Raw genomic sequence first — 144,179 nt, 5'->3', positions numbered from 1 at the left:
TTGGATTTAGAGTTGCTGTTCTTGATTGATATTTGGCATTAAACCAAATAACTTCAAATATAAAAAAAATTTTAGAAATACACTTTAGAAAAGGTGTACCTTAATAATAATAAAAACTAGATGTAAAAGCATTGTCTAAACTCTTTAGGGTTTATTTCAAGACTCCTTATATCCTATCCTATGGTATTAACAGCTAGAATAGGTGGTGGAGAACCTGAACTTAGCAAACTAGAAAATTTTATGATGAGTTTTCTAGTTGAAAATGTGTTTTATAAATAACAGCTAGTATAGTGTCCATGCCATTTTCTCTTTTCTTTTTGTTGTTCACTAAATATGAAACACTTAGATAATGTGGATTTGCTTATCAAATTCTTAGGCTACAAAATAAGGGTAACACATAAATTCTCAAGAGATAGTTAAAACATTACTATTTTACACAGGAGTACATAAAAAGTACAGGAAGGCTGAAAATCTAAATTGATTCACAGACTTTTCTTTCAGCAAGCTTTATTAATCCATCATGGATCTACTCATGTTTGTATATGATTTCATACAGTGAAGGGTTAAAAAAATAAAGGTTCTCCCAGAAAACAACCTTTGGTGCCTATGTCACACGACTAGAGGACTGTGTAACCCAGCTTTCAAAAGTTGTTTTTCAACTACTAATTAGTAGCTTCATCAGAAGTGGAAGTACATACATTAAAACTCAAAGCCAAACACTGTTCTCCTAGTGCCTCAAGTAGTTTATTGGTACTTATTATCCACATTTCCATGAATATAAACATTCTAAATGACTGTCACTAGTGCAGGTACATTTAACATGTGAAGGCTCCACAGGGAGCTACTTCATTTTGTGTGAACATGAACCAAGTTTCCAAAAACTCCATTTAAAAAAACCAAAAAAACCCAAAACCAAACCCTGGTAGCAAAGTGCATTTTTTTTGGTTATCTTCAAAACAAACAGGTGTTGGCTTTAACACATAGAAATCATGTTGATTTGCTATATATGATCACAGGAAGCAAGTCTTTACCTGTAGATAAGAATTAGGTAAAGGTTTTTCCTCCTTTTAATTTAGAGGGTTTTTTTGGATTCCAAAGTAAACAGTACCAGTGAATTTTCACAAAACATAGCTTTGCTACTTTCCCCTTCATTTTCTATAATCGTAATTCTTATCTGTAGTACTGTATCATTTCTTCCTACCTTATAATCAGGACTAGACTGCCTGCATAACACTGTTCAGTTTGTAAACAAAAAATTAAAGCTCAGAGCACATAAGGACCTCTCTTACATTTTCACTGCACAGTGCATTAGGTGTTGGTTATAAAGCTTCTGCTTCTCTCAAAACACTACAAAAATATATGAAAAACCACATCTGTGTTCAGCCAGCAAATATAATAAAACAAATATTTTACAACTGGAATACTTTAGAGACCATGTATTGTAGTTACACCCTCTTGACTGAATTCATCAATTGCTTTCTTCATAAATCCATACATTTGTCAAAGCATATGCATTTACGATTAGTCTACATGCCCAAATTTACTATGTAAAAGAGTTAAGTAAATTATTTTAGGTTCTTTAACTGAAAGTGACTCTGACAACAAACTATTTCTAAAACAGCCCTAAATCCCCAAAAAGGTGTTTTAAACCTGACCGTGTAAAAAGATGCATAGCTATTTCTAGAAAGTAAAAGACTATACACCAAAACATGCTTTGTCAGAAAAACTAATCCATGCACTTGAATATGCCCCAAATACCTCTTTTTAAATTTTAAGTTAGACCAACTTAAACATCGTCTAGAATTAAGATACAGCATTACAGTATTTGATTCCAGAAAATGTCAAAATTCATTCAGCCAAACTTAAAAAGCCAAGCACTGCCTCCTTGTCCCTTACTGGTTGGACCAACGTGACCAGTATGACTGTATATATTAATCTACCTTAACGTTTCCATTCATTAGCATAACATACAAACCCTTGCATGCAATTTCTTTGCAAAGGCTTCCCCCCAAAAGATGTAAGCACAAAACACTAGGCAGACACTCTTCAAAGTTTTATTTCACTAACTTCAGGTCAAATTTCCACAGCTGTTTTCTGGTCAATTTTCTATCTTTGCTTGGCTTCCCAAAATGGTAGTACCAAAAGATTTGTGGGGTAGGCAGAAGAGGCCATTTTAAGAAGCACTGCATTTACTCATCTTCCACAAGGCAACAGAGTTGGATATCTGATTGTTCAACAAAACAAAGCTTTAACAGCATCCAGGAGGGCAGGCAGGCAAACCAGGATGTAGACACTCTTCCATTTGTCAAAATCAGACCACAGAAAACCTACTCCACACAGATCTAAAAGGTTATCACCATTCATCTTTTCTTTTTCTGCTGCCTCAACATTTTTCTTCTTTTAATTATCATATCATGTAGTTTCTCAAGTCCTTCCTTCAGTCCATCGCCTATGATTGCACAGGTGGGCTGCAAATGCCAGGGAGTTGATGAGCTCAGTTCACCCATTGCTAACAATTTCTCAATTTCTGAGAGAGACAATGAGTTCCTCAGGTCTTGTTTGTTAGCAACTATTAGCACAGGGACTCCTTGATTTTCCGATATCCTAGTTATTTTATGAAGTTCAGTTTTGGCTTCTTCCATCCTTTCAACATCAACAGAGTCCACGACAAACACAATGCCATCTGTGCATCTGGTATATGACTTCCACAGTGGCCTTAATTTCTCCTGACCACCTACATCCCAGAAGTGAAAAGTGACTGTTTTAGAATTTCCCAAGGTTACCTTAATTTTTTCCGTGTTAAATCCTTTGGTAGGTACGGTATTTACAAATTCATTGAACTGCAGCCTGTATAACACAGTTGTCTTTCCAGCAGAGTCCAAACCCAGAATGACAATGTGGAAGGACTGAAATGAAGGCAGGCTGGACAGGATAGAAGTCTGGTCTGACAGTCCATTCCCCATTTCCAGCTGCAAGGAAGTGTTCCAAATTGAAAGGCTTTCTTCTTACTGCGTGAGAACTTCTCTTCCTAGGGGATCCAGCTACCAGACTGAAGGGGAAAATGAGTAAGTTATTCTTGTGAAATAATGTGCTACAACTGCTTTTCTCTCTTCCTGCTAAACTAAGCAACACGAGGAACTTGATAAATAAAACTTGCTTCAGTAAACAAACCAAGTGAGATAAGAAACATACGCGATCCAAGGTAAACGACAGAATAATCATTGCCGTTGAAATTCTTTAACATTCACTGAAATTGTAGTAATATGTATTTTTCTCTACCCCCCTGGGTCCCCAGACCTTTAAGACCTCATACCGGAGACAACCTAGTCACCAGCAACTCGTCCAAGTCGCAGTAACCACAGAAGTGCCTTTTTTGGCAGAAAATTTGTAACACATAATCTGATCTTCAGGATCTAATTGTACACGCTTAACAGCATACGCAAGGTCACTATTAGCCTCCGCGCGCCAACCGCCCCACCCCAAAATACAATGCTCTCACCTCCCGAATTGGAGCCTGGATCCAAATGAGAAAGCATTGGCAGGCTTTTCTACGCGGGGGCAGAGAAGCACCCCACCGCCGCTCAGCTTAGCTCTCCACGCAGCTCCGGCGGTTGCCTCACTAGAAACTGTGGGTCCAGACTACGACCACGCCCACTCCACACGGCCCACCCCTGAGCCCAAATCCCATTGGTCACCTGCGTCAGCGCGTCCATGCCACACGCACCCCCGCGCCCTAATTGGTGAGTGTAACTGCCGCTCCCAGCACGGCGGAGCCGGGCTCTCCCTCGGTCCACAGGCACCACCTGTTGCCCTCAAGTTAGAAAAGAGGGCGCCTGCGGAGGGAGCCGAGCGACCCCTGCAGGGGAAGGGGAGCCTCGGCCGGTCGGTCTGGTCCCGCCAGCCGGCTCGCTCCTCCCGCCCGGGCGCACCTGCAGCGCGGCCCACGGATGCCATGCAGAGGTTCTCACATCCGGGGCCCGCGGTCACCGCCGGCGCCTTAACCCTTTGTCCGCTGGCCGGAGGGTGCTCCCTGCGGCTGCGCCGGCCCACAGGCGTGAATGATCCGACCTGCGGCAGCCGCCGGGGCAGGCCCGCTGTCCTCGCAGCACGATCCCCTCACCTCGCCGCTCCGCACCCGGCCGGCTCGTCTCCCCGGGCAGGGCGTGGCCACACCAGCTGCCCGCCCCGCTGCGGCTCACCTGACTAATGTCCTTCCCTGGTCCGGACCCAAACGTGGCTCACTGCCGCTCGGGAGCGCGTTGATACCAGCGCGAGGGCGCCAGCGAGGCCTGGGCGGTGGCAGGGGACGAGACACCTCTTCCAAGGGTCTGGCCGGGCGCCGGGCTCGGGGCTGCCCTAACGGTGCTCGGCCGACCGCTACCGGCGCCTGCCACGGCCCCGCCCCCTTCTGCGCTAGCGGGCCAGTCGGGGGCGTGCAGGAGCCGGGTCTCCTAGCAACGCCAAAACAAGGTCGCGTTCGAACAGGCCTAGCGCTGACTGGCTGCGGGCCAGTCGGGAGGGGCTTCCGGTCTCATCCCCGAGAGCCGCTGCTGTCTCAGACGCTTTCTGCAGCCGGCCGCGAGCTTCGGGCGGACGACACCCGGGTCCCACCCTGCACCGCCTATCCTCAGGGCACTGTATGGCGTCCTCAGGGCGGTGGCCGATGACGTCGGGTCAGGGATTTCAGAGGACGCCAGACAGGCGGGCCCCTTATATAACGGGGTGACTTGGACGTGCCTCAGTAGCTGCCCAGACAGTCCTGGGCCAGCTTGGTGTCTGTAACACACACTCCTTTTGCCGAGCAAATAAATGCTCTCTGCCACGTGATGCTACCAACATCTCCGTGAGGTGGCGACAGGTAGAAATATGCCGGGTTTTACAGATGAGGAAATCCACTGGCTGTTTCTAATAATCCAAGGAAAATTAGTGGTGGTCCTGGAACTTAAATCTGCTAGTTACTAAATGCATAATGCTTTCCATTGGATAATTCTGACTCTTATTGCAGCTGTGTGCTTGACCCATAGATGTGCAAATATTTACTGAACACTTAATAGGAGTAGGCACAATTCTATGTGCCGGGGATAGACTGGCGCTCGTGGAATATTGGAGTCTCATGAGAGAAAATGGAAGTAACCAAATTCCCACAAGAATAAATGTAATTACAAAATAGGATCATTGATAATTTAAGAGTACTTATGACAACAAATAAGGAGGAGTACTGACTTAAAGTTCTGGGAAATAGTTAATGAACAAACATCTTTTGGGTGGAGACTGAAAGATATTGGAAGAATTTTTATGGTGCACTTTTTCACTTTTTAGATATGGACTGAAATTTCCTCAAGAAATTTCCTGATTTTTCTCAAGACCATTATTGCTATATTTATCTCCATTAAGACTAGCATAGGAACAGTACTTGTCACACTAGACTTTAAAAAATAACTGACGTAAAACCTAAAGACTTTAATAAGCACATGCATGTTTTCAAAATAGCAACACTAATTTTGGAAATAAAGCTAGAATTCTCAAACAGCATATTCTATCAAGTTATTTATCTAGTATAAGCCAAGGCTTGCCTTATTAGTTATAATTGTGGAATCTCGTTAGCCATTTACAATAATTAGCAAGCGAGTGATAAAGGGCTAGTCTCCTTGGAAATTTAAAGATATTCTTTATTAAGCTGGAGAAAAACTTGCGAATTCTCATTAAAAAAAGAAATAAGAGCAAGATTCAATGACAGCTTTCTTTTTATAGTAGCTTTGAAATCAAGCAGGCCATATTAGTTGCATATTCCCATATTAGTTGCAGGGATGCATTACTGCACACACTTCCCTGAACAAAAAAGGATGAGATAGGAAAATATTGAGAGCTTACAGCCTTGCAGAATCACCTATACCAAATTGTACTTTAATGTTTTATACTAGGCTTATAACTAGAACCTGCTTGGTTAACTACAGCCTGTGGGTCAAATTCAAGAGATAAGAATGGTTTTTACATGTTTAAAGGGCTGCAACAGAAAAGACAAGATAAGACTGCAATAGAGACCATCTGGGGCCTTGAAAAACCTAAAATATTTGCTCTCAGGCTCTTTATGGGAGAATGATACTTGCTTTATGAGCAGTAACAACCATATGAAAAGGCAGCAAATGATAGAAAAAGTGATGAAATTCATGGAATACATTGTCTACTTTGTCTCACAGTCTTTCTATAGAAGGCCCATTCAAATATTTTATTTAGATGCTATGCCAGGAAAATGCTCCCTTTAGGCTATAGCTCATAAACTGTGTACTGAGGTGCTCTGGGGTACCTCAGGGAAATCATAGGGCATGGGATATTTTAACTTTTTGAGGGGAACACAGTGCCATCTGTTGGACTCTGTTAACAACTACAACTATTAAGTTGTCTGGATCTATCTACTGAATAAACAGAACTTTGGGGTATTTCTTTTGGCTTGAGGCACCATGAAAAAATTATGGAGACACTAGGAGCTCTGCCTTTAGTTATGGTTTTCCAAACTTGGCTAAAAATGAGAATCACCTCATAGTGCTTGTAAAATACAAATTCCTGGTCCCTATTACAGACCTGCCAAATCAGAATCATCAGGAGAAGGGCTAGTGAGTGATCTGCATTTTCAACAAGTATCCTGGTTAATTAATGATTAGACATTTTGAAGAAATATTAATCTTAAAGAAATTTTATTATTAGAAAGGAAAAGTAAGCTTTCTCCTTTCAAATAACAAAACTGAGTAATTTACCTTGTTTCTCCTTTATGAATACCAGGACCCAGATCAAATCTGATGCCTGAGGCATTCTTTTTCTCCTCCATAATCTGATTTTCTACCATATACTTAAACTAAGCAACCACATACTGCAACTAATGTCCTTCCTGACCTTTGCCACTCCTTATTTTTATATATTGCTGCTTCTTCTAGAATTTCTTACTTTACTTGTTTCAGTACATATTTATTAGAGTTTCCCAAATTTGAAAGTCTAGGTAAACAGAAGGCATGCTTTCTGGCGGAAGGAATTAGTTCAGTGGAGGTGCTAGACACACAAGCACATAATTGCTATGATATCCAGCAGGACTTATGAGTAGTAAAATAGAAGTTATTATCAAGTCCTATGCTTGCACAAACTTTATCTGACAGAATAGCTTAACAGAAAAATCATAATTTTAAACTGAATATTCAAAGAACTCAATATTAGACAAGGGGTAGGGGAACAGAATCGCAGGTAGAAGTAACACTACGCAGAGCATGGAGACATTAAGTTTATGATATGTTCAAACCCATCCAAAAAGAGGAGATGATAATTTCTCATGGGAAAAAAATAATGTGCTAGGGGTACTTTAATGGATAGGTCTTCCAGACAGAAAATCAATGAGGAAACAGCATTTAAACAACACTATAGACCCGATGACTCTAACAGACATATATACAACACATTTCAACAGCAGCAGAATACACATTCTTCTCAGACCCACATGGAACATTACCCAGGGTAGATCATATGCTAAGCCACGAAACAAGTCTCGACAAAGTCAACAAGATTGAATTCGTATCAAGTATCTTTTCTGACCACAATGGTAAGAAACTAGAAAGCAGTAACAGAAGAAAAATTGGAAAATTCACAAATACGTGGAAATTAAACAACACAGTCCTGAACAACCAATGGATCGAAGAAGAAATCAACAGGGAAATCAGAAAAAATCTTGAAACAAATGAAAATGGAAACACAACAAAACAAAACTTATGAGATGCAGCAAAAGCAGTTCTAAGAGGTCATTTGTAGCTATAAATGCCTACATTAAGAAAAAAGATTACATTACATTTCAAAGAACTGGAAAAAGAAGGATAAACCAAGCCCAAAGTTATCAGACAAAGGAAATGATAAAGATTAGAGCTGAAGTAAGTGAAATAGAGAATAGAAAATTAATAGAAAGATCAACAAAACTTAGGGTTGGTGTTTTTAAAAAGATAAATTGGCAAAACTTTAGCTAGACTAACCAAGAAAAAAGAGGATTCAAATAAATAAAATTATAAGTGAAAGAAGGGACCCTGCAATGTATACCACAGAAATACAAAGGATCGCAAGAAAATACTATGAATAATTATACGCCAACAAACTGTACAACCTAAAAGAAATGGATAGATTCCTAGAAATATACGACCTACCAAGACTGAACCATGAAGAAACAGAAAATCAGGATAGACCAATAATGTGTAAGAAGACTGAATCGAAGAACTCCCAACAAAGAAAAGCCCAGGACCAGATGGTTTCACTGGTGAATTCTACCAAACATTTAAAGAAGAATTAACACCAATCCTTCCCAAACTCTTCCAAAAATTGAAGAGGGAAGGCATACTCCCAAACTCATTTCATGAGGCCATCATTACCCTGATACCAAAGCCACAAAAGGACACTACAAGAAAAGAAAACTACAGGCCAATATCCCTCATGAATACAGATGCAAAGATTCTCAATAAAATACTAGGAAACCAAATTCAACAGCATATTTTAAAAATCATATAACATGATCAAATGGGAGTTATTCCTGGGATGCAAGAATGGTTCAACATAAGCAAATCAATAAATGTGATATACCATATTAATACAATGAAGAATTATACATACACACACAGACACACACACAATGGAATATTATTCAACCTTAAAAAATAAGGAAATTCTGCCATTTGCAACAGCATGGATAAACCAGGAGGTCATTATGCTAAGTGAAATAAGTTAGAGAAAGAAAATACTGTATGGTATCAATTATATGTAAATCTTAGAAAGTTGAATTCACAGAAACAGAGTAGAATGGCCGTTGCCAAGTGCTGGGGGGCAGGGAGGTGAAATGGGGAGCTGTTAGTCAAAGGATACAAATTCCAATTTTAAGACAAGTTCTGAGGATCTCATGTACAGCATGGTGACTATAGTTAACAATACTGCATTGAAAGCTGCTAAGAGACTAGATCTTGATTATTCTCAACACACACACAAATGGTAACTGAATGATGGATGTTTTAACTAATCTTAGTGTAGTAATCATTTCACAATATAAACATATATCAAATCATCATGTTGTACACCTTAAACTTACACAATATCATATGTCAATTATAACCCAATAAAGCTGGAAATAAAAAGATATGCCTAGGAAAAAAGACATTTTCCTGTGCCCCAAATAATAGCAGAAAAACAGATGCATTTTATGTTTCTGAAGTGTATCAGTACCATTCATACTCATGGTAATTTATTCATGCTTCATAATCGTATAGTCAGAAAGTTTTTTTGAGCTAGACTCAATTTTCAATTGCCTCTTGAACTCTGCCAAATACCCAGCATGTTCAAAACTTAATTAACACTTCATTATCATTCCTATTGAAACATGGCCCACCTCTTTCAGTCCTTTATTTTTGGTTTATGGTAATTTATTTAATAACCCCAAGTAGTGAATTGGGAGATTGGGATTGACATATATACACTAATATGTATAAAATATATAACTAATAAGAACCTGCTGTATAAAAAATAAATTTAAATAAGTAAATAAATAAATAAAAGCTTTATCTCCTCCAGAAGAAAAAAAAGAACCCCAAGTAAAAATCTCAGACCTGTTGTAAAACTTCTCCTATGCCTCACTTATGATTAGCCACCAATGTCTCTTTAATCCATTTCTTTCTTTACATTCCCACTTCCACTGCTTACATCTGGTTCTCATGATGTGTCTCCTAAACGGGTTAATTCACCTCCTAACTGATTTTTCAGTTAATAGGCAGAGGCACTGGGATTTGTTTCCTATGTCTGGCACCAGAGTCTGTTCTCCTTTCAATTACATTCAAGGGAGTCCACATTAAGGTTAATTCACTTTGATCCACTGTAGCATAAACCCAGGGTGTAATTTTGGTAAGCCTTTTTAAAAAAAAAAGATGTCAGAAGGGAAGTACAACCCAAAATTCACTTGGAATGAATGCCTAGATAAGAATTCACCTGGCCACAGGTCCAAAACCCTCCTCATTAACATTTTATGGTCAGCTTCAAGGTCTAACTCCACCAGGACAGACTGCCCCTTCCTCCAAGAGGACCTCCATGGGCCTCTGGACACCTATTTCAGGCCCAACTGCAAAGAGGCTCAGAGGTAGAAAGATGTCATGCCATGCCACATACAAGGCCTACTTTCTATGGCTCTACTTCCTGACCTTGAACCTGCCTCTTCTGGGATGAATGACAGTAAGAATGTCCAGTCCAACAAGACCCCAATAAGGCCATCACATGAGAATATATGAGTCCCGATTCTTCTCAGTTTTAAGTAACACTCTGTGTTATATTTGATTTCAACAGTCTAATTCTGTTCAGTCCTTTTTAGATTTCTGCCATGTGTCCTGAACATCTTAAACCTCTCTGTCACAGGTTTCATGCCCTCTCATTGGAGTGCTCCAAGGCTCAGTCCTTCAGTCTTTCTTCTTAGGTAATTTGATCCAGTACCAAGGTTTTAAACAGCCTCTATGCTCTCAAATTTGTCTCCGACCTGGACCTCTTCCCTGAACTCCACAACTGAGATGAATATAAGCACCTCAAACAACCTCTAAACCTGCTCCACAGACTCAACATTTCTCATCGTACCCAGTGGAAACCCAGTTTACCTACTTGATGAGAGCAAGAACCCAGGAGTCATCCTCATTACATCTAATCCACCAGCAAGCCCAGACACGTATATCCACCACGCTTCTCATCACCCCACTGCTGTCCCTCTATTTCATGTCTATTGTTTCCCTGGTCTTCTCATATAGTTTCTCTACTTCTGGGAGAAAGCTTTCCCCCCAGGCTCAAATATCATCTCCCAAGAAAGGTCTCCCCTAAATACTTTATCTGAAGTATCTACCCTGCCCACCCTTCTCCACCATCACTCTCTTTTCCTTATTCTGCTTTATGTCTTCTGCCTAGCACTTGTCTCTATGTGGCAAAATTTGTATTTGTTTACTGTGTGCCCTCATTAACTGTCCTTCTTCTTTTCCACTGTAAGTTCTAGGAGGCAAGGATAATGTCAGTCTTACATACCACTGTATCCTCAGTGTCTACTGCAGTGTCTGGCACATAGTAGGAACTCAGTGAATTTATCAAATGAATATCTAATATCCTAAGAACTGCCCAAACAGAAACCCACAGATCTCCACAAAAACAAATAATAATTTCAAGGCACAATTCCATACAGAGAAAAACAGAACAAATGACTTGTACCTATTTATTCTTAAATAGCCAACAGATCCTAGATAAACAACTTTGAATGTACCATTGTTAATAAAATAGAATGCTTAGCTTCTCAGTATAAAATATCTGCATTAACAGTCATCTCAGTATTTTTAAGACTAATCATCAGGTACTTGCTGTGTTTTTATAACTAATGAACCTATTCAGGCGGTTTTCTCATTCTCAAGAGCAGAAGGACCCCAAGGAGTGTTCAGATCTTTACACCTTTTGAGGCAGAAACTAATTATAATTTGAGAGTAAGTATTTTCCTCTACCTTCAAATCATTCATGTTTTGAATATTTTAGTTCAAGTTTCAGCCAGGTTTTTCTTTTTTAAGCATTTCCATATTTTTTGTTTGTTTTCACCCAATACTTGCTTCTTTGTTTTTTTTTTTTTTTTTTTTTTTTGTGGTACACGGGCCTCTCACTGTTGTGGCCTCTCCCGTTGCGGAGCACAGGCTCCGGACGTGCAGGCTCAGCGGCCATGGCTCACGGGCCCAGCCTCTCCGCGGCATGTGGGATCCTCCCGGACTGGGGCACGAACCCGTGTCCCCTGCATCAGCAGGCGGACTCTCAACCACTGCGCCACCACGGAAGCCCCATGCTTCTTTGTTTTATTAGTGGTGGTCATCCTGTTGTGGGTGCAGGGTAGGGGGACAGTTATCAGAGTGTACATGGTTAACATGACCACACTGTTCCCTTTGGATAAGAAATGAAAACCATTATCTTCATGAGTCAGGGAGAAGCAGAAATTCCCCCTTTTCAATTAAATATATCCTGGTACTTTTAACATCAAGGGTTCGTATGAGCCTGGTATAAAATATGTAACAATCACTCTTGAAATGACTGGTTAGAACTATCATATATAATTGCAAATGCTCCCTCTTTTTGTCGAACACAGAATGAAGGGATTGGATAACTAATTTCAAATTCTCTACTCTAAAATGAACATCTGTAAACTTAGTGTGAAAAATTTCGTTTTTACTCAAAATAGAATTGATATCATAACATTTTGAGATGTTTTAATTAAGGTAAAACATTTTAATATCTAATGAGATGGTACATGGTAAAATATTGCCTCAAATACTCCCACATTATTAAAGAATTTCTAACAATTTAAAGTATCTTTAAATGAGCTTTATGGATAAATATAAAACAAACAATAGACTAGTTCTCATTACAAAAAGTTACCTACTAAATAATTATATTAGGACAATTTAGAAAGACTATAGTCTATAAACTAGTGAAAATAATGGGAAGAAAAAGTTTTGTCACATTTCTCTTAAACCTATTTTATTTGTTTGTTTATGCACGTACTTAAAAACATATTCCACAAACGTTTGATAGAGCAGCAAGCTAGTACTGGAATAGATACTTAGAAAACTACAGCTTACTTTTTGCCCTAATGAGTGTGTGCGTGTGTGAGTGTGTGTGTGTGTGTGTGTGTAATGGTGTTGTAGGAGTTGACCAGGTGTGGCAGGTGATGATCTGGAAGAAAGACAAAGGATAAATAATTCAGTTTACTAATCCTGAAGAAGGAGTAACTAATTTATGATGGTAAACAATATAATAAACCACCTTTACATTTAACATTTAAGAGCAGCTTGGACTCTGGTTTATTTTAAAATGAGAAGTCAGGTAGAATCTTTGCTTCCATTCAATGAGTTCTCATGTACTGATTAAAAAAAAAGCATGCTTTACTGGAAACTTTGTTCTTGATGAATGATAAGAAAAGATTATTTAAGAGAAAGATGACAAAGTATGCCACGTGTTTGAATATCAACATATTGCTCACTCTATCGCTATAAATAATATATTTTGGTTGCCTATGGAGAACACTACAGAACTTAAATGAGCTTTCTATTTTGATGCAGAAGTCCTAATTAAAGTCTAACAAGTAAACCATTAATACAAAGAGTCCTATACACCTTATTTGATTTTAAATTTCTAATCCTTATTTTATTTTATGTTTTAGTTCACATTAAGGAAATCTTTGATCACATCTGAGATGATTATTGAATACTTCAATGCTATCACATGTATGACATCAGTTTTTTTACTTTAAGTAAAACAATGTTCAAGTTTCTGGGCATAGAAAGTGATCCTTTAAAAATATAAGTGATGGTTGATTAAATGATGTGTACAAAATACCATGGTTATTTTTTTTTATAAATTTATTTATTCATTTATTTATTTATTTTTGGCGAGTTGGGTCTTTGTTGCTGCGCGAGGGCTTTCTCTAGTTGCGGCGAGCGGGCGCTACTCTTTGTTGCAGTGTGCAGGCTTCTCATTGCAGTGGCTTCTCTTGATGCGGAGCACAGGCTCTAGGCTCACAGGCTTCAGTAGTTGTGACTCGCGGACTCTAGAGTGCAGGCTCAGTAGTTGTGGCGCTCGGACTTAGTTGCTCCACGGCATGTGAGATCTTCCCGGACCAGGGCTCCAACCCGTGTCCCCCGAATTGACAGGCGGATTCTTAACCACTGCGCCACCAGGGAAGCCCACCATGGTTATTTTTTAAGAGGGTATTTTAATAGTAAGTGAATATAAAATGACTCCTAAATCAACCTGTCTTCAACAAACTTAGCCTAGTAAAGTTAAGATAACAATACTCCAGCATAGGAAGATATAAGGGCAGGGGTACATGTAATGCTGTGGAAATGTCTGATCACATGGGTTTATTTTCAATCAGGAAGAGCAGGCACACATCATGGAAAAGGTGATGTTGAAGCTGGACACAGAAAGAAAGCTTTGAGTGTGCTGGCGGAAGGCAGGCGAACAGGAGCCCAGAGAAGGAGCTTGTTCCAGGAAGAAAAAGGAAACAGCATAAGCAAAGGCACAGAAGGAGAGAATCGGGATGTGTTCCAAGGAAACAGCAAGTAATTTATGAACTAGTAAAAACATAGGGTTGTGTGACATGAGGCAAATTCAGAAAGAAAATCGACCCTTATATTGGAGTGTCTTGTATATCTTAGTAAGGAACTTGGACTTCAGCCATTGATGAGTCCTGAATGTTACCTCCCATCCCAGTTAACTCCAAAATCTACGTTCTGTACTTAGTAGAGTGTCTGGCCCAGAGCAAAGACTCCTTAAAAGTAGGTGACAGTATTCTATTTCTTGACCAGAGTATTGGTTACATAGATATGTTTAATCTCTTATAGGTTATTAAGCTGCACACTTATGATTTTGTGTACTTTTATGCTTTTTTAATGTATGCATTTAACGCTTTTTAAAAAAAAAGAGTTTAAAAAAGTTTAAGATGCTGCAAAAGAATAATAGTGGATTGGGGCTGAACTAACTTTTGGAAGCAGTGGTTACTAGCCAAAACTTCCTTACCATGTAAGAAGTCACTGCTGACCTCCCAGAGAGTAGCTTCAGTAGAGGCAGAAAGAAAATTATTCAATTAAGTGTTAATAAAACAAGTCTAGTTATTATTAAAGGAATAAACAGATTAAATTTTGGTGTAAAGAAAAAAGAATCCCTATAAATCCCCCTCCTCTCATGAGAAAGTGAAATTAATACTTCAGCAAAACGCACCACGTTTGCACTATAGATTTGCATGCCCCTAAAACACTCCCATGTATCCCTGAAGTCAGAATACTCCAATTTGTAGACCTTTGATTAGTGTTTTTGGCTTGCTTTCTAACCTCACCTGCCACACTTCTCTCATTGCCACTCCCCCACCCTTGTTCCTGTGCTCCATCTACATGGCACTACTTCTCCAAGTATTCTGTAGCATATTGTCGATGAAAAAATTAATTAGTTGACCTAAGAAAGAAATGGAAAATTTTATTTGAGCCAAAGTAAGGGCTATAACCCAGGAACAGCCTCTCAGAAAGCTTTGAGAACTGTTCCACCTGTTTGAGGTCAAAGCACAAAGTTTTTGAGACAGACGGCTGGCTGTACATTGAATGACATATTATTGACAGTTTATACAATCTAGCAAGTAGTGGGTCATGGGTCATCATGGCCCCTTGTAAGATTAAAAAGGAATGTTATCTTTTAAGGAGTTGTCTGGTTGGCGCCAGGAGAATGTTGCTCTTTATGGTTGAGCAGGTATTTCTGCCGACGGGGAGGTTGGGTTGATGCATAATGCAGATACACAAGGCACAGCAGAGGGAAGAGAGGGGGCCACAGGGCAGAGAGTTTTTATGTTTAAATTTTTCTTGTCTTGCCATAAAATATGAATTTTATTTCACAGTGTCATGCTATTTCATGACTCTGCACTTTTTATATGATGCCCGTATGTCCCATATCCACCCCTGCACCGACTCTTGTCCCCTTGGAGATCTGTTTATTGCTCAGTATAAAGTTCCAAAACCTGGACCTTGGTGAGGCTTCTCTAACTTTCCCAAATAGAATAAGTCACTCTTTTCCCTTGTGCCATTTCTAGTTCATGTACCTACCACTACTTAAGTACTGATCACTTTGAAATTCTTTGTTTTCACGTGTTATTCTCCTGCTAGACTCTGTGACCCCAATATCTAGCACATTGCTGGTACAGAATTTACCATAGCAAGCTACCTTATTAGGTTGATTATTATTTTAATCCAGACACAGCTGCCATTTAAAACTTGCAGGATGCCTTTCTGACTGGGGGTGAGTGTATATCTCCTTGAGGTACATCTTTGGTTGGAAAGAAGCACTTTAAATGCCCCTTTTCATTAAATAAATGTAAGGCAATTAGGTAAAGACTGACTGGGGAACAAGACAGAATAGGACCCTTTTTTATACATAGTAAATAGTACTGCCACTCCAGATGGAACTGTCATTCGGGGAAAGACAAAACTTTGTCTAGAGCCAAGGAACATCCTGGATGGAAAAGAAATAAAGTACATGTAACTTATTGCATCTTTCCATTTAGATTGAGATGGGCTCAACCAAGGTCTAGGGCAGGAATGGGCCAGAAGTGGGAACTTCTGTAAGAAAAGTGGGGGGATGGGTCTGCACTGTGACCCAGATTCAATACTAAGATGTAGATAGAAGGAAAGCCTTGTTCTGGTGCACACTGTAGGTGAATCCAAAAGCACCCCACATCCTTTCTTTGTAACATGCTGGACTTACTCCAGATACAGGTGCATTCTTTCATGTCGTAACTATTGCAACCTCTGTGGCGATCTTGGTCGATAATCACATTAGCATAGTAGGTCCTGTTTGGAACAGCAAGCCTGAAGACCAAAATGGCAGTGACTGAAAATCAGAGGCACTAGAAGATTGGCCATATTATCCTGGACTCTATCATTACAAAGTATTTAGAGGTAGGATTGGCTCTTTAAGTTCCCATGGTTATGGGATCATTCAGGGAAAGAGGACAGGACCCAAGGGAAAGGTGTGGGTATTCCTGCTAACCTAATATTTGATCCTGAGGTGGCTGTATTTTGAAAAATAAGATTTGTGACTTTACTTGTTCCCCAAGCAGGTCATATCAGTCACAGAATAAATAGTCATCAAAGATGTTTTTCATTTAAAGACTGCCAAGCTCAGATCTGTGCTTTAGGAAGATTACTCTGGTCAAAAAATGGGTAAGAATACAGAGAGGAACACTAGTTGGGAGCCTTGGTAAGACTCCTGATTAGAGCTTAATGACAGAAAAAATGGATTGAGGGGGAAACAGGAGCTAAGTAATCTGGAGAGAAAATTGACAGGTCCTAGAAATTGATTAGATAAATGAGATAAAGTAGGTGTCATATGGCTCTTATGTATTTAGCTAGGATAACTAGAAAAATGTTGGAACAGTTAACAGAAAGTAGAAAGCACACACAAAAAAATTAGGGGGCACAAAAAAATTAGGAAGCACAAAAGGTGAAACTGGTGTGGTAGAGAAGAAAATGAGCCTGAAATAAGTACGCAGGTTTGAAGAGGTGGTGACATAGGTGTACATATATAGAGCAGTCCAGCCCAGTGGTTTTCAAAAGTTATCAAAATCACCTGGTGAGGTATGTCTGTCTGTTTATTGCAGAGATTTCTGTTAGTTGGAATTTTTAGATTACAGTTAGATATATCATGATTGTTTAAGCAGGCTACACGTTTTGATTTACTCACAAAGCTGCAAGCTACTGTTGATTATAACGCTATCATGAAGCAGAAAGTAGCAGGAAAATAATGATTGCAAACCAGCAGCAGGCATTAAAATAAAGCCTGTTTTCTTGGGCAACAACTGCTCTGTGTAGCTTTGTGTTTCCTATGTCAACAATTTTTTTAAGTGCTTAGTTGTATATAAGAATGCCAGGGCTAAAAGGAGTTCTGGCAGGGTGGGTGGGTGCAATACCAAGCAAGTCTACATGCAGTCAAATCTGGATTTGCTTGATTTTGTATCTATTTTACAGCCATACTCTTATTGTCATTAAAAAAAGGTGCAGGACAACGTACTTTTCTATATGACTAAAACTTTTTAGCTTCCAACTTCCTTATTTTTCATTGAAGTATTTCTTTTATTAGCACACTTCATGATAATGCATGGCCTCTTAGAAATACAACTTTAATTACAGTCAAAAGATTTTATAGTTTTCCCACCCAGACCTACTGAATCAGATTACCTAGGGGGTAAGGTCTTTAAAAACTTCTGGAATGAGAAATAGCTGGAAATCATCTAAGTTAAGGACAGAAGTCAGTGCAGGATAAATTCCCACCGTTTCTGGCACACATGCAGGGTAGGTGTGATTATTAGACAACAGGGGAGGACGGAAGATTGGAGGCAAGCCTGTGTTTTTACATGCATAGCAAGTTAAAAAATTTTATTACTTTATATAATTCTTCAGTTGTCAGGAAAGTATGTTACCAAAAGAGATGGGGGTCAGAAGAAAAGGTGTGTTTGCTTTGGCAGGGGAGACTGAGTCTCTGTTATACAATCCAGGTCAGTATGTATGAATATTGTGATCTCTGTGTACAGAACCAAAAGAGGGCTTGGAAGAAGGCTGAGGGGGAATTTGGTACTATCCAGCTACATTTAATCAGTACTGTTAAGTACTGATATGAGTGAGGGTCTTCCTTTCACTAGAAGGGAATCTAGGTCACTCCAGGCCCCGAAGGCTGTGCTATGAAAGTACACCAAGCTTACAGGGAAGATCTGAGATAGAAGTGGGAAGGGCACCCTCTGTAGACGGAACAGGATCAAAGGAAGACTCAAATGCAACCTTAGTTCTCATAAATTCTACAACTAGTCCCATACCTGGCAACTGACAGGCATTTAGAAAATATTTGTAGAATGAAAAAAATGAGCAAATTAAGTGTGCCTTAGAGTCTTTGTACCGCATTTCCTCCTTGGGGTGTTTTTTGGGCACTTCATTCAGTGAAATACCTTGGGATGACTATAGATATGTGTGTGTGTTTGTGTGTGTGTGTGTGTTAAAATCTGACCTTAACAACTGATGCTAAACTATCAGTATCAAGAGACCAATTTATCTGAGAGTAAAACTAAAATTATTTCTTAGTGTTGTTTATCCATATATATGTAAATGGTAAACATATCTAGAAAATATTAAGAATTGTGTATATTCTATTCAAAAAAGGAAATTATCAATAATGGACATGGTTAATATTTTCTACTTGAACTTTCCATTTATTTAGTTGGAGGTTAGAGGTGGGCATTGGATTAGCTTGTAAAGCAGGAATGAAAGGTAGACTGTAATTGGATCTTGTGAAGTTCATACACATCTTGTAAACTTACAAAATATAATTATATGTAATAAAGCAAAAAATATATTTTCTGTTCTTTGAAGGAATGGATATTAAAATCTGGCTTCTAAAACTCAATTTCCTGGGTTTCCCTGGTGGTGCAGTGGTTGAGAGTCCCCCTGCCAATGTAGGGGACACGGGTTCGTGACCCGGTCCGGGAGGATCCCACATGCCACGGAGCGGCTGGGCCCGTGAGCCATTGGCCACTGAGCCTGCGCGTCCGGAGCCTGTGCTCCGCAACGGGAGAGGCCACAGCAGCGAGAGGCCCGCGTACCGCAAAAATAAATAAATTAAATAAATAAATAAATAAAAATCAATTTCCTTTTAATATTTTGAATCTGAAATAATTTCTGAACAATTTAAAAATTCCATTTGTTTAAAATTTACTCAAATATTAAGGAGTATTATATTATTGAATATAAAAGTTAAAACTTTTAATAAATTCCCAGAATATAAACGTATTTTGATATTAAAAAATGATATACAAGTGCTGATGGGAATACAAAATGGTGCAGCTGCTTTTGGCAAACTGTCTGGCAGTTCCTCAGAAGGTTAAACACAGAATTATTATGTAAGCCGGCAATTCTATTCCTAGGTATCAACCCAAGAGAAATGGAAACATATGTTCACACAAAAGCTCGTATATTAATGTTCACAGCAGCATTACCCATGATAGTTAAAAAGCGGAAACAAGCCAAATGTCCATCAACTGATGAATGGATAAACAAAATGTGGTGTATCCATACAAAGGAATATTATTAGGCAGCAAGAATAAATGAATACTGATGTATGCTATTGATGTAACATGGATGAACCTTGAAAACATGATGCCAAGTGAAAGAAGTGAGTCACAAAGGACCAAATGATGTATGATTCCGTATATATGAAATGTCCAGTGTAGGCAAACCTATAGGAACATGAAGTGTATTGGTGGCTGCCTAGAGCTAGGAAGGGGGAATTTTGGGGGAAAATGGTAACTGACTACTAATGGGCATAGAATTTCTTTTTAGGGTGATGAAAGTGTCCTAAAATTGATTTTGATGACGGTTGTACAACTGTGGAAAAAAAGGGGAGACAACAGCAATCTCTTAAAAACTAATCAGTGCAAATAAATCATGTTTCTTCAGAAAAGACTTGTACACTTGCCCATATACAAGGGTATTTAAATCTACCACATTTATAAGAGTAAAAAAACCAATTATTTACAATATTCCAGTTCTTCAGGATATGCGTGTAGGCTATTATTCATGTTCAGAAGACCTAACATTTTGACTGAATTCATTATAGTTGTTTTACTAAAAAGGGAAAATACCATCAGGCTTTAATAGATCTCCTTGAGTTTTATATCAAAATATCTGGTCATCTGAAGAGTAATTGGCTGACAAGCAAATAATTAGCGTGTACTAGCTATCTCCAGTTACATATGTCAGAATTCACAAAACAACAGAACGCCTTTGAGGGGTTCAGTTCAGGATTGTGTCCACTATGTGTTTTCATCTCACAGATAATCCATTCCACATAAAGTATAAAAATAGCCCTGCTACAACTTCAAAGAAGAGGACAAAACAAAGATTTAGCAAAGGTATTTGGCAATCCATCGTGCCAGTGGATGGAGACACAAATCGCATTTTTTGGGCAGCTCTGTTTGTATACATTCTAATCCAGGCTGAACATGTGGACTCCTTACCAAGCCGAACACTCATGTGACGGGGAAAACTTTGGCATAAACATAAACAATGTTACGTATATGGATTCCTTTTGCAGACTGATATTGATGTCTTGGAAATTAAACATGAATTTATGCAAAGACAGAGAATATCGGTACATATGTACAATATTTAAAGACTGCCTTCTTGCCAGCACTGTACTAGGCCCTAGGGAATTAAAGATGCGTGATGATACGTATTTATAAAAAAAACTGCAAAAGAGATACAATATGCTCTTTAACCATTCTTATATCTCCCCACATATTACTTCATGATTTTAGTCCTAAACACACTATAAAATATTTAATCAAATACATACGACACTGAAATTTAAGTTTGCTTTGTTTTCCCCTCTGCATCTTCTTTGCCTATAACTTAAAGTGACTTAAAAAAGATCAGGAAGCCAGACTTCTCTTTTTCCATCCTGAGGAGCTCTGACGACAAATCACTTCACACATGGAAACCACAAACTGTTGGCTCTTTCTTAGATTTTTGAGATATCCAAAATTATCCACTAAAGCAACTTTGGGGACTCTTCTGAGATCATGGAACTTTCTGCATCACCCACTAATCTTCTGGAATTTCAGCCTTCACTGAGGCCGGAATTAGAGGTGACAACATGGGAAGATCATTTTTTGTTTTTCAAGAAACCCTGAACTCCAACACCTTAGTCTGGGTACAGCAGTCAGCGTTCTTAGCTACTAACAAATGAAATCATTTTTAATTGGTTAAGCAGAAAGGCAATGTATAAAGATGTTAGGTAGCTCTCTGAATCTGCAGGAGGGCCTGAGAGCCTGGCTTAGAGGCTGCACAGCCAAGAACCATACTTGCCTCCCACCATTTGCTAACAGCACCAGCAAAGATACCACTGCAGCAGTTGCCGGGTGAGGCTACCGCAGACCACGCTGCCCACACTGCCCACACTGCTGAGGGCGAGCCCTGGACAACACTGCTAGAACCTTGGCCACAGGCACCTCTGTAATGATCTCACAGGCACCCACCAATGCTCTCACTCAAGTGGATACCACAGCACTGATGCCACCAGCTCCCACTTCAAGTCTGAAATGGTTGTTTAGGTCCTGTGCCGGCCCCCAGCTAACTGCAACGAACGATGGGAGTACCGGCCTCCAGTTTCTTTGTAGGAGATGGGCTCTCAAAAGGTGGGAGGGGAACATCAGCTAAAAGCGCCGAATGCCCTAAACAGCCTAAAATATTCAACGGGATATGAAAAAAACATTGCTTTTCAGATTACTTAGCTGATTTGTGGACCATGCCTTCCTCTGCACTGAAAACGTAATTTCTACGATAGGTGGAGAGGATGGAAAAAATGGATTCTAATTAGTTATTCCTTCCCAACTGTGCTTTCCCCTAATGCAGAATTCTTTTGTATACATGTTTACTTATGTATTATTTTCAGCATCGTAAAATTTCAATGCCAGTACATGAAATTTTATAAAAACATTTTTTTGGTATGTAATTATAAAAATAGAGAAATAAGGGAAGCTGAAAATATGGCAAAAGAGTCAATATGACTCTGCCTTCCTCATATGCCTGGCATGCTTCTGGGAATATGTAATTACTCAATCCATAAAATGTAACACTTTCACAAATTTCATGGTTATAAAACAAATGGGCTTTCAACATCACTCCCCTCCTGTTTAAGTGTTTCTTTTCTCAAAACACCCCTCTCTCTACGGTGGTTATTTTAAACTTTATCTATTTGCCTTGAATGTCCATCTCATCCTGCCCAGGGCAGATCACTGTACCTCATACTCTGGCCACCATTCTCTTTTTCTCTAGTGTTGGAACTGGAGACCCTCCTACCCAAGGCTAACCTTGCCTGTGCTCTGGATTCCATCTTCTCCTGCTTATTTCACTGTCTCATGTGTTCACAAACTCTATACTGGCTATTCCCCCTCAGCACGTAAACATGCTCAAGGCTCTCACATCCTCAAAAACATCTTTCTTCAACCAGAAGTCTGTCTTCCCGTTGGTACCAAGCTTTTTTTTGCCCTTACAGCCAAACTTCTTTCAGAAGTTTCCTGGACTAGCTCTATTATCTCACCTTGCAGTCCCTCTTCAGCTCCCGAGACCCCTCTGTACTGCTCCCAGAAGTAAGCAAAGACTGTTAGAGCTGAATTTAACAATTAGTTCTTGGGTTTTATCTTCCTTGATCACTCAGCAGCTTTGAGACTGTTGACACCACTTTTCCCTCAATTTCTCTGAAACCAGAGTCTCTCCTTCCTCCCCTCCTTCTTTGGTCTCTTCTGCTCAGGCTCCTTGGAAAGCTTTATTTTCCCTACCACTTACCTCTCAAATGTCATTATTCCCCAGCCTCTGTCCTTGACACACCTCCATGGGCTTCTGCATTTCCTCTTACGATTCCAAATAACATCTAAATGACAACGACTCTGAAATCTGCATCTTCTCCGTGGAGAGATACACTCAGTTCCAGACCTGTGTTTCTGACATCTTAACTCTCAGAACCTCCTGGAAATCCCACAGGCATCACAAAGTCAGAATGCTCAAAATCGAGCTGCTGATTCCTCCCTCAAAGCCCACCTGTTCCCATGTCCATCTCTCTTCCTCACGGAATGACACACCGTCCTGCCAGCTGACTGAGGCACAAAACTGACATCACCTTTCACTCATCGAGTTTCTTTTTTTTTTTTTTTTCATCGAGTTTCTTTATACCCAGCCATTCGTGAAGCTCTTCCTACCGCTTTACCACTTCGGTATCTCTCAGAACTGTTCACTTCTCTCCATCCCTGAAGCGGTTACTCCAGTTTATGCCGTGACTGTCTCACATCTGGATGGCTGCCCGGTTTCAGCGCTTTCCCTGCCTCCTTTCCTGCCCCCTCCTGTACACTCTCTACACTGCTGCCAACGGGCCTTTCTGTTATGCAAATTTAGCTGCTGGCTTCCTTATCTAACATCTTTTACTGCTACCCCACAGGCTCCAAGGATAAAGTCTAAACTCTAACATGTTTTAAGGTCTTTTGTTGACCGTGTTCCTACTTGCTTTGTCAGCCTTGAGTCACTCGCCATGCACCAGCCACTGTAGCACTGTTTCTGTTAGCGATTACATCCAGCCACATGTAAACAGTGACCTGAATAACTGAATTGGGGAGGGGGGTGACATTATAATTATTATTTACCGTATCAGGAAATCCAGGAGTAGACGGTTCAGGGCTAGAACTGTAGCTCCATGATATCATCAACCTCCCAGGCTCCTTATTATACCCTTCTATGCCACCACCCACAGCTCCTGGCTTCCCTCCTCATGGGTACCTCACGGTAACAGGATGGCTGCTTCACCTCCAGCAGTACATCCCCATTCCAAATAGGAGATGAGGGATGAAGCAACAAGGATGAAGAGATAGCACCTACATCATGAAAGCAAAACCTACTCATAAATCACCTCAACATCTACTTATGTATTGACCAGAACTTTGTCAAATCGAATAGCCCTTAACCCTAAGTTAAACAAAAAAAAAATGTAGTTTTCTGTTTCTTTTTTTTTTTTACATCTTTATTGGAGTATAATTGCTTTAAAATGGTGTGTTAGTTTCTGCTCTATAACAAAGTGAATCAGCTATACATATACATATATCCCCATATCTCCTCCCTCTTGTGTCTCCCTCCCTCCCACTCTCCCTATCCCACCTCTCTAGGTGGTCACAAAGCACCGAGCTGATCTCCCTGTGCTATGTGGCTGCTTCCCACTAGCTATCTATTTTACGTTTGGTAGCGTATATGTTTTTTTTTTAATATTTCTTTTAACCTGGGTGTTTTGCTCTTTTGAACAAAATCAGAGTTCTGTTAAGAAGAAAAAAGTAAATAAAAATGACATACTGACTAAATAACAGTACTTACCACAGGAATTTTTATGAATTCCTGAAATATTACAGCATTCTCTATCAGGCCCTTTTGTCATTGTCCCTACTGCTCTTTTCATCTGGAACAATTTTTCATATCTCCTATTTGCCTGGCTAACTTCTACTTCTACTTCAGATCTAGCCTAAATGTCACTTCTTTTAGAATGCCTGCTTTGAGCCACTCCTATCCCACCTTCCCTCAAATTCCAAACCTACCTTCCTATATACTCTCAGCATGAATGACTTTTTAAAATGTGATATAATTTCCTCTTTAAACCTCAGACTTTCCCACTAGACTGTGCCTATTTTGCTCACCACTGCATGTTCGTAGTACATAGTATATACACTCAGTATAACTTGTTGAATATGAAATAAACATGAATATGTTAGTGATTGAAAGGATATTGCATATATTAACATATATATCTATTCAACACAGTATGCAGAGATCCAAGAAATTAGTACATACCTGAAGAGAAATATGGGGTGAACCATGTGGGGTGGATGAATTTTACTTGAAATTAATAATGTGTGCCCCCTGCCCCCTGCCATCACCACCACCGTGTTACTGGCATTATTCTTCTCTGGACCACTTGCTTATTTTTCTCAGATGTATCATTCTTAAGATGTTAGTATATATAAAACAGATCAATGAGATTTAAAAGTGCTAACTATTTTGAAGAAATGAATGACTAGCATCAGGATTAAAGAATATATCAGGTAATCAATCAAAGGAGAGATTTTAATATTTCTCTCTCTCACCTTGACAATGGAAGCTCTCTAGTTGGAACATAATAGTTTTATTACCACTTTATGAAGTCTTACACATGTTTTAAACTATCAACATCAACTCTCAAATGTTATTACACATCCTCTCCCAATTTCCAGTGTCTTAGCACTTAGCAGATAGTAAGTAAATATTTGTTGGATAAAATATGTGCCAGGAAAGTGGCTGAATATGTCATTATTCCGCAAATTAGGGGAAAAACGGTGGAGACTGGTAAAACGTAGCTTTGAAATTCTTGTCTAGGAATTCCCATATTGTATTTTTCAGAAGACTAAGACTCCATGCAGGTTTCCCAGGTCTAATTTTTCATGGTGCAAAATTCTGTAGTTCTTTGCTAATCATTCTCTTATGACATGTACTGATAAGTTAACACAAAAATCCTCACTCTCAGATAAACAGGGGCTCAAAATCTAGATTAATTTAAGAATTAATGCTTTCTGAAAATTAAAGAAAATTTGAAATATAACCTAAAAATTAAGATTCAGGAAGAGTTAATGTTTGCAAACCTCATTCCAAGTGGGACAGCCATCAGAGAATATGCTTTGGGAAAACAAGCCATATCTCCGAATGAAATATACAATTTCACGTCCAAGTTTCACTAATATGAATAATGTAAAACACTAAGTGATGACATCATCTGTGGTGAATCACTTATATTTTCAGTGAACTAGCATAAGATGAAAACATTTAAATAAAGAGTAACTTCAAGGTATAAGTGAAGTTAAAAGTCTACTTGTAAATAAACCATTACTTAAGCATTCTCTATATCTTCATCCAAATTCATCACCTGCTGTGATAGAAGGGAGGTCTCTATTGGCCAAATGTTTGCTCCTAAACCTAGAACCAATATTTTTTTTTCTCCCTCTTATTTTATTTTTTCCCCAGATTTACTGGGAGATAATTGACATATAACATCGTGTAAGTTTAAAGTGTGCAGCATGTTGATTTGATATATTCAAATGTGGCAAAATGATAGCACTATAGCCCTAGCTAACACTCCCACCCCATCACATTATTACCATTTCTTTTTTGTAGTGAGAACATTTAAGATCTACCCTGTCCACAACTCTCAAGTGTATAATGCAGTATTATTATTATAATCACCATGCTCTATGTCAGACCCCCAGGACTTGATACTCTTATGACTGGAAGTTTGTATCCTTTGTATCTCCCCATTTCCCCCACCCAGACCCTGGTAACCATCACTCTACTCTGTTTCTACTCCTTTTTTTTTTTTTTTTTAGCTTCTACATATAAGAGCAATCAAACGGTATTTGCCCTTCTTTATCTGATTTATTTCGCTTAACATAATGCTCTCAAGATAGAACCAATATTTCTTAAGAAATCATTTTGTGCGTTCTCTAGGGAATAACCTTCATTTCATAACTTCAGTGGATTTCCCCAAAGAATGATGAGGAAAGCAGCTCTTCTGATTCACACAAGGCCAATACATTCTGTTTAATATCTCTATTTGCTCTATTTGATTTATCAGAAATTGTTTGGATGAGTGTCCAAAAAAGTTGGGGGAAAGTAAATTCCTACATAATAGATAGTTGCCAAGAGAAGTTTACATGATTAAAAAAAAAAGAAGGAAAGAGGGAAGGAAGGAAGGAAAGAAGGGAGGGAGGAAGGGAGAAAGAGGGGGAGGGCAGAGGGAGAGAATGAGAGAAAGGGGAAGGAAGGGAGAAAGGGAGGGAGGGAGGGAGGGAGGGAGGAGGGAGGGGAAGGGAGGGGGGAGGGAGCGAGGAAGTTGCTGCCCAACTGTGACCAGTTTTCCATCAGGGGATGAAGAGCTTTAGTGTTTGTTTCCCCATCATCACACCATCATACTGCTTCTACAAAAGGGAGCAGAGGGAAGCAGGACCTTGCTCCACATATGTTAACAGGAGACTGAGCTACTGGTAAAGGCTCACATTTTTCCTCTCACTATCCAAAATGCTTTACTTCTTCCAGTCCAAACACATTACTCTTCTTGTAAACGATTCTCCCTCAAAATAATGTGCTCACTGATAACACACACGAGCCTCCATTCTTCACCGTAAACGTTCTTGCATCACATCACCCAGGTAGAGCAAAGTGTAACTGCCCCTCCATCCAGGCTGACTCCTGGTTAACCACACCCTTGGCCTCCCAGAAGCACCAAGCCATACATTCAGGGAGACAAGACCACCAAAGCTCTGAGGGATGCTGAGCCGTTTTCATGCCTCACCCTGTCCATAGTCTCCTTTCTTAGAAGGTTTCAAGGACATTTCTTCATGTTGAACTGTCACAAGGTCACAATCTTCCTAACTCCCGAGAGATCAACACATAAATGCTGCATTGCTCATGTGCTCAAGATTTCTGAAGGTGCCCAAGCAATTCCCCTCCTCTCCTGACAAAGACAGGGAAGCGGGGCCCTACCATCTTAGTTCTGGCAGATTGAAACTGTCTTGATACAGGAAGACCCTTCCAGTTTTCAACCCCCGCTCTGAACCATATTCTGTATTTCAACTATGGAAAAGCTGTTCTAAGTTGTAGCGCAGGTCTGGGTAGCAGGGGTTTTCTTTACCAAGGGGAGGCATTTATACACTCAGGAGCATTGGCTCCTGAGTGTATAAATGGGGCACAGAGGTTAGCCTTATAGGCTGTGGAGCCAAGCTACCTACGTCCACATCACAGCTCAGCTAATTTTACCAGCTTGCACTCTTGACTATATCAGAGAACTTAACAAGGGAAGATATATATATATATATATATATATATATATATATATATATATCCATTTAGACTTTAACTCTGTGCATAATTTACAAAGAAATGTGAGTTGTAGTGTGAATTTATACCTGGGAATGTGAACTTATTTAGCAAAAGGATGTTTGCAGATGTAATTAAGGACCTTGAGATCAGATCATCCCGGATTAACTGAGTGGACCCTAAATCCAATGACAAGTCTCCTTACAAGGAGACCCAGTGAAAGAAGCCCTGTGAAAGAAGGAGGCAGAGATTGGAGTTATGCTGCCAAAAGCCAAGGAATGCCTGGAGCCACCAGAATCTGACAGAGGCAGGGAGAGGCTCCCTAGGGCCTTCCTAGTGAGTACCGACCTGAGAACACCTTGATTTTGAACTTCTGATCTCCAGAGCTGCAAGAGAATAAATTTCTGTTGCTTTAAGCCACCAAGTTCGTGGTAATTTATTACAGCAACATAACATCTGCCACTCTTCCACCCCTTCTTCCCTTCTAGGGAAGAAAGCACCTTTGGTCAGCTCAGCCAGCTACCCTTTGTTTATTTTGGGGCTTGATCATGTTGAGAGAGGCAGAAAGGAGAGTAACACGAAGAGCAGGAAGCTGAGGACAGTGAGTGTGGGAAGAGAATGAGAAAAAGTAGGAAAAATGAGCAGCTTCTGTGAAGAGTAGAAGACTCCGGTTAAGGCTTGCTCTGTGTTCTAAAATATTAATCCTCCCTTTGTTGCCTTCTCAAGAGAACCTCATCAACACTGGAACGACCTCAGAGGCTCTCTGCAGCTGGTGCTTGTTTTTTTAGGCTGTATTATCACGCTGGAATCAGAGGGCTGCTAAATTTAAATTAAGTGGCATTTTTATAATCAGAAAATAAAGGTAATTTCTCTGACAAAACAGGATGTTTGCGTATAAACACCAGGCTACTCTTGATATCTCGTATTCAGGGAGGGTTACAGATGTTCAGGAAAAGAAAAGATTTCTTCTGCCCTGACCAGGGGCACCCCGAATCCATCCAGACTTACACCATCAGGGCTTTTGATTCCGGTTGGACTCTACCACTGTAGTCTTCAGAATTTCTATCCTTGCACAATTTGCCTAGGACACTGAGCCCCGAAGCATTACTTTCTCATCCGGAAATGAAAGTTGCTTGTCAAATCTGCCTTCTGGGCTGTGTAGCACTAATCCAGTTATAATCCACCGCAGCATGGAGCAACCGCAGGTAAGCCTGGAACGCTTGCTTCTGTTGCCCCATAGCCTGCATATGTTAGCACAAATGTGTCATATGTTTTGGGTATCACCCAAAACAACGATAGAAGCAGCAGCAACAGCAACAGCAATATTGTGAAACCTTCTGGAACCTCAGCAGCCAGTTTACCAGTGAGTAGCAGATGCGGCCCAAACAGGACAACGCCTGCGCTCTGAAAACTCTGCTTTTGTTGAGTCCCATGTGATACTGAATGAGTCAGCATCCTCACCATGATCGTGAGCATCAACTAGGCACAAGCAGCAGTCTATATGAAAATTCCAAGGCTGCTGGTGGCATGCTCTGTGTAAACTGGGGACTACATATTTTCCTTGGAACAGCCTATGGCCAAGATTTGCCACTGTACCATTTCAGCCAGTTGCTGTGGCTCTAGCAACATATTAAATCTGGCTTAGAATAGGGACAGTGATTTGTAATACGTTTACTTGTGATATCTGTCTCCAGGTTAACTAGTAGTGTAATGCCTTATTTAATCCATTTTCTTCCCTTGGATGACCACGGAGACACTTTTTCTCGATTTTATCTCCTTCTTAATGCATGGTGGTGTTATGTATCCACACCAAAATGGCACACAATCTCTAGCACACCTCTGGTCTTATCTCCACTCCAGACATCACCAGTTCAGGGAATCTCCTGACTCTGTGGACAGGTTCAGCTCCCCGACTTATGGCTTCTAATTTTTAAAGGTGGTGTTAAAATACAGCCAAGTCTGTATTTACCTTTCCATTATGCTTACTGTCCATAGAGAAGTGGATTAATCCATAGACAAAGTGGTGATCAAACCTGCACTCAAAAAGCATACGCAGTGTTGTCATTGCCTATGTTCACACAACTGAATTAAAAAATACAACAGCTCCACCCAGAACACCTCAGAGAAAGAGATCATACAAGGGAGTCTCAGCATCATCATCTTTTTTCTTTTTTTTTTTTTTTGATGTGGACCATTTTTAAAGTCTTTATTGAATTTGTTACAACATTGCTTCTGTTTTTTTATGTTTTGGATTTTTGGCCGTGAGGAATGTGCCATCTTAGCTCCCCAACCAGGGATCGAACCCGCACCCCCTGCATTGGAAGGCGAAGTCTCAAACACTGGACCACCAGGAAAGTCCCCTCAGCATCACCTTTTATCACAATCACTCTTTCCAATCCCGTGGCTCCTCTGAAATGATGGAGACAATCAATCTTACTTCAGCTGCCTCCCTTCCTTGTTTTATCTTACCCTCTAAACTCTACCCACCATGAGCTCCATTATGCCTAACAAAAACCTAAAATGTGCAGCAAGACTTTCTAAAAGGTACTGTGTTACTGAGGACTCCATAATCAGCTGCTATTTCCAGTTCACTGGAAAGGGAATATTGTCAGGAGAAATTTTTACCTCCATAGCACCTTTGGTGGGTCAATGCTCCAGTAAAAACTGGTCCACTTTCATCTCTTCCTCTGACCTTTCTAAGGAGTTAAGGCCATTCCCTGTCGTTCTTACTCCATTCCAGCCAGGGCTCATCAGTCCCATGGAGAAAAAAAGAGCTGACAAAATATATTCCAGCTATAGATCTAGCACAAGCTAATGCCAATACCAGATAATTAGAAAAACCGAAATTAGTTCATTCTTGTTTACTTGTTTACCGAGGAGTTGGCATTAGCAAGAATGACTGGGATAACATCAACATTAATCTTAACTCATGAATTATTAAAACCTTAGACTGAGTCACAGTAAATTTTCAGGAATAATAATTTAATTTGGTACTGTTTGCAGTCAGTGCAGAAAAGATAGAAAAGCATTTCACGATCAAGCATTGGTAATAAAGGTGTCATTTTTATTATAATAACATTAAAAATACTCCCTCTAAATAAGATGAACTTTGTCATATTAACTAAATTAAAAAGCCCGTTTTTCACAGGCAACAGAAAACATTATGGCTACTGAATTCTTATTCTTGCACTAGGAGAAAAATATATTAGAAATCATCATTCTGAATAGCTGGAGACCTGATGAAATACACACAAGTATCACAGCCAATTATATAGTGAAAATGACATCTTAAGAGGAGACTTATGTTGTCGAAGAAGAGTCAGCTGCTTTTCACATCAGTATGAAAGAGAGAAACACAACGACGGACACCGGGGACAATAATAACACCTCTGATCTGTCTTCTACTGATTGCAGTATACAAGAAAATTGCCGATCAGTATCTTCATTTCTTTGCCAATGCAAAAGAGAAATTTATCACTTAAAAATGCAATTACATCCTTTGTGCACTTTTGTATGCATTTCTGTTGGGTATATTCCATGGAGTGGGATTTCTGGGTCATTGCATATGTGTATGTTCATTTTAATAGACAGTGAAAGTTTTTCAAAACCCATACATCAATTCATACTTTCTCCAGCCTTGGATGAGAGTTCCAGTTATACCACATCCTCACCAGTATTTCTACTTGGTATTTCTATGTGACATGTTTGATTTTAGCCATTCCCTAATCAGTACTTGGTTTGAATCACTCTTCACAGGTCTAACGGCTTTTTTATATCATTCTTTATGAAGTGCATTTATAAGCCTGGGGTTGTTTGTCTTACCCAGCGGCAACAGCAAACTGGAATGAATGGTCATTCTACATATTTTTGACATAGGCAGTCTTTAAAATTCAAACCCAGTTCAAATGCATAATAAGTACTTACCATTTTTTTTTTAATTCTCAAAAATAAGCCTCAACTTATTTTTTTAGTAGAAAGGTTGGTTTCTTTAGACAACGATGTATGTTTACAGTGTGTAGCTTTGGAAAATGACTGATATGAAAACTGCTGTATGACTGAGTGATAAGGCCAGGGGACAGATGCTTAATGTGTAAAGCTACAGTGGGCTCCTAACCATTACTAGAGTCCAAGCACTACTACAGATACAATGTGGAGGCAATTCTCTTTACCAGGACTGTTAGAAACAGGCAGTGTGAAAATTTATCTGATACGCTACTTGAGATGGGAGGTGAGATACCAAGAATTACGCTTGTATAAATATTGATGATCACAATAAATGACTCTCTAAGGTCAAGGGTAACTGCGCACTTCTGATTGATGGAGTAGAGTATGTACTTTTGGGATCAGAGCAGAAAAAAATGGGAGTGATCTCTGCTAACAGTAGATCTGGATGCCTGTTGGATCCAGGAAAAGGATGTTCCCTTCCTTGCCTCTGATTATATATTAGATTAATATGCCAAAATATCAATTTGAAGGAGCGTCAACCTATTAGCTTACTCGAGAACACACACATCTCTCTCTCTTCCACAGGCACCCAGTCAAATGTCTTCGATCGTAGATTAGTGCATATAGTTAATAAATATAAAATGTTTCAGGTGTATTTTTTCTTACAAAAATACTACTGCACATCAGATCAAAAGTTTTGAGCAATTTGCATAGTCATTAACAGTGTATTTATGAACCTGTGCCCCTATACTCTGATGACCACTAATATTTGGATGTTTTAACATTTGCCAGTTCGGTAGATAGACAAAAATATGTTTCCTCTGTTTTATTTTGAATTTCTTCAATTAGAAGTGTCATAGAACATCTTTTCCATATTTACTGGTCATTTTCATTCTTTTCTGTGAACTGTCTCTTCATGTCTTTTGACCATTTCTCTACTGGGCTGTTGACTATTGATTTGTAAGGGTTCTTTTTCAATGAAATTAGTATTTGTGTAGCGATAATGTTAGCTATATGTATTATACATTATTTTCTAAGTTTTCCAGTTTTGGGTACTATTATGGCATATTTTCATCGAGTAAATTGTACCATATTTTTCTTTTATGCCTTCTGATTGCATATGTTTTTGCTGTGATGCATTCAGAAATTGTATAGCTGTTTTCTTCTCTCTCCCTCTTTTGGGCAGGTTAAAACTCTCTGTGACAGGACTGAATAATCATTTTAGGCTCTCAAAACAGTGTACTTTATCATCTCGCCATGTATCCCATTTTTGAGATTGCCATTCAATGAATATTAGCTGAGACCCAACTATTTGCCTAGACCTATGCTGAAATTGGGAATGAGAAAAGCCACTAGCTAAACTACAGAAACGTGGTCAAATACAAATGACATTGAACCAGTAACCTTGCTCTTTACTAATTTCATGAAAAAGTCCTCTTTAGACATTTCCTTCTCACTAGCCTTAAACAAGTATAGAATTAAGCTTGCCTCATATGATACTTATAAATATATATTTTGATTACGTTGCACTCCACTATTATTCCTAGCAATAAATGCCTTCCTGTATCAATCTTGTTGAATGCAGGGGAAATGCTATCTTTATTAGTGTACATGGTAAGCTTCTGTAGCAAGATTACTTTTCAGGCAAATATCTTATTGGGTAAATGTCAGCACTGAGTCACATGGCCGCAGTCAGCTCCAAGCGAGGCTGAGAAATTTCATTCTACTTAGACAGCTATATATTTGCTAAAATTTTGGTGGGTTCTATGATTAGAAGGAATTAAGAGATACTGGATACTAGGAGACACTTCGCAGCTTTTACCATAACCCATTTGTATGGTAACTCAACTATCTCGTTTCTTTCACCCTACATGAAGGACGCACCTCTTTTCCAAAGGTGAACAGTATAGAGTCCAACCCAGTTTAGCTCAAAATCTAGAATCTCTATGTGATGCCAAGTTCTTTCCATGAGTCCTGAGGAGGCTTCATCTGGTTCTGTGACTGACAAACTGGCAGATAATTTCCCTGCCACTACCCCCAGCTCCCACGTCCCCACACACAAACACCCAAATACACTGATATACAGTAGTGGAATAGAACCAGAATAACCACAGTAAAAATTCCCACTTGGAGGAGAAGAATGGAAATTACACAGAGATGCTTGTCTCTGGCAAGGCTGAAATCTTGCTGGGCAGAAATCAATAAGACTCCCCTCACTAGCACTGGAGTAAGTTCCTTGATGAAATCCTGGCTCTGCCCTCTGGGAAACTCCCTTGTCCATTGTCCTTTTGGTCTCCTGGCTTTGTCCTTTGGGAAATTCTTCTCTGTCCATCATCCCCTGGGACACATCTATGGCACACATTGGAAAGCATACTCTCTTGTCACTTTAGATGTGATGATGGACAAGAAGTTCTAGGGTTTAAACTGAATGCAGCACGAGTTTCTCAACTCTCTGCAGATGCAGGGTTAGAATCTCAGAAGGTGCCTTATCGTGAAACAATCCCAAACTTTTGTAGTCTAGACTTGCAAGTTCTTTGGCAATATTATTTGCTCAATAACAGTTGATTCCTTGTCTATTTGGTTCCAGGTAGCTGTTTGTTTGTGAAAGAAATTATGGCCAAGGGCTTTATCTGGATAAAACCCTGACGATTCTATCATCTCTCTCTCCCTTGAATTAACAGCAGTTACACTGAGTATGAAAACAACACCCTTAATCTGATTTCGGATTGGCTCACATTCTGGGTTGAGAACCCTTAAGGGAAGGCTCTTGAGCAAGGTCCTGGGTGACAACTTTATCTACTGTTATTTTGTTTACAGAAGCAGTTGCCTTTTCCAAGTTACTAATCCATCAGCCAATTTAGATTAAAGGCCACCTGCTGAGAACAGAGCAGAGTTATACTCCCCTTTCAGCTCTGCTTTACACTGATTAATTCCTGCCTGAATCATCGCTCTCTTTTAGTGCATTTCTAAAAGCTGCAAGGAACAGCCAACGCACATTAATATTCTGAAATTTCCTGACCCCTTTTCCAGGAGATACAGGCTTGGTAGGCACATGATCTGCCTTCTTAGTTACCATGGGTAACAGTTTTATTTAATGTTTACCATAAAAAGGATTCCCGGCTTCCCAGCCTGCAATATCTATTTACTCACACTCAGCAAGTCTATCATTAAGGCAGGGCCACATATGTTAGAACAGTTTTACAGTGTAAAACTCCACTTCTCATACAAATGTTTGTATTAATTAGGGTAGAGGCTGAACTGCTCTAAAAAGAGATTCCAATGGCTCTAAAGCCATTGGAAGAAAATTCTTTCTTTTTATCTATTCATCTTAAACAAGCAGATCCAGTCATAATAGGCAAGCTCTGCCAGCTGCTACATGTGGCTTCCATCTCTGAGCCCAAGGTGGCTATTCAAGCTCTTGCTGTTTCGCAGCCAGTGGAAAAGGGAATAGAAATGTGGAGGACAAAGAGCTTCCTTTTCAAGGAAGTGACTAGACACCTGCCTTTATAATTCAAAGAACTTCTGCTCACGTCATTGGCCTGAATTTAGTCAGATGGCCTTGCTGCTGGGGACACAAAGAATGTGACCTGCAAGTCATGCAGGTGGGTTTCTGTTATTAATACTAACAGGAAAAAGGGAAGAATGGATAATACAGAACATCAGCAGATACAGATAACACATGAACATATTTTGCTATTCCCTTGCTTGTTTTTTGGTTTTTTTTTAGGAGTGTCCTTAACAGCTTTATTTGTAACAGACAACGCAAATTGGGAAACAATCATATGTCATCAACATGTAAATGGATAAACAAATTACGATATATCCATGCAGTGAAATACCACTCAGCAGAATTGGGATTAGAACGAAGCAAGTGAGGTGCCTAGGGTGCAAAGTACAGGGAGGTGCCCACTCCCAGGGTCATGGAAGTCCCAGTGATGCCTTTGCAGGATCCTGAGGGTGAGCACCTGCTTGCACTTTGCACCCCAGGCACCTCCCTTGCCTCACCCTAGTCCCATCTCTGCTACTTAGTAATAAAAAGGAACGCTCTATTGATACATGCTATAACACCGATAAATTTCAAAATAATTGTGCCGAGGGAAAGAAGAGTACGAACCAGGCAAAAAGAGTATATACCGTACGCTTCCATTTATATTGTATACTATACAATTCTAGAAAATGAAAACAAGTCAATCTATGGTGACAGAACCTTGCTCGTTTTTTTGACATCACTTTGGGGAAATAGCATCATATTTAGAAACACTATTTTTAGTTCTGAAGTTACATATAAAATTACATATTTTCAATCTAGATTTCATGTCTTTTGAATTCAGGCTGTTTATCAACACCAAGTCACTAATCAATAAAAATATTTTTTAGCTGTGATACTTTCTGCTTTTTTATTGTTCTTTGTCCTTTAAGTTACACTCAGGTTTTTTCAAAGCTCTCTAAACTTCTACCCTCTACTTTCTGAAATGTTCGATAAAATCAAAACTTCTTACTGATGTGTTTGATGGTATGAGACTACATATGCTAAATGCAAAAGGTGAGTGAATATATAAAAGAGTTGATGATATTCTTACAAGAAGTGGGGTTTTTCCTTCCAAAAAAAATTCCTTCCAAATTCAAAAAAAAGAGGAATTCTCTCTACTTTTTGCATAGGTATTACTCATCTTATTTTTTACTTCTCGCCTCTGCATATATAACCCATCTCATTGAGCACAAAGTACTGCAAATTAGTAATAGTCTCTGGCATTCAGTTTTGTTCCCCATCACCCCACCCTCACCACCATTATTGTTTTATTCACTCTACTCAATCCTTGAGCTTTTCCCAATATCCCTTCCTTTCCCACCAAGGTTTCCATAAGTAGTTGGACAATTAGGTTTATAATTCCCTTCCTCAGCATAGCCACTTTCTGACATATCTGCTAATTTTGGTTGTGTTCAGATAGTCTTTCTTCACAATATTCTGCATGTCCTGAGACTGTGCCATGCTCTCCTCCCTCCTCCTTCTCTTCTCATTTGGCTCAACCTGGGGTAGCAGCTAAATGACCTTCCCCGACTTCCGGCAGCTATGCTGGTTTTTTTCCCCAGCACCCACGCTAACCACTGAAGACCTCTAATATGTGGAATGTTAGGAGAGTAGGCAGGCAGAGGCATGCTTAACCTTTAGAGAAACTGAGGTTAAAAAACAATTAAGTGATTTGCCTAATGTACTTGGCTCAACTAGTAATGGTGGAGCCAGGATTCTTCCCAAGAATCCTGACATCCTTTTAATTAGAGGATTAATTAAAAGACCTAACAGGACACCACACAGTGTTCTTTAGCATAGCACTGTTAATGTAACCAACCACACTGCTTTCAGACAAAGCAAAGGAAGTCCAACAGCACCAGTTGGACTGTCAGTTACATTTAGCTATTAGGTGTCATCCTGGGGATCTGGTTCTGTCAAGGCTGAATAGTTTACTTTCTGGGAGAAAAACCATGTGCAGAAAATTGAATGAAACTATACCCTTTTCTTTTTGGTCTCACTTAATAATTACCTTAAAAGCCAACAAGTACAAAATACATTTTAAAAACCTATAAAGCTGCATATTTTAGGATCATAGAATATTTTAACAAACTACAGGGTACCTGTAATCCTTATTGGGAAATAGAACATAATTTCCATACTTTTCATTAATTATTTTTTATTAAAAATTGGGGAATCATTATCCTGTGGCTATTTTTCCCTACAAGTTCTTCTGAGTTTGTGTTAGTTTTGGTGCTGGAATATGGAATGATTTGCTCCAATGTATCATTTATGAAGTTCCGTAAGAATATATTGTGTTTGGCAGTGACCTCTTAAGGACTATCATCATGGGAACGTAAAGAAGGGGGTTATGTGGATACTACAGCAAAAATAGGCATTATATAGATTTCCTGCTTTGAATAACTGATGGATGACCTCTTGGGGCCTGACACATTACAGAAGGAGAGAATAAAATGTAGACTCAAATGAGCAGCTGATTCAACTACTGTTTAAAAAAATAAAAAAGAAAGATGTTGTCTCCGGTGTCCTCAATAAAAGTGCATGTAAAATAATACTTGACCTTGCAAAAATATGACCTTTTTTGAAACACTGTTATATTCAGAAGTTATAATCTCAAATAAAGATTCTTCTCATTCACACCTGGGTTGAATATTATGCACCATTAGAATGCTGTTGGCTAACCTCATTGATGACCCGTTGAGAATACTGTCATTCTAGCAACATTCTTCCTGGCTCTTCAAATACATAAAATTCACAGATATCCCATGACTAAGCATAGAAAAACACTACTCTCAAACACCAAAGCTCAGGGATTGGTTCAAGATGGCAGAGTAGGACGTGTGCTCACTCCCTCTTGGAAGAGCACCAGAATCACAACTGAACAATCATCAACAGGAAGACGCTGGAACTCACCAAAAAGGATACCCCACATCCAAAGACAAAGGAGAAACTGCAATGAGACAGTAGGAGGGGTGCAATCTCAATAAAATGAAATCCCATAACCGTTGGGTGGGTGACTCACAAACTGGAGAACAATTATACCACAGAAGTCCAGCCACTGGAGTGAAGGTTCTGAGGCCCATGTCAGGCTTCCCAACCTGGGGATCTGGGAACAGAAGGAGGAATTCCCAGAGAATCAGACTTTGAAGGATAGAGGGATTTGATTGCAGGACTTTGACAGGTATGGGGGAAACAGAGATTCCCACTCTGGGGAAAGGAGCAGTGACCCCATAGGAGACTGAACCAGACCTACCTGCAGGTGTTGGAGGGTCTCCTGTAGAGGTGAGGGGCAGCTGTGGCTCACTGGAGGGATAAGGACACTGAGAGCAGAAGTTCTGGGAAGTACTCCTTGGTGTGAGCCCTCCTGGAGTCCACCATTAGCCCCACCAAAGGGCCTGTAAGCTCCAGTGCTGGGTAGCCTCAGGACAAACAAACAACAGGGAGGGAACTCAGCCCCACCCATCAGCAGACAAGTGGATTAAACTTTTACTGAGCTCTGGCTTTAGCAGAGCAACGCCCAGCTCTACCCACCACTAGTCCCTCCCATCAGGAAACTTGCACAAGCCTTTTAGATACCCAAATCCACCAGAGGGCAGACAGCAGAAGCAAGAAGAACTACAATCCTGCAGCCTGTGGAACAAAAACCACATTCACAGAAAGACAGACAAAATGAAAAGGCAGAGGACTATGCACCAGATGAAGGAACAAGATAAACCCCAGAAAAACAACTAAATGAAGTGGAGATAGGCAACCTTCCAGAAAAAGCATTCAGAATAATGATAGTGAAGATGATCCAGGACCTCAGAAAAAGAATGGAGGCAAAGATCGAGAAGATGCAAGAAATGTTTAACAAGGACCTAGAAGAGTTAAAGAACAAACACCTACAAGAATTAAAGAATAAACAAACAGAGATGAAAAATACAATAACTGAAGTGACAAATACACTAGAAGGAATCAATAGCAGAATAACTGAGGCAGAAGAATGGATAAGTGACCTGGAAGACAGAATGGCGAAATTTACTGTCACAGAACAGAATAAATAAAAAAGAATGAAAAGAAATGAAGACAGCATAAGAGACCTCTGGGACAACATTAAATGAAACAACATTCAAATTATAGGGGTCCCAGAAGGAGAAGAGAGAGAGAAAGGACCCGAAAAAAGATCTGAAGAGATTATAGTCAAAAACTTCCCTAACATGGGAAAGGAAATAGCCACCCAAGTCCAGGAAGTGCAAAGAGTCCTAGGCAGGATAAACACAAGGAGAAACATGCCAAGACACATAGTAATCAAATTGACAAAACTGAAAGACAAAGCAAAATTTTTAAAAGCAACAAGGGAGAGAGCTTCAAGATGGTGTAAGAGTAAGATGCAGAGATCACCTTCCTCCCCACAGATACATCAGAAATACATCTACAGGTGGAACTGCTCCTACAGAACACCTACTGAACGCTGGCAGAAGACCTCAGACCTCACAAAATTCAAGAAACTCCCCACGTACCTGGTAGGGCAAAAGAAAAAAGAAGAAACAGAGACAAGAGAATAGGGATGAGACCTGCACCAGTGGGAGGGAGCTGTGAAGAAGGAAAGGTTTCTACACACTAGAAGCCCCTTCGTGGGCAGAGACTGCGGGTGGCGGAGCGGGGAGTTTCGGAGCCACGGAGGAGAGCGCAGCAACAGGGGTGCAGAGGGCAATGTGGAGAGATTCCCGCACAGAGGATCGGTGCCGACCAGCACTCACCAGCCCGAGAGGCTTGTCTGCTCACCCACCGGGGCAGGCGGGGGCTGGGAGCTGAGGCTCAGGCTTCAGAGGTTGGATCCCAGGGAGAGGACTGGGGTTGGCTGTGTGAACACAGCCTGAAGGGGGCTAGTGCGCCACAGGTAGCCGGGAGGGAGGCCAGGAAAAAGGTGTGGAACTGCAGAAGAGGAAAGAGACTTTTTCTTGCCTCTTTGTTTTGCAGTGTGCGGGGAGACGGGATTAAGAGCGCTGCTTAAAGGAGCTCCAGAGACTGGTGCAAGCCGCGGCTAACAGCGCGGACCCCAGAGACGGGCATGAGACGCTAAGGCTGCTGCTGTCGCCACACCTCCCCTCCCGGGAGCCTGTGCAGCCCGCCACTGCCAGGGTCCCTGGCCCCCCAGCGTAAGTGAGCCAGAGCCACCAAATCAGCTGCTCCTTTAACCCCGTCCTGTCTGAGCAAAGAAGAGACTCCCTCAGGCGACAACACGCACTGGCAGGGCCAAATCCAAAGCTGAACCCCAGGAGCTGTGCGAACAAAGAAGAGAAAGGGAACTCTCTCCCAGCAACCTCAGGAGCAGCGGATTAAATCTCCACAGTCAGTTTGATGTACCCTGCATCTGTGGAATACCTGAACAGGCAACGAATCATTCTAAATTGAGGAGGTGGACTTTGGGAGCAAAGATATATTATTTTTTCCCCTTTTTCTCTTTTTGTGAGTGTGTATGTGTGTGCTTCTGTGTGTGATTTTGTCTGTATAGCTTTGCTTTCACCATTTGTCCCAGGGGTCTGTCAGTCTGTTTTTTTGTTTCTTTTTTACTTAAAAAATTTTTTTTTCTTAATAATTATTTTTTGTTTTTATTTTAATAAATTTATTTTATTTTACTCTACTTTTTCTTTTATCTTCTTTCTTCCTTCCTTTCTTTCTTTCTTCCTTTCTTCCTCCCTTCCTTCCTTTCTTTCTTTCTTATTTTTTCTCCCTTTTATTCTGAGCCATGTGGATGTAAGCCCCTTGGTGCTCCAGCCAGGCATCAGTGCTGTGCCTCTGAGGTGGGAGAGCCAACTTCAGGACACTGGCCCACAAGAGACCTCCCAGCTACACGTAATATCAAAAGGTGAAAATCTCCCAGAGACCTCCATCTCAATGCCAAAACCCAGCTTCACTCAATGACCAGCAAGCTACAGTGCTGGACACCCTATGCCAAACAATTAGCAAGACAGGAACATAGCCCCATCCATTAGCACAGAGGTTGCCTAAAAACATAAGTCCACAGACACCCCAAAACACACCACCAGGCATGGACCTGCCCACCAGAAAGAAAAGATCCAGCCTCACACACCAGAACACAGGCACTAGTCCCCTCCACCAGGAAGCCTACACAACCCACTGAACCAACCTTAGCCACTGGGGACAGACACCAAAAACAATGCGAACTACGAACCTGCAGCCTGCGAAAAGCAGACCCCAAACACAGTAAGTTAAGCAAAATGAGAAGACAGGGAAACACACAGCAGATGAAGCAGCAAGGCAAAAACCCACCAGACCTAACAAATGAAGAGGAAATAGGCAGTTTACCTGAAAAAGAATTCAGAATAATGATAGTAAAGATGATCCCAAATCTTGCAAATAGAAGAGAGAAAATAAAAGAAACGTTTAACAAGGACCTAGAAGAACTAAAGAGCAAATAAACAATGATGAACAACACAATAAATGAAATTAAAAATTCTCTAGGAGGGATCAACAGCAAAATAACTGAGGCAGAAGAACAGATAAGTGACCAGGAAGATAAAATAGTGGAAATAACTACTGCAGAGCAAAATAAAGAAAAAAGAATGAAAAGAACTGAGGAAAGCCTCAGAGACCTCTGGGACAAAATTAAATGCACCAACATTCGAATGATAGGGGTTCCAGAAGAAGGAGAGAAAAAGGAAGGGACTGAGAAAATATTTGAAGAGATTATAGTTGAAAACTTCCCTAATATGAGAAAGGAAATAGTTAACCAAGTCCAGGAATCACAAGAGTCCCATATAGAATAAATCCAAGGAGAAACAAACCATGACACATATTAATCAAAGTATCAAAAATTAAATACAAAGAAAAACTATTAAAAGCAGCAAGGGAAAAACAACAAGTAACACACAAGCGAAAACCCATAAGGTTAACCCCTGATCTTTCAGCAGAAACTCTGCAAGCCAGAAGGGAGTGGCAGGACATATTTAAAGTGATGAGGGAGAAAAACCTACAACCAAGATTACTCTAACCAGCATTCAGATTTGAGGGAGAAATTAAAACCTTTATAGACAAGCAAAAGCTGAGAGAGTTCAGCACCATTAAACCAGCTTTACAACAAATGCTAAAGGAACTTCTCAAGGTAAGAAACAAAAAAGAAGGGAAAGACCTACAATAACAAACCCTAAACAATTAAGAAAATGGGAATAGGAACATACATACAGATAATTACCTTAAATGTAAATGGATTAAATGCTCCAACCAAAACACACAGATTGGCTGAATGGATACAAAAACAAGACCCATATATATGCTGTCTACAAAAGACCCACTTCAGACCTAGGGACACATACAGACTGAAAGTGAGGGGATGGAAAATGATATTCCATGCAAATGGAAACCAAAAGAAAGCTGGAGTAGCAATTCTCATATAAGACAAAATAGACTTTAAAATAAAGACTATTACAAGAGACAAAGAAGGACACTACATAATGATCAAGGGATCGAACCAAGAAGAAGATCTAACAATTGTAAATATTTAGGCACCCAACAGAGGAACACCTCAATACATAAGGCAAATACTAACAGTCATAAGAGGGGAAATCAGCAGTAACACAATCATAGTAGGGGATGTGAATATCCCACTTTCACCAATGGACAGATCATCCAAAATGAAAATAAATAAGGAAACACAAGCTTTAAATGATACATTAAACAAGATGGACTTAATTGATACTTATAGGATATTCCGTCCAAAAACAACAGAATACACATTCTTCTCAAGTGCTCATGGAAAATCCTCTAGAACAGATCATATCTTCGGTCACAATTCAAGCCTTGGTAAATTTCAGAAACTTGAAATCATATCAAGTATCTTTTCCAACCACAACGCTATGAGACTAGATATCAATAACAGGAAAAGATCTATAAAAAATATAAACACATGGAGGCTAAACAATACACTACTTAATAACCAAGTGATCACTGAAGAAATCGAAAAGGATTTCAAAAAATACCTAGAAACAAACGACAATGGACACACGACGACCCAAAACCTATGGGATGCAGCAAAAGCAGTTCTAAGTGGGAAGTTTATAGCAATACAATCCTACCTGAAGAAACAGGAAACATCTCAAATAAACAACCTAAACTTGCACCTAAAGCAATTAGAGAAAGAAGAACAAAAAACTCCCAAAGTTAGCAGAAGGAAAGAAATCATAAAGATCAGATCAGAAATAAATGAAAAAGAAAAGAAGGAAACGATAGCAAAGATCAATAAAACTAAAAGCTGGTTCTTTGAGAAGATAAACAAAATTGACAAACTATGAGCCAGACTCATCAAGTAAAAAAGGAAGAAGACTCAAATCAATAGAAGTAGAAATGAAAAAGGAGAAGTAACAACTGACACTGTAGAAATACAAAGGATCATGAGAGATTACTACAAGCAACTCTATGCCAATAAAATGGACAACCTGGAAGAAATGGACAAATTATTAGAAATGTGAAACCTGCCAAGACTGAACCAGGAAGAAACAGAAAATATGAACTGACCAATCACAAGCACTGAAATTGAAACTGTGATTAAAAGTCTTCCAATAAACAAAAGCCCAGGACCAGATGGCTTCACAGGCGAATTCTATCAAACATTTAGAGAAGAACTAACACCTATCCTTCTCAAACTCTTCCAAAATAAAGCAGAGAGAGAAACACTCCCAAACTCATTCTATGAGGCCACCATCAGTCCGATACCAAAACCAGACAAAGATGTCATAAAGAAAGAAAACTACAGGCCAATATCACTGATGAACATAGATGCAAAAATCCTCAACAAAATACTAGCAAACAGAATCCAACAGCACATTAAAAGGATCATACACCATGATCAAGTGGGGTTTATTCCAGGAATGCAAGGATTTTTCAATATACGCAAACCAATCAATGTGATACACCATATTAACAAGTTGAAGGAGAAAAACCATATGATCATCTCAATTGATGCAGAGAAAGCTTTCGACAAAATTCAACACCGATTTATGACAAACACCCTGCTGAAAGTAGGCATAGAGGGAACTTTCCGCAGCATAATAAAGCCATATATGACAAACCCACAACCAACATCGTCCTCAATGGTGAAAAACTGAAACCATTTCAACTAAGATCAGTAACAAGAGAAGGTTGCCCACTCTCACCACTATTATTCAACATTGTTTTGGAAAATTTAGCCACAGCAATCAGAGAAGAAAAAGAAATAAAAGGAATCCAAATCGGAAAAGAAGAAGTAAAGCTGTCACTATTTGCAGATGACACGATACTATACATAGAGAATCCTAAAGATGCTACCAGAAAACTACTAGAGCTAATCAATGAATTTGGTAAAGTAGCAGCATACAAAATTAATGCATAGAAATCTCTGGCATTCCTATACACTAATGATGAAAAATCTGAAAGTGAAATTAAGAAAACACTCCCATTTACCACTGCAACAAAAAGGATAAAATATCTAGGAATAAACCTACCTAAGGAGACAAAACACCTGCATGCAGAAAATTATAAGACATTGATGAAAGAAATTAAAGATGATACAAATAGATGGAGAGATATACCATGTTCTTGGATTGGAAGTATCAACATTGTGAAAATGACTCTACTACCCAAAGCAATCTACAGATTCAATGCAATCCCTATCAAACCACCACTGGCATTTTTTACAGAACTAGAACGAAAAATTTCACAATTTTTATGGAAACACAAAAGACCCCAAATAGCCAAAGCAATCTTGAGAACGAAAAATGGAACTGGAGAAATCTGGCTCCCTGACTTCAGACTATACTATAAAGCTACAGTTATCAAGACAGTATGGAACTGGCACAAAAACAGGAATATAGATCAATGGAACAGGATAGAAAGCCCAGAGATAAACCCATGCACATATGGTCACCTTATCTTTGATAAAGGAGGCAAGAATATACAGTGGAGAAAAGACAGCCTCTTCAATAAGTGGTGCTGGGAAAACTGGACAGCTACATGTAAAAGTATGAAATTAGAACACTCTCTAACACCAAACACAAAATAAACTCAAAATGGATTAAACACCTAAATGTAAGGCCAGACACTATGAAACTCTTAGAGGAAAATTTAGGCAGAACACTGTATAACATAAATCACAGCAAGATCCTTTTTGACCCACCTCCTAGAGAAATGGAAATAAAAACAAAAATAAAAAATGGGACCTAATGAAACTTAAAACCTTTTGCAAAGCAAAGGAAACCATAAACAAAATGAAAAGACAACCCTCAGAATGGGAGAAAATATTTGCAAATGAAGCAACTGACAAAGGATTAATCTCCAAAATTTACAAGTAGCTCATGCAGCTCAATATCAAAAAAACAAAAAACCCAATCCAAAAATGGGCAGAAGACCTAAACAGACATTTCTCCAAAGAAGATATACAGATTGCCAACAGACACATGAAAGAATGCTCAACATCATTAATCATTAGAGAAATGCAAATCAAAACTACAATGAGATATAATCTCACACTGGTCAGAATGGCCATCATCAAAAAATCTACAAACAATAAATGCTGGAGGGGGTGTGGAGAAAAGGGAACCCTCATACACTGTTGGTAGGAATGTAAATTGATGCAGCCACTATGGAGAGCAGTATGCAGGGTCCTTAAAAAACTAAAAATAGAACTACCATACGACCCAGCAGTTCCACTACTGGGCATATACCCTGAAAAAACCATAACTCAAAAAGATTCATGTACCACAATATTCATTGCAGCATGATTTACAATAGCCATGTCGTGGAAGCAACCTAAATGTCCATCAACGGAGGAATGGATAAAGATGTGGTACATATATACAATCGAATATTACTCAGCCATAAAAAGGAACGAAACTGGGTCATTTGTAGAGATGTGGACGGACTGAGAGACTGTCATACAGAGTGAAGTAAGTCAGAAAGAGAAAAAAATATATCATATATTAACACATATATATGGAATCTAGAAAAATGGTACAGATGAACCAGTTTGCAAGGCAGAAACAGAGACACAGATGTAGAGAACAAACTTATGGACACCAAGGGGGGAAAGTGGTGGTGGTGGTGGTGGTGGGATGAATTGGGAGATTGGGATTGACATGTATACACTAATATGTATAAAATGGATAACTAATAAGAACCTGCTGTATAAAAAAATAAAATAAAATAAAATTCAACCATTACCAAAAAAATAAAAAACAAAAGCTCAAAAATTATCTTAGTAAGTTAGATGTTTAATTGTTCAAACTCTTTTGTTTTTGTTTAAATGCAAATGAAATATCATACCCATTGTCTTGTCTCCAAAGTGTCTCACAAAAGGATATGTAGTAGTGTTACTGTAATTGTGAAAACAGCAAATGCCTTATGTGAACATAGTATGGGAAATTTCTCTCTGCCTCTGTTTATAAGATGGTCAGGTTGGAACTAGAACAGCCCCTTGCAAGGAATAGGAAAGAGATGAAATGCTGACTAGATTTTCCCCCAGCTACAATTATGTTTATTTTCTATTTTAGAAATTGGAGTCTAAGCTGAAGGTGGAGTGGGTAGAAGAGAGTGGGAAAATCTACTGGCTTCCCAGGTTATCAGCTTTTATCCACTATGCCAACCGACTACAATACTGGTTTCATTGTATACCTTTCTACCCAGTGTGGTAGGTGAAATAACAACCCCCCGAAGACGACCACATCCGGCCCTGAACCTGTGAATGTATCACCTTACAAGGCAAAGGGACTTTACAAATGTGATTAAATGAAGGATCTTGAGAAGGGGAGGTTATCCAGGAGTATTCAGGCAAGTCCAAGATAATTACAAGCGTCCTTATAAGGGAAGGAGGGAGGCAAGAAAGTCAGAGCTGCAGAAGGAGATGTGACTGATGGTCACATAGCAGAGGTCATATAGGGAAAGAGAGAGAGATCTTTGAAGATGCTACACTGCTAGTTTTAAAGACGGAAGAAGTAGCCACAAGCCAAGGAATGCAGGAGGGAGGCCACTAGAACCTGAGCTCCAGAACCAGAAGACAACATATTTGTGCTATTTTACACCAATAAATTTGGGATAATTTGTTACAGCAGCAATAGGAAATAAATATACTATGATTCAACAATACCAATTTTAAATATAGAGTATCAAAATTGTAGTGTTTTAAAAAAATTTTTAGTATCAACTTATACCTATATCCATATACTTTATTTTATTCTGTTTTGTTTTGTTTATTTATTTATTGCCTGCGCCGGCGTGGCTTGTGGGATCTTAGTTCCCTAACCGGGGATCGAACCCTGGCCCTCGGCAGTAAAAGCACAGAGTCCTAACCATTGGAACGCCGGGGAATTCCCTATCCATATATTTTATATTTTTTAAATAACTAGGTCTTAGGTATATGGTCTGTATGTCATGACGACAAGAATATAGCAAGTTTAGTTAATTAATTAAGAGCTCTTATTTGGTCCTTCATGTGAAACATCATGTAAAAAAAGGAAGCAGCTGTCCTACTGTATGGTGTTATCTCATTTTAGCTTGTTTCCTTAAAACTTCTCTGAAGAAACAATAGATTTCCATTTTGAAATGTAATGATTCTAGGTTAGGGATTCTCAGCCTTGGCACTATTGACATTTTGGACTAGATAGGCTTTTGTTGTGAGGGGCCCTCCTGTGCACTGTACCATCTTCAGCAGCATCCCTGGCTTCTACCCACTAGATGCCAGTAGCACTAGATGTCCCCGAGTTTTGACAACCATAAATGTCATCAGACATTGCCAAATATCCCCAGGGGTGCAAAATCGACCCTGGTTGAAAAATCACCACTTTAAGAGTGAAGTAAGGGCTTTCCTGGTGGCGCAATGGTTAAGAATACGCCTGCCAATGCAAGGGACACAGGTTCGAGCCCTGGTCTGGGAAGATCCCACATGCCTCAGAGCAACTAAGCACATATGCCACAACTACTGAGCCTGCGAGCCACAACTACTGAGCCTGTGCTCTGGAGCCCACGAGCCACAACTACTGAGCCCCTGCACCACAACTACTGAGGCCCATGTGCCTAGAGGCTGTGCTCCGCAACGAGAGGCCACTGCAATGAGAAGCCCATGCTCTGCAACAAAGAGTGGCCCCCACTCGCCACAACTGGAGAAGGACCACGCACAGCAACAAAGACCCAACGCAGCCAAAAATAAATACAAATTTAAAAATAAATATATATTAAAGGGCTTCCCTGGTGACGCAGTGGTTGAGAGTCCACCTGCTGATGCAGGGGACACGGGTTCGTGCCCCAGTCCAGGAAGATCCTACATGCTGCAGAGCGGCTAGGCCCGTGAGCCATGGCCACTGAGCCTGCGCGTCCGGAGCCTGTGCTCCGCAATGGGAGAGGCCGCAACAGTGAGAGGCCTGCATACCGCAAAAAAAAAAAAAAAAAAAAAAAAAAATATATATATATATATATTTAAAAGAAGAGTGAAGTAAGTCAGAAAGAGAAAAATAAATATTGTATATTAACACATATATGTGGAATCTAGAAAAATGATACAGATGAACCGCTTTGCAAGGCAGAAATGGAGACACAGATGTATATATAGAACAAATGTACACCAAGGGGTAAAGGGGGAGGGTGGGATGAATTGGGAGATTGGGATTGACATATATACACTAATATGTCTAAAACAGATAACTAATGAGAATCTGCTGTATAGCACAGGGAACTCCACTTTGCTGTACAGTAGAAACTAACATAACATTGTAAAACAACTATACCCCAATTTAAAAAAAAAAGAAAAGAAAAATCATTGCTTTAGTTCATGCAAAATCTGGGGAGAAATACCCCATAAGCATCCACTAGAATATTCACAAGAATATTTGGTTATATTATTAGGAAATCATCAGAAAGAACAGGTTGTTGTTTCCTTAAAATACCTTTAGTTTGTAACTAACACCTTCAAGAAAGCATTCTCTCATGGACTCCCTTCATTTCCTTCTTGCCTCACTGGGATCTTCTCATCCTCTTTGCTGGCTCTCCCTCACCTCCCACACTTCTACATGGTGGAACATCCCAGAACTCATTTATCCTCTTAGACGTCTTCTTTATCGACACTCACACTCTAGGTCATCACATCTACTCTTAAGTCTTTAAATGTATCTATACACTGACTCATAGCAAATATATGTCCCTGGCCATGAATTCTCTATTGAACTAGAATAGCTACTCAACAACTTCGATTAACTGTCCAATAGGATAAGCATCTCAAAAATGAACATGTTCAACTCCTATTTCCCCACTCAAACCTTCTCCATCAACACTTTCCCAGCTCAGTAAATCGCAACTCCTCTGATACTTGATTTCTCTCATTTTCTCACACCCTCTATCCAATCAACTATCCTCCCATTGGCTCCATATTTAGAACATTTTGGAATCCAATCCCTCTTTGCCACCAACACCATCAGCTCTGTCCTGGATTAGAATCATCGCCTCCTGACTGGCCTCTCTTTTCAGGCTTGTCATCCTGAAGTCTGTTCTCAACTCAGCAGCCAGAGTGATCCTTTCAAAATGTCAGACAAATCATGTCATTCCAGTAAATCCCATCCAGAGGGAAAATGAAAATGTCACAAGTTCTGTATGATCTATGCTTCTACTACCTTTGTGATCTCATCTCCCACACTTCTCCATCTCTCTCCATCACTACAACCACACTGGCTTCCTCACATTTCCTTGAGCAAACCAAGCAGCTTCTTATGCCTCTACACAGAAAGGCTCTGCTGGTCTCCACCCAGAGATGTGCCCAAGGCTCTGTGTTAGTCACTAGTCACGCTTCTCCATAGAACAAAACCAAAGGGATAGCTAGATAGACAGACAGACATATAGATCTTGGTATCTATCTACACAAAATAAGATTTATTATAAGAAGTTGACTCACGTGATTATGAAGGCTGAGAAGTCCCACAATATGCCATCTGCAAGCTGGAGACCCAGGAAAGCCAGTGGTATAAATTCCAGTCTGAGTCCAAAAGCCTGAGAACAGGAGACCTAATGGTGTAAGTCAGCCCAAGGGCAGGAGAAGACTGATATCTCAGCTCAAGCAGTCAGGCAGAGAGAGCCAATTCAACCTTCCCCCATCTTTTTGTTCCACTCAGGCCTGTAGCAGATTGAATGATGCCCACCCATACTGGGGAGGGCCATCTGCTTTACCCAGTCTACCAATTCAAATACTAATCTCTCCAGGAAACACCTTCACAGACACATCCAGAAGTAATATTTAACCAGATATCTGGGCATCCGTTGGTCCAGTCAAGGTGACACATACCATTAACCATCACAGACTCATTCCCTCACTTCCTTCAGGTCTCTGTCCAAATACCACCTCAGAAAGGCCTTCCCTGTTCACTCTATCTAAAATAGAATCCCTCATCTCACAACCCCTGGCCTTATTTTTCTCTTCCTGTCCTATTTTCCTTCATAACACTTATTGCTATATGGCAATATGTATTTTAGTGTTTGCATCTTCTCTTCTCCACCCACTAGGCTGTAGCTCCACTGAGGGAGGGCATCCTTAACTATCTGCTTTCTGTTGTATCGCCAGCACTAGGCTATATACCAGGATATATAGAAGAAGACAGATGGATACATATAGGTATGTATCTATCTTAGAAAGATATATACTGCATATATACATATCAGGATATACATGACAGGATAGCCTAGCAGGTAGCAAATATATTATAAAAGCAATATATGATGGCACTCTACTGAACCCCCAAATTGGAAGAGTATAAAATACTTCCACAGCCACATTTGACCTGCCTAGCACTATTCATGTCCAATCGAAAATAAAAGTAAATATGACTGTATTTTTCAGTGTCTTCAGCACCCTGTTTATTAACATGGGCAAGGAGTGCCCTCTACTGTGCTGTTTGGATGTATACATCTCTGAAGGTACATATATTTTTTAATTTCTTAATTTTTGCTTTAATCAGGCAGAACACTGTTTTAATGTACTTGAAGAGGTTTACACGTAGATCATTTTCACCCTTAATGCTACTCCTATTTTTAGAGTAAACAGAAAGTAAATCTTATGCTGCTGGGGTTTAGATTTTTCTTTAAAAGAGTATTCACTACCTCAAATTTGATTTGAGGCAAGAGTAGAACATGAACAGCGTTTTTAAGTCAAAGGGATGTTTTGCTGGTTATCAAATACTGTGAAGGATAAATAGTTACAGTTTTGGCTGTTCCTATAACTGAAAACAATCGAAGAAGTCTCCCTGAATAGTGAGGCCAGGCCTAGAGTCAGAGCGAGCTGTATTTGATTTGCAGAAGACTCTAGTAGGTATTTATCCTGGCTGCATATTATATTCACCTGGGAGCAGTTAAAGATTATTAACACCCAGGTGACTTTCACCAAGAGTACTCACATCTCCCTTTCCAATCTATGAACCTTTTAGTTCTTTCTCTTGCCTCATTGAAGTGGTTCTCCGTTGGGAGTAATTTTGCTTCCCTCTCCCCCCAAGGACATTTGTAATGTCTGGAGACAGTTTTGATTGGTACACTGGAAGTAGGGGTGGGAGAGATGGGGGTTACGGTTTTCTGTTAAGCAGAGGCCAGAGATGATCCTAGTCATCCTCTAATGCCCGGACAGCTCAAAGAGCAAAGAATTATCAAAATATCAGTAGTATCAAGACTGAGAAACCTTGCCTTCTGTGCCTGGCTAGGACCTCCAGTAAAACACAAAAGAGATGAAAACAAACTTCTGTATCATGTTCCAGATCTTAGTGGGAAAAATTTGGTCTTCTGCTCTTAAATATGTCAGCTGTACACTTTTTCATATATACCCGTTTTAAGATTGAGGAACTTCCATTTTATACCTCATCTGCTGAGAGTTTTCATTATCAGTGGTTGCTGAATTTTATCAAATGCTTTTCTGTACCTATTCAGACGTTCATATGTGTTTTCCCTTTTAGTCTATTAATATGGAGAATTCTTAATTTTTAAATGTTAAAATGGATTCCTGGAATAAAACCCATTGAATTTGGATTCAATTTGATAAACTTTAAAGTTTTACCTCTATGTATTGAGGAATACTGGCATAGAGTATTCCTTTCTTATAATCACTTTGTTTAGTTCGGATATCAGGGTAATACTGGCCTCATCTTCTATTATTGGGAACAGTTTGTATAGAATTGGTTGAATTGCTTTTTCAAATGTTGACAGAAGTCACCAGTGAAGCCTAATTAGGCCTAGGCTTTTCTCTGCCAGAGGGGTTTACCTATGAATTCAATTTGTTTAATGTGTGGGTATGTGTTGCTACTTAAGTTCTGTTTCTTCCTGAGTTAACTTTAGTAGTTTGTGTCTCCCAAAGAATTTGCCCATTTCATCAATGTCAGATTTATAAGCATACAATTATGTTTCTTATTTTCTCTTCAGTGTCCATAGGTTCTGTGGTGATACCCCTCTTTTATTCCTGATTTTAGTAATTTATATTTTCCCCCATTTTCTGTATTAGTCATTTTCTTCTCTTTGCTTTCTTTAGGTTTAATTTACTCTTCTTTTAGTTTCTTAAGGTGGAAGCTTACAACATTGATTTGAGGCCTTTCTATTCATCTAATGTTAGCATTTAATGCTATAAAATTTCTTTTAAGCCCTGAGTTAGCTGTATCCCACACATTTTAATAGGCTGTATTTCAATTTCACTGAAATAAAAATATTTTCTTATTTCCCTTGTGATTTTTCCACTTATCCAAATATGTACAAATTAGCAAGATATCTGCCTGTTATGAATTTCTACTTTAATTCCATTGTAGTTAGAGAACATAGTTTGTATGATTTCAATACTTCACGTTTGTTGAAATTTGTTTTATGGCCCAGAATATTTTCTCTCTTGGCAAATAATTTAAGTGCCCTTAAAAAACCACTATGCTAAAAAAAAACAACAAACAAACAGCTATGCTGCCATTATTGGTGGAGTGTTCAGTACACATCGATTGGGTTAAACTGGCTGAGAATGCTGTTCGAGACCTCTGGGTCCTTACTGATTTTCTTCTTCTGTCAGTTCTTGAGAGATGATTTCCCCACTACAGTGGAATTCCATGTTTTCATCTATTATTTTCACATTCAAATTTTTGAACCACATGGAATTTATCCAGGCATATACAATAAAATGTAGATCCAATCTTTAAAATATTTCATCATTAATATTTTAGGTAGCACAATAAGGATGGTTTTAAGAGACAGAACTATTTTAGAGAATATATAAAATACGTAACATACTTTTAAAATACCTAACATAGCTCTTTAAAACTAAAAGGGGAGAAATCATAATGGAGAAAAACATCTGAAGGTACAGCAAGAAAAAACGTTTTGAAAATACATTTTTTTGAACAACAACATACCCATCCTGTATATATAATGAATACTAATATTCTTTTATTTTGACTAAAATTTAATCTCTGTGAGAAATCTGTCCAATATAAGTTATTTTGAAGTCAATTCTCCGATGGTCTCGCAAAACAAACAAACAATGCTAAGACGACAAAACAATAGTTCACTTTACCCAGGTTCCTTGTTTCCTGTTCTTTTGCTCAAAGTTAATGCCATAATCTAACCTTATTTGAAATTCCTGAAATATGCTACTTCTGACTAGAATACTGATTTCTGATTAGCACTTGGTCTTCCTAGATTCACTAATTTTTTTTCCTGTCACAAATTTCACAGAAAAACCAGTGTGCTATATTATTTGAAGCAAAGAAAGGTCTGTAAAGCACTAGTAGCTGAGGGCTAAATTTGTTATGGTTTTTCATCCCAAAAATCTTTCAGGAAAATCAGAAGCAAGAAAGCTATCTAATGTTTCATGTTAAAAATTAGCAAGCAATAGTTCTATTCAAGAAAAATAGAAAATAAATTATGAAACTTTTATACTTATTGATTAGGCTATATAAAATTGCTTTTCAAATCCAAGAGACTGACTTCTATGTGGGTTTACATATAACTGGAGGTTTTCTTTGGTTTGTTTTTTTGTTTTTTAACATCTTTATTGGAGTATAATCGCTTTACAATCGTGTGTTAGTTTCTGCTTTATAACAAAGTGAATCAGCTATACATATACATATACCCCCATATCCCTTCCCTCTTGTGTCTCCCTCCCACCCTCTCTATCACACCCCTCTAGGTGGTCTCCCTGTGCTATGCAGCTGCTTCCCACTAGCTATCTATTTTACATTTGGTAGTAAATATATGTCAATGCCACTCTCTCACTTTGTCCCAGCTTACCCTTCCCCATCCCTGTGTCCTCAAGTCCATTCTCTGCATCTGTGTCTTTATTCCTCTCCTGCCCCTAGGTTCATCAGAACCATTTTTTTTTTTTTTAGATTCCATATGTATGTGTTAGCATATGGTATTTGTTTACCTCTTTCTGACTTACTTCACTCTGTATGACAGACTCTAGTTCCATCCACCTCACTACAAATAACTCAATTTCATTTCTTTTTATGGCTGAGTAATACTCCATTGTATATATGTGCCACATCTTCTTTATCCACTCATCTGTCAATGGACACGTAGGCAGCTTCCATATCCTAGCTATTGTAAATAGAGCTGCAATGAACATTGTGGTACATGACTCTTTTTGAATTATGGTTTTCTCAGGGTATATGCCCTGCAGTGGGATTGCTGGGTCATATGGCAGTTCTATTTTTATAACTGGAGTTTTAAGACTACATAATACCATAGAACAACGGCCCTTCTATAATCCACCAAATTTGCCCTTTTAGAAGAGATTGGTTCCCCTCCCCGAGACTGACTTCACACGTATTGTGTTTGTGTTTTTTCCAGCCACATCAGTTTTAGGTGTGAAATGAAAACAGCAACTCCCTAGCTCACCCTTTCCAGCTAATTTTTACAAATGCTCTTCATCCCCTCTCTTCACCAGCAGCCCTTCAGTTCACTAACACAGGACTCATGAGCCTCCCTGATACAGCAGCTGTTGTTGCTGGTAATTTCTGTGAACACCCCCCATGGCTACATTCTCCCCACACTGCTTGTGCTGATGCCGCGCCTGTCTCGTTGGGCATCACCATCCCTGCCTCTGAGTACTTGGGTTTCGGATTTGAGAAAGCAACCTTTTCACAACTCAGGCTTAAACAGCAGGTGTGCTGAAGATGAATGTTTTGTAGCCCAGGGGTGACAGGAGAGGACCCCAAGGAATCTCCCTGCTTCTTGAGACTTCAGCCCCATTATATGGGGCTTGCTTCCACCTCCAGGCCTTAGTACTTGGCATTCCTTCTGCTCAGGTGTGATCACAAGGTTTGCTCCTGCCTAAGCACCCTATGAAATCTGTACCCCACCTCACTCTTATCCAAGTATTTCCTATCCTCCTTCTTTATCTTTTTCCCTCCACAGGACTTATCTTCTAATATATTTTTATAATATATCACTTACTGATTTTGTTTTTATTAGCCTCTTCCCTGGAATATAAACTCCATGACCTTTGGGATTTTGTCAGTTTCATTCACGTTGGCCCCTAGAGCGCCTGACACCAAGCAGATGCCTAATAAATATTTATTAAATGAATGAACAGTCCCTGGAAGTACAGCTTCTCACTGCTTCCCTACCACCCACCTAAGCCCCAGGTCCCCACAAGACCATCCACCTTCAGGCCGTAATGGACGCGGGTCCACGTTCTCATGCCAGGACCCAGGCCAGGACCAAATCGGAAACACACAGCCCTTCATTTCCCCAGCGAGAGGGTCAGAATTCCTCAGATCCCATCTCTGTTTGATTCCCCTTCCCATTGAAGTATGGCTTCCCCTCCTCATCCTGCCACCCCGTAGCTTACCACCAATGCCGTTTTCTGCTTTCCTGAGCACCGTCTTCGGCCCCAAAGCCTGTTTTCTGTTTAGTTAAGCGAGGAGGCATTAGACTGAGGCGGCTCCAGTGCCGTGGCAGCCGACGTAAGCAAACCAAAACACAAGCCTGTAAATGCGTCACGGTTATGAAATCCAACCAATCAGAGTCAACTAGGCTTCAAGCTGTAGCCAATCAGTAGTAATTTTCTTGCTTTGTTTCCACCTTTTCTCCATTATAGTCCCCTTGGAGTGCTCGCTTTGACACTGCCCAATCCAAATCGATTTTTGCTCACAAAAACTCTTAAAACTGTTAATATGCTTCTGTGTATTTTTTAACAGGACGCTGCTTTCATTTGCACTATGGTATTTAAAGTTGAAAATTATATAACCATGGAAAAGTTTAATTTTGACTATGTAATGAGAATGAATTTTTAAAAATTAAATTCATATTTATTTATGCATAAAAGTATTTGTAACCTTAAGGTTAACTGTGTAATTAACTGATACATCACACTTGAATAAAATGTCACAACAACCTTTTTAAAAAGATGTATTTTAATGAGGAAAGACAGGATTAGTGAAACCTTTTTGTACATACCTTTTGAGCTATTAAACATTACTGTCAAATATATAGATATATATAAAAGTGGATACGAATACAAATTATTTTGTCATGAAAGAGCTGTGCTTTCAAAGGCTTTTTTTTTTTTTTTTTTGGTACGCGGGCCTCTCACTTTTGCGGCCTCTCCTGTTGCGGAGCACAGGATCCAGACGCGCAGGCTCAGTGGCTATGGCTCACGGGCCCTGCCGCTCCACGGCATGTGGGATCTTCCCGGACCGGGGCACGAACCCGTGTCCCCTGCATCGGCAGGTGGACTCTCAACCACTGCGCCACCAGGGAAGCCCCTCAAAGGCTTTTTAAAAGGCCAAAAAGGTAAAGTTTCTTCTAGAAAATTACACTTGGGACTTCCCTGGCGGTCCAGTGGTTAAGACTCTGCCTTCCAATGCAGGAGGCGTGGGTTCAATCCCTGGTTGGGGAACTAAGATCCTACATGCCGTGGGGGTGTGGCCAAAAACTTTTTAAAAAAAAAGAAAATGACACTTAAGAGTTAATGGTATCAAAGTCACATTGGCTAAAGAAGGAAAACAGCAAACTTTTAAACCTATTTTAATGGAAACCTTACTGCAAGCATGTGATTCTTTTGAACATAACACACAGAAAGGAGAATAACCACAAAGGCATTTATAACTTTCTTCTCTGATATATTAAAGTACAAGTTTGGCTAATCACTCCTGAATTGTAAAATTTCCTGACAAACTCCCCTAGACTGAGCATAGCTTTTCTCCTTTAAAAGGTCATATAAAAGATATAAGCCAGGATCCAGCAGAGCTAATACTGGTCCATAACAAAAGTTTACTTTAAGTTATTTAAAAATACTAACATAAGAAAATTCCAGTTTAAAAGAAATTTCAAACCAGTACTAAGAATTAAAAAACAGCCACATGGCTGAGATTAATTTTCTAAAGTCAAACAAACAAACAAGCTCCCCCTTTCTCCCCACCAAACAGCAATGGGACAGTTGCCCCATAATGTTTGTTTGTTTGCTTTTTCCTACAAAACTCAGTTTACCACCTGCTGGAATCCCAGCCCAGGAACCAGCCTGTGAATGTAGATGGCTCATGGCCCTGTTTTATGATGACAATTGGCGTCCCCTTGTCTCTTCCAGAAGGGTCTGTCTCAAGGTATATTTTGGCTAAAAAGAGTTTAAAAGACAAATAAAGTGAGTTAGTTTCAATTAAAGTAAAATAACTATAGAATGAAAAGCTTGCCAATAAAAGTAATAAATCAAATTTTCATTGCCCTAAAGTAGCCAATGCTACTCCATATGAACAATTCCTTGTCTTCTCTCATCTGCCGTGGAATGTGCATGAGAGTCTCATTATTGCCTGAAAAAATTCCAAATTTTATGGAATTATTCTTACAGTATAATTATTCTTTACTTTGCAATAATACAAAAACAAACAAACAAAAAACTGTGCCAGAAAGAACAGCATTCCTCAAAAGGAATTTATAAAAATCTAAGTTGTCAGAGCTTCAAGATGGTGGAAGAGTAAGATGCGGAGATCAACTTCCTCTCCACAAATACATCAGAAATACATCTACGTGTGGAACAACTCCTACAGAACACCTGCTGAACGCTGGCAGAAGACCTCAGACCTCCCAAAAGGCAAGAAACCCCCCACGTACCTGGGTAGGGCAAAAGAAAAGAGAAAAAACAGAGACAGAAGAATAGGGACGGGACCCGCACCAGTGGGAGGGAGCTATGAAAGAGGAAAAGTCTCCACTCACTAGGAAGCCCCTTCGCGGGCGGAGACTGCGGGTGGCGGAGGGGAAAAGCTTCGGAGCCGCGGAGGAGAGCACAGCAACAGGGGCGCGGAGGGCAAAACGGAGAGATTCCCGCACAGAGGATCGGTGCCGACCGGCACTCACCAGCCCGAGAGGCTTGTCTGCTCACCCGCCGGGGTGGGCGGGGCTGGGAGCTGAGGCTCGGGCTTCGGAGGTCGGACCCCAGGGAGAGGACTGGGGCTGTCTGTGTGAACACAGCCTGAAGGGGGCTAGTGAGCCACAGCTAGACGGGAAGGAGTCCGGGAAAAGGTCTGGAGCTGCCGAAGAGGCAAGAGACTTTTTCTTGCCTCTGCTTCCTGGTGCGCGAGGAAAGGGGATTAAGAGCGCTGCTTAAAGGAGCTCCAGAGACGGGCGCGAGCCGCGGCTATCAGCGCGGACCACAGAGACGGGCATGAGACACTAAGGCTGCTGCTGCCGCCACCAAGAAGCCTGTGTGCGAGCACAGGTCACTCTCCACACCTCCCCTCCCGGGAGCCTGTGCAGCCCGCCACACCAGGGTCCCGTGATCCGGGGACAACTTCCCCGGGAGAACACACGGTGCACCTCTGGCTGGTGCAACGTCATGTTGGCCTCTGCCGCCGCAGGCTTGCCCCACATTCTGTACCCCTACCGGCCCCCCCCTCCCCGCCCCAAGTGAGCAGAGCCCACGAAGCAGCTGCTCCTTTAACCCCGTCCTGTCTGAGCGAAGAACAGACACACTCAGGCGACCTACACGCAGAGGCGGGTCCAAATCCAAAGCTGAACCCCGGGAGCTGTGTGAACAAAGAAGAGAAAGGGAAATCTCCCCCAGCAGCCTGAGGAGGAGCTGATTAAATCTCCACAATCAACTTGATGGACCTGCATCTATGGAATACCTGAGTAGGCAACGAGTCATCTCAAATTGAGGAGGTAGACTTTGGGAGCAAAGTTATACATATATATTTTTTCCCCTTTTTCTCCTTTTGTGAGTGTGTATGTGTGTGCTTCTGTGTGTGATTTTGTCTGTATAGCTTTGCTTTTACCATTTGTCCTATGGTTCTGTACGTCCGTTTTTTAAATTTTTTTTTAACTTTTTAAAATTTTTTCTTAGTAATTATATTTTATTTTAATACCTATTTTATTTTATTTTATCTTCCTTCTTTCTTTCTTTCTTCCTTTCTTCCTTTCTTCCTTCCTTTCTTTCTTTCTATCCATTTTTTCTCCCTTTTATTCTGAGCCGTGTGGATGAAAGGCTCTTGGTGCTCCAGCCAGGCATCAGGGCTGTGCCTCTGAGGTGGGAGAACCAAGTGCAGGACACTGCTCCACAAGAGACCTTCCAGCTACACGTAATATCAAATTGCAAAAATCTCCCAGAGATCTCCATCTCAACGCCAAGACCCAGCTTCACTCAACAACCAGCAAGCTACACTGCTGGACACCCTATGCTAAACAATTAGCAAGACAGGAACACAGCCCCATCCATTAGCAGAGAGGCTGCCTAAAATCATAATAAGGCAACAAACACCCCAAAACACACCACCAGGCGTGGACCTGCCCACCAGAAAGACAAGATCCAGCCTCACACACCAGAACACAGGCACTAGTCCCCTCCACCAGGAAGCCTACACAACCCACTGAACCAACCTTAGCCACTGGGGACAGACACCAAAAACAACGCGAACTACGAACCTGCAGCCTGCGAAAAGCAGACCCCAAACACAGTAAGTTAAGCAAAATGAGAAGACAGGGAAACACACAGCAGATGAAGGAGCAAGGCAAAAACCCATCACCTAACAAATGAAGAGGAAATAGGCAGTCTACCTGAAAAAGAATTCAGAATAATGATAGTAAAGATGATCCAAAATCTTGCAAATAGAAGAGAGAAAATAAAAGAAACGTTTAACAAGGACCTAGAAGAACTAAAGAGCAAACAAACAATGATGAACAACACAATAAATGAAATTAAAAATGCTCTAGAAGGGATCAATAGCAGAATAACAGAGCCAGAAGAACGGATAAGTGACCTGGAAGATAAAATAGTGGAAATAACTACTGCAGAACAGAAAAAAGACAAAAGAATGAAAAGAACTGAGGAAAGCCTCAGAGACCTCTGGGACAAAATTAAATGCACCAATATTCGAATGATAGGGGTCTCAGAAGAAGAAGAGAAAAAGGAAGGGACTGAGAAAATATTTGAAGAGATTATAGTTGAAAACTTACCTAATATGGGAAAGGAAACAGTTAATCAAGTCCAGGAAGCACAGAGAGTCCCATACAGGATAAATCCAAGGAGAAACACGCCAAGACACATATTAATCAAAGTATCAAAAATAAAATACAAAGAAAACATATTAAAAGCAGCAAGGGAAAAACAACAAACAACACACAAGGGAATCCCCATAAGGTTAACAGCTGATCTTTCAGCAGAAACTCTGCAAGCCAGAAGGGAGTGGCAGGACATATTTAAAGTGATGAAGGAAAAATACCTACAACCAAGATTACCCAGCAAGGATCTCATTCAGATTTGATGGAGAAATTAAAACCTTTACAAACAAGCAAAAGCTAAGAGAATTCAGCACCACCAAACCAGCTTTAAAACAAATGCTAAAGGAACTTCTCTAGGCAGGAAACACAAGAGAAGAAAAAGACCTACAATAACAAACCCTAAACAATTAAGAAAATGGTAATAGGAACATACATATCAATAATTACCTTAAATGTAAATGGATTAAATGCTCCAACCAAAAGACATAGACTGGCTGAATGGAAACAAAAACAAGACCCGTATATACGCTGTCTACAAGAGACCCACTTCAGACCTAGGGACACATACAGTGAGGGGATGGAAAAAGATATTCTATGCAAATGGAAATCAAAAGAAAGCTGGAGGGGCTTCCCTGGTGGCGCAGTGGCTGAGGGTCCGCCTGCCGATGCAGCGGACGCGGGTTCGTGCCCCGGTCCGGGAGGATCCCACGTGCCGCGGAGCGGCTGGGCCCGTGAGCCATGGCCGCTGGGCCTGTGCGTCCGGAGCCTGTGCTCCGCAACGGGAGAGGCCACAACAGTGAGAGGCCCGTGTACCGCAAAAAATGAATAAAAAAAAAAAAAAAAAAAAAAAAAAGAAAGCTGGAGTAGCAATCCTCATGTAAGACAAAATAGACTTTAAAATAAAGACTATTACAAGAGACAAAGAAGGACACTACATAATAATCAAGGGATTGATCCAAGAAGAATATATAACAATTGTACATATTTATGCACCCAACATAGGAGCACCTCAACACATAAGGCAAATACTAACAGCCAGGGCTTCCCTGGTGGCGCAGTGGTTGAGAGTCTGCCTGCTCGTGCAGGGGACACGGGTTCATGCCCCGGTCCGGGAAGATCCCACATGCCGTGGAGTGGCTGGGCCCGTGAGCCATGGCTGGTGAGCCTGCACATCTGGAGCCTGTGCTCTGCAATGGGAGAGGCCACAACGGTGAGAGGCCTGCGTACCGCAAAAAGAAAGGAAAAAATACTAACAGCCATTATAGAGGAAATTGACAGTAACACAATCATAGCAGGGGACTTTAACACCCCACTTTCACCAATGGACAGATCATCCAAAATGAAAATAAATAAGGAAACACAAGCTTTAAATGATACATTCAACAAGATGGACTTAATTGATATTTATAGGACATTCCATCGAAAAACAACAGAATACACACTCTTCTCAAGTGCTCATGGAACATTCTTCAGGATTGATCATATCCTGGGTCACAAATCAAGCCTTGGTAAATTTAAGAAAATTGAAATTGTATCAAGTATCTTTTCCGACCACAACGCTGTAAGACTAGATATGAATTACAGGAAACAATCTGTAAAAAATACAAACACATGGAGGCTAAACAATACACTACTTAATAACCAAGAGATCACTGAAGATATCAAAGAGGGAATCAAAAAATACCTAGAAACAAAAGACACTGAAAACACGTTGACCCAAAACCTATGGGATGCAGCAAAAGCAGTTCTAAGAGGGAAGTTTATAGCAATACAATCCTACCTTAAGAAACATCTCAAATAATCAACCTAACCTTACACCTAAAGCAATTAGAGAAAGAAGAACAAAATAACCCCAAAGTTAGCAGAAGGAAAGAAATCATAAAGATCAGATCAGAAATAAATCAAAAAGAAATGAAGGAAATGATAACTAACTTAATTGTGATTAAAAAGATCAATAAAACTAAAAGCTGGTTCTTTGAGAAGATAAACAAAATTGATAAACCATTAGCCAGACTCATCAAAAAAAAGGGAGAAGACTTAAGTCAATAGAATTAGAAATGAAAAAGGAGAAGTAACAACTGACACTGCAGAAATACAAAGGATCATGAGAGATTACTACAAGCAACTCTATGCCAATAAAATGGACCACCTGGAAGAGATGGACAAATTCTTAGACATGCACAACATTCTAAGACTGAATCAGGAAGAAATAGAAAATATGAACTGACCAATCACAAGCACTGAATTTGAAACTGTGATTAAAAATCTTCCAACAAACAAAAGCCCAGGACCAGATGGCTTCACAGGCGAATTCTATCAAACATTTAGAGAAGAGCTAACACCCATCTTTCTCAAACTCTTCCAAAATATAGCAGAGGGAGGAACACTCCCAAACTCATTCTACGAGGCCACCATCACACTGATAACAAAACCAGACAAAGATGTCACAAAGAAAGAAAACTACAGGCCAATATCACTGATGAACATAGAAGCAAAAATCCTCAACAAAATACTAGCAAACAGAATCCAACAGCACATTAAAAGGATCATACACCATGATCAAGTGGGGTTTATCCCAGGAATGCAAGGATTCTTCAATATACCCAAATCAATCAATGTGATACACCATATTAACTAGTTGAAGGAGAAAAACCATATGATCATCTCAATAGATGCAGAGAAAGCTTTTGACAAAATTCAACACCCATCTATGATAAAAACCCTGCAAAAGTAGGCATAGAGGGAACTTTCCTCAGCATAATAAAGCCAAATATGACAAACCCACACCCAACATTGTCCTCAATGGTGAAAAACTGAAAGCATTTCCACTAAGATCAGGAACAAGACAAGGTTGCCCACTCTCACCACTATTATTCAACATAGTTTTGGAAGTTTTAGCCACAGCAATCAGAGAAAAATAGAAATAAAAGGAATCCAAATCAGACAAGAAGAAAAAAAGCTGTCACTGTTTGCAGATGACATGATACTATACATAGAGAATCCTAAAGATGCTACCAGAAAACTACTAGAGCTAATCAATGAATTTGGTAAAGTAGCAGGATACAAAATTAATGCACAGAAATCTCTTGCATTCCTATACACTAATGATGAAAAATCTGAAAGTGAAATTAAGAAAACACTCCCATTTACCACTGCAACAAAAAGAATAAAATATCTAGGAATAAACCTACCTAAGGAGACAAAAGACCTGTATGCAGAAAATTATAAGACACTGATGAAAGAAATTAAAGATGATAGAAATAGATGGTGAGATATACCATGTTCTTGGATTGGAAGAATCAACATTGTGAAAATGACTCTACTACCCAAAGCAATCTACAGATTCAATGCAATCCCTATCAAACTACCACTGGCATTTTTCACAGAACTAGAACAAAAAGTTTCACAATTTGTATGGAAACACAAAAGACCCCGAATAGCCACAGCAATCTTGAGAAAGAAAAACGGAGCTGGAGGAATCAGGCTCCCTGACTTCAGACTATACTACAAAGCTACTGTAATCAAGACAGTATGGTCCTGGCACAAAAACAGAAATATAGATCAATGGAACAGGATAGAAAGCCCAGAGATAAACCCATGCACATATGGTCACCTTATCTTTGATAAAGAAGGCAAGAATATACAGTGGAGAAAAGACAGCCTCTTCAATAAGTGGTGCTGGGAAAACTGGACAGGTGCATGTAAAAGAATGAAATTAGGACACTCTCTAACATCATACACAAAAATAAACTCACAATGGATTAAAGACCTAAATGTAAGGCCAGAAACTATAAAACTCTTAGAGAAAAACATAGGCAGAACACTCTTTGACATAAATCACAGCAAATTCCTTTTTGACCCACCTCCTAGAGAAATGGCCATAAAAACGAAAATAAACAAGTGGGACCTAATGAAACTTAAAAGCTTTTGCAAAGCAAAGGAAACCATAAACAAAATGAAAAGACAGACTTCAGAATGGGAGAAAATATTTGCAAATGAAGCAACTGACAAAGGATTAATCTCCAAAATTTACAAGCAGCTCATGCAGCTCAATATCAAAAAAACAACCCAATCCAAAAATGGGCCGAAGAACTAAATAGACATTTCTCCAAAGAAGATATACAGATTGCGAACAAACACATGAAAGAATGCTCAACATCATTAACCTTTAGAGAAATGTAAATCAAAACTACAATGCAATATCATCTCACACTGGTCAGAATGGCCATCATTAAAAAATCTACAAACAATAAATGCTGGAGAGGGTGTGGAGAAAAGGGAACCCTCTTGCACTGTTGGTGGGAATGTAAATTGATACAGACACTATGGAGAACAGTATGGAGGTTCCTTAAAAAACTAAAAATAGAACTACCATATGACCCAGCAATCCCACTACTGGGCATATACCCTGAGAAAACCATAATTCAAAAAGAGTCATGTACCAAAATGTTCATTGCAGCTCTAGTTACAATAGCCAGGACATGGAAGCAACCTAAGTATCCATCAACAGATGAATGGATAAAGAAGATGTGGCACATATATACAATGGAATATTAGACAGCCATAAAAAGAAATGAAATTGAGTTATTTGTAGTGAGGTGGATGGACCTAGAGTCTGTCATACAGAGTGAAATAAGTCAGAAAGAGAAAAACAAATACCGTTTGCTAACATATATATATATAGAATCTAAGAAAGAAAAAGGTCATGAAGAACCTAGGGGCAAGACGGGAATAAAGACACAGACCTACTACAGAATAGACTTGAGGATATGGGGAGGGGGAATGGTAAGCTGTGACAAAGTGAGAGAGTGGCATGGACATATATACACTACCAAATGTAAAATAGATAGCTAGTAGGAAGCAGCCGCATAGCACAGGGTGATCAGCTCAGTGCTTTGTGACCACCTACAGGGGTGGGATAGGGATGGTGGGAGGGAGGGAGACACAAGAGGAAAGAGATATGGTAACATATGTATATGTATAACTGATTCACTTTGTCATAAAGCAGAAACTAACACACCATTGTAAAGCAATTATATTCCAATAATGATGTTAAAAAAAAATCTAAGTTATCACAGTTATGGAGGTTTTACTATTTCCATAATAAAAAAGTGTTTAAGTGAATTAGAAATTTTCAGAATAAATTGATATAATTACATCCTAAATTAGATAACAAAATATGTTTTTCTTGTTCCTTTTCTGAAATTCTTCATTTAAAAAAAAATTCCATTACTCTTTAGTTCTGAAGATGAAAGCTAAGATTCTTCTTGGTTTTGATATGTGGTTTTGGAGGATGTAGTGAAAAGAGAAGTCAGGAACTTGGTAACACCTGTTCAGAATTACTGTCATAATTCCCCACGGGATCTAGCTTACCCGACTTCAGAGATTCTAATTTCTCAACTTCATTGGCATCTTTTCCAATCCAAATAAAAATCTGAAAAATGAAGCAATAATAATACACATTGTTTTGGGAGTGTAGATGTGGTGCAAGCCTTATGCAAAGTGCTTCTCATACAATCCCACTTAATCTTCACAGCAACCCCAAAGTCAGGGGTGTGGAGATGGAGGTGCAGAGAGGTTCAATCACTTTCCTAATGTATACACTTACTAAGAGACCCTAAATTTATATCCAGCCAGTTTGACTCCAGATTTCACATTGTGGTATTTTAAGTTTATATAATGTTTTCTAGTTATTAAGTGAGCTTTCCTTAAAACCACACATTGGCTGGTTTTTTGCACCCAACCCTGGGGTGTGTAAGGCAGTCAGTATCCCCATACTATTATCCTGGGGGAACCATATGTAGCTTGTTTGTGGGCACCCCAGACTCCCTTTAGGATCCCCTAACTTAGTCCTAGGGTTCTTGTCCTATGGTATTGTATCCTGTCACACTTTGGTAAAAGTGCTATAATGTTTAATATTTAAATACTGATTCTTAAAAACAGATACATGTTCTGTATGTATCCTTCTTGTCAAATGTGTAGGTTTTCTGCTTCAATGATGAAAAATTCTCCTGAATTCCCTTATATTTAAATCACTTTAAAATCACTTGTTGGCAGAGAAATTTTGGTCAAATTAGTTTTGATTACATTCTAATGCATACTGAAAGTGCTAGAATATTTGCTTGCAGGCACAGAACAAACCATGACAGCATGGCCGTGTAAATGAAAAGTATGATTGAAAAACAAATGAAATGTAGTACAGGAAATATTCTGAAGTATCCATGATTATGGAAGCAACAGAGCTCACTACAAATGGAAAAGATTAAATTCTTCTGAATAAGGAAACATTCTTATAATTCTTAAATACACAAAGGTGTTTTATTGACATAAGGTTTTAAATTTCATATCTAGAAATAAGTGATCCATTCACTTAGGGAGAATCTGTGACTAGACCCCAAACTCAAATATGGTAATTCTAGACCAAGAAGCTAAGTTGTAATATAACTGAATGACTTAGCAAGTAAGAACAAACCTAAAAGTAACAAGTCTCTGTGGTTGACTCTAAGACTAGGCCTAATTCAGATAAGTGTTTTATAATTGTTCTATATGATTTAGCTCCTAATATATTTATTTTTCCCTTTCACAGGAGAAAACAACTAACAGATGTGACATATAAAATCGACATTAATTTTCTATCAAATAAAGATATATACATAACAGTAATATATTTTACTGTGTAGATTCAAAACTATTCTGTGTCTATTCCTTCCCCAGGGAAGGGGTCTCCTAGGACTTTTTGTCAAATTTCAAGAGAAATTCTGAATACTTTGGTCTTCCTGAGGCATCGTACCCCCCATGCACTGCAACCAACTAATGCATTTATTACTTAAATGAGTGGATGAATGAATGTATGAATAAATTAGGAACGAGTGAACTTTACAAATAAATGAAAAGTAGGGTTTTTTTTGGCCAAAACTATAGAGCCAAAGATGGTAGCTGTGGAATTATTTCCATATTCAGAAACCAACTTGCCACACTGGTTTTATTTTTTGCCAAACTGTGGAGAGTTTCTTTTAAATACAGCCTAAATCCATGGGTCCGTTTATTATTAGACTTGCTATTTCTCAAAGCAGGTTGTGTCAGGTCCCAACTATAAGTACACTCTCTTCCTGTTCCACTCTCTTACCTGTTCCCAAGCATCTAGTAACATGACATCATCTTCTGCTAAATCATCCTGGGTGAACTCTCCTGGAACCTCTTCAACCTGAAATGTATAAAAAAGCTTTATGACCAAGCAGTTAAGCAGTGATTTTTCTAATATACGGGATATAAACCCCTTGCATTATTTGGAGCACAGCAAAAAAAAGTTTGGTAGCCATTTTTTTCTTCCTTTTGGGCAGTTAAAGATTTAAATAATTGTTTATCTGTTTAATCAGGTATCACAAACTCAGGATGTCTTATTTGGGGAGGACAGTGCTTAACATAAACATTGCATATGGCCTTAGAGAGACCATGTACAGTCAATCTGGCCACAGTTGTCTCTAATTCCACTTCCTTATGACAAGTTGCTTCACAGATTTCTGTTGCCTTCCTAGTTCCTAAAGATATTTAAGTTTATGATCTGGGTATTAAATCATCTTTCATTTTGTAGGTCAAGATTATTTTAATAAAATCAGTAAGTCTGGTCATTTTTATGAATCAATCATTTTCCATAAGATGATATTATAACAATATTCCATATGCAAAGCTTCATTATTTTTATTTTAAATGGGTTAAATTGTGTTCTCCGTAGTTAACATTAAAGGGTAATGGGGAGGGTTAGTTTAATGCACCCATTACCAGCAGGCATGCATTAATCTAAAGTTCAAATTTTTAAAAGAATTCTGGATGAAACCCCCCCTGATCATTAGGAAGGTATGGTAGATTGGATTATGGTTTGCTCCTTCCCTCTACTGTGTGACTCTGCAGGTGAAGTTGACTGTGGCCTTGCCCTTGTCATACTAGCAAATGCGACTCAGGGCCCCTCTTGTGCTCCTGGGCTCTGTCCTGGGAAGAAGAGGCATGACCCCAACCTGAAGCCCCCTGAGCATGACAATACCTGTTTGTTGTAATCTGATTACATTTTGAGATTGTTACACAAAAAACAAACAAACACTAACCATTTACAGAGGGCAAATTTGTTTATATTTTCTTTTTACAGAATAATTACCAATTACATAATGCTTAAAAAAAGCGAAAACCTTAAATATCACTTACTCCATGCCTGGCACTGTTGTATATATGCAACAACTAATTTAATATTCACAACAACCCTATGAAGTAGGTACTAGGATTATCCCCATTTTTCAGATGAGAAAATTATAGCACAGAGAGGGTAAGTAACCAGCCTAGGGTCACACAGCCAGTAAATAATATCGCCAAGTAAGTGATATCAAATAGGCAGAATGGTTCTAAAAGCTGTGCTTTTAACCAATAGACTCTGTCTTGTATGAATCTACATGTCTAAAGCCTGCTTTCTGATGATGAGATCAAACACTTGTTAGTAACACTCCTTTTCCTTAAGATGTGAAGGGATTAGCGTTCCAAATATCAAACAAGAAAATGAGTAGGTGTAAAGGAAAAGTATATTTCTCTTAAATATGTGAATGACAAAACCCAAAAACTAATAGATTTTTGTAACCTAAGAACAAAGCCTAGGTGTTATTTTTTTAACATATAGCTCCATTGGAAACAAACATGTTATTTACAGCATTATTAGTAGATAATACTAATAAGAAATTATAGGAGCATATGCTGAAAAAGCCATTGTTTGGATGCAATATAAAATCAGCAGTCAAAAGAGTAAAACAGGGCTTCCCTGGTGGCGCAGTGGTTGAGAGTCCGCCTGCCTTTGCAGGGGACACGGGTTCGTGCCCTGGTCCGGGAAGATCCCACATGCCGTGGAGCGGCTGGGCCCATGAGCCATGGCCGCTGAAACTGCGCCTCCGGAGCCTGTGCTCCACAATGGGAGAGACCACAGCAGTGAGAGGCCCGCGTACCGCAAAAAAAAAAAAAAAAAAAGAGTAAAACAACAGATTTTTCTGACAGCAAGTTTATAAAATATATGGATTTCCAAAGTGGGTGAACAACTGTGGTGCCCAACCACCTAATATTTATCACAATCCACCATTTAAATCTTTAATTTTTAGGTCAAATCACAGGTAAGCTTCAAGTGTGGTTCACACATGAGCAGTTTCTTCTTCAAAGCATTTTATCTCAAGCATGCAATGTACCTGGGAAAATACTTACTAAATTGTCATGTGTGCATTGAAAAGTAAAGCTTGTATTTACTAAGACTTGGTGACCAAATCTTTAGTTCAGATTTTATAGGCAAGGAATTTGTTCTTTAAATGAAAGATTTACACAAAAACTTAGTATGTCAAACAGAGAAAGCAGAATTTTTGATTAAACTGAGATGAGGGGCCACAGCCCAGGATATTTTAGAGACCCACAGATAATCACTCTTGTACACAAATACTTTGAATTGCCTAGAATTCAAAGCTTGTGAATGGGACTATGACATAAAATATTCCTGCTGATTTCAGTTAATTTGCAGGTGTGTATATAGCTTTCTGTGATTCTTGCCCAAGGATCATATTTCCATAATATTTTTTATTCCGTCAACATGGTGAAACTTTTTATTCCCGTGGGAAACTGCAGTGTAAAATTTACATAGTTTGATCAGAGAAACCACTATTGTTGCGTACAGAAAGCATCAAACCATTAAATAAGCAAATCCAACCACACGCATATTCGTACCGAAATGACCACATGCTGACACTGGTGCAAAGTAGCTGATATATTTAAGAGCAGCTTGATCAATACAGTACATTACAGTATTCCGATGCTTTCACGTCCAGTACGTCACTGGCTCTTAAACCAACCCTGCGTGGAGCAAAGATTGTCACCTGTGGTTTGCAGGTAAACTAAAACTGAGAATCAGGGCAGGAACGCGTTAGAGCAACACAAGAATGCTTCTCTCTCCCACTGCTGCTGATTCTACCCCAGGGTTTCACGGGACACTTACAATGAATCTTCCAGTTTTGTTGGAGCAGGCGTAAAGCCGAGGTGGATGGTCTTCAGCCTGGGTTTCTAGCAGGGGAGAGGTCTGGTAGTCTTTTTTCCCTCCAAGGGAATTCCAAAACTCCTCTGTGGAAAACACAAGTTAGCCAGTGCATTTTCAGAAGCATATGGTCGGTACTGCTTTACCTTAACAAATAATCGTATCTCACCTCAACTTCACTGTTAAGAAGTTACTGAAATAGAGCAGGAGAAGTTACTTAAATATAGTTGGCACCATCACTCACTTTTGCAACTAGTGAATGGGTTCTTAATGCCCTACAACCATTACAAAGTTCCTATTTATGACAAAAATAAATAAATTACATGATTAGCAAGTATGCCAAATATAAGTTCTGGCTAGTGTCCTTGGCCTCACCTATACACACCTGGTTCCTCGCCTTCCTGAATCCTCGTGGTTTTACATTTGAGGACACTTGCCACATACGCTGCTCCCTTCTCCTCCTCCTGGCTGGCCCCTTTTCCTCTCCAGATGTAGCCATTATTTTGTCGTAGTTTCAGGACAAAAACATCATTGGAATTCAATGACTTTGCATCAACATCTACCTAGAGTATGAAGAAAAAGAACACAATGATGTAAATTCATTGCTGCTCCCTCAATAAACATGTCCAAGAAGCTGCGACAGTGCCAAACCACCTACAGACTTCTGTCCTGACCCAGGATGTTAATTCAGGGGGCACCAGGACACGCCTAGGGGGTTAGAAACATTAGGAGCACATTGCGCTGCGTCACTTTAACGCTCACCCGCCCGAAGACAGTAGCACAAGGCTCTGAGAATAAAATAAGGCAAACTTAAGTGATACATAACAAGGATAATATTCAAAGAGACCGCAAGAAGGAGGATGGGCTATAATTGATGTTTGGAAAGAGGTTGAAAAGAAATATACGTTTATATTCACAAATGGTAAACGTAAAGCACAGTGTTCAGTTTTTCTCTCCCTCCACTAAAGAGGTTTGTCAAATAATCCAAGGGACACAGAAAAATCATAAAACAGGGGCCGGGATCTAATACAGATAAAGAGATAATAACATAGATTCACTGAAAGGTTCTCCAGGCTCAGATAAATTATAGCTCAAATTATAAGAGACTGATTATAGGGGGTTAAAAATACAGCACTGACATACCCTCTTCCTTTCAACTGAGAAGCTGTGGACACCGTCTGGGATGAGCCAGATGAGCACAGCTCCAGTCAGTGTGGCTGCAGAGTGAGTGAGAGGCGCCTGGCTGAGACCAGACTCCAGCCTGAGGGTGAGGCTGACAGTGGAGCATTGGGGCAGAGACAAGGCATGTGCGGAGCCTCAGGCTTGGGAGTGAGTCTGAGCTCCTACGATGGGCTTGTGCCTTTGACTGCGTCTATGACCTTGTCATTTTGTGTCTCTGCACTGGCCTCTTTGAGACCCTCTGTCTGACTATAGGATTGTATGATTGTGACAGTATGCATATGACTTTCTGTGGGACTCCATGTGAGGTGTGCTAACAGGGAGATGAAGAAGAACCAGGAAACAAGACTGTGATAGAGCAGCCATGAGAGAGGAAGAAATCAAGAGTGTGGTGTCCTGAGGGCAAGTGAAGAGAGTGCCTCAAGAAGGAGCTGGCGATCGGCTGTCCAAATGATGCCGTTTGACCAACTGTGGCGAGCTGCCAGAGGAAGGCATCAACCATGAGGAGAGTTGGGTTTCACCAGGTTCGTCAGGACCCTGTCCCCAGAGAAAGCACTAGAGGAGCAACGAACAGCTGCTGGAAATTTTAAAGATGTGTCCCAGGTGTTGGGAACACTCAGAGAAGTGCTTATCATCCTCTTTCAGTAGGAAGGAGGCTCCATGGACCAAGCTCAAAGGAATCTATCAGATGTGATGATGGAGATTTACAGGAACTATGACTTCCAATTTCTAATCCAAATGGCTCCTTACTGGTTCAGAGGAAAGAGCTTGGACGATGGAGAGACAGGTGACAAGAGGTCCATGCCCAGACTGGTGTGGGATCCTGGCGGTAGTTCCAAAATAGAACATAAGAAAGCTTTAGCCTCCCAGGAGATGAAAACAGAAAGCCTTATAAACAATGTTTCGACTAGCGCATTTCAGAGAGGCTAGGAATGCAAAGGCTGGTTTGGGAGGCTGCAAGAAAATAAAGAATCTGCATTGCAAGCAGCTCACGATGCCCCCTGAAGAAGTACCCACTGGGAAGAGACCAGGACCATAACGATTCTCCTTGACTCTTGCATCTGAAATCAACTGAGAGGGCCTGTAGATGAAGGCTTCACCGTCCATTTGACAGATTAAAAAAAGTAGTCATAATTGAACACATGAGAATCCATGCACAGAATGTTCTGGAGGAGATCAATACCTAATGGCGTTTAAATTATATGACTGAATGAGATCACTCTGAAGAGGGCCAGGACTGAGCCTCGGAGGGTTCAAGAGCTTAGAGGACGAGCAGAGGAGGAGAATGCAGCAAAGCTGGTTGGGAGTGCGAATACTCTTCAGAAGAGTGGCCCTCAAGTGTGGAAGAAATCCTGCTAAGTGAGGGGTTCCAGAAGCCTCGTAAAAAGATAGCGTTCTGAGAAGACAGAAAAGGGTGGCTCTAGCAAATGCTAGCAGGAGGCTGAGAAAAGCGGGGTCAGACATGAGGCTTTTGACGGCGAAAGGCAGGGCTTTGGCAAACTAGATAAAGCCCATCCGGCTGGAGGGGCAGGAGGGGACGACGGAGTGGAGTCCAGTACAGGACCACAAGTGTGAGATGAAGTGGAGTCAAGACACAACTGTTTGATGAGAGGAGTCAAAGTGATGGAGACGGTGAGACAACGACTGAAGCCACCAAACAATAAGAGGGGAAGGACTGGACCGGGAGCTCAGCAGAGGACAGCACAGGGGGATGGGGGAAGGAGACGGATAAGAAGAAGTCAAAACGGCAAGGGTGGAGCAAGGAGGGGACCCCACCACCGGTCCTTGGTCAGCGGGCACTGGGGGAAAATACAACTTCCACTTGAGAAGGCTGTATGGGAATCTGCGTCCTCAGAACACAGCCACGGAGCAAGAAGGCGGGGTGGCTTAGAGAACAGGTTGAGGGGGGAGGGATGCTGTGACCCACCTGGTTTTAAGGGCTCAGCTGAACAACTTGGCAAATGGTCCAGGTTTGGGGACATACAGAGAGTGCAGGGCAGTTAGGGGTGACTTGGGAGACTTGGGTTTCAATGGTGAGTAAGGTGACCGGGTTATGAAGTGTGATGAATCCTCCCTGAAGTCAAAGCACTCAGCCATTTAAAAACTTGGGCCCGCTGGCCTTGCCCATACCTGGTGGTCTTGTGGTCTGACACTGTGATCTGGGGTTTGACTTCTTTCACAGCTGCTGTCAGAGACAGCTTGTGTGGCCGTAACAGCTGAGTTATGGTTCCGGCCCAGTGTGGCGAAGCTTGCTTTCCATGGTCCTCACACTTGTATAAATGAGGGCCCTCCCTCTTGAATTTTCCTAGTGTGGTCACCTGACCATCACCCTCAATCCATCTTCCCCCAGGCCTTTCAAGACAGAGCTTAAGCTGCCTCACGCCTTTGACCGCTTGATTTGTTACATTATTCTTAAAATTCATTTGTTTTGTTATAAGCTGGTTGAAAAATATGAGAGGCCTGGTATCTGAAGTTAACTTTTTACTTGATTCTCCTGCTTTTAATATTTTTTATGGTGAACGCTGGATTAATTATAGAAATGAAGGGGGTTTACTTGCCAATTTTTTTAAAGACTAGTATTTGTTGATGGCTCAGGTCCACTGGGAAGCCCATGACCAGGGCAGGTTTTACTGAATGCATGATGTTACCTCCACAATTCTGGTGATCGATGCTAGGTTTCTTCGGACTTGAAAGAGGCGTGTAGGGGGGGCCGGCACCTGACCTCCTTTCTTTGATGTTCCGTTCTTGTAAATAATGAGCGGTTTGTCTTTGAACAAACTCAGCAGGTGAGCAGGTTCTTTGCCTTGGGAGACTCGGATCTGGGGGCGGCGGGGATAAAAGAAATTAATAAAGAGTGCAGTGAAAGAAGGCCGTATTTCCAAAGCCGTCCTTATTTTTCTCTTTGAAAACAAAATTAAAAATATATAAAAAGTCGAAAAAATATATATAAAAAGTCAAGAGCAGGAGGAACGATGAATCAACAGAAAATATAGGTTAATGATAATCAAACAGAGCTTCCTCACTGACTTAGGAACCATTCGTTACTCCAGACACAGCACCTTCTCGGGGGACACAGCACCACACTGCACCACTTTCTGCTTCCAGAAAGCACAAAGTTTCAAGTCTGTTCATCTACATCTCCAAAAGGGGGAAAACAACGAAGTGCTGATGTATGCCATCTTTTATGAAAATTACTCTTTTTTTACAAGGGCACCAAGCTTTCCAGATGTTTAGGGGTATACCTGTCTCTCACGTGTTTTGGATCTCGTTCCGTAGGTTAGGAGATGTGCATTATTCAAATTCTTCCAGAAATAAGACAACACGAAAGTATACTCATTCTTTTTACATCCCTACCACTGTAGGATGAAAAAAAATCATTGTAATCTGGGGATGAATAAAGATTTCAATCCAAACATAAAAAACTGACAAAAATAAACAGAATAGACTTTATACTTTTTAGCTTACCTACGGAAATGGTACTAGTAGATTTGCTTAATATAAGCTGTTTTTAAAATACAATATCAGGACTTTTCAGGATAAGGAAATGGAAGAAAATAAATGGCGAGTTATTTAATTTCACCTATTAGTTTAACAACAGATACTGGATCAGATCCGAATTTCCTATCCCTTGCATAATCTATTGATGCATGTATTTACATAAAGAGTTCAAATTTTGTGTCACTCTCCTGTTTTTTAAAATTATTTGCCCTATGCTAAAGTTGAACTATCTCTCCTACCCTGGTCTGTCTTTTTCTAGAAGCCAAGTGAATGGGAATGCTGATGCACATACCATCACAGGGAAGCCTAGGGAGCACTGAAAGTAACTAACTCCACAAATATCTTTCAACTAGTAGACATTCAAATAAGCCAGTAACAAGTTAAAACGTCTTTTGAGTCACACCCCAAAGCATGGGGTGAGGTTACCTAACAGCTCCTAAAAGTGCCGTTGGCTTAGCATTTCCCATAACATTGAGAAAACATCAAGCGCCAACATGAAAGAAAGAGGGCTACTGATTAAGGCCCATTCTCCACTGCGAAATGAAAATAAGAGATAGAAAGGTAAACTGAAAATTTTTCAGTACTGTTAATACAGTCTACGAAGGAATGTTTAAAACAGCAATTGAGGACTTTATTTATGCATTGTTGTAAACCGCCGCCATCTTGTGGTGAAACTAAGCATTACCATTTCATTGCCATTTTAGGATTCAATTGGCTGACACTGGAAATTCATTCATTGGGTATATCAAATATTTAACTGTGAAATATAGAATTTATAAGGCACAGGGCCTTATCCTCAAAGGTTTTGCATGATTTGGTAATCACTACTTGAAAGATCAACTAAATGACATAGATGATGTCAGTTCTTAGAAATATTTCATTCAAGAAATGAATATAAACTCTATGCCAATAAAATGGACAACCTGGAAGAAATGGACAAATTCTTAGAAAGGTATAACCCTCCAAGACTGAACCAGGAAGAAACAGAAAATATGAACGGACCAATCACAAGTAATGAAATTGAAACTGCGATCAAAAATCTTCCAACAAACAAAAGTCCAGGACCAGATGGCTTCACAGGTGAATTCTATCAAACATTTAGAGAAGTGCTAACACCTAACTTTCTCAAACTCTTCCAAACTACAGCAGAGGGAGGAACACTCCCAAACTCATTCTACGAGGCTGCCATCACCCTGATACCAAAATCAGACAAAGATGTCACAAAGAAAGAAAACTACAGGCCAGTATCACTGATGAACATAGCTGCAAAAATCCTCAACAAAATACTAGCAAACAGAATCTAACAACACATTAAAAGGATCATACACCATGATCAAGTGGGATTTATCCCAGGAATGCAAGGATTCTTCAATACATGCAAATCAATGTGAAACACCACATTAACAAATTGAAGAATAAAAACCATATGATCATCTCAATAGATGCAGAAAAAGCTTTTGACAAAAATGAACACCATTTATGATAAAAACTCTCCAGAAAGTAGGCATAGAGGGAACTTACCTCAACATAATAAAGGCCATATATGACAAACCCACAGCAAACATCATTCTCAATGGTGAAAAACTGAAAGCATTTCCTCTAAGATCAGGAACAAGACAAGGATGTCCACTCTCACCACTATTATTCAACATAGTTTTGGAAGTCCTAGCCACGGCAATCAGAGAAGAAAAAGAAATAAAAGGAATACAAATTAGAAAAGAAAAAGTAAAACTGTCACTGTTTGCAGATGACATGATACTATACATAGAGAATCCTAAAGATGCCACCAGAAAACTACTAGAGCTAATCAATGAATTTGGTAAAGTAGCAGGATACAAAATTAATGCACAGAAATCTCTTCTATTCCTATACACTAATGATGAAAAATCTGAAGAGAAATTAAGGAAACACTCCCATTTACCAGTGCAACAAAAAGAATAAAATACCTAGGAATAAACCTACCAAGGGAGACAAAAGACCTGTATGCAGAAAACTATAAGACACTGATGAAAGAAATTAAAGATGATACAAATAGATGGAGAGATATACCATGTTCTTGGATTGGCAGAATCAATATTGTGAAAATGACTATACTACTCAAAGCAATCTACAGATTCAATGCAATCCCTACAAATTACCAATGGCATTTTCTACAGAACTAGAACAAAATATTCTTAAAATTTGTATGGAGACACAAAAGGCCCCGAATAGCAATCTTGAGGGAAAAAAGCAATCTTGAGGGAAAAAAACGGAGCTGGAGGAATCAGACTCCCTGACTTCAGACAATCAAGACAATATGCTTCTGACACAAATACAGAAATATGGATCAACGGAACAGGATAGAAAGCCCAAAGATAAACCCAAGCACCTACAGTCAACTAATCTATGACAAAGGAGGCAAGGATATACAATGGAGAAAAGACAGTCTCTTCAATAAGTGGTGCTGGGAAAATTGGACAGCTACATGTTAAAGAATGTAATTAGAACACTCCCTAACATCATACACAAAAATAAACTCAAAATGGATTAAAGACCTAAATGTCAGACCGGACACTATAAAACTCTTAGAGGAAAATATAGGCAGAACACCCTTTGACATAAATCACAGCAAGATCTTTTTTGACCCACCTCCTATAGTAATGGAAATCAAAACAAAAATAAACAAATGGGACCTAATGAAACTTAAAAGCTTTTGCACAGCAAAGGAAACTATAAACAAGACAAAAAGACAACCCTCAGAATGGGACAAAATATTTGCAAATGAATCAATGGACAAAGGATTAATCTCTAAAATATATAAACAGCGCATGCAATTCAATATTAAAAAAAAACAACACAATCAAAAAATGGGCAGAAGACCTAAATAGACATTTCTCGAAAGAAGACATACAGATGGCCAAGAGGCACATGAAAAGCTGCTCAACATCACTAATCATTAGAGAAATGCAAATCAAAACTACAATGAGGTATCACCTCACACTGGTTAGAATGGCCATCATCAGAAAATCTACAAACAACAAATGCTGGAGCGGGTATGGAGAAAAGGGAACCCTCTTGCACTGTTGGTGGGAATGTAAATTGATACAGCCTCTATGGAGAATAGTATGGAGGTTCCTTAAAAAACTAAAAATAGAATTACCATATGACCCAGCAATCCCACTACTGGGCATATACCCAGAGAAAACCATAATTCAGAAAGACACATGTACCCCACTGTTCACTGCAGCACTATTTACAATAGCCAGGTCATGGAAGCAACCTAAATGCCCATTAAGAGACGAATGGATAAAGAAGATGTGGTACATATATACAATGGAACATTACTCAGCCATAAAAAGGAATGAAATTGGGTCATTTGTAGAGACATGGATGGACCTAGAGACTATCATACAGAGTGAAATAAGTCAGAAAGAGATAAAAAAATATCATATATTAACACATGTATGTGGAATCTAGAAAAATGGTGCAGACAAACTGGTTTGCAGGGCAGAAATAGAGACACAGATGTAGTGAACAAATGGACACCAAGGGGTGAAAGCAGGGGTGGTGGTGGTGGTGGGATGAATTGGGAGATTGGGATTGACATGTATACACTAATATATATAAAATAGATAAGTAATAAGAACATGCTGTATAAAAAATAAATAAAATAAAATTCAAAAAAAAGAAATGAATGTAATAGTTCATGGGGAACTTCATGGGGAGCTAGTGCATTTACAGAATTCAATCATGTTGTTAATTTGTTAATTAACAATTTAAAAAGTTAGGTTTTTTTTTTTTTTGTCGGTCCGCGGGCCTCTCACTGTTGTGGCCTCTCCCATTGCGGAGCACAGGCTCCAGACGCGCAGGCTCAGCAGCCGTGGCTCACGGGCCTAGCTGCTCTGCGGCATGTGGGATCTTCCCAGACCGGGGTACGAACCCGTGTCCCCTGCATTGGCAGGCGGACTCTCAACCACTGCGCCACCAGGGAAGCCCAGTTAGTTTGTTTCTTAAAAGTTAATATGCACCTTTAAATTTAGGTCTAACTTGCTTTATTTAGGAACTAAAATCCAAGATGGAAAGAAAAACAGCTGGAAGACCAAATTCACTCTCCACATCTCAGTTTTTATGCACTAAAGTATTGGACTTACCTTTCTAATTACTTTCTACCTTTGAAGAAGCCATTACACATTTATAAAGATTTGAAAACTTGAAAGTGATCACCTGGGAGTGATAACTCAGGTAGAACAGTTTTAATAGCAACTGGCTATCATTGATCTGATATGATTCTAAAGGAATGATTCTTTGGGGCTCTTAAATCTGTTAATAGTTTATTTTTGTTTCTGTTTTTTAAATTTTGTTTGCTCCCTCTTTTCCAGAATCTGAGAGAACGAGTATGGCATGAGAATAGGAATATTTAAATTCTAAAATGAAAAAAATATAATATTTAGAAAGGGTCAAATTCCCATCCCAACTTGGGAAAAGGGTTTTAACTAGACACTGGGCTAAGAAAACTTTAAGTTGTATAAGTTTTGGGGTAAAAATATCCCAACCTGCACAGCCTGTCCTCCAAGGGATCTATCCAACTGAACGGTCAGGAATGCAGAAGTCGTCAGCTCATCCCTCGTGGCATTTGCTCCTTGCCTGGTGGAACCAAAGTAAAATAAATTAGTTTGTATTTAAGTTTTAAGATCTTCTAATGTAGGCATTTCAAGCAGAAACTTAAGTTATTATGAAAGGTCAAGAAGAAACCGGCTGTTTTGACATGATAAAGCCATAGAAGTTATTGTTTTTTTAAAGTACTTAACTAACATTGAGCCATGAACTATCCCATGTATTGTTTAGAACTACATATGATAAGTATTTTTAATCTCCATTTCATAGGTCCATTTTTAGTTCCATAATTACTCCGCTAAGTAGTCAATTCTGTCTGATTTCAAGTTGGAGGTGCCTATTTTGGGAAACCATCTTCACAGTGAAAATAATCCATTTGAGTAGAATACGAGCCAAATCTATTAGGCTGGATATTAATAGTACTTTATCTTTCCATGAATATTTGGTGATCATAGTAACAAATGTGTGGACCCAGAAAAATCAAGAAAATAATCATCAGAAGTAGGCAATGGTGAAGCCCCATTTTGTCATTCTAGCAATTCTTTAAAGGAATTTTTAATAAAACCGTAAAAGAAGCTAAACTACCAGTGACCCAGATAAGGATCAATGAATCGGGTCTTCTCTGGTGGTCCAGTGGTAAAGAATCCGCTTTCCAGTGCAGGGGACACAGGTGCAATCCCTGGTCGGGGAAGTGGGATCCCACATGCCACAGGGCAACTAAGCCCGTGCGCTACAACTACTGAGCTCATGCCTCAACGAGGGAGCCCGCATGCCACAATCTACAGAGCTCATGCGCCCTGGAGCTGGTGCGCCACAACTAGAGAGAGAAATCCTGCACACCGCAACTAGAGAGAAGCCCACGTGCTGCAACGAAGACCCAACACAGCCAAAACAAAAAAAAGAGTCAATGAATCAATTCATCCAGTTCATTTGCAACTTCTCTTTCTAGGGTAGCTTGTGGCTATAACTCCAATCACTGGTTTAACTTATATAGCAACCTCTGGGAGATCTGCTTGTTTGATGACTTTGTGGGAGGGAAAAGCCAGTGAAAGCACTGAGCATTGATTGGAGCCACTCCTCCTATCTTTGTGTGACTAGAAGAACACTAATCCTGGAACTGGATTTTGAAAATTAATTATATCCTTTCTTCTGAAGGTTTGAGAGTGAGCTACCTGTTCCATACCCAGAACAGGTTAACGATAGCCTCCCAACCTGGGCAACACACACAGACACACCCCCCAAAACACAGAATTCAGGAAGTATGTCTCATTTATCTCAGAATATTTCATTGAACCAACAGAGTCAAGTGATTGATAGAAAAATGTTCTACAGTGGGGTGCAAAAAAACGGAAAGATATGCTCATGTCAGGCATACGTTTAAAAAAATAAAAAATGCTTTTCATAACAAAGGCACCCATAAAGATACAGTCTTTTAAGACTAATAACCTAAATTTTCCATGATCTTATCATGCTAGCAAACACTTCTGGGAGCCACTGGGAGCACCGACTGGGGTGTAACACACAGCTGAGGAAACACCAGGGTCTGTTATCGCCTGTCCTTCCTTCCTCACATCTGCAACTTCTTGGATGTTTCTTCATTTCCTTTTTTTTCTGCAGGAAAAAAATTCAACTAACTAATAGACTACATCACCAAACTTTTGTCACCATTTTACTATTTTTTTTCCTGGAGTATTTCAACCAGCAAACCTGAAAACCCTCACCAAACTTTTGCCATCTGACACTCTTAATAAATATTTCACTGTTCATCTCGAGCCCTTCTTCCTCTTCATGCCAAAGTGACTCATGCTTCCATCCACACAGATTCAAACCAATTTGCTTTATTGATCTATGACCCAGGAGGTCAAGGACTCCTCTAATTTTGAAATCCTGTGCCTAAGGGGAAAAAAAGCAATCTACTTTGATATGATTTCTTCTTTATACATCTGCGGTGCTTGTTACTCATTAAAAATAAATGCTGCATGAAAATGCAATTTACTGCTTCAAGTGACTCATCATTGCCATTGTTCTAAGTTTGTTCACTTTCAACTACTTGACATTTCAGAGAAAGATCACTGCTGAAATTATTTTTCTCCTATCATTTTAGAATATAAGTGGTTTCAGAAATAAAGAGACAAAGTGATTTAATTCTAGTTTGTCACCTTCAACTCTGCTTCTTGGATTTAAACTATTTACGTCCCTGCACTGAAATTATCACATAAACTGGAAAGCTGTTTAATTTGAAAGCTAGTCTTCAAGAGGCATTTTCTAAATGCCTCTTTGCTACCTTTTCGGAAGTTTTCTAAGTTCTGCAAACCATACAATATTAACAAACTGACATATTTAACATCCATGATATTAAATGACAAAAACTCACAAGAGGACTCAAGCATCTAACTTATATTCTTGATATCTCAAAAAGTCATACATTCTCATCACAGAAATCTTGAACACATCAAACTGAAAGAAGAAAACTAAATGACCCCCTCCCCCAGCCCCAGTCCTAGCCCAAAGGTCATGACTATTAAAAATGTGACATATTTTCATCTTGTTTTTCTCTTTGATTTCTTTACAGTGAGGACCAAACTTGTCCTCCTCCTAAGTTCCTTATCTCAGCGAATAAAACACTACCCGCCTGTGCACATACCAGAAATCTGGGGCCACCCTTGACTCAGTCATCTTCTCCGTTCTCTGTAACCAGTCATTCAGATGTCAACTCGTTAATACTTTGCACACTTGCTCATCCTTTCCCTCCCTTACACTGAACTCTGGCCATATCATCATTCAGTTGGATCATTGCAACAAATTCCAAATGGCCTCTCTGCCATCAATCTCCCACCAGTCCATTCTTCAGATGTTAACCAGAATAATTTCTCTAAGATGGAAACCAATCATGTCACTCCCCTGTGCGAACTCTTTGACTGGCTCCCAATGCCCTGAAGATAAAGTTCATCTGCCCCAGGATAGTCACAAGGCCATTCACTATTTAGCTCCTTCTAATTTCTCTGGTTTTATCTTTGCTCCTTAACTTTGCTCTAGCCATATATCATTACTAACCGAGTAGAGCACGATTTTCCCTGCATTGCTAGGAAAAACTTCCCTATTTGCTTGCTTCCATCGCTCCCATTTTTGCTCCCACTTAGATGTCGCTTCTAAGAGCCCTTCACCAATAGCCTAGGAGTTAGCTTGAGTGTCTGTCCCTAATTCCCCAAAGATCACTCAGCTTGGTTTTATCTTAAACCCTTCATATTTCATTGAAATGCCTGATAACCATCTTTCTCTCTTTAAAGTATAAATTCTTGGGCAACGTTTTGGCTTTTTTTTTTCACCACTGTATCTTTAGTATCTAGCTCAGTGCTTGGCACATAGAAAGCGGTCTATGAATACTTTCGTACGATTGAAGGAATAGCTACTGCGTTTAAAATTTACGACCTGATTTAATCTGTTTTAGTTATATCCACATAGTTACTGATATGGATTACAAATCGCTAATTCCTCAAAACATTCTCTTGAATTACTTATTTAGTCTTTCTTCTTTGATCTGAGTGCTACAATTAATTATATTTTTTACATACCAAAAAGAATTAAGAGGAAGAACAAGAAACAGAATGTAAAAGAAAAGCTGACTCGGAACAATAAATTTATCCCTACAAATGCCATGCTTTGCACACACTTCTCTGAATTAAAATTTTAGAAAAGGAAATTGCAAAATAAGGACACAGCTTCTACCAAGGTATAGCTGCACACAGGCCTTAAAGAGAGCTGCAGATCAAGGTGTGAAATGTTGCTTCACCAGTTACAAGAGTTGTGACCTTGGGTTAAATTACTTAATCTGCCTAAGTCCTCCTTCCGTTTTTTTTTTTTTTTTTTTTTTTGTGGTACGCGGGCCTCTCACTGTTGTGGCCTCTCCCGTTGCGGAGCACAGGCTCCGGACGCGCAGGCTCAGCGGCCATGGCTCACGGGCCCAGCCACTCCGCGGCATGTGGGGTCTTCCCGGACCGGGGCATGAACCCATGTCCCCTGCATTGGCAGGCGGACTCTCAATCACTGTGCCACCAGGGAAGCCCAGCCTCCTCCCTTTTTTACCTTACCTTTCACTTGAAAATAATCTGGTTGTGAGGAAGAAAGATAATATATGGAAACACCTAGCACTTTGCTGGCACAAACATGCTGCTCAAATAAATGGTTACTATGAAGATGGCATCTTAAACATAGAGCTAAATAGCTAAATACATTCATCTGTGACAGGATATGATGTGACTGTGGAGTCAGAAATGTCCCTGGACACAGTGGTTCTCATTAATGCCACAGTGTACATTAGAATCTCAGGAGTCCTACCACCACCTTTATTTGGTATAAAGTGGGGGCCAGGTGTTTGGATTTGTGAAAAACTGTCCAGGTTAGTATGTGCAGCTAGTGTTGGGAACCACTGCCTAAGGCAGTGCCTGTCAATCATTAAAGTGCATATGAATCATCCTGAGATCTTGTTCAAATGCAGGTTCTGCTTTAGTGGGTCAAAGAGAGGGCCTGACATTTTTCTAACCAGTTCCCTAGTGATGCCCATGCTTTTGGTTCACAGACCACCCTTTGGGTACCAAGAACTATGGGATAGGGAAAATCATCTCATCTCCTTTACTTGGTTAAGCTCAAGGCACTGGCCAGTATAAGTGTTAAGTGGTCACACTGTGTGGACAGATGTCTCTGTCATCTGGTGGGACGCTCACCAGAGAGAAATGTCACGATATCAGCAGACACCTAAGTCTGCATACGTTCAATATGTTCCCTGAAGATTGCCATCACCATGTAGGCAAAGGCAGGATCCTGCTTCACCCTTGCACCTTTGGCCTACAGCCCTCAGCTTTAAGATCTTTTTTGAAAATTCTTTTATTTTTCTCAGTCTTCTCAGAAATATTCTACTTTTCCTGATTTCACTTAAAAAAAACTTTGAGAATCCCACATTGCATGATTTGTTGCAGAATCCCTGTCCCTTTGGAAGAGTCCAGCATGCTATGTGTACTTCACTTACTTGGTTGGACACTCCGCACTGGCAATGACTCTCTCTAAGTGAACTTAACCTTCAATTAACTCAAGTCATTATGCAAAAACCATATGAGATATGGATGCAATGGCATTTTTCTTCATTACTGCTATGAATTTCATGAGGACAAAGAATAAGGATGCATCAATTTGAGGTCTCTGGAGTATGAAATAGAATCATAAATTATATACATGCCTTAGAGGATTTGCATCATTGAAATGTTGCAGCTCCAATCAAGATGGGCTCTGTGAATTTTAACAAGAAGACATGGCACCTGATGCCAGTTGGAGTGTTAGCTTGCATAGGAGATGAGTTATTCAACTGTATATCCACTAAAGGAACACTACCCTTGGGCTATCAAAACCTTTCTCCTAGGTTAGAAAGGATGACACTTATCTAATCCCTCCTGCTTGTGGACAGCAGCTACAGAATACAGTCAAAATCATATCGAAAGAATACTACTTGCATGTTATACAAACCTCACTGGCGTATTTATAAGATAATTCTACCCCCTATTGCATGGAATTTAATGAAATTTAACTTTGGAGCAAAATGTGACCTCTACGGAACTTGAGATCTTATGAAAGAGGGAGACTTACCAGGTGTAGATAATCTGTCCTCTGGGATAAGTGTAGAGTATGATGTAGCAGTCACCACCATAGAATTCACCATACGAGTTTCGGTCAATTTCGATCCTACCATGGTTTTCTACACGCCAAATCTAAAAGTAATGAAATATGTGTACCCAAATCAAAGTTTTCTTGATCTAATGATACTTCTCAGAGGTTTAAAAAACATTTTGGTTTAGATCTGTCATTAAGCAACTTTTAAATTACTTTTCTAACTAGTTTACAAATTAAGCAACAGGAAGAAATTTTTATCCATTTGGCAATTTGGTTATTGACTTTTTAAGCCCTTCTAGTTCTTTTGTACCCTTCACAGTACTTAGCTCAGTTCTGAGCCTGTTGATCGATAAATACATATTGTTTGATCGATTAGTGAAAATAACATGACACTCTAGTGGAATAACAAACTGAAATATTCCGCTCAGAAATACATCTCTTAACGTACATAAAATTTGTCATCAGTTTGGAAGTAATTTTTTAAAATTTCTTTTTCCCTGTGTTTTAAGCCATGAGACTATTGTTTTCCCAGGTAAGAGTGGCAGATTGTGACCAAATAATAAAAATACCAATTGCATGATTTCTATTTTCAAAAGCCACCATCTAGGCATGAGACTGATTAAGATAAAAGCAGGCAGAACTAGTTATTTTCTATTTCCTTATCCTCGTCACAGATTAAAGACACTTTTAATTAAAGATTAAAAGTTGGAGAGATGAGAGTTGTAAATGAAACGGGAAAGTAGCACTTGAGTGAGAGACTGCAGGCACTATGTGTGCGAGCACCGTCCTGCCTGGGTCCTGGGGAGGCTCAGGATGGACCCTTTGCTTTCAAATAAGGAGATAAGCAAGTGCAGAAGAGCAGTGCAGAGTTTTCAGAGAGCAGCCTTCCCATGCCATCCCAGAGGAACAACGGCAGCATGGCCTGGCTAAACCCAAAAACCTAGAGAAAGCCCTGGATGTTAATATCCCTGGGATGGCATGGGAGGGCATCTCAGAGATGCTGTGCCCTAACGTGGAGACTGCAGCTGGGACACACTTGGTGCTGGGAGCCACGTTTGCCATGGGGTCTGCTGGCTGTGTTGAGCTCCAGAAAAGGATGTCTGAGCAGGAGACAGACCCAGCCCCAGAAGCTAATACCCCTCTGACAGCCATCATGGTTGGGGGCGGAGGGGGGGGGTACTTCTCCCTTTGCAGTTCCCACAACCCCTGCACAGCTTAGATTCACACTTCATGTCTCTGAAAAGAGAAAAAACTTTTAAATCTTTTTACTACATACTTTGGTTCAAGCATTGTGATAAGCTCTGGGAATAGAGAGATAAATTATTCAATTCCCTCCCTCAAGGAACTGACAAGAGGTCTGGGAGGAGAAACCTGTAAGTAAATGAACAATTCTGTGGTACTTATATGATAAATTCTATGAAGAATATTACTTATGGCTTGAGCACAGAGAAAGGTCATTTCAGTGTGGAGGGAAGGCTTCTCGGAAGAGGGGCAGCTTGTGACTTAACGGAGTTACAAAGGAGGAATGGGAATGTTAGCCTGATGGCAGAGGGGAAGAGTGCTCAAGGCTGTGGAAGGCTGAGGTGCAGAGAGCAAGGGTCAATCATGGAGGTCCAGGAGGCCCACCTGAGGATGGACGTTCCCAGGAAGACTGTGGAAAGCCAGCAACGTATTCTAGAATGGAAGTGACATTATCCAGTTTCCCTTAAATTAGATGACCCAACAGCAGATTAAATGTCAAGAGATTTTAGTTAGGGAGAATTCTTAGGAGGGTTTTAACAATTTTTGTCAAAAAATAGCAATAACCGGGCTTCCCTGGTGGCACAGTGGTTGAGAGTCTGCCTGCTGATGCAAGGGACACGGGTTCATGCCCCGGTCCAGGAGGATCCCACGTGCCGCAGAGCGGCTGGGCCCATGAGCCATGGCGGCTGAGCCTGCACGTCCGGAGCCTGTGCTCCGTGATGGGAGAGGCCACAACAGTGAGAGGCCCGCGTGCCGGGGGGGAAAAAAAAAAAAGCAATAACAAACAAACTCAATTTGAATGCTCTAAAAATATCTGTGATTTTGGCACATGACACATGCCCAATTTGCCTTTGTGAATGCCTCTACGGTGCAAGGGAAGGACAAACTTATGTAGTGGGTGCTTTTGGAGCAAGGCGCCCTCACTGGACAATCCCAGTTGCAAGAGCAGGAGCATTTCTGGACCAGGAAACAAGATGGAGATGGCTGGGTTCCATGGAGGCCTCTAAGGTGATAATTAGGTGATCTTGCACAAATCGCCTAACTTCTTAGAATCTCAGCACACACACTGTAAATTAGGACTGAAGGCCAGACAACAGCTCTTCCAGCTTTAAACTCCCTGGTTTAATATACAGTCTTGAACCATTTTTATTAATAATAAAAATTCACAATTTACACAGTTTGTAGTTTCCTGAAGTTATATTTCCACATATCTTGCCATAAATGGGCTTGACAAGGACAAACAAATGAACAAAAACATGTAAATACCTCCACTTTGCCGGAACCATCATCCACCATATTATGCTGGGCTGCCATTGTTGGAGAACTGTGTAATTTTGAGGCGTCAAATGGAATTTGTTTTATTTGAGCCACTTTTTCTGTGACATATACTTTCCCAAAGCCATCACTCTGATCTTTATCTCTCCAGTCCTTAAAGAACTGTTTGAAGATTGGTGTTTCACCTCCTTCTGGAAGAACCTGAATCTGAAATTTAAAAAATAATAATAATTATCAACAGAAAAGTAAGAGACCAAGGAAAAACATTAATCTAGTAGTGGAGAAAAAAACTGAGGAAATGCAAAGATGATCCTTCTTTTTGTGATGACAGATGTAAACTTGGAAGCTGGGATCCTTAATTGAATGCAAAAGGGAAGGTTATCAAACACGAAGCTAAAACAATGCAACCTGGCTTTTATTTTTTCTTACAGCTAAAGTAATTGCCACTGAATCTGGATGTTTGAGAGAAGAATAAAGTTATTTTGTATGTTATCATTACAGTCAAATAAGTTTGACTGTTTTCCTACACTAGGTTCATAAGATGTCTGTGACCTGAAAGAAATGATCTCGTTGTGTTACATGTGCCAGGACATAAAAATGAAGAGCAAAGATGAGACTGAGCGATTCAGAAAAGAAGAACAACTATCCAGTGTCTATGCTGATCTCCATGAAGGCAAATATTCTCTGGGCATTAGTCCATGTCTATACAAATTGCTCTAAGGAATAACTGATAAATGCTCTCAGCTAATTCAATTGTGGTCGATCATCTTGACTTAAAGGCTATGGAGGAAGTGGATGTGTTCTTATTCTCATCACAAAGTCCCATGGAAGGTCTGATCTCCAATTTCTGCAAAATTCCATCCTCCACACAGATGTAGTTCTAGGGACGCATGATACAGCATGGCACACACGTGAGAATGACTTGCGTGCATACGTTATTTTGAACCAAATTCTTTCATGAGTTTTGTGGCGATGTCATGAGCTCCCATGTTTAAAAACATTTTTTCTAGCCAGTTCATTTCTACACATACCTGAGTATTAGTAGAATAATGCATTTTTTCTAGGAATTCTTCAGCTGTCTTCATGGCAGCCTTTCTCTCCTGGTGATTAGCATCTCTACCTAACATGCAAGATATATGAAAGAGACAGAATTTCAGAGAAGCAAGGTATTATATGATTAAGAAATATTTGTTCCCCAAAAAATAAACAGAATTATAACTGAATTTAACTACAACCCTGAAAGAATAGCAAAATTCTCCTAGTATACTAAATATATTTAACAATATTGTAATGAACACTCGGTATAAAAAAGATTCTTTTTATAGTGCCCAAAGGCTTTCTTTCTCCCCATCATTCCTGGTAAATAATGCTGGTGGGAAGAAAATATAGGTTTGATGTCTGCATTTTACAGATCACGCAGAAACGTAAGATTTTTTTAAGTTAGAAAAGATGTTTTATTGACCTTTCTGAAGAAAAATGTACAAATCTGAAGTACGTCCACAATACCAATGGCACTGTTTACCTTTCCATACAAAAATCTGTTTTGCAGCACCGTGGTCCAAAATGAAGCATTCTTCAGAAAGCAGCATCGCCATGGAGAAGGGGTTTTCTTCTGCCACCATGCTCAATTTCATGGAACCACTGGCATCTGAAACCTAACATGAAAATCATGAGCTTGCTTGGGGATGATCAATATGTTCTAAACTCTTTGATCATGGTGATGGCTGCACAACTCTGTACATGTAATAAAAACCACTGAATTGTACACTTTAAATGGATAAACTTTACAATCTGTAAATTATATCTCAACAAAGCTATTTCAAAGGAAACAAACAAACAAAAAACCCCATGAACCCAGTTATACCCTTAGAAAGGCTTTTTTAAAGTCCTTTGGGGTTAAAAGTATTACTAATAAAAAGTTAAGTTTCAACACAGAAAATAATAATGCTAATAATAATGGATAAGGTTTGTGGTGATTTCATATAGACTAGGCACCACACAATGAACTTTAACAAGATTATTTCTGAATTTTATGAATACAACAATCTTTTAAATAGGTAATAACCTTACACTCACTGCACACAAACAGAAAGCTGAAGCTTAAACATTCATTCATTCAACATTTACTGAGTACTATCATATGCCAGACACTGTGCTAAGGAAGGCGTTGATACATTACAGTTTATGCTTACAGATTTTTTTCAATATGGGGCCTGTAATTTACCTCAATTTATTTAAATACTTTGTGTGAATTATCAAAGTAAATATCATCTGTCACAAATAAAATTGTGTCACAAGTAAACTTACCTAGACTCTTGAAGTTTGTAAACGACTACAGAATATATATTTTTTTAAGTTTCAGGGGATCTTACAAAATTTGCTAAGTTAGAATTCATTGTTTTTCAAAGGCCTAGTAGGCTGCAAGGTAATCCACCTGGGCACTTGTTAAATATGCAGATTTGAGGGCCCTACCTAGATCAGTGGTGGGGTTTTGCAGCACTGTGGTAGGGCTTGAATTCTGTATTTTTAGAAATCACCCTAGGTGACTCTGCTTCCCAGGTCTGTTCAGCAATCCCAAATTAAAGTATTTTCAAAAGAACTTTAGAGTTAGATGTATGCAATACATTAAAGATCCACTAGAGGGAGCATTGTTTCAGCATTAACATGTTCACATTTTAAAATATTTCCCTTGTCCCATAATGCTGTCCAAGAAGCAGAACAGCTTTATTTGATGATGTGACATAAAAGATATTTGTTAAACTGTTGCAATTGGGTTTTAGAAACAGTAATAAAAAATAAGCAGCAACAAAGTCTTTAGAATAACAATTTCTGTGTGGCTTATATTAAAATTATCAGTATTTAGGAGCGGTAACCACGTTTTCCTTTGTCATCTAGGAGGAAAAGAATCTACTTCCCCTCCCATTCTACAAAAAGGAAGTTATTCTATACAAGTTAGTAACTTGATCTTCATTTAAAATCACAGCGTGTCTGAGCCAGAAGGTCCCTTTAAAGAGCAGCAAATATAATCCCTTCTTGTAAGAGATGAGAAAACTATTCAGTTCTGCAGGGAGATTAAGGTCTGCTCCAAATCACATGCTTAGAAAGTTACAAGGGGAGGGAACGCTTGAAGGATCCCATCTGAACCGTCTCCTCAACTGGTACATCTTGTGGATTTTGTTACCCTCAACAGCAATAAAATCATAAAATTGTGGAGTTGGAAGGAACCTGAGTAATCTTCTCATTTAATCTCTCTCTCTCTTTTTTTTTTTTTTCAGATAAGAAAACTAAGACTCTGAATGGCCATGTCTTGCCCAAGGTCACCCAGGCAGTCCTTCCCACAGAGCTGACATGGAACTAAGTCTGCCAACGCCCAGGACAGTTTTTACCCTGTTTCCTTCCAGCGGTTTGATTTGATAGCCTTGTGCTCATAACAAAGAAAGCCTTCATGATGGCTAAACAGGATATTTTAAATAAGGGGATGATTTTATAGCTTATGAAGACTTTATAAGAAAAAGCTTACAAAGTTTTTTTACTTCATGAAGGAAACATTTTATTGAATGTAATGTATCAAAACAGATTGCTGCAAACTAATACAGCAACAATATATAATTTTATTTAAATCACAGCAAGTTATTATTTGTTGTTTTTAATAACAATTTTAAAAGTAATAGAAAGAGGAATTTAAATAACTATGCTAGAGCAAAGAACGGATTCTGCCCACACATTTCTCTTTGAGGGCAATGAGGAGAAATGCCATCTGTAGCAAAGAGTCCCTCCCAGTACAGGCCTCCCCAGCAGCTTCCAGTCCAGTAAAAACAACAGAACTCCCTAACAGTGAACCCACCATGTAGAGTTTAGCCATTTTCCTGTTAGTTATGTCTGCTGTCATGTCGTCATCCTCTTCTCCATCCCTAAGCTCCGGCTTTTCCCCTAAAACCTGGGAAAAAAAGTACACAAATAAAAGATAAAGACCTCTCATTAATGGTGCAAAGTTAAAAAAAAAAAAGGAAAACAGCTTACATTTCTAAAGTCACAGATTATAAAATATTGGCAATCAAAATGACCAGGCTCAGACATGTCTCACCAGTCATATTAAATTGTCCTTTTACCATGGGTCATATCAATCAATGGCATTTAGTAAACTGTGAGTTTGCTGGTGATGTGAAGGAGAAAATGAAATCCCAAACTTGAAAGTGTAGGTCTCCGTATTATTGAAAACTAGGAGGAATTAATTAAAATTTGAGTTCTACGTTCAGTTCTACAACAGAATTTCTTCCATGACCTCTGCCTCTAGCAGCAATCTATAGGCTTTATTAATTTATTATCACAAAGACTTGGTCAAAATTACTATCTGAGGGTAGGGTACTATGATCATTATTGATTTAGACGAAAGTGTAAATTAACCACACCATGCTTTGTTTCCTGCTGTATTTTTGGCATAGAATAAATGAATGTTGAATGAATGAATGCATTTATTTATTCTTTGCATATCTGATGCAATCCAAAAGTTCAAGTAAAGCATTTGGTAGAAAATACATTTGAATCTGTTTTGAATTTCTGTACAAAAATCACAAAAAAAGTCTATAAAGCACCTTAATTAATTTAATTAACTGACAAATATCATAGGATGTTAAGGATGGGAATCAAATATAAATTTATTGAAAACAATGTGATTTTTATAACAGTACATAGATATAAATTCAAGTTTAGAAAATACAAAGAAGCTATTCACTTAGATTCAATAAATATTTAATACACAATGAGATTCCTTGCATAATGTGCTTTATAGTTAGTATTCCTCACAATACATTATGTGAAAATATATACTGCTGAATACCAGACAACAATAAAAATGTATATAAATTCTAATCCTTGCATGAGCATGCCACAGCCTCGAGTTTAGAAATACATTAAAGACATTTCCTCTCAGAATATGCCCATCTTTTTGTTTATACAGTGATCAATAAAACCCTTTAATTACTGACCACACTAAATGATTATAATATAGTTTTTCTTTTTTTTACTAAAAGTAGGATCAAGACAAAAATTAAAATAAAACCAAAAGTGCTTATTTTTAAAAAACAGTTTTACATTGGTAGAAATATGTGTAACTTATAAGAGCAGTGAAAGGTCTCATATACCCTTTAGAAATTCTACTTCAACCAAGACAGTAGTTTGGAATCAACAGTTTGGGTTAAGGACATATTTAATACTGGGAAGTCTCCCAGTGGACTAAGTCTGAGATTTGGGACATACTCGAACTTTTAATTTTCAGACAACAATTCCCATATTAGCTAGGAATCTTAGCCTCTCAAAGGACTGTAGCATAGTTGGGAATTGAACCCAGGGAATTTACCAGAAACAGGCTTAACTCCAGAGGTACAGGGAGGCTGTATATTGTCAGATATCATTTTAAAATTCAGTTCATCAACTAAGCATTTACCAAACACCTCACTGGGACATACAAAGGAGTTTCCAACCACCCTGCACAACCCTTACAAACTTTACATCCTTCCTAGAAAGAGGAAAATAGTTTAATACGTTCAGCTTATCAACTATGCCACACATTTTGATCTTTGAAATAAACTGTAAATACAGCCTTTCTTTTTCTCTACAGGTAGGATAATGTCTAAATTTAAAAACCCATTTTAGGTTTCTCAAGTGATGAGCATTTAGCTCATGTAACCCTTTGTGTATGAAATAACATATACTTTGACAATCTAAAGAAGAAGGCGAAGAGAGAATCCTTATCTCAGGATGTTCCATGAAAGTTTCATCTGTTGTTCTAGCCAAGTCCTGCCACTCCAGCTTGGAGCCCCCCTTTCCTTCAATTATTTTCTATAAATCTCTACTTAAAAGTACCAGCATCCTCTAACATGCTCCAAACTTACCTTATCTCTCCACAAAATTGACCATTCTCAATGCTCTGTTTGTGTCAGTGAATCTCTATTCCTCTATTCACCTGGACTTAAAATCATGTTAGTTTTGAATACCTCCTGTCCTCTACTTTGAGTCTCCTAGCCTCTTAGTCATTAAATTCTCCTTCTTTATGATGATGTTTAGAGTCACTGTTTCCTATCTACATTCATCCCCACCCTAATGTAGTTCTTCATCACCCAAGTCACGGCATATGCCTACTCCTGTCAATTCCCTCCTGCATTCAGTCCCCCCTCATCTTTTCATCCAGAAAGTTATCCTGGACAATGGCTGGAAGGCCCATCTTATTTCACTTTACTCCAATGCTTCAAGAATATGACTCCAGATAAAGATTTATATCTTTTATCTGCAGCAGTGATTCTTAAGGTTCAAGGTGCTCAAGCAACATCTGAGTAACTTGATAAAGTACAGATTCCCAACTGCCAGCTATTAAGTCAGTGGATCTGGGGTGAAGCCCAGGATTCTGCACTCCAGATGATTCTGAACTGGATGCTTACTGACAGAGCCCCAACTCTTCTCTCTGGATTCCAAGGCTCCTCAAGAGGCTGGATGTGACCTACTTGGCATTATTTCCCAGCATCTACCAAGTAGCCTTCTCTAATCAAGCTCATGTTTCCCATGTCCACTGGGAGCCATGCACTTTCCTTCCCCAGGGCTGTACCTAATGCTCTATGTAACTGCTACCTAGGTAGACTGGCTATGGCAGAAGCAAAACTGAACAATTATTCTTTGGTTGATTCAGTTAATTATAATTAGCACAGTAATAGTTACCACTCACTGGATGTCTACCATGAGTCACACACTGGATCAGGAGCTTTAGACACATGTAATTTAAATCTTATAAGAGCTCCCATTAACCAGATACTGTTATTATCATTTTACAGAAAAGGTCACTGATGCTCAAAGAGGCAAAGCAATTGTTTTCCCAAAGCTGCTAAGTGTTGAGACTGAGATTCTGGTATAGGTTCCTTTAATGCCATTTCTGTAACTTTTAGAATAATTGGTTGCATACTTTCCTAAATCAAGAGAAACTAGGCAAGTCTTTGAAATGGACAAAAAGATTCTTTCCATGGATGGTGTCTAAAGGACCCTTCTGGTGATCTGATGTTACAGAGGTCTGCACCTTTCCTTCTCTTTGAGTTATATTTTAATCCAGTAGAAGACTGATAGCAGCAAATGATTTTGTCCACAGAGATGCACAGGCATTTTGTCTGGTGGAGATGAAACTAATTTCTGCCATGTGAAAGAGGCCAGTTTTGCAGTTACTAGCAAATTCATTTCAACACTGATTGCCCATACCTTTGTCTGTTCTTTGGATCATCTTTGAACTCACTATAATATCTTAGTTGTTTTCTTAGTGAATGACTTACTTATATGACATCTTTGACATGGTTATTTTATATTTGTCTGAGATTCATGATTTTACTTCTTTGAAAACTATCCTTTAACACATAGTACCCCACTTGTCTAAACCACAGATATTGGAATCTATTTATATATTTATTGCCTTTTACTACGGTGCATGTATTCAGCTAACACTTTTCAAGTCCATTATGTGCCACACTAAGTACTTTAAAAATTTAATATAACCAATGCTTATATGTTACTATGTACCAGACACCATTCTAAGCACTTTACATTTATTAAGTCATTTCGTCTTCATAACAAGCCTATGAGGTGGCACCGTTATTATCCTATTTTATGCCTGAAGAAACAGACTAAGTAACTTGACCAAGGTCACGCAGCCAGTAAGTGACAAAGTCGGGATTTGAACTCTGGCTCCAGAGTGTGTGTTCTCAACTAACAGGCTGTACTGCCTCTTCTAGGTACTTCAAAAGATCTTCACTTAACTGTTTAGGCCTTGTCTCTGGAGATAAAGCAGAAGTTTCTTCATAGCAGAGACTGTACAGGGGCCACATTTATCTCTCCCATTCGGATCAGAACAATGCCAGCAAATACCACAGGTGGCACGCATCCTATACACTGTGGTTACGGTGCTCTACCTTCCTCTCCACGTAGCTTTCATCTTTCTCCAAATCCTCTCTGTCTACTCCCCTTTCCTCTTGGTTCTGCCTATGCTGTGGGCATTAAAGGTCAAAAGAGAGAAGTTCTCTCATCATATCAGAGTGCTGTGGGAGCAGGCAGCCCTTAAAGAGAAGATACAACAGGGTGCAACAAACATGAAAGAGCTACCAAAGAATGTAAAATAATAGAGCAACAATACTTCTTTACCCATAAAACTGTCAAAGGTCAGGAGAAAACTGACTGTATCTAGTGTTGGGAAAGATTCAGTATTCTACCAGGCACCCTGCTGAGAAGGAAAATTCTTAAAAGTGATGACCAGTAGGTAACAGAAACCTTAAAAGCATACCTATCATTTAACCCAATTATTCTATTCTAGTAGTTTATTCTAAAGAAATAATTTAAATGTATGCAAAAAATTAATTTAATGAATATTCACCACAGCATTATATAATATTAAAAAATGCAAACCACCTAAATGTCCAACATGGAAGGAACTGATTAAATAAATTAGGCTACATCCAAACAATGGAAAACTATACAGTCATTATAATATCAAAAATTAGTTGATTATCAGGAAAATCTTCATAACATTTCAAATAAAAATCTAGATTTCAAAGCATTATCTACGGTATGAACTCTTTCTTGTAAAAGCACAGAGCTGCATATGTGGAAACAAAGACTGGAAAAAATTTGGTCACTCTTTTTTCAAAGGTGGGACTTGGGGTGATATTTTTCTCTACTACAACTATACTTTGTAAAATTTCAACAAGAAACATGTATTTTTCTTTAATAAATAAAACTGTAAAAACTTATATTAGAAAAAACGCTGACCTCCTGAATTTGTTTTGCTCCCAGTAGAATAAACTGCAGTATTTTATTACTTCAAATAGAGATAATATCACTTCATTTTAACTTACAGTCTACCTTAGGCTTCTGCCTCAGCCTTATCCACTCAGTTCATCAAAGATAGTAAATATTACTGGATTCCTAACTGCTCTAAGACATTTTGATCAGAGAAGCATTTGTTAATGTAAAGACCTAGAAGGAGCCAGCAGGGGCCCAGGGTTCTTAAGTTTTTAGCTAGGAAATTAAGTGGCTCCAAAGATCGCACCGTCTACTTTGTTACAGACGGGATGTGAATACAAAAATGGGAGCATCTATATCTTTTCCTCTCTGTTTTGTCAGTAACGTAACGGAAACGCTTAACAATGTTAAGTCACTATTCCAAGTACGTTAAAGAGGTTGGAAATTTGTGGAAATACAATTTTGTTCTCTGCCTAAATAGACCTTCTTTCCCGCTGTATACTCTTTGCCTTCAACAGGAGATCAATTCAGAATAACTCAGAAGATATTTATATTAAATCATTAAAGCAAATACACAATCCAACTTTAGATTCACAATCCTCTAGCTTCAGAATTTCTGGGTTTTCATGACCTGTGCCAAGACCATCCTCAGCGTCTTCTATGTTTCTTCTATACGACCCACTGTGGCTTTGTTCTAAAACATAAGTTGGCCTATGTGTAAATTTGTTTTCTCAGAAAGAAGGACGAAGCAGTTAAAAACTTTGCCGTATTTTCATAATCCTTACTGAATTTTCACATTTGCAATTGTTTTTATTTTGAATCTTTTAGCCAGTCCCACATATTTTGGATACAAAGTTCCAACATTTGCAACCTTGCTCACACAAGATGCATTTTCCCTCCTTCTGATGTCTGACAGAAAAGTCGAGATGCTTGGACACTCTACAGTAAGTAATTAAAGTGAACAATAAGAAAAGAGGGGATAATACGTGGCCTGGAGGAAGAACAGTACATAACTCAAAACTCCAGGTCACCTGGGATCAAAATGATCTACCCCGGTGTCAAGTCCTACCGACATTTAACATAGAGGGTCTTATGTACTTCCCAAACCAAGTTCATCTTGACAGATGAGGAAAATGAGGCTGCAAGAGGTTAGGAGTTTGCCTTAGGCCCAAATCTTATAAACACAAAGCGAGGATGTAAACCCCAGGGCTTCCAACTCCTACGGCAGTGCTTTATATAGATAATGAGACATGGCACTATTCTTACCTTAATTATTTTACTGTAAATGGCTCTGCTTCTTTTATCACTAAAAACAGAGTAAGCTTCCAGGTTCTAAGAGATAAAATTTTAATTACTCAGTAGTTTTTTGTGTCTTATTTCCTTTCCCTAACTGGTAAAAAAAATCAGTACATTTCAAGCATATGGAAAGAAATTGTTAAAGTGAAGTACAGCTTCATAGTTATGGTGTGTTTACTTCAACGCATTTTATGCCTTTGGTAAGACTACTTTTTGATAATAGGGAAGAAACACATATAAAATGATAGGCAATTCTGAGAAGAGCCACGAACTCCTTTAGCCAGCTCCACTTAATCTGGGTATGGTTCCAACATTTGCTCTCCTGCTTTCTCTCAGTGATGTGCTTCCCCACCTTTAAAATACCTTTACCTCTTTATTGATATGTCAAATAAAGGGTAATTTAATACATCAAATAGTGGATAAAGTACTTTAGACTGAGAGAAAGCGTGTGAAATACATATTGGGATAAAAGGACAAAGCGAACCGAGCGTCTGCAAAAGAGGGTTCGCTTCATTATCTAGCTCAGGGCTGTCCAGTAGAGTTTTCTGTGACTGTAATATTCCATATCCGTGTATCCAATACAGTAGTAACTAGCTACCTGTAGCTACTGAGCACCTGAGATGTGGCTTATGTGACCAAGTAACTAACTTTTAAATTTTATTTAATTTTAGGAAATTTAAATCAAAACCTAAACAGCCACATGTCTCTCAGATGCTGTATTTGACAGTGTAGCTCAGGAGGACGCAGAGAATGCTGTGGCCTTGGGAAACTCATCATGATGCAGGTCTGAACCTCAACATTATTGTAACATCAACGTATTAGAGATTAGATTTAGAGGGTCAAACTCATGAGAAAGTTTACTCATAAATTATTATAATATGGAAAGCTAATCCACAGGTTACTATTACAGAAAGCTAACTTACAAGTTTCTTTAACATGGAAACCCAACTCACAAGTTATTAAAATATGTAAGCCAGAACGTCAACTTTTTAAACTACAGCAGCTGTTTTTCACTGGCTGCATATTAGAACCACCTAGGAGTTATGATATAGAACACTCAAGTTTGAATCCCATCTGCAGAGATTCTGAATGAAGCCCTGGCACTGTGTATTTGAAGAGCTCCTAGGGCCTGGTTTGGTGATATGATTTAAACCTTTAGTGGCTTCAGCTCTGTGAGCCTGGCTCACTCATCTTAACCAGCAGGACAGGTCCGCCAAATCTTTCTGATTTTCACGTACGTTCACATAAAGAATTTCTCTCCTGGAAAAATTAGCAGGCCTGGTAGTCTGGAGGCTGCCCTGGGTCAACTCTTAGGTAAAGATTTTAGGCCCTCTGCTCTTTCTGGGGATTATTAAACCCTTCTATTGTAAGATCTCAAAGCCATTTGGACATTTGTACCCGATCAGTGCTTGAATGGACACTTTCATCATTGGCCTTTGGGGTTCCTAATCGCTATGCTTCACAATGGGCAACCCCACCTTTGTCTGTTTGACAATCCCTTCATTTGCTAAGATCAGACAACCTGAGCTGGATGGACCCACAACTAAGTGACTCTGTGACCTTATTCTCATATTTAAAATACTATGATAAGTAATCCCACTCACAATGATTATGATGATTAAGTGAGGTAAATAAACCTGATTCACATATAACATTTAATGAGATTAGGTGGAGTTTTATGGCAGGAGAGTTGTGAGTTTCCTCTTTATCTACATAATTAAGAAAATTTCCAAGCACCAACATTTAATGGAGCAAACTCAAAATGGCTTTCATATACTCTGAGGTTCTTGAAAAATATTTGCATAGCTTTTACACTCACATTAAAGGAATGTATTTTCTTTCAAAGAAAATGTCTACCCCAATTACCCTGCACCTAATGCCTTCATAGTATGGATGAAAGGTTGAATGCTGACACTAAGAGATATGAAGGGTCAAGCCAGCCCACTGAGCGCAAAAATTGTGCTGCAAAAGCTATTACTTATGATATGTAATAAAATAGGTATGATTGTCAAAAGTGTGTAGAAAAGTTTTGGAAGTTATAAAATAACTTCACAGCAGATGAGATTCCCATCTCTCTGCATATTTAAGATTTGCATGCTCTGGAATGAAGATCTGCCATGATCTGTGAACCACAGGTCTCCCATTCCCATTCCTATATGGACAAGTTACACAGTCTCTCTATGACTTACTTTCTTCATAAAGTGAGGATGTAGAGATGCTACTGGTGCCCTGCCCATCTCACCTTGCTCTACCTCAGAGGTCATCGCCAGATAATTTCTTAAAGGCCAAAGCCTTCTGCTCTCTGTCTGATGGCATTATCTGGCCACCAGGCTGTACTGTATCTACATACAAGGCAGGCTAGAGGTTCTGGGGAGTTAAAATCCAAGGAGTGACCCTCAACAAATGAGGGATGGGAGTTACCAGCTAAATCCTGCAGCCACCTCAGCCTTCAGTGGGCCAGTTCTGAAGTGTTCTCCATACAGTTTCTCAGAGGGCCCCTCAGGGACTAAGCCCCAGTTGTCTGCGGCAGTAAATAACTTATTAACAAACTATTGCCTCATTTTACTTCTACTCCGTGCTTCCAGGATCATCTTCCAAATAACAATCTGCTCCCAAGTCCTTGTCTCCAAGTTGGCTTTTGGAGGAACACAGACCAAGACAGGGGATAATAACTGTATCCACTTCACAGGGCTGTTGTAAGAATTAAATTAGCTCATCCATGTACAGCCCACAGAAGAACGCCAGTCGTATAGTAAACACTGAATGTTTGTCCTGGTGGTGCTTTTGGTGGACCTCCTCTGCAGCAAATAAAATCCATGACAAATTTGCTTCTTAGATTATGGAATTTCTGTGTCAATGATGAGAAGCACTTGCATCATATAAAGAAAAATGCAGCTAGAAAGAGTAAAAAGTGAACAGAAAATTCAGCTGACCAGTAAGCCATTTGCCCTTACCCTTGTAAGGCATGACAAGATGAAATTATGACGTCACCTAGCAGTGGAGCACCACGACAGTGAATAGCAGAGCAAATGATATTCAATTGTGGGGCATTTGCTACTTGCTTTGGAACAGTTTTTAGTCAACATATTTGTCTTGTCCACATGTCCTCTATCAGATTTCATCAAAATTTATTTTTAGTTTTGGTTGGCTTTTTTAGTTACCAGCCTTCACTGAAATATAGCATTGATATTTAATTTCACAGTTACACATGGTATAGGACTTCATTTCCCAGTATATTTGTATGGCTTTTTTGTGTACAGATACTAACAGATTTTCTGTTTAATAGTACGTTAGTACCTGTTTTCTGATTAGTAAAATGTTATGAAATATCCAGAACTGAGGATTTCCTATTGAGAGTTTCCACTGAGAGGATACTGTATTGACAAGAACAAACCATGCTTTCCTGACAAATCCTTCTTACATATAAATATATATATATAAATATATATACATACACACACACACACACACACACACATATCCAAAACAAAGTAATTGTAAAATGGTGATGCACCGGATACCCTTGCAAACATAACAGCAATTCTAATAGCAATAACAACGGTTTTGCATTTGCAGAAGTACTGTCAATATAACCCAATTCCATCATAGTGCGATCCTTGGCTCTGGATAAACAGGACTTAAAATCACAACCTAAATGGCCTCTATCTTAGGGAGTTCTTTCCAATATGTGAACACTTTTTCTCATGATATTAAACAATAATTACAAAATAAATACTAAGGAGTTGTGAATCATTGACTCTTGAAAAGTCAACCTTCTAATATCTGGGCTTGGCTAATTCTTAGCACAAGATGTTAAGAGGAAACATATAAAATTAATATTACAGTTAACTATTATTATATATTTTAACTATTTATTTTACAAAATGAATGTCAAGGAGTTGTGAATCACTGAATCTTAGAGATCTTACCCTTTGATATTTGAGTTTGGCTAATTCTTAGCATAGGAATAAGAAGAAATTGACCTAAAATTGCTGAAAGAAAATATAGTCTTACTGTAAGTCTTTTTTTACTATATATATATATATATAATCACTAATATTATAACAAACATGAGGAGAAATATAAATAATAGCGAGACTAGAAACCTGCCATTCTAGTTTAATATTTGTGTTAGTTTATCATTTCAAATATAGAAAAGATCCACCCTTCCATACAACCCATCTGTCTTGGAATTGCATTATCCTGTTGATGGGTTCTATCGGGGAAATGACCTCATTCAGAAATGCTTGCCAAGTAGTATTAGTTTGGACTGATTATATAAAAGTGACATCTTATCAGTGAGGTCACAAGTCTTCAATGTGGAACTTGGGTGTGACAAAGTGGAAGATTATTTGAAAACTTATTATCTTATTGTTGTATATAGTTAAGTATACTTTTACTCTATTTCTTATCTTTGTTCAGAATATTTCAACTTCCCCCACTGGATGAATCGGTGAGGAACAAAATGGATATCTGAATTAAATACTAGACATCCAAATAAAAGATTCATTCAAATAAGTGACAACAAATGAATGGTGCCTTGAACAGTGCCTGGCACATAAAGTAAGCTATCAATAAATGGTAGATACCAATAGCTACAGCAACTATAGTGCTCCTGGAAGCATCATAACTTGGCAGCATGCACTACTCGTCACTATAATCTTTGGATTTGAGGTGTGTGCTAAGTATCATTGCTGTAAAGCAAAACAGGGGCAATGATTTAATTACAATGCAACAGATATAAGAAAAGGAAAGATTTCTATTTTCTGGTACCTCTGATACTTCCTCTCTATACGTAATATAAGGACTAATCTAGAGAGAGTGGCAAATATTTTGGACCCCTTTACCTTAAAATTCTTTGAATGGTAAACCCATAAATGGACCTTCTCTCTCCACTTGGCTCTCATAATAATGTTATTTCAGACAACAAATTCTGGTGAACGTCTCTGCTGTGCCAGACACCATGTGATATAAATAGGAAATTCCAAAATATGTCAGACATTGTTCAATTTCCCAAAAACTTACAAAAGGAGGTTGGAAAATAAAGGAGGGATAAACAAGGAAGCTAAAACTAATTGGATAGCACACAAAGAGCAGTGTACCTCTCTCACAAAACGTTTTTTGTTGTCTCTTAGTGTTAAAAGTGTTTACTGTGCCTATTGACCAAAATAGTATCTCAGGCAACTCAAATTTCCATCCTCACAAAGTACAGAGTTGTGACTAACAATGAAGTAAGAGGGCAACAGAAAATAATTTAATGAGTGGTGTGTGTGCGTTACAAACCCACAAAATAACTATCATTTACATTTAAGGAGCTCAAAACACCCAGGTTTATTCCCTGATGCTAAAAAGCTGTGATTTTGATTCTTATTTATACTATTTTCCTATAAATCTTTAGACCCTTTAAAAATACTGTATACTCACTGTTCCAAAATGCTCATGAAGGGGGTTTTCAAAACAGCTCCCTTGGCGTCCCTGGCGGCGCAGTGGTTGAGAGTCCGCCTGCCGATGCAGGGGACACGGGTTCGTGCCCCGGTCCGGGAGGATCCCACATGCCGCGGAGCGGCTGGGCCCGTGAGCCATGGCCTCTGAGCCTGCGCGTCCGGAGCCTGTGCTCCGCAACGGGAGAGGCCACAACAGTGAGAGGCCCACATAACGCAAAACCCCCCCCCCAAAAAAACAAAAAACAAAACAAAACAACAACAACAAAAACAGTTCCCCGACTTCTATTATTGGCACTCCTTTGGTTCATTTGATATTATTTTACAAAGATAAATGGGGACTGATTTATCTAATTAAAAATCATCCCCAGAAAATAAAGTTTCTCCCATTCTCTATGGTATCATTTTTAAAATGACTAAGCATGATTCAAATACACAATGTTATTTTAGTTAAAAGATTAAAATATAACTCCATGTAAATCCAGTAAACTCAAGGTTATGCTATGAAAGCAAACGTTTCCACAGAGAAGCTTCATGGAATGTTGACAATTCTAAATTTCCAAATTCCTGCTTGCTTTTTCTTCACCTTTTGCTCTACATGCTGAAACTGTATTACTATTCCAGTGCTTAGATGATTAAATGTTCAAAATCACTCCTGCTTTAACTTTCTGTACATTTAAATTGTACAACCTTGGGAAGTGTTAGCACCACCGCCTTTGATGTTAAGCATTGATGTTAAGGATAAGACAAATATATTGGGTGATTTCAAAAACAAAGCTCTACATCTGTGTAGTTCCTTGGAGTGCACGGAGCGCATTCACTTTTTTTTTTTTTTTTTTTTTTGCGGTACGCGGGCCTCTCCCTGCTGTGGCCTCTCCCGTTGCGGAGCACAGGCTCCGGACGCGCAGGCTCAGCGGCCATGGCTCACGGGCCCAGCCGCTCCGCGGCACGTGGGATCTTCCCTGACCGGGGCACGAACCCGTGTCCCCTGCATCAGCAGGTGGACTCTCAACCACTGCGCCACCAGGGAAGCCCCACATTCACTTTTTTTTTTTTTTTTTCCCCCACATTCACTTTTAACCCAGTGGTGAGGAGAGGCAGCACCGAGACTGTAGGCAGCAGTCCTAGGCCAGTGGACAGCAGTGATGTGTACTAAACAGCAAGAAGGGTGGACAAAGTGGACGCTAAGTGTGCACTTAGTGTGTTTTAGTCCACACTAAGTGGACAAAAACAGAAATAGTGTCCAATTTTGCTGAACACTAAATAGGGAGGTGACCTGACCTGGGAAGGAAGATTTTACAGATGGCAGAATCCAACTGCAGCTCCTGGGGACATGCATTTTTATTCACAGAATGAAGTTTTAGACATTTGCTGTCTATTTCTTACTGTGCTACATACTCTCACCTGGAGTGTATGCAATCTGCCTAATACGTGGGAAGGTAGATAAGCTCAAGACTCAGTTATCACTTTCCAGGAGATGAGCTGTAACTATCAATCTGTAGAAAGAAGACTAGCAGACTCTATGGATTATCCTTATCTAAACACTAACTGCTCCGACATAAATGCAGTTGGTTTTAAAACTTAATCAACCATATGGCTTTGTTCATATATTCACCAACACTATCATCTATAACACAGGGAATTTTTTAAAGCAATACTATCCTGTAGAAAACAGGAAGACAAATGTAATTGGTTTTCTAAAACCACAAAGTTCCCAGTTAATTGTATTAATTTTCTAAATATTAATGAGCAATGAGTTAGAGCTGTGAGGCTTCCACAGATATAAAGGCAATGTCTTGTCTTCAAGGAATTTAGAGTAGCATTGTTAAGATATAAATTTCATTGGGCAAAGTACTTTGGGGAAGTATAACTAAAATTTTACTCTTTGCCTAAATAGATATCTAAAGGATAATTTAAGAAATATCTGCACAGTTCAACTCTAGATTTTATTTACAAGATTACCAGATGAGCACATCATAAATATCTGATCAACTTCTCAAAAGAATGATTGAATAAATTTTCTTATTTTCAAGTAGTCAATTATGACTTATAGTAACAAGATGAACACAATTCCTATACTGGGAGATCCTCTGGAGATTAATCTATTTTATATGCTATTGTCATATAGTCTAAAATACATAAATTTGGGAGGGATGAATTGGGAGTTTGGGATTAGCAGATGCAAACTATTATGTACAGAATGGATAAACTATAAGGTCCTACTGTACAGCACAGGGAACTATGTTCAATATCCTGTGATAAACCATAATGGAAAAGAATATGAAAAAGAATGTGTGTATATACATATATATGTGTATAACTGAATCACTTTGCTGTACAGCAGAAATGAACACAACATTGTAAATCAACTATACTTCAATAAAATAAATTTTAAAAAAATAATAAAATAAAATACATAAGTTTTATCATGAGAAGTCTTTCAACCACTGGTGGTATCATTCTGACTGTGTTTTCTCTGGCATTTGAGGACCCTCACAACCTGTTACCACTCTAGGACTATGTTTTAGACCGGGTGCATGCTTATCTTCTCAATCAGACAAAAAAATACAGTCTGAACTTTACTGGGAACCAACCCAGTGATCAATAAACACTTATTGGCTCCTCCTCATTAGGGAGGATGCCCACACCCTTGCTCTCCGACTGTGCATCTCTGCCTTGCTTCTGTCTTAAATAAGCAAACTGTTCCTCTGCGTGCTCTCCCACTTGTTGTGCTATGTCTCTAATAATAAAGTACATGCTTTTATGAAAAGAAAAAAACACTTATTAACTAAGACATCACATGACATTCTAATTTTTCTTTCCGATTTTCTTCTTTTACCCAAATCTAAAATAATGATTGTGCATATGACTTTCCAGGGAGCCTCAGTGTTTTTATAGAAGCAAGAAATCTAACAGTTCAACAACAAAGCATCTGCTAACAATCTCCCTGTAGTATTTTTACTGCCAGGATTCCTCCACTAGCATTTACAATGATTATAGACTTAACAAGTTTATTAAATTACATTGAAAAAAACTCTTTCCAGGTTAGAAGAATTGGTTGTTTTGTTGTTGTTTCAAACAACTTGCTCCTTCTTTCTTTTTGATATCTACGCAATGCTATCTTTTTAAAAATGAAAGTCTATAAAACATACTGATAAGTTATTCACCTTAGCCATTTTTCCTCAAGGGACTTTTAGCCTCCCTCCTAATGTTTCAAGAATGAGTAGAATCAACAAAGAAAGTTTGAGACCTTCGGGCTAGTGAGATATTTAATTTTCCTTCACATTCATTGATTATTTATTTTAAATATGAAAAGAAAAAAGCTTTACATAATTTACATGCAGCTTTTCATGGTAAATATGTTTACAGTTAGGAGAAAACAAGCACAGAGTATACATGACTTTAATTACAGGTTTTAGTTAGTTCTGCTTATAGGATTACCTTCATATTTAGGCATACAAGCTTTTAAAAGTGCTTAAGATACAGATAAGAGGCTGACCACACATCCTGTTTCCCCAGACGGTTCTTGTTAATGCATGTTGTGTCCTGTCTGGTTAGTGCCCACTATTACTCTCCAGAGTGTTTTGTTTGAAGGATAAATTTATGATCATCCTAGAGATAAGCCATATTAAAATTGTGTGAAAATAATATTGTGATCAAAAGATAGTTGAACTACCTCTAAATAAAGATCAATTTTTCAAAAGACTCTCAGAAAAATTTTTTTTCAATATTTTCAGTGTTGATCACTTGAATGTGTTACAAAGACATGTTCCAAAAATTCAGCATTGAATATGGAATCATGACAATCACATCATTTAACTGGTTGAAAAGTTCTTGACTTCAAGCCATTACCAACCTTCATATATACACTTTCAAAGTTTTTGGAAGTAAATAATTTTTTTTAATTCTCATTAAAAATGAGTCACTTAACAGGTCAATTTTATGAGATATTTTGAAAGATTTTTAGATTTTTGGAATCCTCTAGCAAAGTCAACAGTTGCATTAGAGTCTCAGGAAAAGAAGTGGTGTTCCATTATCTTAAACGAGGTAACCTTTTTTGTCTGTGTGCTATGGACCATTTTGGACCACTTTTGAAGCCTATGAACCCCTACTGATAAATGTATTTTTTAAACGTATAAAATAAAATACTTACAATGGAAACCAATTATATTAGAATAAAACTATCAAAAAATCAAAATATATTTAAAAAAGCAAAAGTAAAAAAGTAATAAATAAAGTAATATATAAATAATAAAGTAAATAAAGTAATAAAGTAATAAAGTAAAAATAATAAAGTAAATAAAGTAATAAATAAGCTTCTTCATTTACTCATTAAATAATATTACTGAAAAGCAGGTCTAATAACTGCCCTAATTACCAAGTAGTGATGAGCATAAGTGATACTTTGAGGTTATATGCAATATCTATAGTGTGATCTGAAAAGTCACAAGTTCTGCTCATACTACTGTCGTTTATCAACTACATTCACAATTGGAGAAAATTTTCACAAAGAAATCGGTGAAAATGAAGCTGTAATTTTTTTCCCAACCAAGTTCATGAGCTCTTTGAATTCTATTGTTACAGTACAACATTAAGAAAGCCTAGAGGTCAAACTTGTTTATCTTAAGTCCATAGGTAATTCATCAAACAACTACCTACCCTTGTAATCAGGCCACAAAAGAACATTTCTGAAAACAGAACTTCCCACCGAATGCTTTTTAACAAAAAAAAAAAAAAAAAAAAAAGGCTTTCACTCAAAATTCAGTTCAGATCAATTGTGAGTGACAGCTGTCCATCATAATGCAGTATAAATTGAATGTACTGAATGGAAACAAAGTCAGTGTTTTCTAGGATTTTTTAGAAACCAGAAAACAAAGAGCCCCTAAAACACAGACATAGCATTTTATATTAAACAGTATGTCCCTTATCCCTATCACTGATATTTTAAAATCGAAGTTATATTTTTACAAATTTTTTTCTTCAGGTTTGCATTGTCTCATTTTAATTTAACAGCATAATATAGTCATCGACTATTTAAGCTTTTCTTTCTCAGAGCTTTGAGTGATATCCAATCAGCAAAGACATCAAAAATACATATGCACAGTTAAGGCCCTTGGCCTCAGTGGTTTCGTTGCCTAGAACAGACTACAAATGACTGGTAATTAAACACAGCCATTGCCTGAGAGACAAGGTTGAATCACAGATCATTGGAATCTAAAGGGACCAGAGAAGCCACTTTGTCTAACCCTCACTTTACAAATGAGGAACCAGAGACAATGAGAGTTTAAGGGACTTTCCAAGATGACCATGGAGAAGCTAGCCTGACAGTTAATGCAACACTCCCTCTAGCTCCCTACAAGGGCAAATTGTGTCCCTGGCTCCACTTCTATCAAAGTATAGCTATTGAGACAAGAAGTTATAATCAATTAGAAATACATCTTATTTATAGATTTTTGCTCCCAAATATGAGAATTAGATAACTTAAATGGTGATCACGGGTGGGAGGGAGGGAGACGCAAGAGGGAAGAGATATGGGAACATATGTATATGTATAACTGATTCACTTTGTTATAAAGCATAAACTAACACACCATTGTAAAGTAATTATACCCCAATAAAGATGTTAAAAAAAAAAAAAAAGAACTGAATAATAAATATGCTTTGGAAGTTAAGCTGTATATTCTGTTGGACAAATTCCATGTAGAAATAGTGTATTTTGTGCTCTAAGTAAATGGCTTGATTTCTTAGTTCTGTTTGTTTATCTGTGCAACAAAATGATCTTTCACATAAAATAAAGAAAACTTTAAAAAAAAAAAAAAAAAAAAATGGTGATCACATCTGCAGAACAGAGGTCTTTAAAAAATATTAAAAGATCAAGAATGTGCTCTAAATAGTTTCAAGGTCTAATATATTAGTAATGTTAGTCTGACTTCTGAAAACCCAGGTTTCAATAGTCGTCCCTTATTTTATTTTTTCAGATGGCCTTTTTTTTTCTAATTATAAAAGGAATACACATCCATTATAATAAATTTTGAAAACACAAAGACAAATGCAGAAGAAAATAACAAGAAGCCGTATCCCCAGAGTCAAAGCCATATATTGGTGGTGTTGGTAATATTTCAGCATATTTCTTTCCAGATATAAATGTATATATGAATATATAGCTATATAATGTAAACTTACATATTAAGATAATATTGTACCTAAAATTTTATAGCCTGCCTTTTCTCTTAGCATTGTACCGTGATCATCTTCCCATTGAATTAAAATTATTTCTAAAACATCATTAATGTGAAAGTCTGTGTTTGGTGGTTATTAAAGTAATAAAGTTTAAAGACATTATAATCAATAAAATGATATCATTATATAATTTTCGATTGCTGGATTATGTAGGCTAGCATCTGATCAGGTAACTAATGCATTAAATTGCTCTAAATAAAAAATATTAAAAATATATGTTTACAGGATTGTCTTTAGAAAAATTTAAGCGCCCAATGGCTAAAATCATTGGGGGAAAATGCATAATATCCCAGGAAATTAGAGAAAGGAAAACTCAAAGAGATACCTCCTGCTACTATTACATGTGGGAAGATTCAAAAAGGTACTACAACAGGATATCCTGACAGTGCTCTGTAAAGTCATGAAGGAACACAGTGCTTTGGTCAAGGAAGCAGCAACTGGTACAAACATTTAGTGCCTGGCTCCTGTAGGAATTCAATAAATATTTGTTGAATGAATAAATGGGAATCAATTTACCAACGTGTATCTAGACACCTGAATATGATTATACCCTTTGACTGATAATCTTCCTTAAGGGAATATATACCATATATACACTTGGTCACAACTAAATGTCCGGGACTTGTATGTTGATTAAGTAAATGACAGAGGTATAAAGAGCCATACAGACAATTCATACTGATTTAACAACTATGCTAAAATTATGTCTTGCCTATACTGTAATTCTTAGTTTAAAATGATTGAAGTATTTAAAATATTGGTGTATTTAATCTCTTGGTATAAGATTTTATTTCATTCTTTTAACGAAATAATTGTTAATTTTAAAATTGAAGAAAATCACTGCGTTATAAAAAATTTGAGAAGCCCAGATGAAAAAACTATTATGTTTCTTCCAAAATATTTTCTTATAGTCAATCTCAAAGGTTTTGCCCACCTATTTGTCCTTGAATGTCTCAGAAGACAGGCACAAGACTTCTTTGATAGTCATCCCAGCGGTGGGAGAAAACAGTCATGATGTTCTATTTTCCTAATACCATGACTTATAAAACACTGATACTTCCTCTTACCTAACCTTAGCCTAAGTATTAAGAAGTTATTAAATCTAACACACACACTAACACACACAAAACTTAGAGTGGCAAGCTCTCAATACCTTTATAAGCTCTGATGATTCATGCCCGTCTTCCACCACAATTAGTTGAGCTCTTCCTTTCCTTTCATTGTCCCGAATGCCGATGGCAACCTGGCTGGCCTTCAGACGCTCATATTTGTTGCAAGAGGATCCACACCACTGGTAAATTTCCTAAAAGAAAAAGACAGATCTTTTGACCCCAGGAATACGTGGAGGACATTCAGCCCTGGTGTAATACACACTGTGATTAATTAGGAGAAAAACAAAAAGGTCTAAAAAATGAAATTAAATTGATCTATTGTTGAGGTATATATAATTTTTATATATTTAATTTATACCTCATTCTGTATCCTGTTGCTTTCAGTTAGCATTATAAAGTAAGCATTTTTAAACATGGAAAATATAAATATATACCTCAGCATTCTCTGTGTATATAATCCACTAAGTACAATTTATAAAAGTAAACTTATATAAATTATTTAAATTTAGAATAATAAATCTAACGTATTTCAGATAGTCAAGAATCTGTTATAGTAGGAATATGCTCTTGATGATCATAAAACATGACCTATCTCTTTTGTAAAGCAATTTAACAATTCTTATCAAGAATCATAAAAAGAGTTAAAACTCTGACCCAGTAATATCACTATCTGGAATTTATTTTAATAAATTATTCATAAAGAAGAGAAAACAACACATGTACAAGGGTTTTCACTGATGTGATTATATTAGTGAGGCATTGGGAAGACATTAAATGTTCAACAATAGGATTACAGTAATATAAATTACGATATATAGAAAAAAAACATCAAAATTATACTTTAACAGAAATTTAGAAAAACAGAAACAGCAGTTTGATATATTGTAAATTATATACATTAGTTGCCACTTAGATTAAAATATATATTTTAGGGCTTCCCTGGTGGCGCAGTGGTTGAGAGTCCGCCTGCCGATGCAGGGGACACGGGTTCGTGCCCCGGTCTGGGAAGATCCCACATGCCGCGGAGCGGTTGGGTCCGTGAGCCGTGGCCACTGAGCCTGCGCATCCGGAGCCTGTGCTCCGCGACGGAAGAGGCCACAGCAGTGAGAGGCCCGCGTACCGCAAAAAAAAAAAAAAATATATATATATATATATATATATATATATTTTAGACTTAGGTACAGTGTTCAGAAAGTATACAATAACATGTAAAATAATAAAATGTCATTTTCTCCATTAAATGTGGTTTAACAAAAGAAAGAAAGAAATGTAATGGTACCCAGGCCTGGTAGGATGTGGGAGTGGGTATTATCACACACTATTTGGGTGGTAGATACTGACACAGGCTTTTTTTGAGGGCACTTTGGTGTCATACCAAAAAATTATATATGATTTTAAAATCAGGAAATTCCATTTCTAGGAATCTATTTTATAGAACTATTCAAACATGGGATGCAAAAACAAAGAAACAAACAAAACAAACACAAATGCCCATCAATAGGGAGATGGCCATATAAATGTCATTACGTGGATACTATAGACTATTCTTCAGTGGTTAGAAATTGAGGACAATGTTTAAACACCGATGTTAAAAATATCCAGGTATATCATAAATAACATAAAGCCACAGAATAATATAGCTCCATTAAAGTACAGAAACAAAAATATAAGCTCTGTTTCTGTCTTTGCAGAAAAAGACTTTTAAAGATACACAGTATCTTTAATACATGGGAAGGGGCATGTAACTGCAGAAAGAAAGCCTTCAGTTTTTGCTGTATCTAAATCAGTGTTTCTTCCTTTTCTTTTTTAAATGTCACTCACATTTATTAGCTGCCTATTAGGAGCTAGATGTTGGGAATAAAGAGATGAATGAGCAAAAACTAGCAAGGAGAGACTGACATGTAGACAACTAATGCTAATAATATGTTTGCACAACACTTAGTTTTCAAAACGTTTCCACACATACTTCCTGTAGTCAATCTGGAGAGGGGGTTGCTTTGTAGTTATTGCTTTGTGGTTAAGTACAATATAAAGGAGACAGACCAGCAGCCACTTTCTATGTGGCTTTATGTTTGCAATTTTTAAAAGAGGAAATAAATTAATAACAGCAAATAAAAGGGCACCCCAAAATTCAGAGAGACAGGCTCTTTTCTTTAATCACAAGACATTTCCAGTCCAGAGTCATTTCTCCATTCAAAAATAGTTCACTGATTACCTGAAATTGGGCAGGATCCCTCTCCCTGGGGGCACAACCTGAAAGCACACAGGTCGGCAACAGTCTCTCTGTCCCCTTAAACCGGCCCCCCACCCCCATGATCCTGCTTCACCTTTTCCACATTCCTCTTCAAGAATAAAATATAAGTCTTAGGAATTCAAGCCTTTATAAGAAGTAAAAGAAAAAGAGACTGTGCTTTGCAATTCCTTTCATTTTAGAATCTAATTTAGTTATTCAACATTGTTAAGGGGTGTTTCTTTTCTGTTTTTCAGAGAATTGCGTGCCGCTATTGTTTCCGCTCTAACCTCTTTTCTATACCTGGGCATCTGAACATGAGGCTCACATTTGAACACCTGGCCCAGACCAACAGTTACAAAGAGTGAAAATAAATGGTTCCCAACGAACGATCAGCTAACGTCTAATCACTGAGCATTAAAATCAGGTGGTGGAGTAAGATGGTGATTTTTTTTTTTTTTAAAAATGGATACCTGAGCCTACCCTTCGGGACTCTCAGGTGTATTCTGGGCAGCCGCATTTATTGAATGCTCCCTAGATGATTCTAAGCATTAAACCAAGGCTGAGAACCTCTTCTGGTCCCCAGGAGCACCCGTTGCATCAGGCAGGTGTTACAGGGAATCTGCAATTTCTAGTTACCCAATGCAGCCAAGCAGGCTACTCTGCCAGTACACTTAGGATCTTAGCCTAGGTTCCTTTTCTACCTTATTCCATGATATTTTGCAAATGATTCTTTTCTTAGTAGATCTGAGAAAGCAAACTTCCAATTTTTACATAACAATGAAATATAGGAAGTGGATCAGAAGTTAGCTCTCTAGATATCTCAGGCTTGTAAACAACTTTCATTACTGATTTGCTCTGTATTTTTATATTCATCTAATAGATGTTTATATTCTCCCTACCTTAGTTGTATAAATGGCCTCTCATCCACTTCAAAGAGATTATATAAAATCACACTAAATTTTTTTTAAACATTTTTATTGAGGTAAAATTGCTTTACAATGGTGTGTTAGTTTCTGCTTTATAACAAAGTGAATCAGCTATACATACACATATATCCCCATATCCCCTCCCTCTTGCGTCTGCCTCCCACCCTCTCTATCCCACCCATCTAGGTGGTCACAAAGCACCGAGCTGATCTCCCTGTGCTATGCAGCTGCTTCCCACTACCTATCTATTTTACATTTGGTAGTGTATATATGTCCTTGCCACTCTCTCACTTCATCCCAGCTTACCCTTCCCCCTCCCCACGTCCTCAAGTCCATTCTCTATGTCTGCATCTCTATTCCTGTCCTGCCCCTAGGCTCTTCAGAACCTTTTCTTCTTTTTTTTTTTTAGACGCCATATATATATATGTGTTAGCATACGATATTTGTTTTTCTCTTTCTGACTTACTTCACTCTGTATGACAGACTCTAGGTACATCCACCTCACTACAAATAGTTCAATTTCGTTTCTTTTTATGGCTGACTAATATTCCATTGTATATATGTGCCACATCTTCTTCATCCATTCATCTGTTGATGGATACTTAGGTTGCTTCCACGTCCTGGCTATTGTAAATAGAGCTGCAATGAACATTGTGGTACATGACTCTTTTTGAATTATGGTTTTCTCAGGGTATATGCCCAGTAGTGGGATTGCTGGGTCGTATGGTAGTTCTATTTTTAGTTTTTTAAGGAATCTCCATACTGTTCTCCATAGTGGCTGTATCAATTTACATCCCCACCAACAGTGCAAGAGGGTTCCTTTTTCTACACACCCTCTCCAGCATTTATTGTTTGTAGATTTTTTGATGATGGCCATTCTGACTGGTGTGAGGTGATACCTCACTGTAGTTTTGATTTGCATTTCTCTAATGATTAGTGAAAATCACACTAAATTTTATTAGTATCTGTAAAGCATTAAGGAAGTCTGGTAAAATGTGTTTAAAAAGAATTATAGCTAATGATAATTTTCTAAATATAATTATTATTTAACATAGAATTTTACAATATTCTTTGGATCCCAAAATATTTTCCATGATATTACTTTGGGTTGGGAGTTTTATGTGCAGTATCAATTCACAGATAAATTTAGTTGTAGAAAATATTCCTCACCATTGCTTAGAGACCAGTTTCAACCTTTAAAATAGCAAAAACATATCTAGGAAATACTCATAAAAATAATAAAACTTTTAATAGTGAAGTTTTCCTTTTAATTCAAAGATGACTAAATCACTAAAGAAAGTGTTACCAAAAAAAATTTCTTACTGAGCATGAAAATGAATGTTTTATGTTATGCTTACTCTTTCATTACTTTCACCTTATTTTGTGCTATTTCTATAAGTGACATATTATCTTATTTACTAGACTTAATTTTCAGTGGTTAACTCAGACAAGAAAAGCAATAAAATGTGGACTTTAATTTTAAATTGCTAAAAGCCAAAACTGTTTAAAAAATTAATTAAAAAACCCTTTTCATTCAATGCTAATTAATTTTTATACAAATATAGTTTGTTCAATAATGGTAGCAGTACATTAAACATGTTTTAAATTTTAAACAGAATTTGAGCAATTCATTAAATTTGAGCAATTTATATTCCACCACGTGTAGATGATGTGTTTAAGACATCTTATTTTAACAGAGCTGTACAGTGATGAGATGAATGTGTGTAGTACTATTAATAAACTGTGTTAGCCCAACACTTACTCTATTCAGAGGTAGTTGGTTAAGACTATTCACCACTCCGGGCACAAGGAAACTTTGTACTCAATCGGCCCCATGCTTGAAAAACTCTCCTATAATGCAACTTAACCTTTTTTTTAGAGGGCATGGGCTGAAAAAAAGAAATTCTGCATAGAGCTAAAAGATGTCTGAATTGATATGATAGGTTGATATGTATTATTACAACCAGAAAAAGTTTTCATTATAATTTAAATTGTTTTATTTGTAATACTTTAATGGGATTTAGATGAAAAACCTTTTGTAAATGTGAATTAAGTGTACTAGACACTGAAAATTGTAGAACAAACATGGTTTCAGAGGCAACTATTTTACCTTCTAAGATCCTAAGGGATTTAACAGCTCAACACTAAATGTCATGTTTGGGGAGAGAGGGAAGGATATAAAAACTCCCTGTAAATATGGAAATATCCATTCAATTTAGAATGAAGTCCACTTAAATTTTGGCTGAAATTTGCTGACGTACATGTTGCCCACGAACATCCTCTAGTAGAAGTTTGTGAAACTATAATTAACTCAATGTACAAACTATTAAAGGAAAACAAAATCACTCTGGATAGTTTGAAAAGGAAAAAATAAGGGAGTAAAGAGAAACTGTTACTGGCAATTAGTTCGGACCACCAAGTAACAAGAAATCAAAACAAATGAGTGATATTCATAGAAACAACCACACTGGGGGCAGACCTAGAGGTTTCTAAAATTTCCTTTAAACTACATGGTCAGAGTTAACAAGTCAAACATCAAAGTGCAGCCAAACCTCATTTGGGGACAGGAAATAAGAGCAGAAATAAAACAATGGTCAATGATGCCCTTGAAGGGAGGCAAGATTAAAGGAGACCCCCAAACAGCCATGTGATGGTGACTCATAACATGGGCAAAGAATTCAGATGGAATTGCTACTCTTTTGTCCTTTTCTAACTTCTTTATTCTAAATACATCTAAAAGTTTATAAAACGGGTGGGGGCAGACTTATTTCTCTCCCTTGCTTCTACTGGCTTTATTTTTCCTGTGTTTAGTTTTCCTTTAGATCTAGTTAACCAAATACAGAAGTTCATTCAGATACCCCTCTAGGCTGGAGATTCTCCAAAAACTACTTAACAGCCACTATGGAGAACAGTATGGAAGTTCCTTAAAAAACTAAAAATAGAACTACCATATGACCCAGCAGTCCCACTACTGGGCATATACCCTAAGAAAACCATAATTCAAAAAGAGTCATGTACCACAATGTTCATTGCAGCTCTATTTACAATAGCCAGGACATGGAAGCAACCTAAGTGTCCAAGACAGATGAATGGATAAAGAAGATGGGGCACATATATACAATGGAACAGAAAAAAGAAACGAAATTGAGTTATTTGTAGTGAGTTGGATGAACCTAGAGTCTGTCATACAGAGTGAAGTAAGTCAGAAAGAGAAAAATACCATATGCTAACACATATATACGGCATCTAAAAAAAAAAAAAGGTTCTGAAGAACCTAGGGGCAGGACAGGAATAAAGACGCGGATGTAGAGAATGAACTTGAGGACACGGGGAGGGGGAAGGGTAAGCTGGGATGAAGTGAGAGAGTGGCATGGACATATATACACTACCAAATGTAAAATAGATAGGTAGTGGGAAGCAGCTGCATAGCACAGGGAGATCAGCTCGGTGCTTTGTGACCACCTAGAGGGGTGGGAATAGGGAGGGTGAGAGGGAGGGAGACACAAGAGGAAGGAGATATGGGGATATATGTATATGTATAGCTGATTCACTTTGTTATAAAGCAGAAACTAACACACCGTTGTAAAGCAATTATACTCCAATAATGGGGTGTGTGTATATGTATAGCTGATTCACTTTGTTATAAAGCAGAAACGAACACACCGTTGTAAAGCAATTATACTCCAATAATGGGGTGTGTGTATATGTATGGCTGACTCGCTTTGTTGTAGGGCGGAGGCTAGCACACCATTGTGGAGCAATTGTACTCCAATAAAGACGTTAAAAAAAAAAGATGTTAAAAAAATGATAATGTCTTCTGCAATACTTCTAGGACCTACCTTCTTTTTTTTAACTTTAAAACATGACTTTTTTTAGTTTTTGATAAACAAATGTTTATTTACATTCTATTTTGTTGTTGTTTAAAGCCAAGCCAACTCAATATCCTTCAATGACATGTATACGTGTTCTAAAAAACATCTCTGACTGAAGGATGTAAGTTGGATGCAGAGGGTGTGTATGGTTACTGAAGGCAGGGCGACCAGAAAGGAAGGAGTTTTATGTGAGGTAGGACAAAGCAGTGGTGATGGAGAAGAGGAGAAGACAGGGATTTATAAGGTTAAAGCCTACAGGGTCGGTCAACCATGCCTTTGGATGGGTACTAGAGGACCGGGAATGGGGGAAATGACTTGGACAAATCTAGCTTGGCTGTGGCAGTGATGCCACTAACTGGGAACAGGTGACAGCTTTTGGAGCATTCTTTTTGTAGCAAGAGAAGGTGAAATTGGGTTCTCTGTACTAGTCAAAGTATTTGGCAAATCATATATATTTATTTTTCAAAAATAATTTCTTCCAGCCACAGAAGTAGGTGATTCAACTATCTTTAACTAACTTACTGGTTCTTCGAACATATGATTGTGAATTTCCCAGCACCATTAGACATTTCCCATATTGAAATGGGGACGTTCACTGTCCAATATAATAATCTGGGGGTAGAGCTTAAAAAGAACCTACACCAAGACTTCCCTGGCGGTCCAGTGGTTAAGATTCCACACTTCCAATGCAGAGGGCATGGGTTCAATCCCTGGTTGGGGAACTAAGATCCTACATGCCTCACAGCCTGGCCAAAAAAAAAAAAAAAAAAAAAACCACCCTACACCAAAGGCCCGTCCCAAAACCTTAAAATCAGAATCTTCAGGAGTCAAATCACAGGCATCAGTATTTTTAAAACCTCTTCTAAATGATGCCAGTGTGAAACCATGATTGAGAATTAAAATATAACTCCTAATACCTGGAGAGCCGCCTTTCCTAGGGCCCTCATCCATTCTCCAGTGGCAGCCTGTGTGTAGCTCCATTCCAGCACTTCTCACATTCTACCTGGTCATACTCTGACTTGTGTACGTGTTTCTGTCTCTCACCACTTCATGGCACCTGGAGGCCAAAGGCTACCTGGTTTTCATCTTTACACTCCAAGCACCCAGCACTTTACACTAAGCACACACTAAATGCCATTCACTCATCCACACTTTTATTACAGGGTAAATCTCAGAGATTTAAAATTAGGTTTATCTTTCCCATTATCTTTTTTTTGTGGCCTGAAGGCTCTTCCCAGTAAATCTAGTGGGATGCATTACTTTGGAGTAAGGACAAATTAATCCAGAAATAGGAAGATATTGCTCAGCTCTCAGTTTTAAAATAAGCCTTCTTAAGTCATAGTAGAGACAAAAGTCTGAAAGACAACATAGTTTTAATTTAAAAGAACCTTGATTTTCCTAGAGTTAAGTGTTCTGCAGGGGAGGATTGAGGATGTGGTCTAGAAAGTTGGTTGTGCATATCGAGAGCCACAGTCTTGGCCTCAGGGGCCAGAGTGTATTGAAGAAACCACAGAGAAGGCAACAGTGTGAAATGGTATAAGCCTAGTTTGTCTGATCCAAGAAAAGGAGGTGATTACAAGGGAACCAGGAAACTTGATCAGGTGCAATCAGTTTTTGAGAAGGCCTCGGTAAATGTCTACTCCTCCTTATCTGTCATACATTCATCCATGATCCCAAGCATTAGAGCAGAAACAACTCTGGTCAGTGTCCAGGCAGTTGGACCAAAGGGTACTGGTAACCTTTTGGACATACTGTCCCCACAACTCCAGTGCGGCATGGGAAAAACTAAGTAGAGTTCCTGAGGGCAGATGCAGTAGTGGCTGATAGAACCAGAAAGGGTCTTGCAGCGGATATGTGGGCATCTCAGAAGACCAAAGTGAGGCCATGAATATTTTCCAGCAAGTGTCTTAGGACAGAGGCCAAAGCCCAGAGCTCAAGATTCAATGAAATAGTGATGCCTCAATGAAGCTTAGAGAGGAGGGAGGCTGAAGACTGCAAACCAGACTCATGCTTCCATTCTCAACCCTGTCCCCTATCCCAGGCAATAATATTACATATGCATCCTCTGGGATGGGGAAGGGGGTGGGTGGGATAATCTGATTTTCTTTAATGACAAACAAAATTCACCTTAATAAGGCAAGACACTTTTAACCTTCCTGTGGAAATAGAAGGTTGACAATAAAACAAGGTTGAGTTATAGATTGAAAAAAAAATTGCATCTCTATACACATGACTGTATTTGAGACTGTGTGCTTTAAGCTGGACAGATAGACATTTGTTGAAATGTTTGCTGAGCGACTGTAAGTTCTGGGCTATAGACTAGGAACAAAGAGAGTGAGTGAGGCTAATATGTGAATGCGCAGGCAGTGTGGAAAGTGCTGAGAGGCAAGTCTCAGCATGGTGATAGGAAAGTTAAGAGCATGCCCAACTCTACAAGGTGTGACATGGGACAGGACAAGGGGGAGAGGGGAATTAGTGAACACATTATAAAGAAGGCAATCTGAGTTGAATTTGAGGGTGAGATGATATTGGATGCTTGGCAGAGAAAGGTGAGTAGAAGAGGAGAGTATTCTAAGCAAAGGAAACCTGCAAAAAAGCAAAAGCATGGCGACTTGAGGGAAAGTGTAAGGCACAGGGTCCTGAGACAATACTGTGATGATGAAGAGGACGGGAAGCATTCAAGGGACACTTAGAAGGAAAAATAGACTGAATGTGATTGATTGCATGTGCAGCACTTGGGAGAAGTTGTCAGGATGTCTCCTGGATCTGGGGTTTGAGGGCCTGAGTGAGCAGTGGTTCTATTCACAAGAAAAGGACAAGAGGAGAAATCATTTTGGAAGGAGAGGGTGAAACTGATGAGCTCTGTTTTTCGATTTATCAAGTCTGAGGTTCTCATGATATACACAAGCTGAAATATCTCGGAGGCAATCTGAAATACTGACAGAGAGCTCACGCAAGAGGTCTGAGCTGTGGGGTGAGCAGTTGAAGTTCTGGGTAAGGATGAGTTTGCTCAGGAAGAATGTATAAAGAAAAGACAATGATCAAAAGTAGAATCCTTAAAAAAGCAACAACTTGTGGCGGTGGGCAGACCATGTGAACAATGAGAAAGAGTGGCTTGAAAGGGAGGAGAAACAGGAAGCCAGGGAAGAAGTGAGACTGAAGGAAAAGAGAATAGTCAAGTGTCAACTGAGCACAGGGGCAAGTGGAAAATGATCAGTGGCCACTGGATTTAGCAGAAGGCACTGATGCTCATCAGAAGAACAGTTTCAAAGAAATGGTGGTAGTGAAAGTCAGAAGACGTGGGTTGAAGGCCAACTGGTCAATGAGGAAGGGTAGGCTGCTTTTTCAAAGCAGCATGACTGACTATGGGAGAGGGCAGGATAGATTACAAATAGCAAAGGCAGTAGGGCAATGCTGCATAACTGACCAAACAAGTTAACAAGGAAACAGAACATGCAGGACACCACGATTAAAAACTCACCACAGGTTCCTATTCCTGTGAAACATAATTCTCCACTAGTGGCTGGCTCTGACATGTATTTCTAAAAGAGTTAACGCCATATCCCAAACTCTAAGAATATGGGCTCTTTTCATTATCATTCACTTCTGGGGTTACTGATGCTTTGTCGAAATATTGAGATGTAATTTTATTAATTTCTATATATTCCTCATATCTTTAAAAATAGTGGAAAGTAATGATGTATAAATTCACCAACATTAAAATATATATTTCAAAAGCATTTTCCAACAATTCAGTAAATTCCAAATTGCTGAAGTCTAGCCACATCCCATATTATTTTCTGAAAATACACTAAATATAAGACAACTTATCCAAATCATCCTCTAAGATGTTGATGTTGTAATTAAATGAATAATTTTACAATCTCATGCTTTAGGTTGAAAAGGTTATGCTGTCATGTCTAGAGAATATTTACTGTGGTCTAAAATCCTGCCACAGTAAATGTTTCTAAGGTATATGGCACACCACCTTCATACCAGTGATTGTTTATCATAAAAGGCTCACTTCCCTCAAACACAATCAAGATATGGGATTTAGGTTATATCCATAACCTTAGTGTTGGCCAGCTGGCTTTAGTTTGGTGACAGCTCTAGAGGTTCAACCTATCTTTTTCATACCTGGGTAATAAAACAAGATTGAAGAGATGGCATTGGCTTCCCTTTGTGCCCACGAAAGCAGAAAGTGGTCATGAAATAATTAACTCAGTAACTGTTATAAAAATACTATGATAGAGAAAAGTTTGATTCCCTTCTTGGTTTACTGTGACACACCCTAAAAATAAAGTTCCCAAGGTAACTGCAAGATCTTATCACCTTTTAGAAACTTTTGGCGACATAACAACTGGTTAAAGGTGAATTACACAAACACAGATCATGTGGGTATTTGTTCTAAAGTACTTAGGAATCCAGGGCTTGATTCTTACTAGAATATCCCTGTGAGGTGTGGGAAAGTTCCACAACATAAGAGAAAAATCAGCTTCAAGTATCTCTGCAACAAAATCATTCCAAATGTCTCTAACCAACCATGAGAGCAGGAGATAACTTGAAATTCATTAAAGAAAATTAACTACATAAAATAAAGAAAATTTACTATTAAACAGGTGAATGTCCTCGAATCTTATTATAGAGACTCTGTCCCTATTACATGAGGCTGGATTTGTGGGGACTACTTCTATGCACAGATATTACCTATGGGAAGAGGGCGTATGTTACTAGAGCTAGAATTGATCTATCACAGCATTCAACTACCTAGCCCATTGTGGAAACTCAATACTTGTTCAACAAAATAATAAATAATTTCATTAATAACACTACTTTCAGTAGATTCTAAGCCATATTAGACATAATCAATTCTGAATTCAGCAGATTCTGAAACTATTGCAAGACACTCTGTTATAGAGGCACATCGTCTTCTATACTACCAAGTTCACTCAGTGGAATGAAAAGGATGTGACAGAAACAGAAACACCCAGGTCCTATCCCAGATCACCACTCAACCTGCATTAATGCAAGTGACTTCCTCACACCTTCTAAGGCATTTCTTCCTCTTGTGAAACGGGGATGGTGACTGCGATTTCCAGATATGACTGTGTGTCAGATGGGACTGAATTAGAGTCGGCTAACGTCAGCAGTGTCATTAGAAACCACAGTTAAGATAAAAAAAAAAAAGAAGGAAAAAGAAATAAGGAAGTTAAGGCTCCAAGAGGTTAATGACTTGCTCAGGATCAAAGAGCAGAGAGTTGGAAAGCTCAGTTGGATACTATTCATGACAAAGAGATTATTGCATTTGTAGAGCAATTACATTACACATAAAATACTTTTTTTAGAAAAGAAACATTTTCAAGTAATGGCAGTGATGAATTACATTATCAGTGGGAAGTAGATAGGGGCCTCAAAGCACATCTAATCAAATACCCGACTTTTATAGATGAGAACCTGAGATTACACTAAACTCGGAAGAAAACTGAGGTCCACTTTCTCCATGAACAATACCACCTTACGTGTAAAATACTTTATAAATTACAAAGGGATTAAAGGGCTATAAAATGTAAGTAGTTGAGGGAGATAATTATTGTGCATTGGCTTTGAGAGATTCTGAGTGCTGTTTTTGGAACTGCATGGTTTAATATACCTGATCATCTATTTGTATAAGTTGTGGTTTTGGTTGCAGAGGAATGGAGAGAGAGACTAGTATCTGTTTTCAGCCTAGACCTGAAGGTTAGGACTTAAGCCTGGATAGGGGAACAGGTTAGCATCTAAGGTTGAAAAGGATATTTCCATGAAATTCACTGTGAGATACAGGGCAAGAGTACTGCCATTTTGGGTGCAGACGTCTAAGTGTGACACTGGGAATTGTACTTTGGGCATTAATACCATAATTTCAACTGTGCACACAGCTGGTATAATCCAAGACATACATTAGTCGAATCATACATTAGCAGTAATAAAACTAGAGGTGTATCCTAACTTAGAGAACCCAAAGAAGTTTATAATTTGCGTCATTTTCCAAACTATTTATAACCTTAGCATATTTAATCTCTATGCTGTTGCCAGATTAATATTGCTCAAACCGAACTTTGTGTAGCTGCATTTTTAAAATCCTCAGTGTCCCCTCTATATATATATGAAATAAACTTTTTTGGCCTCTGTCTGATGCTCTTCCCCAAAATACTGCCCAAGGAGAGGCAGTAAAGCAAAAGGCTTAGGTGGGAATCAGACATATGTAGGGTCTAATCCTGGCTTCATTATTTACTGGCTGTGCCACCTTGAGCAAGTTCTATAGACAGTCCAAGCCTCATGCTAACTGAAGCAATAAGTCCCTGAACAATGCTTGACCTAGAAATGTTATGCATGATGATGGGAATGCTGATGTATGTGGTGTGATGAGAATTACGATCCCCAGAAGAAAAAGGACAACATAAACGTGCTCTGTGCTTCTTGCCTTCTTTGCCTTTGCACGTGGGTTTTCAGTGGCAGGGAATACTTTTTTAGGTTTTTTAAAACCTTACAAAGTTTTAAAGACACAACTCAAATCCTGCCTACTAGAGTCTAGTACAAGACCTTGCAATAATACTTCTTTGTCATGATAATAATGATAAGTATTCCTGACATTAAAGAGGCCTCTTTTCCTGGATGAAAAGTCAGATATTGCCCATCCAACTAAGATGATACTTGACATTTGTACTTGTGCCTTTTCTAATAATAATTCTGAGAAAATTAAAAAGTGTGAAATAGGGACTTCCCTGGTGGCGCAGTGGATAAGAATCCACCTGCCAATGCAGGGGACATGGGTTCCATCCCTGGTCGGGGAACAAAGATCCCACATGCTGCAGGACAACTAAGCCCATGCGCCACAACTACTGAGCCTGCGCTCTAGAACCCGAGTGCCATAACTACTGAAGTCCATGCGCCTAGAGCCCGTGCTCCGCAACAAGAGAAGCCACCACAATGAGACGCCGACGCACTGCAACAAAGAGTAGCCCTGGCTGGCTGCAACTAGAGAAAGCCTGCGTGCAGCAACGAAGACCCAACACAGCCAAAAATAAATAAAATTAAATCTTAAAAAAAAAAAAAGTGTGAAATAGTATTATGTGTGTGGATGTAAGGGATATATTAATATTTGTTAAAATATTTTCCCAAAACTCTTCAGGCAGGCTGTTTAGACTAATCCTATGTCAATTTTAAATTCTAGAATCTTTGCTTCCTGGGGGAATCAATTTCCCCCTCAAGCAGTGTTTTCCCACACACACTTAGGGACAAAAATAATTAGAGGAAGCTCTGTTCAAGAAGGGGAAATATATTAAAAATTTCAATTTCTGTTCTATGGTAGGCAGAACTAAATCACTACTCCATTCTAAACCTGTCAAAGAAAATAAAAACTTTGAAGTCCTGCTTTATGTGTCATTTCAATACTTGCCAATTAGTCATATGATATAATTGCATCTCACATAAACATGACCTTTTCCTAAGTGTGTAGAAAAAGTGATTATCTTCCATGACACATACATCTGATTTGATCTGAAGACAATTTACTTTCCTCTAGACATCTCCATGTGTGTATAAAACTTACAGTGCCAAGGTCAATGATGAAGCAGTCACCCTTGTTGAAACTGTCCCAGCTTAGGGGAACTTCTGTGGCCCTGACCACTCTCCGACCTTTCACATGCAGGAGCCTCTGGGTGGTCAAGTCATTTGTGAGAACATGATTGAATCCAGACGCCACACCTCCAGCCTGATCAGTGGAAGGAAGATAGAAAACAAACAAACAAAAAAGGATGAGGCTTCGAACTAGACACAGCAGCTTAGAAAACCTCAGGTATTGGTGCCAAGCTGCCTGTCAAGCCAAGATAAAATACTCACTTAAGTGCATGTGAAAAATTAAATATGCGGAAGAGAATTTCCTGGCGAATCAACAGGTTTTTGTTTTGTTTTGTTTTAGGCTCTTTGTCCTTCCTATTTTAACCATTCAATTTAATACTGCAAATATTTACTGAAAACCTTCCATGTATAAAACCTGCTACATAAACAGAAAAGAGCTGTAGCTCTTGTCCTCTGGGAACTAATGGTTCTCAAACCATTGAGTGAGAAGGTAGACAAGGATTTCAGAAAAAAAGGTGACAGGAGGTTAACAGAGAGTCAGAGGCCAGAAGTACAGACGAGGAGAGCCTAGAGAATCAGGCAGCCCCAAACTCCCACGGTCACAGCCTCAGGTCAGAGAAGGGAGCTGAGTGCTGGCCAGGTATGGGCTGCTTCTAATTTTGGTCCTTGTTTTTTTTACATTAAAAAATCACCTGTTTTATTTATTTAGGTAAAAAGAGTTTACAAAATATGCCAGGCCTAAGTATTTATACTCTAAATCTGGTTGCACATCCCCAACCAAAACAAAATGAAAATCAAAGTACAACCACACTGAATTAAGAAATGCTGAAGAAAAACAGATTAACTGAATCAAGCACATCTTCTTGCACCATTTGAAATCAGCTTTTCCCTTTTTCATTCTTTTCCCGAATTAAATGTTAAGGACAATAATCTTTATTTACTTCCATAATTAACTATGAGGTAACGTGCAGAATAAAGGTGCAGTGTAAATAAAACTGTTATTTATTGATCAAAAGCCTCCCTGATAATATGGTAAGAAAATTAGCAGTATAAGAAGCCTATAAAATAATCCAACTTTCAAATTTATTACATCAACATTATACAGTAAATCCAAAGAAAGAAGTGAAGCTTCTGGGCTTCCCTAGTGGCACAGTGGTTGAGAGTCCGCCTGCCAATGCAGGGGACCCGGGTTCGTGCCCCGGTCCGGGAGGATCCCACATGTCGCGGAGCGGCTGGGCCCATGAGCCATGACCGTTGAGCCTGCGCGCCCGGAGCCTGTGCTCCACAACGGGAGAGGCCACAACAGTGAGAGGCCCGCGTACAGAAAAAAAAAGAAGTGAAGCTTCATATGTAATCAACAGCGCATTCTTTAAATTTCCATTGACTTTAGACTTCTCCCCTTCTCCAAAAGGCCCTCATGAATAAAAAGGTTTTGTTAGTATATGCTAAATGTTGACTTCCAGACAATTACAACCACAAGCTTTTACAAATATATAATAATTTCCCACTTCATAATTTTAAAAAGATTGCCATATTTCTTGACTGCACAAAGTATTATACAATAAAAATAAATTCAAGTTTTTCACCTACATATTACTACGCTTGGCCACCTTAATTTTTTAAATAAGACGTACAGTGTAATCTGATAAAAAAATAGCATAAGAACACTGTGTTCTGTAAAAAAGTTATAAAATATAGAGTTGACTTAGACTGAGAATACATATATAACATTTAGGATAATTTCATATGGTGAACTATCAGAGTATATATAGTCTGTGAACATTTAATGGTATTTTAAAAATTAATTTTGACTCTAATATTTGATGCCAAAAATGCACAAAAGAAAAACTTTTGTTTCATACATGTCTGTATCAGACAGTAATTCTTCTGTGAATACTGTTTGAATGACCCCTGGAAACTCCCAGCCTCTTTCTACCTATTCTACAGAATGAAAGCAAGGTGGATGATCCTCTAAATCAAGGGCACCATAAATACAGTTTTACTGGCTGACAGATGTCTGATTGTTGCTATTTACAATCATGATTGGGGCTGGGTCTTGTTCAGCTTGGGAAAGGTGCTTAGCCAGACATTTAATATAAGGAAGTAGTAGTAAGTAATTATTTATTTGTTATTTTATTTTATTTTATTTTTTTATTTATTTTTGGCTGTGTTGGGTCTTCGTTGCTGCATGCAGTCTTTCTCTAGTTGCGGTGAGCGGAGGCTACTCTTCATTGCGGTGCACGTACTTCTCATCGCAGTGGCTTCTCTTGTTGTGGAGCACGGGCTCTAGGCACACGGGCTTCAGTAGTTGTGGCTCACGGGGTTGGTAGTTGTGGCTCGCGGGCTCTAGAGCTCAGGCTCAGTAGTTTTGCCGCACGGGCTTAGTTGCTCCGTGGCATGTGGGATCTTCCCGGACCAGGGCTTGAACTCCTGTCCCCTGCATTGGCAGGCGGATTCCTAACCACTGCACCACCAGGCAAGCCCAGTAGTAAGTAATTAGTCCTCTGTAACCCCTCCCCAACTCCCTATAAAACCTCACAGAGGAAAAAAAACTCAAGTCGATTAAATGACATGGGAAGATGATATTAATGTTTCCTAGCTGCATCTTTATCTTATATATAGCAACTAAATGTGGTTGTTGCTGACTTGGGAATGGTAGACTTGGCCAAGTTTTATGCATTTCAAATAGACACAATATCCTTTCCATAGAGTATTCTTAAATTAAAAAAATCATCTGGGCATTTGAACGATTTACTTATCTTGAGAGCATCATAGCATCATAGCTTAGGCACTGAAGTCAGACAATCACCCAGTCACACAGCAGCTGTGAGAGCTTGGCAAGTTATAGTCTCTCTAAGCTTCCATTTACTTATCTTAATAGGATGATAATGATAGAAACTGCACCACAGAGCTGTTTTTCAGATTAAACGCGATAATACATGTGAAGTGCTTATTATATTCCTAGAAGCATGAAATTAAGTATAACATAATAATCTTTGCTGTTCTGGGTAGTAAATGAGCTCTGCTTCCACGTTTCCTATCACGTATTGTTGCAACTACACACGTTGTCATCTGCTCAATGTCACTAGTGGTAAGACAGTAAAATGACTTTTTTTGCTGATAAATTTGACCTCCATTTGCAAACATCCTCCTTCTAAAAAATGCTGATTTGCGGTGGTTTTAATGTTGATAATTAGAAGATAATTATCCAATAATTGTAAACTTACTTTTATCATGTCCACTTTTAAGTATGTAACCAGAAGTTTGATTTCAGAAGCCCCACTAATAGGCACAAGGATTAATAATAGCATAAAACCTGGGCTTCCCTGGTGGCGCAGTGGTTGAGAGTCCGCCTGCCGATGCAGGGGACACGGGTTTGTGCCCCGGTCTGGGAAGATCCCACATGCCGCGGAGCGGCTAGGCCCGTGAACCATGGCCGCTGAGCCTGCGCGTCCGGAGCCTGTGCTCCGCAACGGGAGAGGCCACAACAGTGAGAGGCCCACGTACCGCAAAAAAAAAAAAAAAATAATAATAATAATAGCATAAAACCCGAATGATGCCATATGTACTATAACATACGTATTTTTATTATTTAATTTAATCCTTAATCCTTACAACACCTACACAAGAAAGCTGTTGTTACACCCATTGCACACTTGAGGAAACTGAACCCAGAAAGCTTATGTAGTTGCCCTGAGGCAAACAAGCCACTTGTGGCAGAAATGGGTTCATATCCAGGATGATGGCACAGTACATGCTTCTAGTAACTACAAGCCCCAGCTTATTCAAAATCTTGGGTTCACTGACATACGAGATGTTTCAGGATCATTTCACATAAAAGTAACTCATGAATTAAATAAAATAAGAGGTAATAGTTTCATATTTAATAGTTTCTAGCCTAGAGTAAAAAAATGATTTCAAGAGAGAGAAGAGAACTTTTGTTTTGTCCTGATCCCAATGGCATCACAAAATATTCAACTAAGGCTCTGATCAGGAAAAAGAAGAAATAAACTGGGGCAACATAGTAGGCAAATTTAGTATATATTCAGAACTCTAGTTTAGTTCTGAGGTTTTAGGTCTTCACTGGGCTAATATGGCAGATGGGTGGGGTGGTACGGTCTGCAGAACACCTGTTGGAGATGTTTGATTTTGAGAAAGATTGTTTCTGGTGTGTTTGTCTAGAGAAGGTGTTCCTCACACTTTAACCGAACATTCTTGGAAGCAGGGGGGATAGTGAAGGATGGCCAGTCTGCAAGCATCACTGAGAGAATTCCAGGAAAAGCTATCCTTTGCTGAAGGTCGCCTTAAAGCCACAGACTATTTAATTAGTTGGGATTTTGTTTGTTTGCCTGTTTGTTTGTTTCAGAAGTAAAGCCATTTGATGATTATTGTTTCAGGCCAAAACACATAAATTCTATGTGTGTGTATGGGGGCGGTGCCTATGCCAGTGTATGCGTAGGAGTTTGTGAGGCTCAACCACACATATGTTCAACTCAGTGGTTTCATTTGTATCATTTCCAAGGTCATACTACACTTTTTGGGAAATGTGTGTATAGTTCTTTGTATTAACTGAAGTTATAATTGTTATAAATACTGTACTAATATATTCCAGAACAACTGAAATTCCCAAGTTGTGGATTATTTGCAGCAAATTAAGTGATTCTTTCGAATAGCAAAAATGAAAACTATTAATGCCCAAGTTGCCCATATTTACTTAGCATCATTAAAAATTAACCGATCAAATGAAATTAAGTCAGAATATTTCACACATTATACCATATATTCCACAACCATTTATCAAGCACCTATTATGGGTCTCAAGAGTACTGGGGATATATCAGTGAACAAAATAGATTGAAACAAAAACAAAGCAAAACAAAAAACCCTGCCCTCAATGAACTTACATTCTATGAAGATATGAGGCGTGGATGGATAGGAAAAGAAGAGGGGGTCATAAAACAGTTTGAGAGAGGTGCTCACCTTGTATTTCAGACCTCCTTTGAAGTAGCCAACAAAATCCATAGACTCATAGCCTTGAAGTTCTCTATTCTGCACGGGCTTGCCACCCAAATAGTCATCCATCTGAACGGTAAAGATGGCAGCTGCTGCGCTTTCATCCTGAGTACACTCCTTTCCTGAAATGGCCAATGACAGCACCTCATTTATCAAGCAAGAAACAGGATTAAGGCAGAACTTCTGATAAGAAAACACTCAGAAATTTTCTTTGAATTATATGCCAATACAATAAATTTATGCATAAATTGTTCATCTTCAACAGATCAACAGAAATGGTATAATATAAAACGCTATTTTAATAACTAAAAGAATTGTTTTGTTCTCACTTTCCAATTCTTTTTTTTTTTAATTTTAAAAGAAACGCCGCTGTCAGACTATGTTCAGGAAGATATAATAATATATTCCAGTAGGATTCACATTCATTTGGTATAGTCAATGATAAGGCTATGAAAACATTTTTCAATTGTTTTAGCCTTTCTCAGAATTAATCTGCAGGCTTCCAAAATGTCAATATGTTAATATTTGTAAGGAATACAAACATCATGGGCCAGAGCTAAACAACACTTTGAGAATGGGAAAATGGATGTAACTTGACTTTACCACTGTTTTTGAGTACACTTGTCCCCACTTCACTATCTTATTGGCATAAGATAATATTCTCGGAAGGAAAAGGGAGGGTAAAGGAACCAGAATGCTAACATCTTTTGAATGTTAACGTATGCAGTATTACCCCGGGAATTTAACACACAACACACAGTTAATTTTCATAATTCTAATGCAGATCCCATCCAGGCAACCTCACTGAGGTCCAAACACCAATCCTTAAACCCAGTGTCTTCGATGTACACAAAGATCAGAGCCAGGACTGCCCTGATGGGACCTCAAAATTTATAAAAGTCATTTAAAAACTTCCACTACTTAAGCTGTGTGAAAATCATTAATGATTCTAGAAATAATAATAATAGCTAACATTTATACCTTTATAGCACCCTTGCTATGGGCCAGGCACTACGCTAGTGTTTTACACTGATAATCTGATTTAATCTTCAAGTGACCCAATGTAGCAGAAACCATTTTCTACCCTGTTACAGCAGAGGACATGGAGGCTTAGAGAGACCAAGTAATTTCCCTGAGGTCATAAAGTTGACCTTTGATAGAACATGACCCAGAGGCAGGTGTCTGTAACTCTGAAGCACAGTCTCTTAGAAATTACAATACTAGTAGATATTTTTTATACTCAGACTCTCATTACCAGTAAAATTTTGAGGTGACTGGGGAATGTTATTTTCCTCCATGGATAACTGACGCATAAATGTTCAGAAGCTGTAACAATACTATAGTTCAACTGGAACCCCAATTAAGAGTATTCATGAAAGTTGGAGAAAGGAAGTCAGTCAGGTATATTAAAGAAAGAATTGGGGGCTTCCCTGATGGCTCAGTGGTTGGGAGTCCGCCTGTCGATGCAGGGGGCGCAGGTTCGTGCCCCGGTCCGGGAGGATCCCGCGTGCCGCGGAGCGGCTGGGACCGTGAGCCATGGCCGCTGAGCCTGCGCGTCCGGAGCCTGTGCTCCGCGGCGGGAGAGGCCACAGCAGTGAGAGGCCCGCGTACCACAAAAAAAAAAAAAAAAAAAGAAAGAACTGGATTTATTTACAACTCCTCTCACTCTCAAAGGGGACCTGTGTAGTAAGTATCTTCTCAGAAAAAAATTTAGTAGCTAGAAGAGTATTTGACATGATACCAATTTTGTGAACTTGTTGTGGTCAAAGAAAATTACTTACCACATAAAAAACACATGCAATTTTGCAGTCTGAAAGGGCCTAGTGTCATTCTTCTGTCCACTTTCCCATCCATAAATTAGATTACTAATAAGGGCATAGATGTAGATTTGTACAGAGAGACTTTAAGAAGGAAACTTAAATCAAGGTTAATATGAAAGGTGTTGAGGATGATGTATTTGATATAAATATTCTTACTTGAGTACAAGTTGAAACCGTAATCTCTTTAGGTAGATGAAAATGGGCAGGCATGCGACTAATGAATGAACTAGAAGTAAGTTAGTTAAATTATGCTATCATTTGTTGATGCTTATGCACTGTGCAAGGCCAGGGAATGTCAGTATGAATAAATCAGAGTCTTCTAAAGAGGTTGAAAGGTCTTAATGAAGTCAATACTAGCCTTTGAAAATGAAAACTAAAATCAAATTCAGTTATATTATGATGAAATTCTAATAAGTGTTCAAAAACTTACAAATGTTCTGAATGAGTATGCTTATGACTTCATTTATTTTCCCTATGCTAATTTTCCCAATGCCTTCCATGTTATGTTGTTTTGTGTTATGTTATTTTATACTATGTTATATTATATTTGTAAATATGCTGTAAACTTCCTAAAATTGTTTTGGGGATGTGATTTTATATATAAAGCATAAATAAAAAGAGAGGTTTAATGACTAAGTTAACTGAACAACCATTCATGATAAAAAAAAAACCTCTCGCCATGTTAGGAACACAGGGGAAAATCCTCAACTTGATAAACAGCATCTTCAAAACACATACAGCTAACATAAATTCTTAATGATCAAAGACTGAATCCTTTCTCCCAAAGATGGGGAACAAGGCAAGTACTCCTACTCAACATAACACAGGAAGTTTTAACGACTGAAAAAGGTAGGAAAAAGAAATAAAAAACATACAGATTGGAAAGGAAGAAAAAAAATGTGTCTATTTAGAGATGACAGGATGGCCTACATAGAAAATTCTATGGAATCTACCAAAATAAACCTCTTCAGAAAAAGTGCATTCAGCAAGACAGCATGAAGAAGATTAATCAATAATAAAAAGCAGTCTCATTTTTATACAGAAGCAATGAACATGCAAAAGTTGAAATTAAAAGCACAATACCATTTACAGTCACTTCAACGAAACTGAAATACTCAGATACATATTTAACAAAACAGGTACATGATCTACATGCTAAAAACTAAAAAATGGTAATAAAAAATCAGACCTTAATAAATATAAAGACAGTATTCATGGAATGTGAGACTTGTAATGTAATAAATATGTCAATTTTCCCCGAAATGATCTATAGGCTTAATTCTATTCCTATCAAAATCATATTGAGGTTTATTACAGATTATATGAGTCAGTTTGTTATAAAATTAATGTGGAAAGGCACAGGCCCTAGAATAGCTAAAACAACCTTGACAAAGAAAAATAAGGTAAGAATACTAATTCTATCTGATATTAAGGTTTACTATACAGCCACAGTAATTAAATAAGACAGTGTGGTATTGGTGGAAGACACCAATTGGTATAGACACACAGATCAATAGACCAAGTTTCCTTCAATGTAAAATTTTGTAAAACTTTAGTATGTACAGTTTAGTATACTACAGTATATTAAAGTATAAGTATATAAGTACAGTACAGCACAAAATGCCACAACCAGGATATTGACATTGATACAATCCACTTATCTTTTTTATATTTTCCCAATTTTACTTGAACTCATCTGTGTGTATTTGTACATTTAGTTATATACAATTTTATCACATATGTAAATTTATATATCCACCATCATAGTCAAGATACTGCATAGTTCCATCACCAAAAAATCCCTTATGTTGCCTTTTTATAACTACACCCACCTCCCACCTGAATCCTCCCTCCCCTACGTCATCTCTAACCTCTGGTGACAATAAATCTAAAATATAGTCATTTCCAAAATGTTATATAAATGGAATCATATAGCATGAGACCTTCTGGCATTTTTTTTTCACACGGCATAATTCCCTAAGGGATTCATCTGAGTTGTGTTTATCAATAGTTTGTTCCCTTTTGTTGCTGAGTAGTCTTCCTTGGTATAGATGTGCCACTTGTTTAACCAGTCACCTGTTGACAGATATCTGGGCTGATTCAAGTTTTTGTCTATTCAAATAAAGCTGTTATGACATGCATGTACATGTTGCTGCATGAATATAAAACTTCATTTCTCTGGATTAAATGCCCATGAATGCGACTGCTGGATCACATGGTAGTGGCATGTACAGTTTTTTTTTTTTTTTTTTTTTTTTGCGGTACGGAGGCCTCTCACTGCTGTGGCCTCTCCCGTTGTGGAGCACAGGCTCCGGACGCACAGGCCCAGCAGCCATGGCCCACAGGCCCAGCCGCTCCGCAGCACGTGGGATCCTCCCAGACCGGGGCACGAACCCGTGTCCCCTGCATCGGCAGGCAGACTCTCAACCACTGAGCCACCAGGGAAGCCCGCATGTACAGTTTTGTAAGAAACTTCCAGACTCTTTTCCATAATGGTTGTACGTTTTATATTCTCCTCTACCTCAAGCAATGTATAAAACTCCAGTTTCTCAGCATCCTCTCCAGCCCTTGTATATTATAAGCTCCTTGTATTGTACATTGTATATTGTAACCCAACTTTTTGGATCCCCATGCCTTACAAAGAGCCCAGCACAGATAGATGTATCTAAACTGCTAGGTACAAAGCTGAAATGTTTTTTCAGGAAGGACCGATGCAACAACTTCTAAGTTACATATAACAAATTCCTACTTTGTAAAGGAAACAAAAAATAAATTTAAAAAATGAAATAATCTGAGATATGCAAAGGTACTATGGAAAGACACTGAGGGAGAGACCAGGAAAGATGACTCTTCCTCTGTTCTCCCGTTCTGTGTCCCACTTCTTCCTGTTTCCCCTTTCTTCCTCTTACTTGGCGGGTTTCTTCATTTCTACACCAGCCACCTTTTTTTTATCCCAGGCTGATTTTAACTCTACTCTCTTTCATCTTCCTTCCAACTGACTTCCTTTAGTCAGACTTTCTCTTTCCTTGAACCTTCAGCTCTCCCACTTGGAACTTTGTCTCAATCTGTCCCTCTGAATAATCCTCATGAATTCACCCGAATTTAGGTCTTAGAGTAGAATACATTGGATGAAATCCAGCTTGCTTCAGGGAACTGAAGTAGGGAGAGCTGCTGAACAGTTCCACCTACAGGTCCTGCTGACTATAGTGCGCTAAACTTTCCACGGTTCCCATGATTTTCTCTTGGCACAATATCCCTCCCAATTCCCCTCATTTTCCTTTCTTTCCATTAAGGCTTCTCTGCATCCCCATAACCACAGACACGTGGTGTCTCTTTCATAGTGCTCATGACATTTTACCTGGGTTATATCACTTTTTGTTTTATTGCACCTTTGAGATTGTAAAGTTTCAGGAAAGGTTCATAAATCATTCATATGCAAAAATGCTGGGCACACAATGCTGGGCATGTTGAAAGTTGCTGAATTAACTTATTAATTAACACACTATTAAGTTCAGTTTTAGTAGACCTTTAAGATCATAAAATGTTTTTGCCCAAAGTATTTTCTATTACATTTTTTGAAACCGGTGAGCACTAAATGAACGGGTTAATTCGAATCTGTAAACCCTACGAAACACAGTGCTTGAAGAACTTCCTGGATAAGAAAGAACCTATAGAATTAAAACAATTGTGTTTAAAGCCCCCTTGGAATCCTCTGACAAAGGCAAACTTAACTGCTGTCTACACAGCATGATATGAAGTTATTTCACATTTTAATTCACCAAAATGACAGATGTGGTATTTCAGATACTTTTACTCATTCCAGATCCAAGTTCTAAACAGAAAAACCAAGGTAAGGACATTATTATTCTATGTGGCATCATTCATTCATGAACACAAGTTATACATTAAGGTTTCAGTGGGGAGTTTCTTTTAGGGGGTATAAAATATAAACAAATCACTGTCTGTGATAATAGGAACAGTGACATTACACTAGGAAACCAAAATGAGTTTAGATCTCAGCCTCAGCCTGCTCAAGCAAGCACAACATTTTAATATCAAGTGCTGTAATGAAACAGTGCTGTCTCCCTCTATGGATTTCTCATTTGGAGTGTTTGCTCCGGGTTTTTGCTAATATTGAGAACATCACTTAATGTTCTCTTTGTTTCTTAAAATCTTCAAATGTTAGGGGAAAAAATGACTTTCAGGGACTTCAAAATGTGTATGTGTGTGTGGTTTTGTGTGTTTTCCCCATAGACTCATGAATAAAACTAAAAATAAACACAGTCTAGGGGAGGCAAGCTGATTTTAAAAGAAGGCAATAAGGCTCAGACAATCGGTGCGTTGTTAGACGGAGTGTGCCCACTGGCACATGATCTCACAGGGAGAGGTTAGACATTCAGGATGTTTACGAGCAAAAGTAGAAGGTGGGAAAAGGAGAACACTCAAGACCCAGTGTCCTGAGAGCCTGGCGCCGGTGAAGCCCAAAATAATTACTACTGATGAAGGAGCTGTTTTGTTCCAAACTGTCTTCTTGTTCAGATACATAAATAATAAATTTAAAAATAATAATTATTATTATAAAGCAACTCATCTAAATACAAACTCTGCCATATAAAGCTATTTACTTATATTGATAAAGCCGCCAGCATCCTAATCAACAGGAATTTCTCTTAGCCAAACCTGCGAGCAGGCGCGGGGCAGGCTGGAATCTGATTTAAAGCGGCCCAGAACATTAATCGCCGCAAATAATAGAGAACTCTAAGCTGACGCCCAAGGGCAAAAAATAAAACTAAATAATTTTCTTAAAGGGATTCTCGCCGTCTGCGGCGAATGCCCACAAACTTGTTTGACTTCATCTCCTCGCTGACAGGGGAACCAGGACTGAACCTGTCGGAAGGCGAGCCGAACTTGGCCAGTGCCAGGGTGCAGCGGGCGGCCGCCCCGGGCGGGAGGTGGGTTTGGAGACTGGAAGGTGAAAGGGGGTGAAGCGAGAGGAAGCGGCGCCAAAACCCGGGAGATGGACACGACAAAGGTCAAAGCTATGAGGTAAGACTGCTCCCGACTTCGCTGCGCCCCGCGTTTGCAGGAGCGGACGCCAGCGGGGAAAAGGTGCCCAGGCCCAAAGTGGGGGGGAGGCGGGGGAGGCCCACGGGGGCTCAACCGGCGCGAAGGGTCTCCAGGCCCGTCCGGCTAGCGCTGCCCTGCCCACCAGCCCGCAAACCTCAACCCCCAGCGGCCACGCCCTTCCCCGACCTGGGCGCGCCCGGGCCCGGCCGCCCGCGTCTCTCACCGAGCCAAAAGTGCAGGCGGTACGTGAAGCCCCGGCTGGCCTGGGTCGTGTGTAGCACCAGGTACGCATCCCCGACGTAGAAGTCACCGTAAGCGCTCTCGGGCACGGCCACCAGCTCTAGTTTCTCGATCCTCCAGACCTGCAGCCCCGCCTGCTTGCCCGCCCGGGCGAACTCCTCGTGGTACAGCCCCTGGGCCATGGCTCGAGCACGCGATGCTCCGGGAAGTTGGCGGGGTACCTCGCTGACCCTGGAGTCGGACTGAACCCAGACTTGCAGGAAGAACCCTGGTCGCAGCGGTTTTATAGGGTTTGCTGTGCGGGGGCGGGGCCCCGGGACCCCCAAACGGGAGGGGCTAAGTGCTCAGGCCGGAGTTGCTTTGGAGTAGGCGATCCGTTCTCCTCCGAAGCGTAGCGCCTTTTATCAACCTCCTATGTCTTTCCCCGCAACCCGAAGAAAATCGAATCTCAGAAACCATAAGATCCTAAGGAAACTTGCTGAAACTCCTGGAAATGCCTCCTCCAAGGAAGGACATTTTCCCAGGCAACGGCTGGAGGAGATCAACAATTAAAACTCAGGTTGGCGCATTGTTTTTTTTTTAAAAAAAAAAAAAACTGGCTATCCAGGTAACAGTTAATCATCAACTCCGTCATTTTATCAGCCAGTCTCGCCATTCCCGATGGGCAAAGTTTTTCCGTCCTGAGCTTCCCAATTTGAAAATGCCATGAGAAACAGCATGTCAGGTTTCTTGGGAAGAGTGAAAACCTGGAAGGATAGCGGTGTTACCCGGGGGATAGAGCTCTGTAAGTCCCCAGGGGTTTAGGGAGCTGTGGTTAATTTGCAACCTGCCTCCTTTGGGCAAGAGAGTTTGCTTTTTAAACAACAACAACAACAACAGCAGTCCTCCTGAGGTGTTCTCAGGCTGGGCTGTTTCTGAGTGTGATATTATCCTTAGCCTGCCTTCTGAGTTAACTGTTACCTGGCTTCAAGGTGCTAATTTTCTCATTGTTTTCCCTACAGCTTTTGCTTTTGCAGCATGGGCAAAGCATTGTAAAATACAGATGGAAGTTTACTCCTTATTTTGCATTCATTTAACTGAAGTTGATATGGCAAGGGATTTTATTGTTACTGAGAAAGCAAATCGCTCATGGTGTAGAGTAAGAAAGCTGGTTTTTATGCACGTCCATTTTCTGTCACTGTTTTCCAAATTACAGAAGTCCCTGGAAGGTAACTAATAACATACCATTTGATTTTTTCCTTAATTAATTTATGTTTTAAAATAGGTATTACATGAGCATGGTAAAAAAAATTCAAAAGTACAGGTATGCAATAAAAATGTATCTCTATTTCACCTGCCATCCAGTTGCTTTCCCCAAAGGCAACTGAGTTACCAGTTTCTTAAGTATTTTTCCAGACATATTTGATATTCTTTCATCTACAAGAATACAGATAACAGGGTAATTTTTATTTTCTAACAGAAATGGTAACATACACACTGTTCTGAACCAATATATCAAAATATCAGTAGCCAGTACTCATAGAGCTGCTTCTTTTTACTGACCACAAGGTATCAAGGTATTCCATCTTTTAAATGTACTATAAGTTATTTAATCTGTTCAAGTTCATAGGCATTTAAGTTTTGCCTATATTTTGCTAACACAATGTTGCAAACACCACTTCTGAACATACTTTATTATACTCATGAATTATAACTATGAGATAAATTCCTGGAAATACAATTGCTAGAGGGGTTGGAATTCAATGGTTTTGATGACAGTGATGATAATTATGAAACCAGTCACTACCATTTATTGTTCTTCTGCAATGATGGGGCATGGCAAAGATAGCTTTCATTCACTTCCCCTGTCCATTCTTGGTTCTGTAGTCACCTAACTACAGTAAGCCTCAGGTTTCTCATCTATAAAATAGGAAAATAATAGTTTTCACCTTAAAAGATTGTTATTTGGATTAAGTGCGCAAGTGTTTTTGTCTGTTACATAGAAAATGCTCAGTAATTAGGAGCTCTTATTATGCGGTGGTGAGCTTCCTTTTGCTCCTCTAAACCCCTTCTTCATCCTTCTGTTCCTGGCAGTCTTCCCTTAAGACCAGCCTGCATGGGCTAAAGCAACTGGGCTTCAATGCCCTCTAGCTTAGGGTTTGGTTGGAAATCAGAGGGAGAGAGGACAGTAAGGTCAGAGTATTTATTTCCTTGGCTTCCTCCACCAAAGGTCACTACTTTTAAAGACAAATAACTCTATCTGACTTTTCTCTCGTTTGGATTCAGGCAACTGTCCCCTCAGATGCATTATCCCTTTAGGTTTCTCTGTCCTTCTACATATATATATATATATATATATATATGAAACCTCTAAAAAAATCTGAATTTTTCTGTTTTGTATGTACCATCTGTCATAGGTTGAGATCCTAATTGATAAATACTATTAGCTACGTTCTCATTTTTTCTTTCTAACACAAACAGTGATAGGTAGGTTTGAGAAGGCTTATTTTATAAATGAGGAAACTGAGGCTTCAGAACTTGTCAAAGATCACCCAGCTAGTGAGTGGACGAAGGAGAATTCAAGTTCACTGTGTCTAATTCAGAAGAACATATTCTTTTTTTTTTTTTTTTTTTTTTTTGCGGTACGCGGGCCTCTCGCTGTTGTGGCCTCTCCCGTTGCGGAGCACAGGCTCCGGACGCGCAGGCTCAGCGGCCATGGCTCACGGACCCAGCTGCTCCGCGGCATGTGGGATCCTCCGGGACCGGGGCACGAACCCGTGTCCCCTGCATCGGCAGGCGGACTCGCAACCACAGCGCCACCAGGGAAGCTCCAGAAGCACATATTCTTTACAAAACCTTACTCTTTCGATCCAAATTATTTGGCCTAGATTTGTTCATATAAGTATACTTTATATTTTCATTTTCTTCAAACTTGTCCCTAGAGAAGCTTCTAATATGGTGTGTCCCATTCAGCACCAGGAAGCTTAGCTTTAACTTTGTGACTGAGCTGTTACATGTCTTGGTTTTCTTATCTATAAAGTGATAATCATTTGTTCTCTTCTTTCTTCTAGGGAAAAAATATGAAAACTGGTGATCTGGACTTAAGATAATTTAATAATCAGAGTGATCACTTAAGTTCTGTTTCAGTTTTAGTCATAATTCCATTCCTTCTGGTGAAGGAATTCCTTTTAATGATTAAATAAAAATAAAAGGAAATAATTTCTTTTTATTAAAGAAATAAAACGGAACTTTGATGTATAAGTGAAATTCCCTCTTACTTAGGCCGGCAATAGGGTGAGGCAAGTGAGGCACCTGCCTGGGATGGAAAATTTACAAGTGCACTAAAAAGTTCAATAATCAAGATCAATACTATTTTAAGGCAGTATTTTAAAAATCAAAATTAGTGCAAAAAATCATGATAAAAATAGCAAAGTTTAAAATAAAGACAGAATTGTTAACAGTGCCAGATGGGGCCATATTGGAAGCTGAGACAAAGGAAAAATACTGATCTTCTTTTACTTAAAATTTTGATATTTTGGTTTATCATTTTTTTTGCATTACTGTGTCTCATTTTTCTTATCTGTGAAATGGGACTACTGACACAAATCCTTGCAAAACTGTCATGAGCATTAAACGGATAAATAAATATAAACCTGGAATAGTCCTGGTATAAACTCAAGTGACATTGATGAATGGTTAAATCACTTCTCCCAATCCAATCTTGTAAGAATAATGTTTCTAAGTCTAAGTCAGATAGGGACTGCCAATTTCCTATACAAAAAAGGTCTCTAAAACCAGATGCCATTTCCTTTCCATGCCTTTATTTTTTCTGTCTCTCATAACCTAGGTTCTTAAAATTAGATTATTTTCTCCTCTCCATGTAATTGCTGTTCTCCCATTATCTGTCTATTGAAGTTTTACCATTTCTTTTTTTTTTTTTTTTTTTTAGTTATTTTAATTAATTTATTTTTGGCTGTTGTGTCTTCGTTGCTGCGCGCGGGCTTTCTCCAGTTGCGGCGAGCGGGGGCCACTCTTCGTTGTGATGCACAGGCCTCTCATTGCGGTGGCCTCTCCCGTTGCGGAGCATGGACTCCAGGCGCATGGGCTTCAGCAGCTGTGGCTCGCGGGCTCTCGAGCACAGGCTCATTAGTTGCAGCGCATGGGCTTAGTTGCTCCGTGGCATGTGGGATCCTCCCGGACCAGGGCTCGAACCCGTGTCCCCTGCATTGGCAGGCGGACCCTCAACCACTGCACCACCAGGGAAGCCCAAGTTTTACCATTTCTTTAAGGTTTAACTAAAGATACTCATCTTCATTATCATTATTCTCTTGGATCCATTAAATTTCAGCATTCTCTCTGCTTCCTCTCTCAGCCCAGGTAGAAACAGCCAAGGTGAATAAGGTTTTTTGCTTTTGTTTTTAACAGGAATCTGGAGGTTTGAGGTGTGGAGCCTCATGGTTGAATTCAAAGTAGGTGTTTTTCTAGAATGTTAATGCCCAAGGGGAAATGTTAGAGAGTTTAATCTTTGAAATAAATAACAGTGTTAATACTGTAATTAATTCATTGTGCAATTCATTGGAATGAGTTAGTAAAAAAAAACACAAAAAGTTCGCTTCAGTGGTCTTCATTATCTAAATCATAAACTCTTAGAGTTCAGAAGCATCTCAGTTTATTTCCATTATTGCATCATGACCACAGAATTGTTGAAATTAAACGTATGTGAAAAACAGGAAGTACACCTTTTTTTCCAAGAGAGGGAAATTCTTCAAGTATTTTATTTATTTGCTTTCCTTTGATTATAAATAATGAAAGAATGTAATTAAAAATACATTTCTTGGGCTTCCCTGGTGGCGTAGTGGTTGAGAGTCCGCCTGCCGACGCAGGGGACACTGGTTCATGCCCCGGTCCGGGAAGATCCCACATGCCGCGGAGCGGCTGGGCCCGTGAGCCATGGCCGCTGAGCCTGCACGTCCGGAGCCTGCGCTCCACAACGGGAGAGGCCACAACAGTGAGAGGCCATGGCCACAACAGTGAGAGGCCATGGCGTACCGCAAAAAGAAAAAAAATACATTTCTTTTACTGGTCATCCTGCTAAATTGTATTAACATGTTTGATTTACCAAATGATTTAAGGGTTTAAGCATGGAACCTGGAGTCAGAAGACTTGAGTGTTGTGAGGATTAAAAAGGTAATGTATGTAGAAGCCCTGTGAACACAGTCAATAAACACGGTTACTAATCAGCAAGGGCCCTTAACCCCAGTACTTACCAAAGGCAGGTGATTATTAAAAGTGAAAATGCACTCTAAGGAAGTGTATTTCCATCCCTCCTCTCCGTACCAGCCAAACAAGAACTTTTAAAAAATTCAGCTTTTTAATTTTAGATCAGCCAGGATCTAGGACTTTTTCTTTCACCAATTAGTTGGTTTAAAATTGCATATAATGTTATAACTATAAAGGCATGGTCATGGCTCAATACTACGGTGAAGGTTTTATTGGTCTTGAATGTCTGCTGTTGTGATAATTTATTTCTTGTAAACCTATTTACCACAGCAGATTGATTCAGCACTTCCTTCATAATATTTTTATTATATATAAATCACCTATTATTATTATTACATAGGAAATAGCTAACCCCTGTGAGATTACTGAGAGAAGACATCATCATTACTTTAGGCGTTCACATATTAGAGAATGCATATAACCAAGAGAAGGGTTGAGGATACAAGGTCTCATAGAGATTCATGATCTAAAATGATAGTTTAGCTTTAAAGCTTATGTTTATGCAAATAGAGATCTGAAGATAATCATGGTTTTAAAACTATGATAGGGCTTCCCTGGTGGCACAGTGGTTGAGAGTCCGCCTGCCGATGCAGGGGACATGGGTTCGTGCCCCGGTCCGGGAAGATCCCACATGCCGCGGAACGGCTGGGCCCGTGAGCCATGGCCGCTGAGCCTGCACGTCCAGAGCCTGTGCTCCGCAACAGCAGAGGCCAAAAGAGTGAGAGGCCCACGTACCGCAAAACAAAAAAAAATCACCCATAATCCCCACCCCATAGAGATAACCATCATTAGCATTTTGATGCATTTCCTCCCAGTGTCTACATATTTTTAAAATGAAGTAT

General features: G+C 39.0%; 2 protein-coding genes across 3 annotated transcripts; both read right to left on the bottom strand.

The window, feature by feature from the left end:
• Positions 1 to 2,040: 2,040 nt before the first annotated feature.
• ARL4A (ARF like GTPase 4A) lies at positions 2,041 to 3,778 on the bottom strand. Of its 2 annotated transcripts, none has more exons than XM_082662492.1 (2): positions 3,696 to 3,778; positions 2,041 to 3,049 (listed from the first exon to the last, which is right to left on the bottom strand). In XM_082662492.1, the coding sequence occupies exon 2, from the start codon at positions 2,961 to 2,963 to the stop codon at positions 2,361 to 2,363; it is 603 nt and encodes a 200-aa protein (XP_082518618.1). In that variant the 5' UTR covers positions 2,964 to 3,049; positions 3,696 to 3,778; the 3' UTR covers positions 2,041 to 2,360. The 2 variants fall into 2 exon arrangements, with proteins under 2 accessions (XP_082518618.1, XP_082518617.1); XM_082662491.1 differs by lacking the exon at positions 3,696 to 3,778 and adding an exon at positions 3,500 to 3,614.
• A 53,190-nt stretch (positions 3,779 to 56,968) lies between these two features.
• On the bottom strand, positions 56,969 to 138,359 carry SCIN (scinderin). The gene is made up of 16 exons (XM_082662047.1): positions 138,062 to 138,359; positions 130,919 to 131,073; positions 125,910 to 126,071; positions 111,332 to 111,481; positions 92,280 to 92,372; positions 89,958 to 90,090; positions 89,467 to 89,555; positions 88,427 to 88,642; positions 85,895 to 86,016; positions 80,200 to 80,290; positions 74,818 to 74,988; positions 71,376 to 71,553; positions 70,955 to 71,076; positions 68,075 to 68,152; positions 66,322 to 66,382; positions 56,969 to 58,072 (listed from the first exon to the last, which is right to left on the bottom strand). The coding sequence occupies exons 1-16, from the start codon at positions 138,258 to 138,260 to the stop codon at positions 57,945 to 57,947; spliced, it is 2,148 nt and encodes a 715-aa protein (XP_082518173.1). The 5' UTR covers positions 138,261 to 138,359; the 3' UTR covers positions 56,969 to 57,944.
• Positions 138,360 to 144,179: the final 5,820 nt, after the last annotated feature.

Source organism: Grampus griseus, assembly GCF_964374135.1.
Source record: "Grampus griseus genome assembly, chromosome: 9".
NCBI lineage: Eukaryota > Metazoa > Chordata > Mammalia > Artiodactyla > Delphinidae > Grampus > Grampus griseus.
Note: the sequence above shows the minus strand (reverse complement) of the source record. Positions and strands in the feature narration are given on the sequence as shown.

What these genes read in the sequence shown, in the direction of transcription:
- SCIN (XM_082662047.1), bottom strand. Translation starts at nt 138,260, where the DNA reads ATGGCCCAGGGGCTGTACCACGAGGAGTTCGCCCGGGCGGGCAAGCAG. An exon ending in AAGGAGGTCTGAAATACAAG is followed by an intron (nt 126,072 to 130,918) that starts GTGAGCACCTCT and finishes TCCACTGATCAG; the next exon opens with GCTGGAGGTGTGGCGTCTGG. An exon ending in ACAAAACTGGAAGATTCATT is followed by an intron (nt 68,153 to 70,954) that starts GTAAGTGTCCCG and finishes TATACATTTCAG; the next exon opens with GTTGAAGAGGTTCCAGGAGA.
- ARL4A (XM_082662492.1), bottom strand. Translation starts at nt 2,963, where the DNA reads ATGGGGAATGGACTGTCAGACCAGACTTCTATCCTGTCCAGCCTGCCT.